The 144,179-nt window shown below is 36.9% G+C and overlaps 1 protein-coding gene and 1 pseudogene across 1 annotated transcript; one reads left to right on the top strand and one right to left on the bottom strand.

Annotated features, from left to right (window-relative positions):
- The first annotated feature begins 33,191 nt into the window (after positions 1-33,191).
- Sdhaf3 (succinate dehydrogenase complex assembly factor 3) lies at positions 33,192-135,870 on the top strand. The gene is made up of 2 exons (XM_004862724.3): positions 33,192-33,418; positions 135,641-135,870. Exons 1-2 carry the CDS (start codon positions 33,245-33,247, stop codon positions 135,842-135,844), a joined length of 378 nt encoding a protein of 125 aa, XP_004862781.2. The 5' UTR covers positions 33,192-33,244; the 3' UTR covers positions 135,845-135,870.
- LOC106010887 (biorientation of chromosomes in cell division protein 1 pseudogene) lies at positions 58,790-59,964 on the bottom strand (annotated as a pseudogene).
- Positions 135,871-144,179: the final 8,309 nt, after the last annotated feature.

Genomic DNA, 144,179 nt, shown 5'->3' with positions numbered 1-144,179 from the left:
GTCTCTCTTAATCAGTGTTGGTTTGAAATCTACTTGATCTGCAAAGAGAATAGCTACTCCTGCTTTTTTTTGGGTTCCTGTCTTATGGAGTATTGTTTTCCACCCTTTAACTTTCAATCTATGAGTCTCTTTTTGAATTAAGTGTGTTTCTTGTATGCAGCATATTGTTGGATTTTGCTTCTTGACCCATTCTGCCAGTCTATTTCTTTTGATTGGTGAATTGAGACCATTAATAGTGATGTTTATAACTGATACATATTGACTTATCTTTGTCATGACTTTTTCTTTCTGTTGGATTCTCCCCACTTACATTTAATTTCTTGTTGCACCTGATGGGTTCATTCTGCTGTGCTTCCTGGGGTTGTGATTCTCATTGTCTGATCCTAAGTTATTGTCTAAAATTTTTTGGAGTGCTAGTTTGGTATTCGTGAAGTTCCTAAATTTCTCTTTGTAATGAAAGTATCTTATTTCTCCATCAATTTTGAAAGATAGTTTTGCAGGGTACATCAATCTGGGTTGGAGGCTGTTTATCTTTAGGGCTTGGAGTACATCACTCCAAGATCTTCTTGCTTTAAGGGTTTGTGTTGAGAAGTCTGCTGTGATTCTGATGGGCTTTCCCTTGTATGTGATTGGTTTCTTCTTTTCTCTAACTGCTTGTAGAACTTTGTTCTTCTGTTGAGTTTCTGGAATCTTAACAATTACATGTCTATGTGTAGATTATGTTTTGATCAAGGCTATTTGGAGTCCTATATGCCTCACTTATCTGTAAGTCAAGTTCTTTTCCCCTGCTTGGGAAGTTTTCTACCATTACGTCTGTGAACAGGTATTTTTTTTTGCCTGCACTCTCTCCTGTTTCTTCTTTGACTCCATTCAGTCTTATGTTATTTTTCTTTGCATTGTCTAGCAGCTGCTGGATTGATTTCTCATGGTCCCTTACAATTTTGAAGCAACTTTTCTTTTCCTGGTCACTAATTGCAATTTTATCTTCTACATCTGAAATTCTGTCCTCACATTGGCTCATTCTGCTGTGTAGACTTTCAGTGGAGTTTTTGATCTCCTGGAAATCTGTTTGTGTCTGTTTTATGGATTCCATTTGTTTCATATGTTGGAATTCCATTATGTTCCTCAGCTCCTCTCTAGATTTATTAATCATGTCTTGTACTATGAGCACAATCTCTGTTGTTATCTGAAAAATTATTTCTGATTTCATTTTTTCCAGATCCTCTTTTGTTGCCAGTTCAGGGAGTCCAAGTGATTGAGTATCAGAGTGTTCCATCTCATTTCCCTTTGGGGTTGCTGCAGGTGATCTGGAAGTCTGGTTTTGAGACTTGTTTATGTGTCTTCTCATTTCAAACTGGGGTAGGGGTGCTGTTGGTGTCCATGTGGCTCACCTCCTCTGAGCTGCAAATGGTAGGACAGTGGTTCTGAAGCCCCTTCCTCTGGGCCAGGAGTTGTGGGATGGATGGTGGGCCAGAAGCCCCTTCCTCTAAGCTGTGAGTGGTGGGACAGCAGCTCAGAAGCCCCTACCTCTGTGCTGGGAGTGGTGGGACAGATGGCAGACAGGAAGCCCCTTCCTCTAGGAATTTTAATGTATTTAAAACAAGTACATAAGAGGGAGAACAGAATACAAATGAAATAATGTTAAATAGATTACTGTATTTTCTTCCTTGCTGTAGTCTTCAAACAAAAGGGTGAGATGCAAATATATCTTATGTAAGTCATTATTAGCTTAATTTTATCTATCAGGATCTGATTGTATCAATACATATACTTCCTGTTATTATATCCTATTTTTGCTCTCAATTTCTCAGCATACAATGAAGACCTAAATTATATTAAACAAAACAACACAAAATGTAAAAAGGAGATAAAAACTTGCAAAGTTTTGAAATCATTCAGCTGTTTGATTTGCACAGTCATTTAGTAGTCCATGGCAATTTTAACCTGAACTTTCTTTTCTGAGGCTTTAATAAAAGAAAGATAAGCAGAAACTTGTGGTGTCTGCCTGTAATACTATCACTCTGGAAGGCTGAGGCAAGAGGATTGCAAATTCCAGCATAGCCTGGAGAGTTTAGTGAGACCCTGAGTAAAATAAAATGGGTGGGGCCTGGGGACATAGTTCAGAGTGAGAGCCCCATTTTCAATGCCCAGTACCACAAAAAACAAACAAAAAACCCCATAGAAGCCTATATACTGCCTCTTGTTTACTTTGCTAACACGTTATTGCAGCCACTGAAATTGGCTTCTACAAGAGGCTGCATTCCAGAGATCTATGGTGAAGATAACAGTTAGAGCAGAAAAATATTTTAATACATAGGCACTGTACAGTTGAGCACTCTCTGTTTTCCAAAAGCCTTGGAAGTCCATCCACAAACTTAGAGAAATTGTTTTGAATACCCCTCTCCTCTCCAATATTCTAGGTAAAATAATGGGCTTTCCATGAGCATGGGATCAGGGGATTTATATCAGGAGTATCTATTGCACAGTTGGGATATTTTCCCCTTCTATTTATTCTACTTTCCCTATCTAGCCTCACGGGAGGTCAAGTTGGGAGGAAAGAGGGAGACTGTTATGTGTGCTCTCAACTCTTCATCACAAATCCAGCTGCCAAAGCTACAGCAGCCACACAGAGAGCTAAGGAAACTTTAAAAACTTAATTAAGGGGAAAAAGGAAACAAAATAATACTATAGTGGATTTACTTACTGCTGTAGCCTGCCAGGAAAACCACAGAGTCTGCAATTATATGTTTCTTATATAAGACATATCTAATTAAAACAGGAGCCAGGACAATAAGCTTTTTTCTAAATTCATTTAAATACACATTTATGCTGTGTTTAAATTCCTTATGAGGTAATGTAATGAAGATCCAAAAGCATAAAAGCAATTTGATTAGGCAACTGTGGATTTTGTGAATACTTTTAGCCTTAAGCACTTAAGATTCAATAGCTTTTCCAAAGTCCCTTCAAAGCTATCTCCTTTGGTTAGAAAAGCTCCCAAACCTGAGGCCAAGGCTTCCACAGCTGGACAGTGAGCACCTTTGTAGTGTCCTTTCTTTCCTGCCTTAGCACTTTAATTCAAAGAATATTCTAGGATGTTTTTGTTCTTCTCTTTAATATTTTTAGATTGCACTTTGATTTTGAGAAATTTTAGTTTTTACAAATCATGTAAAATACCCAAATAATATATATCTGAATAAGAAGAGGGTTAAGTTAGAATAAGTAAAACATCACTCCCTGTTAGCTCATGTTAGTGGTTATGTTTTTGGACTCTGTTTCTAAAGATTTAGTTGTTATAAATTGTGATGCTAAAAATATGGATATATATTCATAACTGTAAATGATGTCTTTAGCTGTTTGGGGAAGATACCTACAAGAGGAATAGCTGGGTTGAATAGAATTTCTAGTTTTAGGTTTTTTGGGGGTTTTTGGTACCAGGGATCGAACTCGGATCCTTCCGCTTGCGAGGCAGGTGGTGGAACCACTGAGCTAAATCCCCGGCCTTCTAATTTTAGTTTTTTGAGGAATTTCCATACTGATTTTCATAGTGGTTGTACTAGTTTACATTCCCACAAACAATGTAGAAGGGGTCCTTTTCCCCCACAACCTTGCTATCATTCATTATTATTTGATTTCTTGATGACAATCATTTATTCTGCACTCAGGTGGAATCTCGTTGTTTTAATTAGAATTTATCTAATAGCTAGAGATGTTGAAGATTTATTTTATGGCCATTTATACTTCTATATTTATATTTATTTTATGGCCATTTATACTTCTGATAAAGTGTTTATTTATTTTAGTTGTCGATTTTTGATTGGGTCATTTATTTTCTGGGAATCTAAATTTTTTTTGTATATCCTTTTATTGGTACATTTTAGGTGCACAACATAATGACATTCATCATTGGAGATACGCACCTTTACATACTCTCTTGGTTCTTATTTTTCCCCCTTCCCCTACCCTCCCTTCAACCCCTCCATCCCTCCCTATCTTTTAGATCTTCATATAGTGCAGATATTAGACCTCTGTCTCTGGAATAGCTAGCAAAATTTTTTTCTCAACCTGTAGGTGGTCTCTTCACTTTGTTGGTTGTTTCCTTTGCTGTGCAGGACTTTTTAACTTGATATAATTCAAATTTTTGATAGTATTTATTATTTTTTGTGCAATTGTTGTTCTGTTCAGAAAGTCCTTGCCTATACCTATGTCTTCAAGAGTTTTACTTATTTTATTTTCCCACAGATTTTTTCTTTTTAATAACTAGATCTCTCACCCATTTTGATTTAATATTTGTACATAGTGAGAGACTTGGGTCTAGATTCAACCTTCTACATGAGTATAGCCAGTTTCCCCAGCACCATTTGCTAAAGAGGTTATCTTTCCTCCAGTTTTTGATGCCCCTTTCAAAGATCAGATGGCTGAATGTGCCTGGGTTGATTTGGCATTTTCTATTCTGTTCCATTGATATGATGTCTATTTTTGTGCCAGTACTGTGTTGTTATTATTATTGTAGCTTTGTAATAAAACTCAAAATCCAGTCTTGTGATGCCTCCTGCTTTGCTCTTGTTGCCCACTGTTGCTTTTGCTATTCTGGGTCTCTTCTGGTTCCATATGAATTATAAGATTCTTTTTTCTAGCTCTGTGAAGAATATTGTTGGTATTTTGATTGAGATTGCACTACATCTGTAAATCAATTTGGGAAATATGCCCATTTGACAGTACTAATTTTGCCTATGTAGGAACAGAGAATATCTTTCCACTTTCTGATATCCTTTTTTATCTCCTTTTTCAGACTACTGTGGTTTTTAAAAAAAATTTTAGTTCTTTTTCCCAATATTGGGAATCAAACTCAGGACCTTGCACTTGCCAGGCAGGTGCCATGCCACTAAGCTAAATCCCTAACCCCTCAGAGTACTATAGTTTTTGTTGTAGAGGCCTTCTTTGGATAGGTTAATTCTTAGGTATTTAGTTTTTCTTGACTCTATTGTGAAAGGTATTGTTTCCTTAATTTTTTTGTCAGTGAGTTTATTATAGGCATACAAGATATTGATTTTTTTCTGTGTTGACTTTGTATCTTGCTATGCTACTGAATTTGGTTATTAATTCTAGGAGTCTTTTGGTGGAATTATTTGGATATTCTATGTAATGGAATTGTAATGTAAATAATGATAATTTGACCTCTTCCTTTCCTATACATATCCCTTTTATTTCTTTCTCTTGTCTAGCTGCTCTGGTTAGTGTTTCAACAGCTATACTGAATAGTAGTGGTGATCATGGACATCATTGTTTAGTTCTTAATTTTAGATGGAAAACTTTCAGCTTCTCCCCCCATTTAATATGATGTTGGCCATTGGTTTGTCACAAATGGCTTTTACTGGATTAAGACAAGGTCCTTCTATACCTATTTTCTTCAGGCCTTTTATCGTGAACAGATGTTGGGTTTTTTCAAAGGCTTATTCTGTCTCTATTAAGATGACAATATAATTTTTATATTTGCTTCTGTTTATGTGATGTATTAATTTATTGATTGTGTACGTTGAACTATACTTGTATCCCAGGGATAAGGCCTACTTTGTCATGATGTATGATCTTTTTGATATTTTGTTGCATTTTGTTTGCCAGTATCTTGGTGAGGATTTTTGTATCTATGTGCACTAAATAAATTGGCCTGTAGTTTTCTTTTTCAATTGCCTCCTCATTTGGTTTTGGAATCAAGGTCATGGTAGCTTCTAGGGAAGACCTTGGAGGCACTCCCTCCATTTCATTTTCATTAATGAGTTTGAGGAGTACTGGCATTAGATCTTCCCTGAGGTCCTTACTGAACTCAGCAGTGATTTCATCAGGCCCTGGCCTTTTCTAAGTTGATAGGTTTTTAAAAATGACTGCCTCAATTTCATTGCCTGTCATTTGATTATTCAGGGTTTTTACATCTTCTTGGTTTAAATTTGGTAATTCATATCTGGAATCTGGGAACCTCTGTTTTTTTTTTTTTTAATTCTCCAATTTATTGGTGAATAGGTTTGTAAAGTAGTTGCTCACAGTCTTCTGGATTTCAGCAGTGTCTGTCGTGATTTCACCTTTTTCTTTTCTAATTGCATTGATACAGATCTTTTTATTCCTTCTTTCATAATATTGGCTAAGGGTTTAGCTATTTTGTTTATTCTTTAGAAGAACCAGCTCTTTAATTCATTGATTCTTTGTATACTTTTGTGTCTTAATTTCATTTGTTTTTGTTCTGATCTTTATTATTTCCTTCCTTGTTTTAGCTTTGGATGATAACTTTTTCTGGGGCATTGAGGTGCATCATTAAGTTACTCATATGGACTTAATCTGTTATTTTGTAATGTGGGCAGGTACAGCAATAAACTTCCCTCTTGTGACTGCCTTCATTGTCATTTGATTCATTTTATTCAATTTCCTTGATTTATTCTGTCCCACTAACTTTTCAGTAGTATATTATTTAACCTCCAAGTGTCTTCAAAATTACTTTTTAAATTTTTTATTATTTTTTATTTTTGGTACTAAGGATCGAACTCAGAACCTTGAGCTTGCAAGGCAGGAGTCATACCACTGAGCTAAATCCCCAGCCCTAAATTTCTTTTTTTATGTTAATTTTATCAGTACATATTTGCACTATATAATTATTACATTCATCATGGAGAGCTGATACATGTAATAATATACCTTAATTCCTTTTGTCAACCTCTGATCTTCTCCTTTTTATACCCTCCTTCTAGCTTTTGTTCTCCTTCCCTATTGCAAAAGATTTATACCTTCTGTATACATGGATATATTTATATCCATGTTTCCTGTTATTCTTTATTTTGTTCTTTATTTATATTGGAGTTTCTCTTATAAAAGAAATCATGTGATATTTCAGCTTGTATGTCTGATTTATTTTACTTAACATTATGGTCTCAAGCTCCTTCCATTTTTCTAAAAATGACTCGTTTATCTTTCTTTATAGCAGAATAGTAGTCCTTTGTGTATAAATACCACCTTTTTCTTATCCATCTTTCCTTGTCCATCTGTTGATGGACATACAGGCCATGTCCAAGATTTAGCTATTATGAGTTTCACCCCTATACACATGAGTATGCATGTATCACTGCAATATGTTATCTTTAGCTCTTTTGGGGAGATACTTAGGAGTGAATAGCTGTGTTGAATGATATCCTAGTTTTTATTTTTTCAATAATCTTCATACTGACATCCAGTTAGATTGTACTAATCCATATTTCCACCAGCAATGTAGAAGGATTCCTTTTGCCCCAGTGCTTTGATCATTGATTTTTTTGCATTATTTTTTTAGTCTCCATTTCATTAATTCAGCTCTGATCTTTATAATTTCCTTTCTGGGATGCTAAGGATTTGGATTGTTCTTTTTCTAGGACCTTGAGGTACATTATTAAGATATTTATTTGGAACCATTCTGTTTTTCTCATGTGTGCAATTCACAGCTATAAACTTTCCTCTTAGGACTGTTTTCATCACGTCATGGGTTCTGATATGTTGTACTGGCATTTTCATTTGATTAGAGGAACTGTCTAATTTTTTCTTTGTTTTCTTCTATTGCCCATTGGTTATTCAAGAGATTAGTTAATCTCCATTTTTTTGCATAATTTCTGTGGTTTCACTTGTCATTGATTTCTAGTTTCATTGTACTATGATCTTTTAATATGCACTGGATAACTTTAATTCTTTTGCATTTACTGAAGCATGCTTTATGGGCAAGTATGCAGTATGTTTTGGAAAAAGTTCCATGTGCTGATGAGAAGAATGGATATTTTTTTGTGTTCAGTGGAACATTCTGTAGATATCTATTAAAGTCCATTTGTTTGAAGGTTTGATTCAACTCCAAAATTTCTTTGTTGATTTTTTTGTCTAGATAATGTATTTGTGGAGTATTGTGGTTCCCAGATATGACTGTGTTTAATTTTATCTGATCTTTTATGTCCAGTATTGTTTATTTTATGAAGTTGGGCATGCCCATGTTCAGCGCATATATATTTATAATTGTTATCTCTTCATGTAGAATTGTTCCCTTAACTAATATGTATGACTTCTTTGCCTCTCCTGATCAGTTTTTGTCTTGAAGTCCACTTTGTCTGAAAATAGGGTAGCTACTCTTGTGTATATTGGAGTTTCTATTGCATGAAATATTGCTTTTTATTCTTTTATTTTTAGTCTACAACTTTCTTTTTGGATTAAATGGTTTTTTTGATATAGCATACCATTAAGTTTTTTGTTTGTTTGTTTGTTTGGGGGGTTTTTTTTGGAGGGGTACTGGGGATCGAACTCAGGACCCTGCTTGCAAGGCAGGCCCCGGTGCCACTGAGCTAAATCTCTGGCCCAGGCTTGGGTTCTTGATCAAGTCTGAAATCTGTGTCTTTTGATTAGGGAATTAACAGTATTCAAATTGAGAGAATTATTACTGAAAGATATTGGTTTATTTCTGTCATTGCATTATTTTCCTGTTGTGGATCTTTCTTTTCCTTCTTAACTGCTCATTCTAGTTATTGTATTCATTCCTCTAGACTTTTTGCATTGTTGGCTTCATTTTCTCTTTCTAGTATATCTTTGAGAATATTATGGAGTGCTGGTTTGGGGGTCATGAATTTCTAAGATAATGTGTTGTGGATATCATTTGTGTGTTATTTCTTATCAATTTTGAGAGATAGTTTTCCAGAATGTATCAGTCTAGATTGGAAATTCTTTTCTTAGGGCTTGAAATACTTCACTCCAAGGTCTCTTGGGCTTTAAAGTTTTAAAGAAATCTACTGTAATTCTATTGAGTTTTAAAAGTGATTTGTTGCTTTTTTTCTAATAGCTTTTAAGATTCTCTCATTGTGTTGGACTTCTGGGATTTTGATTGTGATGTATTGTGGAGAAGTTCTTTTCTTTTTGCTTTTTTTTTTTTTTTTTGAGGCAGGGTTACACTGTGTAGTTCAGTCTGGCCTTGAACTCACTATGTAGCCAAGGTTAGCCTCGAACTCACATGATCCTCTTGCCTCAGCCTCCTGAGTGCTGGGATTACAGACATGCACCCCTCCCCCCAGGCTGTGAAGTTCTTTTCAGATATGGCTATTTGGAGTTCTATATGCATCACTTATCTGTATGTTAAATTCTTTCTCCATATACTTTACAGTTTTCTGCTATTGTTTCTGTGAACAGATTTTTTTATATAATTTGTTTTGTCTTCTCATTTTTCATTATTTCTCATTAATCTTATATTAGTCATCTTTGCATCATCCAGCAGCTGTGGAATCCACTTTCCATCAGATTTGTTTATTTTTAACATAATTATCTTCTTATTCTTACAGTCTCTTCTTACATTGGTCATTTCTGTTGACATTTCCTTCAGTAGAATTTTTTATCTCCTGGATTTCTGTTTGGTACCATTTCATGGAACATAATTCTTTGCTAAATTGGTCATTCATGTTTTGTATTATTTTATTTAGTTTAGGTAGCTTTTTATTAGTGTCTTCCTTAAGCTTACTAATCATCTTGATTATTAAGTCCATTATCTATTTATATTATCTTTAATCTTGCTGAGCACCTTATTGATATGATTTTTATTTTCTCTTTATCACTTTGATTAATTCAATTTTTTGGCTATCGATGTCCTCCTCATGAATGCTGCAGAGATCAGCTTTGAGGGAATTGAGAGCTTTTGAGGCATTTTTTAATCTTATTTTCTCATGTTTCTTTCATGTAGAGGGTTGAGAGTTGATTAAAGTGGAAAAACATTTTTTTGCAGTATGGATGTCTCCTTAGTTGGTATCTGATTTCTAGTGATACACACTGGGAGTACTGTAGAGGACTGTAATATTGATTATGCCCAAGTCAGGGTGTAAAGAATTAACCCCGCAATTGGCTTGTTTTGAGAAGTGAGTCTGGCTGAAGCCTACATGCCGAGGTCAGAGTAACTCATACCCAAATTCTGTTCCCACAACTAAACTTTCAGACTAGAAGGACAATGTTCTAATTACAATCATATATTTTGTCTATTCTGTTCCTAATTTGAGAATGCTTTGTCTTGGCCTTTATGAGCCTTGTTTACATTAATTTCTATAGATACCACACATCACCTTTACCTCAACTGATTGCCAATAAAAGTTAGTGCCTGGGACTGTCCAGTGCCTTTGTCGGTTGCATCAGCATTGGTCATCCTGGCATCCCACTCTGTCTCTCTTTGTTCTGACCCTTAGTGTATTCTTTTTCTTCAACCTTGTGTCACACACTGGGCAGGTGGGTACTGGAACATAACTACAGGAGTCTTTATCAGTGTACCAACTATAAGCCTTTACTTCAGTATCATATATGATGGCCTCCATTAATTTGGTGAGAGGAAAGTACAGTTTAATTGGCCTCTCATTCAATTCCCTAAAACAAGCCACATTAATGTTGATGACACAAAGACACACCCATATTTCATACATTAATAGTCAATTAATAGCAATGATTATGCCACTACTGACAATAACAAATAAATAAATAATAATAATAGAGTGCAAGACAAACTACATATTGATATACTGTAAGTACCAATAAAAGCTACCACTGTATGAGTCTTAACAATTGAAAAGAAATCTGCAGTATAGACACAAAGAGAAAACAAATATTGACATACAGAAATTAACTACTACATGCAACAAGTATATCACCATTAGCAATAATACCACAGTCATCTAAATAATCAAAAATTAATAGTGCTTAATATAGTAGTAAAAACAAAGGGCTGGGGCCGGGGATTTAGCTCAGTGGTGCCACCTCCTGCCTCACAAGCACAAGGTCCTGAGTTCAATCCCTGGTACAAAAAAAAATACACACACACACACACACACACACACACATATACTCACACATATATATATAGTAGTAAAATTGGAGTAATGGGGGAAGGGGAAAGAAGTAAAATTTAAAAAAATAAAGAAATGGAGGATGAGCAGAAGAGAAAAGCTAGATAAAGAATCAATTAAATAATAAAATTAGATAAAAGTAACATGAAAAAGCAAATGAGAAAAAGGAGGAAAAAAAACAAAGAGCAAAAGAAAGGGAAAAAAGACAACCCCCCCCAACCCCCCCCAACCAACAACAACAGAAAAGAGAAATGAGTTCATAAAATTCCTCTGTATTTGAATGAGTGGTTTATTTCTAGGGCCTGAAATACTAGAATCCATTAGATATGGGGGTGGGATAGTGAGTCAATACTAAGTCCTATTTTTTTTCCACGCTAACATTTTGTGTGTGTGAATGTGGAGTCCTGCTTGCCTATCCTGTTGAGAGTGTTGGGTCAGTGGTGTCACTCCAGTTACTACAGGTTTCCTTCTTCTCTGTGTACTCAAGTGACTGTTTTCTCCACCTAGCTTTATGGTTTATAAGATGAGCCCCTTGCTCCAAAGGACTCTCTGTACATACACCATAGCTGTGGCAACTGTCCAAGCTGAGTTGTACCCCTGATCATGTTGGCAGATGGGGAAAACAAACAGTCCACTGGATTCTGTGTTGACTGTAGGCAGCAGGGCATGGTGGGTGTGAGTGTATCAAGTAGTCCACTGGATTTAATGCCAGCACTTTCAGACTCAAACCTCCTCTGAAAACCTCATGTGACCAGCCTTGCTTCTCACCACAGTTGGTGAGACTTCTGTGTCCTTCTTGGCCTGAGTTTAAATTTGCCAGGTGGTCTATGTTTAGTGCATGCCATTTTCATGACTGTGTTGTCATTTCCCACCCAGGCACTGTGGTAGGGTGACCACAGAAACCCTAAAGTGTAATTTTTCTGTGATTTCTTATTCTTGGAATAGCTCAGACTTGAACAATTAATACCTACCCTGGATTAATGCCTCTAAAGTATTATTCATTCTGAAATATAGCAGACATTACATTGTATTTCTTCTCCAAATCTGTCCTACATTGTAGAAGGAATTACCTTCAAATAAAACCCTATGCTTTGTTTTTGCAGTTTACAATAATTGTGGGCTTTTCTTGAGGCTGGTACTGCTGGATGTGTCCATTATTTTTCCCAGGGATGTCAACTTTTTCTGGGATAATTTGGTATTTGCAGAGGTTACCAAGCCAGTGTTAGCCTTCCAGACTTACATTCTTTTTGCTGTGTCATCTTCAGTTTCTCCGTAGTTTTGAGTTTACCTGTCAGCTTTTTCTTAATTCTTGGAGATTTTTTTTCTTTTTGGTACAAGGGATCGAACTCAGGACCTTGCACTTGCAAGGCTGGTGTGGCACCACTGAGCTAAATCCCAGGCCCCAAGATTTTCTTAATTTTTCCCTTTGCTAAGTTGTTGTTTTCCAGGTATTGTGAATGCAGGTCCAGAAGAGAATGATATCCAGCTATCTTCCCTTCCTCCAACATCCTTACATTTTAAAATAATCTCATCGATGAAGAACATTATTATACTACTAAAAAGGCCATTTTGAATCCAATTATATATAATAACCAGAATAAATAAAATAATTTTCTGATTAGCTCTAAAATTCTAAGCCTATACTAAGACCATTGGGACACGTGCTAATATGTTAGTAAAGAAACACTGTAACTACTCATTGCTCAAAACTCATTTATAAAGAAAGAACAAATGTTTGTTTAAACACAGTGAAACCTTGAAAATAATTTTTAAGAAGATACTGCCTCAAAATAGCGTGGTTTTTAGGATGACTTATGCATTGCTCTTTATCCCATAAATAAGTAATCTTCCTTACCAGCATGCCCAACAGAATGGTACAGAGAATAAATACTATTTTTTTACTTAATTCATCAGTCATATTTTTTGTCAGCTGATAATACTAATTCAAATATTTTCACAAAAAAAGTTGTAGGTCAAGAAGAAGTTCTGTTTCTGTTATGGATACTGACAGTCTATTGGATACTCCAGGATTAATCTTGAATCTGTAAGCCCATCTTAGGTTTATAAATGATTACCATTTCAAGAGTAATTCTTCTTGTTAACTCAGAGGAAAACAGCCACTCTTTTATATAGTAGGGAGCTTGGATATAATCTTTAAGAATATAGGCAGTTAATTGTCATCAGCAAGAAAGCATAATAAAAGCTTCCCACTGTCATGTCTCTGGAGAAGCATAGACAAATGATAACTACTGAAAAATTAAAGTACATTTATAGTAGTCTAGGAGTCTAGCAGATTAGTTCCAGCACATCATTGATACCATTGTTATATTTTCAGTAAAAATACAAGAATGTACATAAGGAAGGAGTAAGAAGAACAGTTTCAATTTACTCATGTCACTATGTCAACAAAATGTCACAGCTCAGTGGTCTTTGGCCCATGATTGTACTCAGAAGAAAGGCAGAGTACAGTTACTGAGCACCAAATTACACCAGCCACATGAAATTCTTCTCAAAAACCGACTTCTTTCTCACACTCTCCAGAAAACTGAAGTGGTAGACTCTACTGAGTGGATAACTAGGCTGGAATCAGGAAAGAAAGACTGGATTCTTCTAACCACTCTGTGGCTTCCATTGAGGAGACTGTTAATGAGCCACTTGGCATGCTTTTCTTGTAGAAACTCCCCCCTCAATAGCTTATGGGTACCTCACATGTTCTATGCGTTACTTCTCTCTCACAGTCCGTGAACATACTGTCACAGATACTGAATGCAAGAATAATGTCTAGATAGCTGGCATAACTCTGTAGGTTCATGAAGCTTAGTGCATTGCCCTAAGGAAAACAAACAGGAGAGTCTCAGCACCTAGACCTGCTTTATAAATTAGGAAAAGTTATACAACCTTAAGAATTTCCCTCAGGAGGTCCACAAGAGGTCGATGCTGCCTACAAGAGCTTTATTTATACATTTAGACTGAAAAGTGAAGAAATGGCAAAAAAAAATAGTCTGTGCTAACAGAAATCAAAAGATAGTCTATATTAACAGAAACCAAAAACAGGAAAAAAAGAAAGATAAAATAAACTTTAAGTCAAATACTATTTAAAAAGTCAAAACAGGTTATTATATAATTATGGAACTGTTAATTAATTCAGAGGATGTAATAATTATAAATATATATGTATCCAACATCGGAGAATCTAAAGATATAAAGCAAATATTAACTGAAAAAAATAGAATAATATTAGTGTTTCAATATCATACTTTCAAGAATTAGTAGATGATTGTGACAGAAAATCAATAAGGAAACATTGGGCTTGGACAACACTGTAGACAAAATGAACCTAACAAACAACAGGATATTCTATTCAGTAGCAGTAGAATATATATTCTTCTGAAGCAACATGGGAAATTGTCCAAGAAAGATCATATATTAGGCCACAAAACAAATCTTAAGAGGAATGCAGTCAACCAGGCTTGATGGTGTTACTATGCCTATAATCCCAGCATTCTGGAGGCTAAAGCAAGATAGCAATAAGTTCAAGCATGTCTTGGGCAACTCAGTAACTTAGTGAGATTGTGTCTTAAAATAAAAATTTTTTAAAAAGGTCTGGGGATATAGTTCAATGTGGAGGCCCTGGACTGAATTCCCAGTAACACACACACACACACACACACACACACACACACACATACACACACGCACACACGCACAAATTTTTATGAAACTGGAAATCAGTAACAGGAAGAAAATTGGAATAATCATAAATATGTGGAAGTTTAAAAGCACACTTCTGAATAAGCAATGGATAAAAAAATTTAAAGTGAAATTTAAAAAATCTTTCGATAAATGAAAATGAAAATACAACATATCAAAACTTATGTAATGCAGCAAAAGCATTTCCAAGAGGAAAGTTTACAGTAATAAATGATTACATAAAAAGATCTCAAATAAACAAACTAATGTTATCTTCCAGTAAAGTAGGAAAAAAAAGAAAATGAATCCAAATTTATTAGAAGTGAACTAGGAGATTTAGGCAGTGGTAGGATGGCTGGAAGGCAGGATGTAACCTGTCAATCATGAAGATCCAGACTGGAGGCTGGGAAGAGGATGTAATTATGAAACCTGATCTGGAAGGATGTAACCTATAAATTACAGCCAGGAGGTATGGGCAGAATAGCTTCTGACAGATCATATCTGTGAGGATGTAAAATGATGGTGGCCATTGACTTTGCCACCATTGTAGCCTTGCTATCCTGTTGTCCTTCTATTTCTGCTGTGATCTGTCCTGCTTATAGGGTGTATCTCTTCTTGCTGTTTTATTTTCTTCACTCTTTTCTTTTCTTCTGTTATCTTCTTTATTTTCCCTTTTCTTCCTTTACTTTAAATAAAAATTGTGTTTAACTGTTCACTGGTTGTCCCGGCCAATTTTGGGGGCAGGACAGAAAGAGCTTGGAATTTTTGGACACCATGCTGTCTGGCAGCTTAAAGGGGAAATAATAAAGATCAGGGAAAAATAAAGAGAATAGAAAAATAATAGGAAAGATAAAATTGAAAGTTATCTCATTTTTCTTTTATCTGTTTTTTTTCAAGGTTGGCAATCAAACCCAAGGCTAGACAAGTGCTCTTCCACTAATCTACACCTCCAGTTCTGAAATTGTTTTTATAAAGATAAAATTGACAGATATTTAGCTAGATAAAGAAGAACAAGAAAAGGAGTTCGAGGAAAAGGAGAAAGGAAACAAATATATAAAATCAAAAATGGAAGAGGAGAGATTACAACTGATGCCACAGAAATATGAAGGACCAGAAATGATTATTGTGAATAGTTATATGACAAGATTGAGTAAACTAGAAGAAATGAACAAATTCCTAGAAACATACAAACTATCAAGAGTGAAACATGAAAAAAAGAGGAAAATCTGAATAGACTAACAATGAACAAGAAGATTACATCAGTAATCAGTTACAAAGAAAAACCAAGGATCTTATGGTTTCACTAGTAAATGCTACCTTTTAATGAAGAAATAACGTAAATCCTTTTGTATTAGTCAGCTTCCCATTGCTGTGACAAAATACCTATGAGAAAAAATTAAAAAAGAAGAAAGATTTACTTTCTTTCACAGCTTCAAAGGTTTCAATCCCTAGTTGGCTGGTTCCATTGCTGTGAGCCTGAGGCAGATATCACGGCAGAAAGATGTAATGGAGCAAAGCTCCTCACCTCATACAAGCCAAGATGCTGAAAGAAAGGAATAAAACCAGAGAGGAAGGGGCTGGAGATCAGATAAACCCTTCAACCTCCATGACCTACTTCCTCCAACTGGAACCCACCTCCAAATACCCCATTCAGCTATTAACTCATAAATAGATAAAAAAACTTATGAAGTTAGTGCCTCAGTATGCAGTAACCTCTCTAGGTCCTACTTCTAAAATGAATCAGGCTTCAGTTTTATTTCTGTATATTCACAATAAACTACCTCAAAAAGAAGTTAAGGAAACAATACCATTTAAAATATCACATTGGGAATTAAAGTTCTCAATACATGAATTGGGAAAACACTTCATATTAAAGTTACAACAATTTCTCAAATTCTTCCACAAATTGAAGACGCAGGAATGTTTCCAAACTGATTTTATGAAGTCAGCATCATCTTGACATCAAACCCAGAGATGCATACTACAGAAAAAGAACACTATAAGCTAACATTTTTGATAATCATACATACAAATATCTTCAAGACAAAATGATAGTAAACACAATTCAGCATTTAATAGTATCATACTCTATGGTCAAGTGAGATTTAGCCCTTCAATGTAGGGATGGTTCAACACAGGAATATCAATACACATGATTAACAATATTAGGAGAATGAAGAATAAAAGTCATATGATTGTCTCAACAGATGTAAAACAAGCATTTGACACAATTCAACATTCCTTCATGAAAAAAATCTCAACAAGTTAGGTGTAGAAGGACTGCACCTCAACACAATAATGGCCATATACATCCACAGTTAATATTAACTCAGGGGTGAAAATGAAAACTTTTTCTCAAAAGATCAGAAACAAGACAAGGATACACACTCCTGCCACTTTCATTCAACATGACATTAGAAGTTCTAGCCAGGGAAAACAGGTAAGAAAAAGAACTAAATGACATCCAGATTTGGAAAGAAGAAATAAAATTGGGTCTGCAGACATGTTCTTATATATAGTAAACTTTAAGGACTAAAAAAAAAATGGTTAAAACAAGAAAAATATTTAAAATGATTCAGGATGAAAGCAATCAGTTTTGTTTCTATATATTCACAACAAACTACCCCAAAAGGAAGTTAAAATAATACCATTTAAAATACCAGAAAAAGAATCAAGAGGAAATAAGCTTTGGAAACACATACATGTGAAGTAGTACATATAAAAACTTAAATGTAAGGTCCAACACTCTACCATTTCTAGAAAGAAACAGAGGAAAAGCTTCATGACATTGGTCTTGTCAATGATTCTCTGGATATGATCTCAAAAGAACAAGCAACAAAAACAAAAATAAACATATAGGATTACACTACAACTGAAAAATTTCCAGTGAGACCCAGTGCTACATGCATGTAATCTCAGTATGTTGGGCAGATGAGGCAACAGGTCGGTAAATTCAAAGCCTTCATGGGCAACTTAGCAAGATCCTGTATCAAAAAAAAATTTAAAAAGCCATGGGGTTAAGTGGTAGAGAATCCTTGGATTTGATTCCCAGTCACACACACACACACTCACACACACGCTTGCGCATGCATATATTCTGCACAGCAAAAGGAACCAACACAATGAGAAAGCAATCTAAAGAATGGAAGGAAATATTTGTAAATCTTGCAACATATAAGGGTTTAATATATCAAAAATACACAAGACAGAGCTGCACAGCTGCAGTCAGATCAAATCAGGGCCCTGCCCCAATGCCAGCTGCTTGGGCACACTGGCCTAAGCCAAAGGCCCATCTGGAAAAGAGCTGCACAGATGCACAATCAACAGCCAAAGGCTCACCCCAAAACCCTCAGTAAACACACTCAGATCCCAGTGAGCAACAGTGTGGACCAGAGAGGTGCACCTTCAGGCAGGTCCAGCCAGGGCACGGCCCTGACCCCTGCCACTTGGGCACACAGACCCAAGCCAAGCCCCACCAGGAAAAGAGGTACACAGATGCACAAGCAACAGCCAGAGGCTTGCCCTGGTACCATCAGTAAGTGTGCAGAGACCCTAGCCAGAAGCCTGCACAGACACCAGAGACTGGGGTGCACAGCACCCAGACAAAGGCCCTCCCAGACAACACCTACATAGAAGGGCAGGCCCCAGCCAGAGGCATGCCTAGATACCATCTCAAGAGTGCACAGGCCACAGTGAAAAGCCAACCCAGACAAGAGGTCAGCTCAGGGATCCAGAAGACAACCACTCTGAACCCAGCAACTAGTGCACTGGTGAGCAGCAGAGAAAAGGCCACTCTGTGGCTTGCTGAGAACTGAAGACCACAGGGTGAGCAAAAAGTTGCCTCAATAAAGGCACACTAGGCTGCATCTGTTGAAATGAGAAGATACACAAACAAGTCTCAAAACCAGACTTCCAGATCACCTAAGGCAACTGCAAAGGGCAATGAGATGAAACAATCTGATATTGAACCACTTGGACTCCCTGAACTGGCAATGAAAGAGGATCTGGAAAAAATGAAATCAGAAATAATTTCTAAGATAACAACAGAGATTGTGCCCATAGTGCAAGACATGATTAATAAATGTAGAGCAGTCACAGATGAAAAACACAGAGGAACTGAGGAACATGATGGAAACCCAACATAGGAAACAAATAGAATCCATAAAACAGATGCAAACAGATTGCCAGGAGATGAAAAATTCCACTGAAAGTTTATGCAGCAGAATGAGCCAATGTGAGGACAGACTTTCAGATATAGAAGACAGGATTGCAATTAGTGACTAGGAAAAGAAAATTTTCTGAAAAATAATAAGGGACCACAAGAAATCAATCCAGCAGCTGCTAGATGATGCAAAGAAGCATAACATAAGACTGATCAGAGTCAATGAAGAAACAGGAGAGACTGCAGATGACATAAAAATACTGTTCACAGAAGTAATGGCAGAAAACTTCCCAAGTAAGGGAACTCGACATACAGATAAGTGAGGCATATAGGACTCTAAATATCTATGATCAAAAAAAATCTACACATAGGCATATAATACTTAAGATTCCAGAAACTCAACAGAAGAACAAAATTCTACAAGAAGTTAGAGAAAAGAAACATACAAAGGAAAGCCTATCATAATCACAGCAGACTTCTCAACACAAACCCTCAAGGCAAGAAGAGTTTGGAAAGCCCTAAAGGAAAACAACCTCTGACCCAGATTGTTGTACTCTGCAAAACTGTGTTTCAAAATTGATGGAGAAATAAGATACTTTCATGACAAAGAGCACCTGAGGAACTTCATGAATACCAAACCAGCACACTGAAAAACTTTAAAAAATATCCTAGGAAAAGACAGTGAGGATCAGGAAGGACAGCAGAATGAATCCATCTGGCACCACAAGAAATTAAACACAAAAGGAGAGAATTCAACAAAAAGAAAGTCATGACAAGGATAAGTCAATACATATCAGTTACAACCATTAATATCAATGGTCTCATTCACCAATCAAAAGAGATAGACTGGTAGAATGGGTCAAGAAGCAAGATCCAACAATATGCTGCACAGAAGAAACACACATAATTTGTAAAGAAACACATAACTGAGTTAAATACTGGAAAACAATACTCCATGGGACAGAAACCTGAAAAAAAACAGGAGTAGCCATCCTCTTTGCAGATCAAGTGGAATTCAAACCAACAGTGATTAAGAGAGACAAAGAAGGACACTACATCCTTATAAAGGGAACAATCCAAGAGGAAGAGATGACAATCATAAATATCTATGGAGCAAACACCAGTGCACTGAACAATATAGAGCAAATACTAATGGACATGAGAAAAATCAAATAAGAACTGATACAATAGTAGTGGGGGACCTCCATATCCCACTGTCACAATAGATCAACTAGACAAAAAATAAACAATGAAATACTGGAGCTCAATCAAACTCTTAAAAAATTAACTTAACCGATGTTTACAGAGTTTTCTACCACACAAAATCAGAAGACACATTCTTTTCAGCTACACATAGGTCGTTCTCCAAAATAGGCCACATATTTGCTCATAGAACATGTTTAAGTAACTGCAAAGGAATTGAAGTTATCTCCTGTGTATTGTAAGACCATAGTGTGATGAAATTGGAGATCAATAGCAAAAGAAACCACAAGAATTTTATAAACACATGGAAATTGAACAACAGACTTCTGAATCACAAATAGGTCACAGAGTAAATTAAAGAAGAAATCAGACAGTTTCTACAATTAAATGACAAAATGTCAATACAACATAGTGAAATCTATGGGACATAATGAAAGGAGTCTTATGAGGGAAATTCATAGCAGTGAATACTCATATTAGGAAAACAGAATGAGCTCAATTAAATAACGTGATGCTGAACCTCAAGCTTCTAGGAAAAGAGGAACAGGACAAACCCAAAGCTCATAGAAAGGAGAAAACTATAAAGATCAGAGGAGAAATCAGTGCAAGGGAGACTAAGAGAACCATACAAAAAATCAATGAAGCAAAGAGATGGTTCTTAAAAAAACAAACATCAAACCCTTAGTCAATCTTATCAAAAAAAGGAAAGCAGAGGCCTAAATCCATGCAATTACGAATGAAAAGGATGAAATTACAATGGACTCAGCAGAAATCCAGAGGATCATCAATACCTAATTCAAGAACCTATACTCCAATAAGATGAAAAACAGAAGAAATGGACAGATTCCTAGATGAATATGAATTACCAAAGTTGAACGAAGATGAACTAAAAATTCTAAACAACCCAATATCAATCAATGAAATTGAAAACATAATTACAAACTTACCAATGAAAAAAAGCCCGGGTCCTGATGGCTTCACTGCCAAATTCTACAAGACATTTAGAGAGGAACTACTGCCACTACTGTTTAAACTCTTCAACGAAATTGAAAGGGAAGCAATAGTCCCAAATTCATTCATGGAAGCAAGCATCACCTTGATCCCAAAACAGACCAACTGAAAAAGAGAACCATAGTCCAATATCACTAATAAACATAGATCAAAAAATCCTTAATAACACACTGGCAAATAGAATGCAGAACATCCTCAAGCAGCTCATACACCCTGCCCAAGTGGAATTCAACCGAATGATGCTGCAATGGTTCAGCACATGCAAATCAATAAATGTAATACACTATATTAACAGAGTCAAGGACAAAAACCGTATGATCATTTCAATAAATGCAGAAAAAGCATTCAACAAAATCCAACACACATTCATGATAAAAACCCTACAGAAAATTGAAATAGTCTCTTTCTCAACCTGATAAAAGCCATCAATGAAAAACCAGCCAATATCATACTAAATGGTCAAAAACTGAAATCCTTCACACTAAAATCAGGAACAAGACAAGGATGTCCACTATCACCACTCTTGTTCAATATAATTTTGGATACATTAGCAACATCAATTAGACAAGAGAAAGCAATAAAAGGAATAAAGATAGGAAACAAAGAAGTCAAATTGTCATTATTTGCAGATGACATGATACTCTATATAGAAGACCCCAAGAATGCCACCAAAAGTCTTCTAGACTTAATAACCAAATTCAGTGGAGTAGCTGGATACAAGGTCAACACACAAAAATCAATAGCTTTTCTCTACACAAAAAAACATACTCACTGAGAGAGAAATGGGGCAAACAATTCCTTTAACAATAGCATTCAAAAAATTGAAATAACTAGGAGTCAACCTAATGAAAGAAATCAAAGACCTCTACTCTGAAAACTGTAGCACTCTGAAAAGAGAGATTGAAGATGATATCAGAAAATGGAAAGATATCCCCTGCTCCAAGGTAGGAAGAATCAACACAGTGAAAATGGCCATACTTCCAAAACTGCTATATAGATTCAATGCAATCTCAATTGAAATCCCAATAGCATACATCACAGACCTGGAAAAAACAATCCAAAAATTCATTTGGAACAATAAGAGACCTAGAATAGCAAAAGCAATACTAAGCAATAAAGATAAGGTAGGAGGTATCACCATCCCCAACTTGAAACTATACTACAAAGCTAGTGTGAAAAAAAAAACCTGCATGGTACTGGCAAAGAAACAGACCTGAGGACCAGTGAACAGATTACAAGATGCTGAAACAACTCCAGACACACTCAGCCACCTCATCTTTGACAATGTAGCCAAACACCCTCCCTGGAGGCCAGATAGCCTCTTTAATAAATGCTGCTGAGAAAACTGGGTTTCAACTTGCCAAAGTTTAAAACTAGACCTATATCTCTCACCATGCACTAAACTAAAATTGAAATGGATTTTATAAACAAAACTTCAGCTGCATGTGAACTAGCACAAATAATCAACAAGTGGTATCTCTTCTTATTAGGAAGCTTCTGTACAGCAAGAGAAACCACCAACAGCGTGAAGAGGCTACCCACAATGTGGGAAAAAATTTCACCTGCTGTTCCTCAGACAAAGGTCTACTATCTAGCATATATAAAGAACTTACGAGAATCAGACCTCAGAAATTTAAAGACCCAATCCAAAAATGAGCATCTGAAATGAACAGACATTTATCAGGCAAAGAGGTAGAAGTAGAAAATAAACGTATGAAAAAATGTTCAACATCACTGGCCATTTGAGAGATGCAAATGAAAACAACACTGAGATTCCACCTCATCTCAGAAAGAATGGCTGCTATCATGAAATCAACCAATACCAAATGCTGGCAGGGCTGTGAGGAAAAAGGAACTCTGCTCCACTGCTGATAGGAGTGTAGACTGTTGTAACCACTGTGGAAATCAGTATGAAGACACCTGAAAGAACTAGAATTGCAAATCGCATTTGACCCAGCTATTCCCCTGCTGGCTATCTTCCCAAAAGAACTGATAGAGTCATACCACAGTGATATATGTGCATCCATGTTCATAGCAGCATGATTTGTAGTAGCTAAAACTTGGAAGCAAGCCAATTGCCCATCAACTGGAGACTGGATAAAGAAGATGTGGATTTTTTAAAAAAATAAAATGGAGTTCTATTCAGTCATAAAGAATGAGAAACTAGAAACATTTATAGCCAAATGGGTGCACACTGAGGGCATACTCTTAAGTAAAATAAATAGGACACACATGTGTAAACACCACATAGTTTCTCTGGTGTGAGAAACTGAAAGTATAAAGAAGGATTAAGAGGAATAATTGATAACGTGAAATAGGAACAAAAGGTCCAAAGTGGTAGCGGAAGTGGGAGTGCTAGGGAAAAGGAAAGAATGGAATGGAATTAACATGAGAAAATGAAAAAATGTAAACAAAGTATTTGTAAATAGGGAGGGTTGGAGGAGTTGAAGGAAGGGCAGGGGAATGGGGAAAAAATATGAACCAAGATAAATTTCATAAAGGTACAAATTTCCAATGATGTATGCCATTATATTGTATACCTAAAAGGTACCAATAAAATTAATTTAAAAAACACAGAAGAAAGCCATATAATTGAATAGGAAAAAGAGAAATCCAAATAAAAGATGGGCAAAGGACCTAAATACACATTTTCCTCCAAAGATATATAGACACAGTTAACCACTTTATGAATAGTTGCTCAATATCTCCTCACATCTGTTAGGATGGCTTTAATTAAATAGACAAAAGATAACAAGTGTTAGCAAAGATGTGGGAATGTAAATTAGTATAGACATTATAGAAAAGCGTATTCAGGCTTCTCAAAAATTTAAAAATAGACTCACCAATTCTATTTATGGGTATATATATCTAAAGGATGGAATGAATGATTTCTCAGAGATGAGACTTAGTTCAATCATGGAGAGAACTAGAGGGCCTACTCAACCAAGAGCACCCAGCATTGGGGAGACTCCCAGGAGGGGGCCTGAAGCTGAGAATTCTCTGGCTTTTATTTCAAATATCAGTGCAAGAGAAAAAAGCAGAAGAAGCAGTGTGGGCAGGAGAAGGTCCCAAGGCTAAGCAGTTTTCTTGGAGAAAGGGGAAGGACAATGGCCAGACGCAACATCCTTCACTAGTCTAAATTTGTTCACCCATTCACTTCTCACAGAGCCTGAGTGCTTTTGCCCTGTAGTTTAACCATTCATTCTTCGGCCAAGTCCCTTATGCTTTAAATATAAACAATTTTTATCTGTCAAATTCACTTCAATAATGCTATAAACAAACCTTACACGTGTAATCCCAGGACTCAAGAGACCGAGGGAAGAGGATCGCAGAGAGTTTGAGGCCAGCCTGGGCTACATAGTGAATTCAAGGCCAACCTAAACTACATAGTGAGACCTTGTGTCAAAAAAAAAAAAAGAAGGTGAAAACCCCTACAAGAATGGATTTAAGCAGTCACAGTCTGATTCTATTACACATTATTTCAGTTAATTTAAATTTATATACCTAATTATAATATTACGTGTTAAAGTTAGAATTGTTTGAAACCCTTATTTCTTAAAAGAGTGGAGTTTACTATTATTTTATATTCTCCTTTTTATAACCATTGTCATTGTCAATCACTAATCATTTCCTATGTGTCAGGCACTAATTAGTGTCAATGCTTTTTATATATTACCATAAATCATTAAATTGCACAAGAGCTTTTGAGGTACATAATATTGTTCACATTGTAAATGGAAGAAACTGAAGTCAAGAGAGGTTAAACAACTAGTCCAAAGTCACCAAGTGAAAAAGGAACTGAACTGGAATATAGTTGAATGATTTAGTCATTTCAAATTCACAAGAATGTAGAATACATTCTGTAAATTTGTTCAGTTTTACAGAGAGGGGAGAGTAGAGGAATAAGTTCCTTTGACTTCCTTTGTCAGAGAACTTTTTCTTTGCATGTTTATATATTAACATTTTCTTCTTGCAGTGTAAAATTATATTGGCCTTAATGAGTTAAAATCTTTGTCTGAATTATTAATTAGATTTTTCCTTTCAATTTAAAAAATGTCATGCACAATACAATGATAGTGGGTTAACAACAGTTCAGCTGCAAATCTTGCCTTTGATTTCAGTGTGATCTTACGTCAAGTTTTACATCCTAGGGGACACAGACTTTATCCTGAGGACAATGGGAAACTTTGAAACAGAGTTTGAACTGGGGAGAAAATCTCAGTGAGGTCATGTGTCAAAAAGATTAACTTGATTTTTATGTTCTGTGAATCAGAGGTAGAAAAACACCAAGGAAAGTAGGTATCATCAGAAGACTGCTGGACTATTTTAAGGGGAGGTATACAGAGTCTAGGTAGATGTGGCAAGGACAAGGAAAATAATGAATGGTTTACAAAGAAATCTTATCTCAACAAAGATTCTTCAATAACAAATACACGAAGAAAAGGAAAGATGTCACAGATGCCACCCAAGTTGTGAGTGAAGGTAAATTGAAGAATGGTGGAGAGAGGAGGGTCTTTGAAGGAAAAGGATGAGTTTAGTTTGAGACAGGGACTCTGAAGGGATGAGAGGATGTCCTATTGGACTAATCCAATGACTAGATAGAGAGGAAGGCTAGAGGTCAGAGGTGTGAGAGAGTTGGACAGGCTTTCCTGGCCGTTTTCCAGGAAAGGGTGCAGGGAGAGAGTTCTGAGTGATTGGAGTGGAGCTGGCCAGGTGGGGGCAGCAGAGCATCAGTGATTGCTAGAGACAGCTGGTCGGGACAAGAGGACGAACAGGCTGTTGATCCTTGGTTGAGCCTTGGATGTTCACATCTGTGAGTTAGAAGAATTACAGGGAGCTAAGAAGACAGAGGCAGTGGGGCCCTGAGGTGAAATCACCTAGTTAGCACAAATCTGTGGGAGTCAAAGACGTGTTTTCAGAGGAGGAAAGGGACCAATACTAGGTTAAAATACTTTAAACGGGGAATGGGTATGGAGATGGAAAAAGTGGGAATATATATTTGCAAGTCTGCCAATGAAAAGAAACAAAGAAATAGGATGGTAGTGTGAGAGAAAGGCATAATAGATGATATTTTTTGAACTTGAAATATTCTCATGAATTTTATGAGCTCATTGGAATAATATCATGCAGAGAATAACTGAAGATGTCAGAGATGGAAAGATGCTGCTAACAAGAGTTATTATATAATCAAGTGTATTTGTGAAAGGTTTTAAGAAATATTTTTTTACTACTGCTTGGAGGTAATTTTTTGCTATTCTAATCAGCTTGTTTTCTTCAGTATTTCAATGACACAAGTTCATTATTGCTTCTCAGATTGTTTTTCACTTTTTTTTTTTTTTGGTACCGGGGATTGAACTCAGACCTTGCGCTTGGAAGGCAGGTGGTGGAACCACTGAGCTAAATCCCCAGCCCTTGTTTTTCACTTTTGAAAATCCCTGAAATCATTTCTTTTTTCAAGTCTCAGCTTAAATTACCTTCATCTATAATGCCTTCCTTGGTGAGTACCTAAATATATTTATCACACAATGAGATAGATCTACATGGTTTTGGGTCATTCGCAGTCCTTCAGTGTCTCTTTTGAATGTGTTCTAAATACTGTTATGCTCCTTTTCTTTGCTCTAACATTTTTGTAGGAGAATGTTTTAAAACTTCTGAATGGTTTTTCTTTGTTTTTTTTGGGGGGGGGACAGGGGATTGAACTCGGGTCCTTGCGCTTGCACAGCAGGCGGCGAAACCACTGAGCTAAATCCTCGGCCCTGGTTTTGCTTTGTAAAATAAACCTTTATTATTATTTCTACTTTTGTGCATGGTAGTCAGAGAATAAGACTTATAAAATATGTACTTTTAAAACTTCACCAAAGCTTTTTTTGGTATGATCTAGAATTTGATCAGTTTTTAATAAAGATTTTTATGCAATGCTGAAAATAATGCAAATTCTTAGTTTTGAACAGCTTTTGAAAGATATCTGGTTATGTATGAAAGAGATGCAATTTAATGTTCAAAATTGGAAAGTACATTCATAATCCTACCAGAAATGACAGTGCTATGAATATTTTAGTGTATTGTTTCTATTTTTTGTACTCACCTTAATGACTAAAATCCACTTAAAATATCGGTATCCTGATATTGATGCCCTTTTTTCGTGAAAATGCTATAATTAACAGTATTTAAAATATATTAAATATTCAATTGTATAGATATATCATAATCTACTTAATTTCCTGGTGTTGGACAGTTAGATTTGCTTCTGTTTTTTACAACTACAAATAATATTTATACTTCAAATATTAAGATAACAGATGGGAGCCACACTATAGATTTCACATTCCTGTTAGTCTTTAGAAATGTGATAAAGATATATTTTTAAAAGCTGTAACTATATTGGAAAGTAACAATTCACAATAGCTCAGAAACTGAGGAGTCCCTGAGAAGTGGAGAGTATATGGGATCTCTTTGAGGAAGAAAATTCAGCACAAAAGATGAGCATAAGAGGAGTTCTAGAAAGAGGTGAGGGTGATAAGAACATTACCATGCCTAGAAGAAGTGCTATGAGTCCAGGGTCCTGGAAGATAACGGGTGATTAGCTGGGCTGCCACAAGTGGCTGCCTCCAGGTGAGGGCAGTGGACCTGAAATCTTGGGGCAAAGAGAAAGGAGAGTACCCTTAGGACAAAGAGAAAGATACAAAACAAAGGATATTTATCCATTTATGATACTCAAATAGGCAGGGTATCTTCATGACAGCACATCCTTTCAGTTTCTGTACTTTTATTAACTAGGTGGGTACGCAATCCTTGGTAGCATGTCTTGTAATTTCCTTGAACAAAGCAAAAAGAATAGACAGATACATTAATTGGATATCTGAAATACAAAAGTAAGTACTGCACCTAGTTATAATTATCTACATTTGAGAAAAACAAGAATCAGGAGAGAAGGCAAAGTAAAAAATCTAAAGAACGTACACTTCAAAAAACCAGTTCACAGAACAAGGGTAAGGAATTTAGGATAAGTATATGAATATCTAAAAACAGAAGAGAGGCTAGTGCATTACTGAGAAACTTTATGGATGGGGTGAATGACAGTACCAACACGTCTGTAAAGTCAAGAAAATCTTCTGGAACAAAGTGCTGAAGATGCACTAATGGAAAATAGAGATGTTAGTCTCTGATTTAAAGTTCCAGCACCCATCCATAAACTGCAGAAGACAGTGAGGATGGGAGAAGGAAGGCAAATGTGAAAAGAGTAGAATGTCCCAGGTTTAATGAAAGTCAGGCACTTTCAGTGTGAAATAGATCAGAATCAAAACAAAACAAACTTCAAAGCACCAAAACCCTATTCTTAGATCCTATAATGAACTCAGGACAAAGGAATTGTGGGTACATTTTAAAAATGCTAGAGAAATGGTTAGAAAAACAGAAATAGAATTTAAAACTTCCCAATTGATAGTTCACTGAAAGGCAATACAATATAAAATCATATGGAAATAGTAATAATTAGAAGACCCAAAATATGACAGCAGAGCTTAATCTAAACAGATCATTAAACACAATAAATATGAGTAGGCTAAACTCACTTATAGAAAGACTGGATAAAATCCAGCAACAGATAGTGCAGAGGAGAGAAACATGAAAAAAAAAAGACATATAGTAGTTGAACATAAAGAAGGTCCTTGAAGCAAATGATAACAAAGCAAAAGCAATTTAAACATATTAACATCAGAAAAAATACAATTGAAGGGTATTGACAGGAGCTAGAAGAATTATTTTATGTGGCTAAAATGTATGAGTATAACAACATAGTTTTAAAACACACAAAAGAAAACCAGAGACAGCCACATGGAGAAACTGAGATCTACAATCACACTGGGTGACACCAATGCTCTATTTTATGAAAGATCAAAGAGGTTAAAAAATATAGAAAATTTGGATAATATAATTAACCTTGATCTAAAACATATTTTGCATGAATAACTTTGTACACATGAAATAGAGACAACATATTTTTTTTACACACAGTTGGAACCTCACAAAAATTGTGTGGCAGGTTTCAAAGACAATCTGAAGAAATTTCTCCTTCTCTACACGTTGATCCAAAGAAAGCACATAGAAGTAGTACTTAGGGTAGGCTTTCAATGTTAATGTTGGCTTTTCATAAATTCAATTTTTTTCAATGTGAGATATTTTCATTCTTCATAAGTCACAAATATATAAAGTATAAATTCAGAAATATCTCATTTTCATTCCTTTCCACCTTGCTCTTGTCCTTACTTCTATTGATAGTTTTTAAAAATCAGAATTTGGCTTATTTTTTCTTTTTTTAACTAAGGCATTGGTAGTGAACCTATGGCAAGTGCATTGTTTTTCTTTTAAGACAAAACATGTTAATGTATGAATTGTTTTTCTAACCTAAAGCTTTAGTATTCAGGTTTAATTTCAGTGTTGGCATTTTGCAATAAGAAGTAGGTTTTAGTTTGCAGTTTGGGCCCTTGTCTCTAAAAGGTTCACCATTACAGAACTAAGTAAATATATGCATTATTTTTACATTTCCTTTTTATGCAGAATCTTGTCTACTTGTCAGATGTTTTCCTATTAAATAAGATGCTGGCTTTTGTATTTTAGAATCCATTGATTTTTATTTTATTATTTTAAAATCAAGAACTTGTCCAATGTTTTTTGGCTTCTCTGGCAGTGATCTTTTTTTTTTCTCCTTAGATTGACTAATATATCATTAAATATAAGATGACATTTTCTTTGGCCTTTTGATTTTCCATCTTCATTCATCAACACATACAAACATTTCAAAACCACACTACAGCTTGATCTTTTTTTTTTTTTTTTTTGGTACTGAGGATCGAATTCTAGTCCTTGCGCTTGCGCAGCAGGCGGCAAAACCACTGAGCTAAATCTCCGGCCCTTGTTTGATCTTTCCCTTCAGATACAAGTGTATCTAGTCCTCTTTCATTTTTTATTTTTGAAAATGTTTCAGAAAACATGAAGTATTCAGGAAAATATTAAATAAAGAATATTATCTAATGGATTTTTGGGGGCTAGACTTCTAGGAATCAATTTGCTTCTCCCATTCCTCTAACTCCATGGTTAAAGCTGAAATCTATCTGCTTCCTTGCCATTGTATTTCAATAATTAAAAATATTCAGCCACCAATTAAAAGTGTCTAAAGAATTCCTTCTTTCTTATATTTGTCTCCTTAATGAAATGATATACCTAATTCTTAAGGTGAGAAATGAGAAAGCAGCATCTTTTCCCAGACTTTTCATTATTCTCTGTGATTTGGAATTTGAAATGTGAAGTCATAAATTCACAACTAAATCACCTAGTAATCAAATCCAATTCTGTGAATGTGTTATTTCTTTAACAACATAAAAAAATCCAAATCTGTCATCACCAGCCTCTCTGTCTCCAATCTCATCTATTACTGTTGTAGAGCAAAATGCTTTAATATTATTGGCAAGTAAGACTTATTTTCCACATTTTAATGTAAAGACTAGGGTATTATAAACACAAAGTAATAATTCAGTATCTTTCATGAATGTGGTCCCTTTCTTCTTCTTCCAATTCATTTTTTTGTGTTCACCTTTTCTTTTTTTTTCTTTTACCTGAAAATTATCTCTCTGCTTGTCAAAAACCCTCTCTGGCTGCCTCTTCCATCTGAGAGGTGGTCCATGCAAGTACCACTTCAAATGGTGTAACTGATGCATTGATTTTCCTTAGGAGTATAGATGTTACTCTGTGTGTCTTGAACAGGTTAGGCAATATTCTGCATACAATTTTGAAGGTGTTTCCTAATTTTTTCTTAAATAGAAGTCTTTCCAAGCAGTTTGAATGAATATGTGTCTTCTTTAACATCATAAATATTTGAAGGAAACTGGGAGGAGTAATGATTATCAATGAACTATGTTGGTGATGGATACTGAGGCTTACCTTATCTGGCTCATTTGACAAATGAGAAAATCCAAGCACACAGTAGTTAAGTGACCCAATTTGTAACGGGGGAAAAGTAACACACAGAGAAAACATGAAACAAAGGCTTGCATGAAATCTGGACTGATGGCCAGGAATTCAACTCAGATCTAGTTTTCAGCTCATGGCTATTTGATCACAAGGAGAAAAGTAAAATGGAAGGTCAGAGAAACAGAATGCTTTTTTCTCAAAATGTATTTCACTGTTCAGTCTATTATAAAAAAATTGTTTTTCTGTCATTATTTTCATTATTATTGCTTCATTCCTCTTCTCAAGGTCTAACCATACCACCATGTCTTGGATTATTTCTGGCCTATTATCTCCAATTCTGAGCATTGATTTCACAGTGCTTTGTGGACCTTTTCTCTTTCCTTTAGGCTGAATTAATTCTTTTATTAATTTTTGGCAGAATGTTTTTTCCACATTTTTATAAGAGCTTCAGCTCTGAACAAAGTATTTATTATATATATACTTTAACCCCAAAGGAAATCAGAAAGAAAAGTAAACTGGAACAAAAAACTAATTTTCAGTTTATAGAGATATTAACAAATGAAGTATGGTTAGAAAAATTTCCTGAAATAAAATAACCACATTGCCCTTCAATTCTTGACATCACTGTGGTTTGTCACAATATCAAATAAAGGGCTGGGGATTTAGCTCAGAGGTTCCCCTGCCTGCCTCACAAGCGCAAAGTCCCAAGTTCGATCCCCGGTACAAACAAAACAAAATAAAACAAAACAACCTCCCCCATATCAAATTAAACTCATTAAGAAAATGTTTTGTAAAAAAAATGTTTCATATTCTTTTAAACATGTATTTTCCTTAAAGTTAGGCAAAAGGAAAAACTATTCAAAGAAATAAATATTGGATTGCTTACTTTTTGTAAGGTAGTGTAGTAGGCTCTGAAAAGTATAATAAAATGAGTAAATCTCTATGGGGTATGTGTCTCTTGAATTTCAAAAGTCTTTGCACCGACAGAAGTCTGGGGTTTGTGAGAGAATTACACAAGTTTTTGTACTTTTGTCTTTTGCCCATCAGCAAGACTGTCAGGCACTTGACACCATTAATGAACTTCAACATTAATTCAACAAACATTTACCATATGGTTATTACGGGTCACTGATAACTTCAGTGGGGAACCTCCATCTCCTATTCTTGTGTCTTTGGAATTTATATTCTAGTAGAGGAGAAACCGAAAATAAGTAATTAAGTAAAATATTGTACATAATTACTATAGAGAAAAAGGCCCTCAGTTGGGAGTGGGACCTTTGCAGAGATGAACTAAGAGCTACAGGTCAGTGTGGGTGGAACTGGTCCAGTACGGAAATAGCAGAGAAAATTTAGAACTTTAAAGGTTAGGAAGATTTTGGCTTTTACTCTGATGTCACTAGAGGATTTTGTTGAGCAGAGGAATAACATGATCTGATTTAGTTTAGGTGGATCATGACCAAAGTCAATCACTTGCAGAAGCAGGAACACAGATATGGGAACTCACTCTATTGATTTTGGTAGAGTATATGACGAAAAATGGTCCATTTCTGCATGTTTTGTGGGTGGAGCCCGAAGAAATGGCTGAAGGACTGAATGTGAGATGAATAAGAGGATAAGGTGGACAGAAGTTACACTTTCAGTGTAACTTTTGCAAAAGGTGGTACTTTCTGAATTTATCAATTCCTCGTTTTTAATCTCTCACTGGTCAGAATCTTTAGGAGGGTGGCCCTGGAACCAGTACATTTACAAGTCGTCCCAATGCTTCCACTGCAACCGTGACCTGGGCTTAGAAAGCCTGCCAGCTCAGGGCTCACTAGCGTTGGTTCCACGGAGAAGCCCACGCTTTCATCGTATAAACTCGCAGCACAGCAAAGGGCGTGGGCTGTTGGTTGAGAGGAATCACACTCTGATAACTCGCACAAGAAGAAAGGAATACTCTTCAGTTTCCTCAACTGAATTGGATTAACCATGTCAGGCTTTTTGGAGGAGTCCGACTTTGACGAATTCTTTCTCAGGTCTTTAGTAGGAAGAAAAGGGACAAAGATGAATGGAAAAAATGAGAGGTAACAAGGGACACACGCCAGACCTGTGGTTCACCACCTCTCCCCACACTACCACAGCCCAAAGAAATCGATGCATGGAACTCGAACAACTTCACGAAGGCCGCGCCTCTAACAGAAAGACCCGCCCATTTTCGATCCGTAACAAAGCTCTGGTTTCCAGAGGGTTATGATTCTAGGGAGGACCAAACCGGATGAAGGTCGCGCGCTTTCCGGTTCTCCCTTGGAGACTTCTCTGAAGGGGTGGAGACGCGTCGAAGCGCAGGCGCAGTTGGCAATCCACGCGCAGCTCAATGCTGGTGAAACATGTTTCGCGTGTCCGGGCTTTGTATAGGCGCATTTTGCAGCTACACCGGCTTCTGCCGGTGCATCTTAAAGCCCTGGGAGACCAGTATGTGAAGGACGAATTTAGGAGACATAAGACTGTTGGTTCTGAGGAGGCCCAGCGTTTCTTGCAGGAATGGGAGGCAAGTGACGCTCCCTTTCTTTCTGCCCTAGACCTTTGAGGTTCTTAGTGTTGTCCCGGTTTGTGTCTTTTAGAGACTGCCTATCCTGCTGGTTCCCACTACCTCCTACAGACTCAAAAAGACCGGCAGTTCCGTTTGATTTAAACATGTAAAGCTGTTTGGAGAATACTTTGCAACGTTACATCCTAAACCACGTCCTCCAGTTTCTTCAGTAGGGGCCTCGCTGGAGCAGATCCCAGTTTCATTAGAGGCGCCAATTTAGTTAAGCTTTGTGAGTTCCTGCAGATGCCAGACGCTGCAGAGGGGAGGGTGACAGAACACGGAGTTGACCAAGTTCACCGTCAAGGGCTCAGAGCTCGCCAGCTTTTCCCCCTTCTATTGCCATTGGACGTAGCAAATGGCTATTAATAGATTAATGGTTCTCTCATAACTTAATTTCTAGACTTTGAGGCCTGTTTCCGTGATTTATTATTGTTGTTTTAATCTCAGGCCCTTGGCCATTTTCTCACTCAACCAGTACAGAAATCAGATAACACAAAAAGGCTGTGTTGGCAGTCACAAACTGAAAGAAAAATTCCTGGTTTGAATTCAGCCAGGTAAAGCTTGGTTTCTTTAGTGTCTCAAGTGACTTGACTGTTATATCACCCAGAACCATTGCGCTGTCTTAAGGAGACACCTGAATTAAAGAGTAGTTCTTTGACTTCTTTTTTTTTGAGTGGAGGATAAAAGCTACTCAGAGTATTTCATGGGCCTGAAGGTCCTGCAGGATTACCTCTTCTAATTTGTATATATAAAGAAATGAATGGAATTTGAAATTAGAGGACGTTTTCAGTATGACTTAAAAGCCTGAAGCTGGTTGGTATGAAAATAGAGGTAAGCAGTTCTTCAGCCTGAAAAATTGCTGGCTGGAAATGACTGAAGTCTGCTTTCAATCATTCAGGTTATGTTAGGGTAAACAGAACGTTTGCATTGAAATCCAGACTTTGTGATTGTAGAGTCATTGAAGTTTTAAAGAGGACATGTAGAACAATGGTGAAATTTAGAACTTTGCTAAAAAAAAAAAATCACAGCATATTACATGTAATTTGTTTGCCCCAACCCAGGGAAGTGTAATCTTTTTAATTGTGGACCACAAAATTGCAGACTTCTCCCTTCCTTCTAACTGAGAATTTGGAACCCAGGGAGCTCTGAGTCATAGCCTCAGCCCTTTTTATTTTGAGACAGGGTCTTGCTAAGGTTTCCAGGCAAGCTTGAAACTTGTAATCCTCCTGCTTCAGCTGCATCAGTAGCTGGGATTACATGGGTATTACCAGGTATCTTGCTTCTAAAAAGTAGCTAGCTATACCTTACTGGATTCAGGGTTGCTCACCTCTCCTTCCAGAGTTGGATTCGAGGTTTTTCTCTTGAACAAAGAGCTGAATGAAATGAGCAAAAAGCAGTGGCAAAGTTTATTTGAGAAAGTAAAAGTGAAGAGTGAGAAAGTAAATGACTCTGCAGACCAAGCTTGGGCCGAGTAAAGAAAAGAAGAGGGCAAGAGCAAAGATAAAGGTACACACTGGATCTAGGAAATAGCATGGGCTATCATGGAAAGGTAGGGCAGCAAAGTCTTCATGGTGTTGATGTGTCCTTTTATGCTATCTAAATCTGGAGGAACCCCACAAAAAACTTTACATATAGGTCCTAAGAGGCAGTGCTGGGATCCTACACCTCAGGCTGATGTCGAGTGTAGGCCATCGTATTGAAAACCTGCTGGAATTCTTTGGGAATTGTTTTGTGCATGTGTCTGGGATCTTGTAGTTATCAGGTCACACCTACTTCCCCAGCCAGCTTTTGCCACACCCTAATTGCCTATCTCATTTCCCCCTGAGAGACACAAAGCCCTATAATTCTTTATGGAGTGCTGAGGGAGTGGAGATCTCTGTCTTCTATACCATCTTCAAGCTGGAAGGGGGTATAGGCTCTACCTATTGGGGATCATATGCTGTCCAACTGTGTTGGGCTGCTGTGGCTCACTGGTGGATTGAAGAAAGGAAAATCTGTCAGGAAACTATGAGAAAAGAGTTAATAATCATTGATCTTTATTATTAGCCCAAATGTGAGGAACACGTCAGATTTTCATGCTTCCTGTAACAGCAACACAAGAGTCTTGCATTTTGAAGAGAAATCTCACGTCTTCCAGAAGCTTACAGGAGTACCTTTTTAGGAATATATGAGCCTTTTCTTTGGAGACTATATCTCTTCTTAGATAGAAAGTTGAGAGTCTACAGTGTTAGATAATTTCTGAGTTGGGCTACAAACCAGAATATCATCTACTTACTGTACAATAATCCTTTCTTTAAGCTTTATGTTCCTTAACTCTTTCTCTAGTTCCCAAGCAAAAAGGTGAAGACTCTGTCTAAACCCTTGTGGGAGAACTAAGTATATTGCTGCTTTTCTCTTGAAATGGGATTTCTCCATTCAAAGGCAAACAAATTTGAAGTCTAGATGTAGGGGGATGGAGAAAAGTAGATCTTTTAAATCTAAGACTGAAAACCAGTTAGTGTTTCCTGAAATTTGGGAGAGAATTGTATGTGGATCTCCCACTAGATGATGGTTTGGAATGATAGCCTTAATAAGGTGAGGGTCTTATACCATCCAATATTCTCCTGAGGGAGTTACATCAGGGAGAATGGGAGTATTACAAGGGGACTGGCAAGGTTTCAGAAGGCTATATTTGAGCAACTTGTTTATGAGAGGCTGGAGGCTTTTTTGTGCTTTTTCCTTGATGGGATACTGCTTCATTCAGGAAACCAGCTGGGGTCTTTTAGTCTTATAACTACTGGTATAGCAGAATTTACCCTACCAGGTATTCCCTTACACCATGCAGCAGGATCCACTTGGCTAATTTGGTCAAGGATACCTGATGTCCCCCAAAATAAAATCTGTTTTGGCTTTAGCTGAAATTTGAGAGTTCCCCCCAATTTAGTTAATCTTTTCTTAGCAAGGGAGGACACTTCGGGACAATTAGAAACTCATGGTTAAACATTTGGCCTTCAAAGTGACATGTCAGAGCAGGAGTAAAGAATCTCTGCCTAGGGGTCACATCAACTCCAGCTATGACTATAGATCTAGAAAAGAGTTTTCCAGAGAAAGAAGTCAAACCAGAATGAGCTGCCCCTGTATCAATAAGCACTTGAAGTGACTCACTTATGATATCTAAGTTTACCAGGGGTTCCTTGGAGGAGAAGGTGATGTCTGTGGACAAAAGCATTGCAAGTTTCCTTGGGCCTCCTCAGTTGTCAGAGCAGGAAATGAAGGTTTTGGCTAGCCTAGCCCCTCTCTGGGAGTGGGGAGAGTCAGACTTCCAGTGCCATGTGTCAGGCTCATTAGCTGCCTCACATGAGGAGCAGGGCCTAGGTAGAGGCTTGGTGCCCTGTGTCCAGTCTTCTTGCACTTGAAACAGGAACTCTTTCCTTGACTATCTCTGGATTTTTCCTTAGATGATCTGGATGGGCTTGGAGCATTACCAGTTGGAACAGCCATAATCCTAGCCTTTCTCTTTTGTCTCTCCTCTGGGTCCTGATGGTTGAATACAGAAAAGGCAGTGTGCAACAGTTGGGCCTTTGGTGTCTGTGGCACCATCTGAAGTTTTTGTAGTATATGTTGAATATCTGGGACTGATTAACAGATGAAATGATATCTCATTAACCCCTCTCCCTACCTGGAAGAAGGATCTATATTAGTATACTTGTGGAAAGCCTCTATTAATTGGTTACAAAACAAAGCTGGATTTTTTCCTGCACCCTGTAAGACTCCACTCACTTTGTCATAATTAACAGACTTTTTAATGTACCTTTTCATCCCCATGGTAAGAGGATGCACCATACTAGACATCATTTCGAGTTCATCCTGAGTATTATAGTCCCAGTTTGGCTCTGTTGAAGGGAGAATAGCCTCTCTAGGGTGGTTTCTTTTTCTTTTTAAGGCATATTGCTCATCTGCATAGTTTTTAGCCTCTTGTAGGTTTCTGTTTTTCATCTGGGTTGTAACAAGTGGCTGAGATGCATTAGACATTTCACCATGGTAAATCAAAACTAAGGGCCAAAATTTGAAACCCATCTGCAAACTTACTAAGATCTTTTGATAGTTGGCCTTGTCAGTCCTTGCACTGTTGGACATGTGCACCTGAAAAGGGGACTTGCACTTAAGTATTCCCTCTCAGCCCTGGGACTTCCCTTAGGGGCAGGATAGGTTGTGAATTATAGTAAGAAGCACCACTTTGGGTTCTACCTGTGAGGCTTAAAATTGTCTAAGAAGCATGATAAGGGGGCCAAGGAACACTGAGTTCTCTTGGAGTACTAGGCCCTAATGGCATTCCTGAGTCACTTAGAGGGGATGGACTTGATTTACTGCCCTGGAGGTTATAAAGAGGAGGTCAAGGAGACCTCTTAGTATCATCAAACAGATCAGAGAGATCTACATCCGCCTGAGAGGCAACTGACAGGGTCATCCAGAGTATCTTTTTCCTTCTCAGGTGTGACACTCTAAACACCATAGTTCCTGAGCATTTGCTTTTATTAAAAGTCACAAAAGCCTGAACATAAGGTATTCTTATTTCACCTTGTATGTTTTAAGTAAAAATGTAACTGGAGAATAGAATTTAAAGTACCATCTCATACCTACCCATCTTGCCACCTCTCAGTTCATACTGGACCCAAACTCTATTGCAATAGTAGATAAGCTGCTCCTGTTTTAATTTGTGAGGATCAAACCTTTCCCACTCATCAAGAATATGTCCTAGTGGTGATGTTGGTGAAATCCACATGGTTGCAAGATCCAGTAGATTTCCCATTTGCTTGTCTTGGAACCTGTAGAAAGAGACAACAAGGCCTGTGCTCCTTAAGAAGGCATCTCATGCATGAGGAGGAGACCCAAAGTCCATAAGGTACCCCTTGTAAGACTTTACAAAACCTAGATAGATGTCGCTATCTGAGAACTTTAGAGGGATGCTGACATTAAGCACAGAAGACCACAGATGAAACCCCCTCTTGGGAGGGGGCTTTTTGTCTCCATATTTGGACCCATTAGCTCATTAGGGAGAAAGGGGCTGGACCTTCAGTTGGCCTTGCCTAGTCCAAACTACTGTAAAAGAAGAGCAAAACTTCCCCAGGCAAAGTTCCCTTAGCCACCTAGTTGAACCCCTTGATAGTTTAACTCACATTTATTCTGAGCTCCTTAATGGCTCAGCTGGTATTTTGAGTCCCTTGATGACTCTACTTAACCGGAATGACTCTACTTAACTAGAAACCATGTGGGAAAACATCTCTTACATTTATTCTGATAGGAAAAGTACTAAGAACTGGGATGGCTGTTTACCTACACTTACAGTTACAGTTAGTTTTCTTTTTTGGGGGGTTACTGGGGATTGAACTCAGGACCTTGTGCTTGTGACGCAGGCAGCGGCACCACTGAGCTAAATCCACAGCCCTACAGTTAGGTTTTTAACTGATAAATGTTGTTCTATTCAGGCATCAAGCAAGGCATATGTCTTTAACTTGTCTGGATTTAAACAGGGAAACACAAGAGGTAGGTAATGATGTCCTTAGGCAGGCTCTTAGACCAGAGAATGCAGTGTTGCCAATGCTTGGTTCTGGCCACAAGTGTTGCGCATTTAAAAATGGACAAGTTTTTCCCTTCCATGCAGGGAAGATCCAGTATGCCAGTTAAAAGAATTCAAAAGGAGGTTCTTCCCTCTTGTTCTTCAAAATCAAAGGCTTAGCTTGTAAGGCCAATTAGAGAAAAAAAAAGATGGAAGTAGTTGACATGAGCCCATGTCTAGCTGCATGATTTTATGCAGGTTGTATAGCCCATTCTGTGTTTACCAGACACAGTGTATAATTTATCTTTGCTTTTGCCCTCTTTTTGTTTACTTGGCCCAAGCTTGCCCTGCAGAGCCAGTTTCCCCCTCACTTTTACTTTCTTGAATAAACTTTGCCACCGCTTTTTACTCGTTTTGTTCAGTTCTTCATGTGAGAGGAGAAGAACTTAGAATCCAACTCCAGAAGAAAGATAAACAGCCTGGTAACGTTTAAATGGCAAGCCACTTTTTAGAAACAAGCTACCTGATAACATGGGTGTATTTTGGTACTGGGCTCAGACTATATTCTTTTATTTTAATTAGTATATGTTTGGGATACATCATAACATTCATTTTGGGGAATTGATACACACACACACACACACACACACACACACACACACACACACACACACATATATATATATATATATATGTATGGTGGAGTAGGGACCAGCAGGGTTTTCCAGGTTCTTATTGTTTTTTTCAATGAATTGGTCCAGACAACTGGTGAATGTGAAAGATTATTGTTTATTTTAGTGCAGAAATAAGAGGAAAGGGAAAAGAAGCACAAAAGACGTGCTTAAAAGGAAAAGCGTGCTTTGAATTGAAAAAGAGAAGCTATGTCCTGCAAGCAGAATGGACCACTGCAAGAATAGGGCAATGGCATTGTCTGCTTCTTGATGGGTCTTTGTTTGGGGTCTAATTTTTTTGTATGCATTGTTTAGATATTCTAGATACTAGTCCTCTATCAGAGGAGTAGCTGGAAAAATTTTTTTCCATCTTGTAGATTGCCTTTTCACTACATTGTTTGTTTCTTTTGCTCTGCAGAAAAGCCTTTTAGTTTGGTAAAATGCTACTTATTGATTCTTGATATTGTTTGTTGTGCAAAAGGGGCTTTGTTCAGGAAGTCCCTGCCTATGCCTATTCCTTCAGGTGTTTTATCTATTTTATCTTCTGTCACATTCAGTGTTTTTGCTTTTATATCTAAGTGTTTGATCCATTTTGATTTGATTGCAGTACAGGATGAGAGGCATGGGCCGGAATTCATTCTTCTTCATGTGGATTGCAGTTTTCCCAGCACCATTTGTTAAAGAGAGTGTCTTTTCTCCAGTGTTTGTTTTTAGTCCTGTGGTGAAAGATCACATAGCTAAAGATGTAAGGGCTATTTCAGTGTCTTCAATTCCTTTGGTCTGCCTATTTTTGTACTGGTACCATGCTGTTTTTATTCATGAAGCTTTGTAGTGTAACTTAAAACCTGGCATTGTAATGCCTCTTGCTTTGCTCTTTTTGCTGAGGATTGTTTTGGCTATTTGGGGTCTTTTATGTTCCATATACATTTTAGGATTTTTTTTCTAGTTCTAGTTCTTTGAAGAATGCGGTTGTTATTTTGATAGGAATTGCATTAAATGTATGTCCTTTTTGGTAGTGTGGCCATTTCAACAATATTGATTCTGCCAGTGCAGAAACAGGAGATGTCTTTTTCCATTTTCTAATGTCTTATTCAATCTCTTTCTTCGGAGAACTATCGTTTTTGTTATAGCGATCTTTCATTTCCTTGAATAAGTGAATTCCTAAGTACTGTATTTAGTTTTCTTCCCTTTCCCCTTCTCTCTCTCTCTCTTCCTCTTCCTTCTTTCCCTCCCTTCCTTCTTTCTCTCTCTTCCTTCCCTCCCTCCCTCCCTCCTTCCTTCCTTCCTTCCTTTCAGATGGTAGCATGAATAGGATTGTTTTCCTTGATTTTGTTCTCCTTAGGTTCAGTATTAGTGTACAGGAATGCTCTTAATTTTGTGTGTTTATTTTGTACATATCTTGCCCCTTTGCTGAATTTGTTTATTAGCTCTAAGAGTCTTCTGGTGGGTTTTTAATTTTTTTTTTGAGTTTTCTCTTTAAAGGATTATAGCATCTACAAATGAAGATAGTTTGATTTTTTTGTTTCCTGTTCATATCCCTTTTATTCATCTTGCCTTATTGCTCTGCTTAAGTTTTGAGTACTATATTGAACAAGAATAGTGAGAGTGGACACCGTCTTTTCCTGATTTTTGAAGGAATGCTTTTCAGTTTTATCCCGTGTAGCATGATGCTGGCTGTGGATTTGTCTTAAGTGACTTTTTATCAGATTGAGATGAGGTCCTTCTATACCTATTTTTGTCAGTGTAGGTTTCATGAATGGATGTTGGATTTTGTCAAACTCATTTTCTGTACCTATTGTGGTCATCATGTGATTTTTATCCTTCTATCTATCTGGTGTATTTCATTCATTGATTTATATATGTTGTGCCATCCTTGCATCCCTGGGAAAAGCTGACTTGATTATGATGTGTGATCCTTTTAATGACTTACTGCATTCTATTTGCAAGTACAGTACCTTGTTGAGAATTTTTGTGTCTGGGTTCATTAAGGATATCAGCCTGTAGTTTTCTTTTTTGTTGAGCTCTTCTCCAATTTTGATATCAGAATAATGCTGGCTTCCAGGAATAAGTTCCCTTTCAATTTTATGGAAGAGTTTCAGAAGTATTGGCATTTTATCTTTTCTGAAGTTCCAGTAATATTCAATGGTGAACCCACTGAATATCTGAGCTTTTCTTAGTTGGTAGAGTTTTTATTACTATTCAGTTCTTTGCCTATTATAGGCCTATTCAGGGTTTTTATATCTTGTTGTTTCATTTTGGTAAGTCATATTTGTCTAGGAATCAATCCATTTCTTCTAGATTTTCCAATTTGTTGGGATGTAAGTTTTTGAAATAATTTCTAATAATCTTGGATTTCAGAGTATCTGTTGTGATTTTGCTTTTGTCATTTCTAATTGCATTGATATGGGTCTTTTCTGTCCCTTTTTTGGGGGTAAATTTGGCTAAGTGCTTATCAGTTGTATTTATTCTTTCAAAGACCCAATTCTTTGCTTCACTGATCCTGTGTATTTTGTTTTTTAGTTTTAATGTCATTGATTTCTTTTCTGATCTTTTAGCTCTGTGCTGGGAAGAAGTAAAACTAGGAGAAGCCCTAAAGTATAAGAACTTGGAATCTTCTTAGGGAAAATGTAGGTAAGAGTAGAAACTTAGTATAAATTGATAATAGGTTAAAAGAGAGAGAAGGTATAAGGAAAAACTGTCAACCTAGGAGGCTTGGTAACAGAAATTTAGTTTTTTTTTTGTTTTAACTCTTTTGAAATAAGTTTAGACTTACAGAAGATTTATGAAGACAGAACAGAGTTCCCATACATCCTATACCTGACTTGCCTGTCTGTTAATATAACCAAGATACTTTTATTAAAACTAAGAAATTAACATTGCTATAATACTATTAACAGCAGGATTTATTCACATTTTTCTATTACTTCCATGAATATTCTTATCCTGTTATAGAATCTAGTCTGAATCCCACATTGCATTTAATTATCTTTTTTCCTTAATCTCTTCTAGTCTGTAACATTTGCTCAGTCTTTTTTACCTTTCATTACTTTTGACACTTTTTCTGAAAAGTTTTAGTCTGGTACATTGTGAAATGTCTCTGAATTTATGTTTGGTGTTTATTTATGATTGAATTGATGTTAGCATTATGGGGAAGAATGCTCTAGGGGTAAAGTTTCCTTAGCACATTATATCAGAGTTGTATGTAATCAATGTGACTTATTAGTGATGATCATTGCGATCACTTGGTTACAGTGATATGTGTCAGGTGTCTTTATTGTTAAGTTAATAACAATAACTGTGGTCTGGAGAAGGTTTGGGTGTGTCCCCCAAAGGTTTGTGTGCTGGAAGCTTGATCCTCAGGGCTTTGAAGAGGTTGTGGAAGCTTTAAGAGGTAGGGCTTAGTGGGAGGTAATTAGCTCATCACCCTTAGGAGAGATTAATGTAGTTCATGTGGAACTTAGCTCAAAAGGTATCACTTAAATACTTAATATCTTTTAGCTTCATTGAATTAACATTGCCATTAACAATACACAAGATTAACTTAGTGATCTGTGAGATCTGTGAGAGTGGGTCATAAAAGTGGTGAGCCTGGCCCCTGAATCTCTCTTGCTTCCTGTCTAGCCATAGGATCTTTTCTTCTGTCATGTACTCCCACTCTGATGCCATCTACCATGTTGTGATGTAGGTAGAAGACACTTACTAGTGCCAAGCCGATGCCAGTGCCATGCTCTTGAACTTCCTAAACTGTGAGCTAAAAACCTCTTTATACATTACTCAGCATTAGATATTTTGTTATAGCAATAGCAAATGGAGTAAGACAGTATTTTTCCTTTGAAAATTAACGCATATGGTGCAGGGACTTTGAGGCCATGCAGATAACCTGTTTTTCCTGAAGCTTTGGCATTCATCAATAGATTTTGCCATGTGTTCCAGGTGATTTCCTAATTCCCTCATTTCTTCTGAATTTATTAAATGGAATGTTTCTGTAGGGAAGAGGTGTTCCATCTTCCCCACTGTTGATCTCTTTTCACCCACTTTTTGGAATAAGAGAATATTCCATGGGGTTGGGACCCTGTAGTTAAAGAATAGGCAGCTGTGGAAAGATAATTTAAACTAGTTGATCGTAGTGTATATCTATATTCATATCTCAGTTTATATCAAGCTACTTGAGAATAACACTGGACTTTTACAAACTTGGCACATATATCTGAATCTTATTAGCTTAATGCTTATGTTTATGTCAAGCTAAATGAGAATAATACTGTTGTGAACTTTTAACTATGCTATGTGGGCTTTGGTCTTGGAGATTCACATACTTTGAAAATTAATTATGAACTTGAATGATTCTGAATTTGTTTTATGTCAATGGGCAAAGTTGAGTATGAGTACTACTTGATGAGAGAAAAGGGGTAGGATTAAGAGTGCTAGAGGCCTAGAATTAAGATTTCTGTAATTCTGTTCATTTGTGATCATAGAAAACAGGCATATGGTAGAGAGAATTCAGCTAGAGAAGTTTCTGTTCATGGACCAATTAGAAGAAAATATTTATTTAACTTTAAGGATAAAACGCATTTACAGAATACATTTTTTGTTATGTAACTTTTAATGTGAAAGCAAGAAAAAAAAAACAAGTTCAGGAAAAGACATTGGGAATCTGTTAGGGAGAGTGGTACGTGTATGTGGTTTATAAAGTGCTCATGATAATCTCACTGTCAAGTCTTTTAGAAGGCAACTATAGGAAAGACAGTTTGGTTGGGTAGATCAGAGTCTCATGACACTTTTAAAATTCTAACTGTGCTTCGTTTTGAAAAGTAGCTGATTTGGGTAATGCATTCATTTTTATTTATTCCATTTACCACTTACATACTTTCTAGAAACTCAAAATAAGTGTTGAAGATTAAGTAGTAAATGGAATTTTTTTTTTTTTTTTTTTTTGGTACTGGGGATCAAACTCAGGTCCGTGCACTTGCTCAGCAGGCGGCGAAACCACTGAGCTAAATCCCCGGCCTAAATGAAATATTTTGGAGAGAATCTGAGGCACAGAGAACAAAAAACAGTATGTACTTAGAAGCTACTGTGAAGATAGCCGTGTATTTGATTTCCTTTTCTTTGCTCCATTTATTTATGTCCTTGACTTCTTGACTGCTTTCTGTTGTTTTCCTAAATATTTTCCTTGCTTTATTGTTATTGTGGGATGTTTATAAATGGAAATTATTTTCTGGAAAAAGGTAAAAAGGGTTAAATATTCTACAAATAGTGTCCATAACTTACTATTCTTAGGCAATGTGGTAGGCATTGAAGGACACAAAAATGAGTGGTAAATACATTTTGCTTTCACAGTGTTCAAAGTTTAGTGGAGTAGAATACACAGTTATACTATTAATTATACAGCCTGTGCTGTGAGAGCAAGGAGGAATGGAGAAGGTGAAGATCAAATACAATGATTGAGCTGAGTCCTGAGCAAGTCAAACTTAGCATGTCAAGAAAAGGAATGTCCAGAAAGAGGAATAGTAGGCAGACACATTGAGATAAGAAACAGGATGACTTTTTACAGGAATTGCATTGATGTAATTGTAATTTAGTAGCATATATGGAAGATGAGGAAGTGATAAAGAGGTGGCAAGATATTCTGCTAAAGATTTTAGTTTTCTTTTTTTTTAGTTCTTTTATTGGTACATTTTAGGTATACAATTCATTTACATTTATCATAGGGTGTTTGTACCTGTACATGATATATCTTGGCTCTTATTTTTTTTCCCCATTACCTGTGCACCCTTCACCCCCTCTGCCCTTCTCTATTTACATAGATTTCATTTCCATTTTTTTTCTTTTCTCATAGTTTTTCCTTTCCCTCTTTTCCTTTCCCCTTCCCCTCCCTTCACTCCTTCGTCTTTGGACCTTTTTTCCTATTTCAAATTATCAATTATTCATTTTAATCATTTTAACCCTTGTTTATACTATCAGTTTCTCATACTTGTGAAACTATTTGGTATTTACACACATGTGTCCTATTTATTTCACTTAAGAGTATGGCCTCGATATACATATATATGACTCTAGTTTTTCGTTCTTTATGGCTAAGTAGTACTGCATTTTATAAAAAAAACCCCACATTTTCTTTATCCAATTTCCAGTTGATGAGCACTTGGGCTGCTTCCAAGCTTTAGCTATTACAAACTGTGCCACTATGAACATGGGTGCACATATATCACGGTGGTATGATTCTTTTAATTCTTTTGAGAAGATACCGAGCAGGGGAATAGCTGGGTCAAATGGAACCTCTAGTCCTAGTTCTTTGAGGTATCTCCATACTGACTTCCACAGTGGTTGCACCAGTCTGCACTCCCACCAGCAATGGAGAAGGGTTGCTTTCTCCCCACACCCCCGCCAGCATTTGTTATTTATTGATTTCTTGATAGCAGCCATTCTTTCTGGGATGAGGTGGAATCTCAGTGTTGTTTTCATCTGCATCTCTCGAATGACCAGTGATGTTGAACATTTTTTCATATATTTGTTTGCTGCTTTTACTTCCTTATCTGAGAAATGTCTGTTCATTTCAGATGCCCATTTTTGAATTGGGTTTTTGAATTTGGGGGGGGGTCTGATTTTTTTCAATTCTTTATATATTCTAATAGTAGTCTTTTATCTGAGGTACAGCTGCTAAAAATTTTTTTCCCATATTGTAGGTTGTCTGTTAGCTCTGTTGGTGGTTTCTTTTGCAGTGCAGAAGCTTTTTAATAAGATGAGATCCCAGTTGTTGATTCTTTCTGCTAGTTCCCGTGCTGCTGAGGTTTTGTTCATGAAGTCTTTTCCTATGCTAATGTCTTCAAGAGTTCTACCTAACTTATCTTCCAGCAAGTTTAGTTTTTCTGTCTTAATATTTAGATATTTAATTCACTTTGATCTTAGTTTAGTGCATGGTGATAGGTATGGGTCTAGTTTCAATATTTGGCAGGTTGAAATCCAGTTTTTCCATCACCATTTGTTAAATAGGATATCTTTCCTCCAATGATGGTGGTTGGCTCCTTTGTCAAAGATGAGGTGGCTGAGTATGTCTGGAGTTGTTTCTGCATCTTCTAATCTATTCCACTGAGCCTCAGGTCTGTTCCTTTGCCAGTACCATGCTGATTTTTATCACAGTAGCTATGTAGTATAGTTTCAAGTTGGGGATTGTGATCCCCCAGCCATGTCTCTGTTGCTTAGAATTGCTTTAGCTATTCTAGGTCTCTTATGGTTCCAAATGAAATTTTGGATTGTTTTCTCTAGTTCTGTGAAGTATATTGTTGGAATTTCAATTGGCATTGCATTGGATCTATATAGTAGTTTTGGAAGTATGGCCATTTTCACTATATTGGTTCTTCCTACCCAGGAGCAAGGGATGTCTTTCCATTTTCTTGTATCATGTTTGATCTCTTTTTTCATAGTGCTGTAGTTTTCAGTGTAGAGGTCTTTTGCTTCCTTTGTTAGATTGATTCCTAGATATTTAATTTTTTTGGATGCTATTGTAAAAGGAATTGTTTCCCTAATTTCTCTCTCAGTGAGTCTGTTATTTGTGTACAAGAAGGGTATTGTATTTTGAGTGTTGACCTTGTATCCAGCTACTCTACTGAATCTGTTAATTAAGTCTAGAAGTCTTTTGGCGGAGTTTTTTTTGGCTTCTATGTAAAGTATGATGTCGTCAACAAATAATGACAGTTTAACTTCTTCTTTTCCTATCTTTATTACTTTTATTTCTTTCTCTTTTCTAATTGCTGTAGCTAATCTTTCCAGAGCTATATTGAACAGGAGTGGTGATAGTGGGCATTCTAATCTTGTTCCTGATTTTAGTGTGAAAGTTTTCAGTTTTTGACCATTTAATATGATGTTGGCTGTTGGTTTTTCATAGATAGCCTTAATCAGGTTAAGATAAAGACCTTCTATTCCAGTTTTCTGTAGAGTTTTTATCATGAATGGGTGCTGGATTTTGTTGAATGCTTTTTCTGCATCTATTGAGATGATCATATGGTTTTTGTCCTTGACTCTGTTAATATGATGTATTACATTTATTGATTTATGAATGTTGAACCATCCTTGCATCCCTGGGATAAATCCAACTTGGTCAGGGTGTATGATTTTCTTGATGACCCTCTGTATTCTGTTTTCCAGTATCTTGTTGAGGATTTTTGCATCTATGTTCATCAGGGAGATTGGCCTGTAGTTCTCTTTTTGGGTTGGGTCTTTCCCTGGTTTTGGAATCAAAGTAACACTTGCTTCCTGGAATGAATTTGGAAGTATTGCTGCCCTTTCAATTTCCTTGATGAATTTAAAGAGTAATGGTGTTAGTTCTTCTTTAAATGTCTTGTAAAATTCAGCAGTGAATCCATCTGGACCTGGGCTTTTCTTTGTTGGTAAATATTTTATTACGTTTACAATTTCACTCATTGTAATTGGGGTGTTTAGAATTTCTATATCTTCTTCATTTAACTTTGGCAATTCGTATGTATCTAGGAATCTGCCCATTTCTTCTGTGTTTTCCATTTTATTCGAGTAGAGGTTCTTGAAGTAGGTATTGATGGTCCTGTGGATTTCTGTTGGATCTGTTGTGACTTCACCTTTTTCATTCTTAATTGCATGTATTTGTGCCTTTTCTTTCCTTTTTTTTGATAAGGTTGGCTAAAGGTTTATTGATTTTATTTATTCTTTCAAAAAACCAACTCTTTGATTCATTGATTTTTTTGTATTGTTCTCTTAGTCTCCATTGCATTGATTTCTGCCATAATCTTTATAATTAAGATTTTAGATTTTATTTTGGATCATTGGAAGATACTAAGCAGCCATAGAAATGACTGAAGTTATATTCTAGAAATATTCTGGCTATATTATTTAGCAGTAATATAGAGGAATGGTTAAAAAAGAAGCTATATTAACGCTTCTTCTTTTGGGAGAACTGTTAGGAGATTGATATAGTAATCTAAAAATGTACATGCCTAAAATAAGACAGAGACAATGAGAGTGGAGAATATAGATTTATGAACTATCCTTTTTAGGATAAAATTTACTTGGTGAATGACATGAGATTAGCGAGTGGGGAGGAAATACAATGGATATCTTTCAGATTTTAGAATTTAATATCAATAAGCAGAATAGGTACATAAGAGAAAGTGGAAGAATAAGTTCAGTTTGGTAGGGTTTGTGCTAAAAATGTCATTGGGATACCTAAGTAGGGATGTTCTAAGGTATCTATTGGTCCGACACTCAGAAGACAGATTACAGTTGGAGACAGAGATTCAGAATTGTCTGTAGTTGATGGTCCAAAGGCATGGATGAAAGTGCCCAGGTTGCGTGGTCAAAGAACACTAACATTTAGAGGAGGGTAGGCACAGATAGACCACTAGCGTTTAGGAGTTAAGAGAATGAAGGTAGTAATATAGTGCTGGAACTGCTGTTTTTAAAAATTGTGTTTAGTTGTTCCTAGCCACTTTTGCAAAGAAACATACTTTAATCCTTCTGAGTAGGTTTAATTCTTTATATTTGTGTGATTGTCTAGATATTATAATATGACATTTGGTTTTTGTTTTGCTGTATTTGTTTTAGGGACTAGAAAATGTCTCAGAGTTCATGTAGCCATTCATTTGTAACTCACATGGGATATCTTTTACTTTATGACTTTGACATGGATTATCAGATAAAAATATGTGATTAAGTTTCATGTGACATATATTTGAACTTCCTGATTTGTAGTTTGTATTTTAGCTTGTGAAAGAGGAGGAATGCTTTACCTCTTTCTTTAGTAAACCTGTATGTGTGGGGGATACATTTACCAAGTATGAGTGGGTTACTAGAGTACATCTCAGTTGTATTGCTTATTCTGCACGTTACTCATTGTAGAATTTTTGTGGTGTGTTATCAAATGATGATATGTAGCACATTTATGATTTCTACATTAGGCTTTATCTTTAAAAAAGTTTAGGCATATTGTGATCCTTAAAAGTCTCAAATAGGATAAGGAATAAGATATGAAACATTGACTCCTTACAACATAACGTGTATTTATTTTTTGTTATTATAATGAGGATAGGTAACTGTAACTGTATAAAGAAAAGAGGTTTATTTAGCTCACAGTTCTGGAGGGTCAAGGGCTTGGTGCTTGGCTCTAGTGAGGGCTTCATGGTGCATGAAATCACAATGATGGGGATGTATTTGGGAGGGAAAGATTACATCCCAAGACAGAAAGCCAGAGTTCAGGAGTCAGGCTCACTCTTGTATAAAATCTACCTTGAACAAGCACCAGCTCATTGTCCCACAGAACTACCTTAATTCTTCCCGAGGGAAGTGTCTCAGTGACATAAGGACATTCCACTAAGTCTGATCTCTTAAAGGGCTTCCCACCTCTCACATTACTGTGCAGGGGCCAAAACCTCCAAAATGTGAACCGTTGGGGGGCAAATCACATACACGTACATATGGACAAATCATAACAGGGTATTTCCTTTTTTTCTACCTGAAGCATCTGAATTCTTAGTGAATCTTTTAAGATACTATATTATTAGTTAGAAATATTTAGCTTTTGTTGATGTCATGAGATGTATCATAACAATTCTTACAAAGTGAAGGTGATTTAAAAGGTCATAATTTGAACAATAGTGCATATATTACTGATTTTATAGTAGTTACTGGAACGTAGAGGTATGCTCCTGTTAAGTGATTTAAAATGTATTTGTATTTACATATCTCATACAAAATAATGGTAATAGCTTGATAAGATTAATATGCTAGTGGTCATAGTTCTGAAATACATCTTTGTATATATACAGTATTCTTAAAAATGTGAAGTTACACAAAATTTAAGAAAAAGGATTATATATGCAATAATAATTTTACTTGTTTTATCTATTTTATGAAGAAAATGCTTATGGTTGTTTAGTATGAACAATAGATATATCTGAAGTTTTATAACAAGAATAATGTATTAGAAGTGACTGAAACGGTGCTTTGTTCTTCTCTGTTAAACTTTCTTTTTCCCACTTAATATACTTCAGCTTTTTAAAAATCAGAATAATGTGTGCATATAGTTATAAAGTTAATTAATTTGGGAGGGCTTATAATAAAAAGCAATATATATTCTTGTTAATTTATCTTTTCTTCTATGGATATTGTTTTATTTTGGTCAGACCTGTCTATATTAATGAATAAAGCAGTAACAAACTGACCGATAACTGTATATGGTTAGGCTTGGTTGATGGGAAATACTTTTAGGATGGCAGCATTTCATTTAACCTCATTTCTATTTGTTTCCCACTCCTGATTCTCTTACCTCTCTTGTGTTTGAGTTCAGTTGATTCTAGTGGTTTGACTTTCTCTTCAGCTACATGTTTCCTATTTGTGTCATTGAGCTTTGACTTCCTCTCCCTGCTTTATTACCTGTACTCCCCCACCTGCTTTCTATCTTCAGAAGTTGTACTGTCTTGGCTGTTCATAGCTCTGTGTATGTTCTCTTATTAATCACCATGGATTATTACTTTTAAAAATTCCTTTCCTTCCAGTTTAGTGGGGTTTTAGAGGAGAGAGGAGCTAAGAAATAGGATGCTGTGAGTTCTCCACTCAGATATCTTTATGTGGGAACTCTCAGTTCTTTTACTTTAAAGATGAAGGAACTAAGGCGTATTAAGAAAAATAAAAGGTAACTGTGGCCTACAGAAGAAGTACAATGACTTGTTTGCTGTCACACAGGTAGATAGGACAAAACCTTTGTGTTTTTTACCACATGAAGGTCTACTTAAGATTTGGGAAATTAATATTTCTAAAAGGCTGTAAAACCTTTGCAGTATAAGATGATTATAGATTATTTTCTTTGAATTTTGTTTTCAAGCTACAATTTTTCTATTTGATCCTTCAATTTTTATGTTTTTTCCTGAGGGAAAGGAAAGCTTTCAATTACCTTTTAAATTTTCTGTATCTCTAGCATAATTGTCATAAACAATTATGTTTATGTTTATTAGCTGGAGGTGCTACTTACCTTGCTTTCCATTGCAAAGATTTTGTTTGTTTGTGGTACTGAGTGTTGAACCTAGTGCTTTGCCCAGTCTGTCCTAGGCAAGTGCTCCACCACTGAGCTACATTCTAGCCCTTTGTAAAATTTTTATTTTGAGACAAGTTCTTACTAAGTTGTCCAGCCTGGCTTCGTACTTGTAATCCCCCTGTTTCAGACTCGTGAGTAGCTGGGACTATAGGTGTATACCACTGTGTCCAGCTTTTTCTTTCTTTCTTTTTTTTTTTTTACAATAATGAACAATTCCTCTTTAAAAATATATTTAGGGACTAACAAACAATAAAGTCAGTATGTCTAAAGATGACCCAAGCAAACCAAAGAGCAAAGAGCTACTTTGCCTTCTTTGCAAAAGGAAGGAAAAGTACAGAAAAGAGAGAAATCCAAGCAGAAATCTGTATTTATTGTAGTTCCCTAAGAAAACCTTTGAGAGACAGACCCTATTTTTTTCTTTCTTTATTAAATTCTTTTATTGGTACATTGTAAGTATACAACATAATTACATTTCTCATTGGGAACTGTACCGTCACATAATGCATCTTGGTTCTTATTATTTCCCCATTTCTAGCCCTCCCTTCACCCCCTCCACCCTTCCCTATTTACAAAGACTTTATTTCCATTTTTTCCATTTCTCATCATTTTTCCTTTCCCTTCTTTCCTTTCAGCTGCCCCTCCCACTACCCCTACCCCTTTGGACCTTTTCTTCCTATTTTGCATTATCAATTATTCATTCTAATCATTGGTACACTGTAGGTATACAATACAATGACATTCATCATTGGAAATTTGCACCTTTACATAATCTCTCTTGGTTCTTATTTTTCACCCTTGCCCAGCCCTCCCTTCAACCCCTCCATTCTTCCCTATTTACAAAGATTTTGTACCTATTTTTCCATTTTCTCATATTAATCCCATTCCCTTCTATCCTTTCCCCTAGCCCTCCCACTTCCTTCCCCTTTGCTGCTTTTCTACCTATTTCACATTGTGTGTTACACATTTAGTCCTTATTTACACTTTCCGTTTCTCACACCAGAGAGACTATTCAGTATTTATACATGTGTGTCCTATTTATTTCACTTAAGAGTATCACCTCAATGTGCATTCACTTAGCTGTAAATGTCTCAAATTTCTCATTTTTTATGGCTGAGTAGTACTCCATTTTATAAAAAAACCACATTTTCTTTATCCAGTCTCCAGTTGATGGGCATTTGGGCTGTTTCCAAGCTTTAGCTATCACAAACTGTGCTGCTATGAACATGGGCACACATATATCACTGTGGTATGATTCTTTAAATTCTTTGGGGAAGATCCCCAGCAGTGGAATAGCTGGGTCAAATGGGACTTCCAGTCCTAGTTCTTTGAGGTATCTCCATACTGATTTCCACAGTGCTTGCACCAGTCTACACTCCCATCAGCAGTGGAGCAGGGTTGCTCTTTCCCCACAGCCCCGCCAGCATTTGTTATTGGTTGATTTCATGATAACAGCCATTCTATCTGGAGTGAAGTGGAATCTCAGCATTGTTTTCATTGGCATCTCTCGAATGACCAGTGATGTTGAACATTTTTTCATGTATTTATTTGCTATTTCTACTTCTTTGTGTGAGAAATGTCTGTTCATTTTAGATGCCCATTTTTGGGTTGGGTCTTTAAATTTGGGAGGTCTGATCTTGTTAAGTTCTTTATAGATTCGAGATAGTAGACCTTTGTCTGAGGAAGAGCAGGTGAAGATTTTTTCCCACATTGTGGGTTGTCTCTTCACACTGCTGATGGTTTCTCTTGCTGTGCAGAAGACTTTTAATAAGAAGAGATCCCACTTGTTGATTTTTTGTGCTAGTTCACGGGCAACTGAGGTTTTGTTCATAAAATCTTTTCTTACACCGATGTCTTCAAGGGTTCTACCTAACCTCTGTTCCAACTGGTTCAGAGTTTCTATTTTAATATTTAGATCTTTCATCCATTTTGATTTTAGTTTAGTGCATGGTGAGAGATATAGGTCTAGTTTTAATCTTTGGCAAGTTGAAGCCCAATTTTTCCAGCACCATTTATTGAAGAGGCTATCTTTCCTCCAGTGAGGGTGTTTGGCTCTTTTATCAAAGATGAGATGGCTGAGTGTGTCTGGTGTTGTTTCTCATCTTCTAATCTGTTCCACTGATCCTCAGGTCTGTTTCTTTGCCAGTATCATGCTGTTTTATCACAGAAACTTTGTAGTAGAGTTGCAAGTTGGGGATTGTGATACCCCCTGCCATGTCTCTGTTACCTAGCATTGCTTTTGCTATCCTGGGTCTCTTCTTGTTCCAAATGAATTTTTGGATTGTTTTCTCAAGTTCCATGAGGTATGCTTCTGGGATCTCAATTGGAATTGCATTAAATCTATATAGCAGTTTTGGAAGTATGGCCATTTTCACTATATTAATCCTTCCTACCGAGGAGCAGGGGATGTCTGTCCATTTTCTGATATCATCTTCAATCTCTCTTTTTAGAGTGCCATAGTTTTCAGAGAAGAGGTCTTTGATTTATGTTGTTAGGTTGATTCCTAGGTATTTCAGTTTTTTGTATGCTATTGTGAAAGGAATTATTTGTCCTATTTCTGTCTCAGTGAGTCTGTCATTTGTGTAGAGGAAAGCTATTGATTTTTGTGTGTTGACCTTGTAACCAGCTACTTTACTGAATTTGGTTATTAAGTCTTGAAGACTTTTGGTGGAGTTCTTGGGGTCTTCTATATACAGTATCATGTCATCTGCAAAGAATGACAATTTGAGTTCTTCATTTCCTATCTTTATTCCTTTTATTTCTTTCTCTTCTCTAATTGACTTGGCTAATGTTTCCAAAACTATATTGAACAAGAGTGGTGATAGTGGACATCCTTGTCTTGTTCCTGATTTTAGTGTTAAGGCTTTCAGTTTTTGACCACTTAGTATGATATTGGCTGTTGGTTTTTCATAGATGGCTTCTATCAGTTTGAGGTAGAGACCATCTATTCCAATTTTTTGTAGGGTTTTTATCATAAATGCATGTTGGATTTTGTCAAATGCTTTTTCTGTGTCTATGGAGATAATCCTATGGTTTTTGTCCTTGGCTCTATTGATATAGTGTATTACATTGATTGATTTGTGTACATTGAACCATTCCTGCATCCCTGGGATGAATCCCACTTGATCAGGGTGTATGATCTTCTTGATGATCTTCTGCATTCTGTTTGCCAATATCTTAGTAAGGATTTTTGCATCTGTGTTCATTAGTGAGATTGGCCTATAGTTCTCCTTTTCGGTTGGGTCTTTCTCTGCTTTGGGGATCAAGGTGATGCTTGCTTCCAGGAATGAATTTGGGAGTATTGCTTCCCTTTCAATTTCATTGAAGAGTTTCAACAGTAGTGGCAGCAGTTCCTCTCTAAATGTCTTGTAGAATTCAACAGTGAAGCCATCAGGGCCTGGGATTTTCTTAGTTGATAAGTTTTTAATTCCATTTTCAATTTCATTGGTTGATATTGGGTTGTTCAGAATTTTTAGGTCTTCTTCATTCAACTTTGGTAATTCATATATATCTAGGAATCTGTCCATTTCTTCTGTGTTGTCCATCTTATTGTCGTATAGGTTCTGGAAGTAGGTATTGATGATCCTCTGGATTTCTGCTGGGTCTGTTGTAATTTCACCCTTTTCATTTCTAATTGCATGGATTTGGGCCTTTTCTTTCCTTTTTCTGACAAGGTTGGCTAAGGGTTTGTCAATTTTGTTGATTCTTTCGAAGAACCAACTCTTGGCTTCATTGATTTTTTATATCGTTCTCTTAGTCTCCATTGCATTGATTTCTCCTCTAATCTTTATAATTTCCTCCCTTGTATGAGCTCTGCGGTTGTTCTGTTCTTTTTCTAGAAGCTTGAGGTGCAGCATCATGTTGTTTAATTGGGCTCATTCTGTTTTCCTAATATGCGTATTCACTGCTATGAATTTCCCTTGTAAGACTACTTTCATTGTGTCCCATAATTTCCGATATGTTGTACTGTCATTTTCATTTAATTGAAGGAACTGTCTGAATTTTTCTTTAATTTCCTCTGTGACCCATTGGTCATTCAGAAGTGTGTTGTTCAATTTCCACGTGTTTATGAAATTTTTTGAGTTTCTTTTGCTATGGGTCTCCAATTTCATCGCACTATGGTCTGATAATATACAGGGGATAACTTCAATTCCTTTGCACTTACTTAAACATGTTCTATGTGTGAGTATGTGGTCTGTTTTTGAGAATGACCCATGTGCAGCTGAGAAGAATGTGTATTCTGATTTTGTGGGGTGGAAGACTCTGTAACCATCTGTTAAGTTCATTTGTTCAAGAGTTCGATTGAGTTCTAGTATTTCATTACTTATTTTTAGTCTAGTTGATCTATCTATTTGTGATAGTGGGGTGTTGAGGTCCCCCACTACAATTGTATTAGTGCATATATGACTTTTCATGTCTGTTAGTATTTATTTTATATAGTTGGGTGCACTAGTGTTTGGTGCATAGATATTCATGATTGTCATCTCTTCCTCTTGGATTTTTCCCTTTACAAGGATGTAGTGTCCTTCTTCTTCTCTCTTAATCAGTGTTGGTTTGCAATCTACTTGATCTGCAAAAAGGATAGCTACTCCTGCTTTTTTTCGGGTTCCCATTGCATGGAGTATTGTTTTCCACCCTTTAACTTTCAGTCTATGAGTTTCCTTTTGAATTAAGTGTTTTTCTTGTATGCAGCATATTGTTGGATTTTGCTTCTTGACCCATTCTGCCAGTCTGTTTCTTTTGATTGGTAAATTGAGACCATTAACATTGATGGTTATAACTGAAACATATTGACTTGTCATTGCCATGACTTTTTCTTTTGTTGAGTTCTCCCCCTTTACATTTAATTTCTTGTCATGCCAGATGGGTTCCTTCTGCTTTGCTTCCTGGGGTTGTGATCCTCAATGTCTGTTCCTAGGATATGGTGTAAAATTCTTTGGAGTGCTGGTTTGGTATTCACGAAGTTCCTAAGGTGCTCTTTGTCATGAAAGTATCTTATTTCTCCATCACTTTTGAAAGATAGTTTTGCAGGGTACATCAATCTGGGTTGGAGGCTGTTTTCTTTTAGGGCTTGGAACGTGTGACTCCAAGCTCTTCTTGCCTTGATGTTTTCTGTTGAGAAGTTTGCTGTGATTCTGATGGGCTTTCCTTTGTATGTGATTTGTTTCTTTTCTCTAACTGCTTGTAGAACTTTGTTCTTCTGTTGAGTTTCTGGAATCTTAACAATTATATGCCTATGTGTAGATTTTTTTTGATCAAGGCTCTTTGGAGTCCTATATGCCTCACTTATCTGTATGTCAAGCTCTTTTCTCCTGCTTGGGAAGTTTTCTGCCATTATTTCTGTGAAGAGATTTTTTATGTCATCTGCACTCTCTCCTGTTTCTTCATTGACTCCAGTCAGTGTTATATTATTCTTGTTTGCATTGTCTAGCAGTTGCTGGATTGATTTCTCGTGTTCCCTTATAATTTTGAAGCAATTTTTCTTTTCCTGGTCATTAATTGCAATCTTATCTTCTATATCTGAAATTCTGTCCTCACATTGGCTCATTCTGCTGTGTAGACTTTCAATGGTGTTTTTCATGTCCTGGAAATCTATTTGCATGTTTTATGGATTCCATTTGTTTCCTATGTTGGGATTCCAACATGTTTCTGAGCTCCTCTCTAGATTTATTAATCATGTCTTGCACTAGGGGCACAATTTCTCCTGTTAGCTGAGAAATTATTTCTGATTTCATTTTTTCCAGATCCCCTTTTGTTACCAGTTCAGTGGGTCCAGGTTGTTGAGTATCAGAGTGTTCCATCTCATTTCCCTTTGGGGTTGCTGTAGGTGATCTGGATGTCTGGTTTTGAGACTTATTTATGGGTTTTGTCATTTCAACTGGGGGGAGCACTGTTGGCCCCTGCACAGATTACCTCCTCTGAGCTGGGAGAGGTGGGACAGGGGACGGGAACAGCTCTAGGGATGGTGACCCAAAAGCCCTTTCCTGTGGGCTGGGAGGAGCGGGAGGGATGGTGGCCGGGAAACCCCTTCCTCTGGTCCAGGAGCAGTGGGACAGCGGCTCAGAAGCCCCTACCTCTGGGCCGGGAGTGGTGGGAGGGATGGTGGCCCAGAAGCCCCTTCCTCTGTGCCAGGAACAGTAGGACAGAAGGTGCCCCAAAAGCCCTTTCCTCTGGGCTGGGAGCAGCAGGAGGGATGGTGGCTGGGAAGCCCCTTCCTGTGGACCAGGAGCAGTGGGACAGCGGCTCAGAAGCCCCTACCTCTGGGCCGGGAGCAGCGGGACTCAGTACCGTGGTCTGGTGGTCTGGTGCCCTCTGCGTCTTTGTAGTGTGGAAACAGGTGGCTGTACAGTGGAGTGGGGGGTTGGGTCCAGTGGATTGTTGCCAGGGCGCGAGCGGACTTGGTGCATTCTGTGTGACTCAGGACCTTGGTAAGGTGTGCGCAGACCTGCCTGTCTGCAGTGGGTTGATTCCGAGAGATAGACCCTTTTGCAGGTGTGTCTCAGAATTCAATAGTTTTTTTTTTTTTTTGATTTTCTAAAGGCAACATGAGGTATGTAGTGAATTTCTTTGTAATCAAATACATTTATATATTTGCAGGAAAAAATGACTATTCATATTAAGTGGAGTAAAGAAAACTATGTTCATTCAAGTTAGGCTGTATTGCCAGTAAGTTCTGAAAGAGCTTTTGTTTTGCAGAACTTCTTTGGCTTTAAAACTGTAAATAAGCAATTTTTCTAAGCTTTCTGGGAGACTGAATTGGTGCTTAGAAAGGCTGCCTAGTAAACCTGAAATTAAAATAATGAGAATTGATAGGTATGAGAAATTTTTTGTTAGGCCTCACTATATTTGCAGTAGAAAACATCATTTATTAGGTTCTGCTCTTTTTTTCCTGGACAGTGCTGCATATGTATTAGTAACTTTTCTCTCAATCCTTTATTATTATTTTTTATTTATTTTTTTATTATAAAACACTTTATTGATCATTCACTTTTCTAAAAATTCAACTGTGAGAACAGAAAACTTCTAAGATTCACTAGCCCTTGCAGGACAGAAACATGCCTGGTCAAAGAGCCTGAAAGTGTTTTTCTTTATATCTAATGTCTGGCTTCCTCATCACTCCATGGCTGTATGTTTTGTCACCCCTGACAAGGGAAAGGAAACTGGCTAGAAGAGTCATATACAAAAAAGTCATAACAATTTTAAGGCTATCAGTGTTATCAGCTTGTACATTCTAACTTGTACATTTTTAACTCTGAGACACAATATCAAGTAAGCACTGTCAAATACCTACTCCCACCTAAATGTACTATTATTCTTTGAAGTTACCTTTGGGACTGCCTATGTTCTTTCATTATAGTTTCTGTTTATCTGAGAGTGCAAACTCTAAAGCCCATGTGTAGTCTCCATGTTCAAGTATAAAAGTTCATTTCAGGACCACATTAGGTTACTGTAGTGTTTATAATTCTGTAGTGTCTACTGAATGTAACACCATTGGACAGGCTGGTCAGGTGGCAGCACAAGGCAGGGGCACATGAACAACTTTCTCACTGCCAGACTTGATGCCTGTTCAATTTGGACACTGTGCCATGGTCAAAGCAGAGATCTTGAAATCAGTGGTGACCCTGGCCGACTGAAGTGGTACTCTTAAATAATAGGAATCCATTTCTTCACCATTAATTAAACGGAGCTTTCAAAAGGTTTCAGGCCTGTTCTTAGGAGGTATCTTGGGACAGAGCTGGAGGGTCCTGGCTTTTAAGCTCTGGAGGCGGTGCCGGCACAGCTTCTTTTTTCTTGGCTGCCGGGAACTCACGAATTGCTCCTTCTATCTGTGGCCTGAAGATGTGGTTTAGTTTTGGATCCACCACCTGAGATATAATCCTGTCCACTCCTGCTTCCAGCATCCCTGAGTGAACCACACTCTGTCTCAGACCATTTCGCAATTGGTTCTTGTTCATTGTAGGATTCCATTCCTGCTTGTCCAGATGTGTTGACACAAAATTATCCACTTTCTGCCTCAGGTTTTGGCAAGCTGGCTTGGTGTCCACGTCGGCCAGGCAGTCCCGGCGGAAGCTGTCAAACAGGCCCCGGCTCTTGAGCTGCTCCACGATGAGAGCGATGAGCTGGGGGCCGCGGGAGGAAGCGAGGCAGGATTAATAGGGCCGCCGCCCCCGCTAGCCCCAGTCCCGCCTGTCACTGTCCCCGCGGAGGCCTGGCCCGCTCCTCCGCCGCCCACCGCGCCCATTCCCCACTCTGCTACCGCTGTCTGCCATACCTGCGCCCCGGGCCCGCGAGATAAACTCTGTATGGCCTTTTCTCCGAGACTGAGGGCCTAGATTATGCAAAGGAGACAGAGGCCCCCACGGAGGTAGCGATGGGGGTGCCGGTGGGGGCGGCAGCGGAGGAAGCCAAAGCAGTGGTGTCTGCGGAGGCGGCGGGGGCGAGGGTGGTGGCGGCGGCGGAGGTGGTGGTAGAGGAGCTCAATCCTTTATTTTTATGTTATCCCTTCTTTCTGTGGAGACATTATTACTACACTTGTTGATAGAGTAAGCTACCTAATTCAGCATTTGGTCCTGAGGGATTTCAGATTCTTTTTTTTTTCTGTTTTCTTTTTGGTATGGAGGATTGAACTCAGGTCCTTGCACTTGCGCAGCAGGCTGTGAAACCACTGAGCTAAATCCCCGGCCCTCAGATTCTTGTGTGTAAATTTAATTATCTTAATTCCTAAGGGAGGATATTTGCCTTATTTACAAATTTTTCCTTTACTTTTAAATTATTATAACTTAAAGCATTATAAAGTAAAATGCAATTTTTAAAAACAGTTAATTATTGTAAACATACCAAACCAAACCCGAATGTTACACATCATGTTTAAGTATCAAGGTTTCTGGACTTTGATGCAGTGAGTCTTCACTGTGCTGCTGATGAACAGGTCTGTGGTTCAGTAAAAAACTATTCCACTTAAATTCATACTCTTTATGCTTTCATATATGTATTTCATATATATATTATATATGAGCAAGTACACACACACACACAGAAAAAGCAACTACAACAGTCACATGAATGAGATAGACACTTGTCTAGCTTCACAGTGAATACCCTGAACTCTGACAGCTTCCAAAAAGCATGCTGTTCATTGCCTCAGGCTTCGACGCGTGGCCCTCCAGTGTTTGTTACTTATCAATGTTATAAGCTGTAGAATCATATATACAATTGATCTCTCTAGGATTTCTGGCCAATATCCATAGTCAATACCAGTTTAAAAGAAAACTCTGTGAGCATCTTTAAGTGCCTTTGTAAGTCTTTGCTGAGCTTTAGATCTAAAATGACCCCCAAAATTCTCATGTGCCCAGAGGCTGGGATTTTGGAAGGTGATCAGATCATGGGGTGCAGTGCACATCAGTGAATTCATCTACTAATAAGTTCATAGCTGAATGTTCTGTTGGAGGTGGGGCTTGGTCGGCAGAGGTGGGTCCTGGAGGCATGATCTGGAATGGTATAGTTGCCTCCCTGGTTTCTCCCTTCTGCCTCTGCCTCCTGGCTATGATGATGTGAACAGCTTTCCTCCACTGAACTCTTCTACTGTGCCATTTCTGCCTTGGAGCTGGCCCATCGTGGAATATCAGCTGTGAGCCAAAATAAACTCTTCTCTTTTAAGTTATGTGTTTTGGGTATTTTGTCTCAATGACAAGAAAGTGATGTCAGGGTAATGGAAAGGCACGTAAAATGAGAAGGACTTCTTTGGAAAAATACACAAGTTTTAAACAGTGCTCATAATTCCCCAGGATGCTTCATGGAAATGCCTGAAATTTCTAGACCACATTTAGAAACTGCAATATGATCATATTCTAGCTTTGTAATTAAACCTAATACACTATCTCAAAGAGGTATATTTAGTATTTAGTCTGTAGAATTTACATGGAATCAGATATTGAGTTCGATTTCTTCAACATATCTGTTCCTCAAACCCGTCATTCTCCTGTCATTTTTTATCTTCTTGATTTTTTGATGGCAACGTGAGTTATCCCTTTTACACTATTAAGTTTTCCTCAGTGGCTATATTCTTGTCATATTTCTCTTTCATTGTCACCTTGTCATTATGAGGCTGCTTTTGGCTGTCACTCATTACTCCACATCTTACCTGTCTTCCTGGTCTTCAGTGAAGATGCCAGGGTTTGTAGATTTGTTCTACAGATAGAACTCTGAACAGAACAGGAAGAACTCAGCTACTAGTGGCAGTACAGGGGCATTACATTAGGATCCTTCTTCCTGCCTCCTTTGGTTGGTCCAAACTAATTCACTTCTGGATCAATTGTGGATTTCCTTTTCCCAAGCATTGTCTTCTGTCATAGTTTTTCTTAGAAAACTACAGCAAATGGGGATCTCCAGATTTCCCTTTTTTTCTTGTATTTCTCTTTCATTTTAACAAGAAAGGCAAAGTAGCTCTGTGTCTTTTATTTTCTTTCCTGGGGGAGGTTCACCTTTAACCATATTGACTTTATTGTTAGCTCTTGAATTTATTTTTAAAGAAAAAATTTTGTAGGTTGATGATTTTTAAGATAGTTGTAAAAATATTATCATAAACTATCTTAGTTACATATTCATTTTTGCACATTTTTTTGGTATTTAAGCCATTCATTTCACCTGGTATATGAGTCAAGATATTGGGACAAAAATTGTAAAAGTAGGAGTTTTTAAAGCTTGGTATTCTTGTAACTAATTTTATACTTGAGTGTGTTTCTGAAAAATTGTTTACAAATGTATTTTTTTAAAAAATGTACCTGTTTTAAATATCCTGGCAAATTTACTATTTAAAAGTGTGAGTTCTTTTGTAAGATGAATAATCAGCCCATAATTTATTTCTTTGTGTAAAATCACATGTGCATATATCAGATTTGTCTTAAATAAATGTCTAGAAATATTGCTGCATGTGTCTAAACAGAAGAAAATTTAATTTGTTTGATGTGAAGAGTAAATTTAGATTTGTCACTTTGATAAGTGAAATATAATAGATTATTTTAACTTCATTCTTTTCAACAAAATACTTTTAAAATGTGCTCAGTGTCCTCAACTTTAATTTTTCTAGATATAGTACAATTTTTTAACCATGGGATTTAACTTTTAGTTCATTTAATTTTTTATTAGTACATGTTTGCAGTACCTAATGATTATATTCATCACTGGGAGTAGATACATGTACATTACACATTGTAATTTCTTTTATTGCTCTTCCACTTACCTTTCTCCCCATTCCCTCCATTTTATCCTTTTCAAAAGATCTGCTTCCTGTTGTCTTTTATTTTGCTCTTTACTTATACTTTGGATTTCTCATATAAGGGAAACCGTGTGATATTTAAGCTCCTGTGTCTGATTTATTTCACTTAACATTATGGTCTCAAGGTGCATCCATTTTCCCACAACTAACTCTAATTTATCCTTTTTATAGCAGAGTAATACTCTATTGTCTATAAATAACACATGGAAATATAGGCCAGTTTCAAGATTTGGCTATTATAAGTTTTGTTGTTACAAACATAGCATGCTGCATATATTACTGTGGTATAATATTTTTTACTCCTTTTGCAAAATACCTAAAAGGGAAATAGCTGGGTCAAATGGAATTTCTAATTTGAGCTTTTGAGGAATCTTTGCACTGATTTCCCTAGTGCTTGTACTGGTTTATATTCCCACCAACATGGGAAATATTTTCTCCTGTATCCTCTCCAGCATTTGTTATTGTTTGATTTATTGATGATAACTTTTCTTTCTGAAGATGGAGTCTCAATGTTGCTTTAATTTTCATTTCTGTGGTGGCCAGAGAGGTTCAGCTTGTTTTTTCTGTATTTATTGGCTATTCGTGCTACTCTGGAGAAGTTTGTTTTCATTTCAGTTGCCCATTTTTTGATTGGTTCTTTTACTTTGAGGGGGGTTGATTTTTTTTTTTTTTGAGTTGCTTATATGATATTAGTTCTCTTTCTGAGGAATAGCTGGCTAAATTTTTTTCCCATTCCGTAGGTTGTTCCTTCACTCTTGTTTCCTTTGCAGAATAGAAACTTTTAAATTTAATATAATCCAATTTGTTGATTGTTAGTATTATTTCTTGTGTAATTGGGGTTGTGTTTAGAAAGCCTTTGCCTTTGCCTATGTCTTTATATGTTTTACCTACTTTATCTTCCAGCAGATTGTTGTTTTAATATTGAGGTCTTTCACCCATTTTGATTTCTCTAGTTCTGTGAGAAATACTGTTGGTATTTTGATTGGGATTGAGTTAAATCTGTATAGCAGTATTGGAGGTATGGCTACTTTGACTGTGTTGGTTCTGCGTATCCAGGAACAGGGGATATCTTTCCATTTTCTGATATCCTTGGCTGTAATTTTGTTGTAGAGATCTTTCATTTTCTTGCTTAGATTAATTCCTAAGTAATTTTTCTTAATTTTTTTTTTTTTGCAAATGGTATTGTTTTCCTAATTTCTTTCTTGATGGATTCATTGTTGTTGTACAGGAACACTATTGATTTTTGTGTGTTGCTTTTGTATCCTGCTGCATTGCTGAATTTATTAGTTCTAGTAGTCTTTTCATAGAATTTTTTGGACTTCCTGTGTAAAGAATTGTGTCATCTTTGAATAATGATAATTTGACTTCTTCCTTGCTATGTATGTTTCTCTTTTACTTCTTTTTCTTGCCTGATTGCTCTGGCTAACATTCCCAGTACCATATTGAACAGGAGTGGTGATGTGGACATCCTTGTCTTGTTTCTGATTTTAGAGGGAAAGCTTTTAGCTTTTCTCCATATAATATGATGTTGTTCATTGGTTTGTCATAAATGGCTTTTATCAGATTGAAATAACTTACTTCTATAGCTATTTTCTTTCTTTTTTTTTTGGTACCTGGGATCAAACTCAGAACCTTGTGTTTGCCAGGCAGGCGCAGTGCCACTGAGCTACATCCCCAGCCCTGGCATTTCTTTTTGGTACCTTTTCATGGACTTTTTTTTTGCTAAATTTTTCATTCATGTTTTGAGTAGTTTTGGTTAGTTCTAGTTCTTTTAAAGCTACTCATATTTAAATAGATTGATGAGTTTATTAATCCCATTATCTGATTATATCATCTTTGACCTCACTTAGTTTCTTTGCTTACTCTTTGATCATTTTGTCCATTTGGTGTTTGATTTTCTTTTGTTTTTGGTTTGAATTTGGATTATTCTTGTTATTCTCCTTTGGTGCCTATTGGATCTACTTTGGGGGATTTGGGAGTTTTGGGAGGTATTTTGCTGTCTTGTTTCTTCATGTTTCTGTATATATTTGTTTTGTGTGTGCTGAGGGTTGAGGCCAGAGTGAAATGACTTTGTTCTTGGTGTGAAGATCTCTTTGGTTAGATCCTACTTTATAGTCATATGATTTTGGTTTTGTTAAGTGGTATTGTCTACCACTTCAATCTATTCAGTTTAGTATGCTTGTAACCAGTCACCATGTTGCAAGGAGAGAATTCTTACTATTTGAAACAGCAACAGTAGGTCCAACCGTAATCAGGAATATTAAAACTGGTTTTGACAATTTCATCCTTTTATCAAAGCCCCTTACAGACTATACTATACTGCTGTTAGTGGTTGGTCTTCGATGTGGAGGGAGGGGAGAAGGAAAGAGGAAGGGAATATAGAAGGGACTAGAGAGAAGAGGATGGAATAAGAGAAATTTCAGTAGTGAAAAATAGCCAATTGTTGGACTTTGTTGGATTTATTTTTATAGCTGAAATAGAGATAGTATTGAGGGGGTTTGATAGAATATTTGTGGAGGTGGGAAGAGGGGTGAAGAGGGAAGGAAGTACAATGAGAGATTAAGGGAAGCTGCAAGATTGTTGGAATCTGTTAATACATTTGCAATTAGTTTTGTTTGGATCCTCTAAGCAGTTTTGATAAGGGTTACCTGACATGCCCATGAATAGTATTTAAATTAAAACACTGGTTAACTCTTAACTCTCTTTTTCACTTATGTAGGTGCCTCCTCCTCCTCCTTCTTCTTTTTTTTTTTTTTTTTTGGTGCCGGGGATGAAACTCAGTACCTAGCTCTTGCCAGGCAGGCACTATGCCGCTGAGCTAAATCCCTGGTCCTAGGTGCCTTCTTCTATACATGCCATATGAAAGATGGAGAATAGAGGAAAGGTAAGGAGATAAGGAGGTGAAAAGTAGAAAGAATAGGGAGGAAAGAAAGAACAAAAATAAAATTGAATGTCTGCCATACAGTATCTTTATGATACAAATGAACTTTTTTTAGGAAGAAGTGAAGAATGCAGCATTTGTACAGACATTTTCACTAAAATCTAATAATATTTATTTTAAAATAGCACACAACTGGATTCACATTTTCAGATATTGAAAACTGTTGGGGTGAACTAATATGTTAGCCAGATGCAGTAATTTTTTAATATATGTGTGATTTCAAAAATTTCCACATGATGGCAGAAGATCCTTGTGTCTGGGAAGATTTTAGTGAATGAAACTGAGAAAACTGTATTTCAGTTTTAATCTGAAATATTTGTCTTTTCATATTCCAACTAGTAATTTTCATGTTTGTATTATTTAATATAGATAACATTATTGCCAACTTAAGTATTTTTAAATGTATTCACTGATACTAAAATGAAATATTTTTTTTCTATTTCTTATATACAATGTCAATAAGTTTTTGAAAGTTTCTTAGGTATCCCGTAAATAATATTTACAACAGTTTTTTGGCAAATATTTTTTTTTCTTAGTTTAGGAGAAGTTGAGGGTAGTTATTTACTATTTATAGGTAAGTATATAAAATTATATGAAATTTTATTTGACTTTATTTTAGAAATTAAGAAATTCAGTCAATGTTTATTCTTTTATGTTAACTTGCTTAGACTTTTGAATGGCCATCTCATCGTCTGCTGTTCTGATTCTTTCCTATTATTCTCTATCACTTTCAAGTCTTTCCTTAAATGTTCCTGGCCTTAATTTAAGAAATTGATCCAGTGAATTTTTATTACTTTTCTACTGTCTTAGTCAACTTTCTTGTTGCTGGAACGAAATACCAGACACCCACAACTTAAAGAAGGGGAGATTTATTTTAGCTCAGGGTTCTAGGCCATGTGTGGCAGGCGCCAAGTCAGAAACAGGGTGGCAGAGGAGCATGGCAAAGGAATAGGTGCTCAACCCATGACATCCAGGAAGCAGAGAGAGACGGGAGGAGCCAGGGAAAAGAACATATTCTTCTTGGTCACACCTCCAGTGACCCATCTCCACCTAGATGCCGCCTTGTAACTGCACAGTCAGCTACTGAACTCATCAATGGATGAATCCACTGATGAATATAGAGCCCCCATGATCAAATCACCTTCCACACACATGAGAATTTAGGAGGACATTTTAGATCTAAATCAAAATACCTGTTATGTTTCAGATACCTCTCCAGACAGTGAGGATTCATAGTAGTAAAAAAAAAGTCTTTGTTTTCTGTGTTCTCGGTCTTGAGAGGTGGAGAGGCACCAGATATATGATTGTATTTGAGCTAATGTTTGTAGTTCTTATTAAAGATTATATTTTCATGAAATCTTTATAAACTTTTTGTAAAAAGTTTATAGCTTTTTACGTAAGTATAGTTTAACTGTAAAAGTACACACTTATGAGTTATATGAATGATGACCTAGAAAGTCAAAATAGAGGTTTGAAATTCAATAAAATGTTAAGTAGAGTATTTTTTCTTCTTTTTTCAAATACTAGATTGATGATTTAGTTAACAAAGAGGGAGAGAGAAGGCATTTTTTACTTTTGCTCAGTAACTTTGGCCTTTTTGAATGAGCTGATGTTTTATCCATTGGTAGTTTGATTGTATAACTTGTTGTCAAAATGAATACTGGTGGGAATGAAAGAAATGCTAAAATAAATCATACACATATTTGAAATGTGTATTGACTTATAAATTGAATTTATTATGCTGCTAGAACTATATTTCTTAGTAATAACTTATCATAAATAAGATTTCAAAATATATAAATGTACCTATATGTTAAGACAAAAAACTATTGTAACACTATGATTAATACAAAAAGAAAATAAAAGAATTCTTGGGTCATGTTAATGTACTTTATTTTTAATTGTTTCTGTCTGTAAAGTGTGTTTCTTTTTTCTGCAGTCTGTACATTTTGCAATACAGTTTTATTTTTAAATCTTTTAAAAAATTTCAGTGCTCTTTATGTTATATTTTGTGATTCATACAGGAAATAATCTTTCTGTGGGGGCTGAGGTAGCAGAGAGGCTCAGAACAAATTCTGATCAATGGAAGGTAACTTCAAAATCAATACTTTTTGTTTTTTAAAGTATATGAAGTACTTCAGCCCAAATATTTTAATAGTACTTTTTGTCTTTATATTAGTTTTCTTTGACAAATAATATTGTAAGACAAAATTTATCATATCATTTGTACATATTTGGGATTATTTTGAATGTTTAGCCAAATTCACGTACTCTAAAATCATTTATTTTTTCAACTTTTTCCCATTTTGGTATGTATAGAAAAATATCCAGTTATAAATAGGAGGTCCTTCAAAGTATTGTTCTCAGAAATTGAGATAGATATGCAAAATTAAATCTTGCACATTATTTGTTCTCTCTTAATTTAATGCATTGTTTTTTTCTTGGCAGTAAATTTTATTCTTCCAGTTTATAAGCTTTACCTTAAAAAGAAACACGGCATCTGTTAAAAGCTTTTCTTGTTTGTTTGTCCAGTGCTTTGATTAAAGAATTGCTACTGATTTGAACAAAATGAAATAAAAATTTAAGGTACTAATGTATAGAACAGCTCAGAGTCATTGTAGGATACTTAAGATGATTTACAAACTGGTTTTGGTGAGGATCCGGCATTTCTAAAATCTGTAGCTGATAGTCAGAGAGAAAGCTAATATTGCCATGCTGAAGTGCTTGTGCTCAGTAAGAGTCCTGGTACAAAATTTTATAGATTAAAAACTATAGATTTTTAGTGCCAGGGATTTAGCTCAGTGGTGCCACCACTTGCCTTGCAAGTGCAAGGTCTGGAGTTCAATCCCTGGTACCAAAAAAACTATAGATTTTTAGAAACAGGTCAGTTTGAGAATAGATTGTTTTGGTTATTAGAATATCACAATTTGGGAAAATTATATATATACAATAACTAATCCCATCTCTAGTACTTCTCTGGGTCTCTAAATTGAATGAGAATATTGTTTTTTATTTTTATATTCTGCTTTACCAAATTTATATTTGCATTATCACTGTAAAAACAACTTTATGGTCAGGGCTGAAGTTTTACAAACTAATTTATAGCAGCATTCACAACAGCAGATGTTTTACCTTTGAAAAGGGAGCTGCCAGTAGTTTTACTTTGATTCAATGAATTTGAGAAATCAGGCTGTTACTAGATTTAATTAAGTTTATTTTGTACTTGAAGCATTTGGTATCACTGATAGAAGCTAACTTCACTTTTTACCAGCTGGTCCTTTGAGAGAGCAGTTCATGAAGGTGTGATGATGAAATCAATACATTAATACCCCAGGAGTTTGAAAAAGACAGGAATGTTGATCATCTGAGGAAAGCTGCAAGAAGTGAGAAAAGCTGCCCCAGCCATGAAGGCTACAACCACTGATAGTACTGTAGGAGTAGGGCCACCCAAGCCCTTTGGAGTTCACATCTTGTTACAGATTGTCCCTGGTACTGGACATGGATCTGCGTATGAGGTTTAATGTTTACCCTGCTGGGTTTTGGTCTTACTTTGGTCCCATTGGTTTTTATCCCATTTGTACCTTTTGGAGTGGAAATGTTTATCTTTGCTATTGTATATTGGAATTGTTTAACTTTCTTGGCTGGCAGCTAAGAGTTTGCCTTAAATCTCAGAGGAGAATTGGGAATTGGAATTTTCAGCAATGGTGAAACTGTTAGGACTTTGGCAACTCTTAGAGATGGTCTAAATGCATTTTGTATAAAGGATGTGCATGAGTCTTTTGAAGGTCAGGGGCAGAATGTTATGACTTGTATCTAGATGTCTCCTCCAAAGCCTGATGTGCTCATAGGTGGGGCTTTTGTGAGGTGACTGGATCAGTGGTATGATACTGGATTTGTCCACTGATGGGTTTATAGCTGAGCATGATTTTGGGAAGTGAAGCCTGGTTGGTGGAGGTGGGTTACTGTGGGTGTGGCCTGGAGTATATGTATATTCCTCTTATTCCCTTCATCCCTCTCTACTTTGTGCCTGCCATGTCACGAACTGTGTCTCCTCTGCCATGCCCATCTGCCATGTTGCCCTGCTTTGCAACCAACCAACTATGGACTGAAACTGTTGTGGCAAATCTGGGAGTCGAAATGATCTTACAGAGACCAGGAGAGTTGGGTAAAATAAGAAAGAAGTTTATTGCCAGGCAATGGCCAGTCCCAGGAAATGAAGCCTTATAGACTGACCCTGAGTTCAGATAATTTCTCCTTTATATACCTTTTACAGAGTAAAGAGTTCAAGTAGCAGTCAAAACAGCAAGGGACTTTTTATGGCTTTAAGGTTGGGGGCTTACATAAATAATCTCAAGGCTGTTTTCTTATCTCTGTGGGAACAGGCTATCTCACATGAGGGGAAAGGTCACCCAGTAATTTTAAAACAAGGACAGGTTAACACAGATGGGGTCTTTGCGATAGCCTACACAGAGCACAAAAACAACATATTTTACAGTTCATGGACAGATGTGCAATAACTTGGAATTATTCATTCCAAGTCATGTTTGGTAGATCCTTCCACTTCAAAACCTCTACAAACTATGAGCCAAAATAAACTTCACCTCTTTAATATTTGACTCTTAGGTATTTTGTCCCAGTAACAAGAAAATAACAGGCAGGGTTCTTCCATGGCATTGTACATTCTGTTGGAGAAAAGTATATTGACATGATGGGGCTGGGGATTTAGCTCAGTGGTGCCACACCTACCTGGCAAGTGCAAGGTCCAGAGTTCGATCCCCAGTACCAAAAAAAAAAAAAAGTATTGTGATTAGTGTCATAGAGTATTTTAACTGCCTTTAAAAAAAAACAACCTGCATTCTGCCTAGTCTCATTGTCCTCGCAGATACACGGATCTTTTTATTGTCTCAATAGTTTTTCCTTTTCAAACATATAATACAGTTGGAATTATAACAGAAATGTGGCCTTTTCAGGTTGGTTTCTTGGCTTCCTCTACTTGGTGGTACGCATTTAACCACCTATCAGTCCAATTACTTAAAAATAAGATGACTGAAAATTGCATATTTTTTGTTAATTTTTGTATAATATAACAGGCAATGTAAAAATGATGATTTTATCAAATTTACTCAATACAAGAATTGACTGATTGAAATCATGCCTGCCCAAGTGACGCTCGGGGTAGTCAGTACTTAAATGGGCTGCATGAGTGAAACGTGAGGTAAACTATTAAGTGATTAAGCTTCTTTTTTTATGGCTTGATAGCTCTCTTTTAAAATTTTGTGACCCTGGGGATCAAGCCCAGGCCTTTTGCATGCTAAATGATCTTTTATTAATTATTTTATTTTATTTTTTAAATTAAGTTTATTGGTACATTTTAGGTATACAGTATATTTACATTCATCATTGCAATCTTGTACCTTTACATGATATATCTTGGTTCTTATTTTTCCCCCATTCCTCTGCCCTCCTTTCAACCCCTCCCCCCTTCCCTAGTTACAAAGACTTTGTTTCCCTTCTCATTTTTTTCTTTTCCCTTCTTTCCTTTCCCCTACCCCTCCCACATCCCCTACTCCTTTAGACCTTTTCTTCCTATTTCACATTATCAATTATACATTTGGATCCTTATTTACACTTTTAGTATTTCACACCAGAGAAACTATTCAGTATTTACATGTGTGTACTATTTTTTCACTTAAGAATATCACCTCAATGTGCATCCATTTAGCTATAAATGTCTCTAATTTCTCATTTTTTATGGCTGAGTAGTACTCCATTTTATTAAAAAAATCACATATTCTTTATCCAGTCTCCAGTTGGTGGGCAGTTGGGCTGTTTCAAGGTTTAGCTATTACAAACTGTGCTGCTATAAACATGGATGTGTATATATCACTGTGGTATGATTCTTTTGGGAAGATACCCAGCAGGGGAATAGCTGGGTCAAATAAGATCTCTAATCCTAGTTGTTTGAGGTATCTCCACATTGATTTCCACAGTGGTTGCACCAGTCTACATTCCCACCAACAATGAAGAAGGGTTCCTTTCTCCCCACCACCCCACCAACATTTGTTATTGGTTGATTTCATGATAACAGCTATTCTTTATGGGGTTAGGTGGAATCTCAGCATTGTTTTCATCTGTATCTCTTGAATGATCAGTGATGTTGAACATTTTTTCATATGTTTATTTGCTACTTTCACTTCTTTGAGAAATGTCTGTTCATTTCAGAGCCCAGTTTTGAATTGGGTCTTTAAACTTCAGGGGTCTGATTTTTTTTGAGTTCTTTATGTATTCTAGATAGTAGACCTTTGACTGAGGAACAGCTGGTAAAAATTTTTTCCCACATTGTAGGTTGTCTCAGCTCTTTTGGTGGTTTCTCTTATAGCACAGAAGCTTTTTAATAAGACGAGATCCCAGCTGTTGATTCTTTGTGCTATTGAGGATTTGTTCATAAAGTCTTTTCCTATTACAGTGTCTTCAAGAGTTCTACCTAACTTCTCTTCCAGCAAATTTAGTGTTTCTTTTTTAATATTTAGATCTTTAATCCACTTCAGTTTTTGTTTAGTGCATGGTAAAAGATAGGGGTCTAGTTTTAATCTTCGGCAAGTTGAAATCCAGTTTTTCCAACACCATTTATTAAAGAAGCTATTTTTCCTCTAGCGAGGATGGTTGGCTCCTTTGTTAAAGATGAGTTATATCGACACATGGAACCAGACTCAGGAAAGGTGAAATGTCTTTCTCACTCACATGGCTAAAGGCAGAGCAGCAAGAGGAATCCAGGTCTTTTCTTACCCAGGTCCTCAAAAGTGTGTTCATTATTAGGATAACTTGAGGAGCTCTATGTAACAGCTAATGTTAATGGACTCTCTTGGAATAAATGTCTATGTCTTGGCATAACAAGCATTAGCTTTGTTACAGAAAGAGGCAGACATTGAATTGATATATTTTTCTTTCTAGCTCTTGATTCTAAACCACTTGAATATTTCTAAAGATTCTATAAAATAGGAAATTGCAACTTATTTTTCATATTTTGTGCAGGATATGTGTGGTGCTGAGATATTTATTTGAGCAAGTTGGGAATTGTGATGGAACCTAAGTAGGACAATGAAAAGAGGACGCCATTTAATTTTCTTAGGTTAACTTAGATATAATATTGAAAACATTAGTGTATACATTTTAAGGGACAGCTAGGATTCAGGGATTCTGGCATTCAGCAATGTTCTTTTTTTCCCTGGATTGGCAAACACACAGTCTCTGCATTTGACATTGTTGTTACTGTTTAGAGCCTAGCACAGTCCTCTGCTGGGAAACAGTCATAAGGCACTTGTTAGTTGATTCGCTGACTAGTTCTTCACAGCACAGAACTGGCCAGCTGTGAGGAGTGGCTGAAATCTTTATTCTACAGTTGAGCAAATAAATAAGTGTGGGAGGGGGTATAGCATTCGACTAACCAATTGCATCGAATATCTCAGATACTTTCTACGGTTCTAATATTGATCTAAGACATGTTCTTAAAACATTACTATGGCAACAAACCCTATTCACTGGGGGATGCAATGCATTATCTATGCAAAGAAAGAAGTGGGAAAACAGTATTTTAGATGATACTTTTCCACACCCTGCGGATAGATGTGTTCTGACCTTTCAACATTATTTTTGCAGAGGGCAGGGTCTGTTAGTCTGATGAAACTGGATAGATGAATGGTCCAGATTTTATATGTCAAATTTACCTTGTAGTATGTGACTCTTCATCCAAGTTGGATATTTTGGATAGCAAATTCTGAAATCAAGTCACACGAGTAGCGTTTGAGGGTCTAGGAAGTCTAATTTGCAAAGAGAGAAAAGTAGAAAGCACGAAAAAGGAATGCCATAAGGTTAACCCCTGGCAAAACCTAGCAGCCATGCCTGAGAGGAGAGCAACTGCAATGCACGCAGCTGCCTCACCCAAGGGAGGGAGCTCGCAGTCGGCCGGGAAAGGGTGCCCCAGTTATTTTATTTTTGATTAACTTGTGTAAAGGTTAAGCTTACTTTGTCAACTTGATTGACTTGGGAGCCACCAAGATTAGGAAAGCACACTTTTGGGGACATCTGCGTGGGTTGTGGAGGAGTGATCTTGTAGTCTATGGGTGGTCCCTAGACCTGTCCTCTGCTGTTGTTCCCCTACACCTGTCATGAACTCAGCAGCTTTGTTACACTACACTCTTCTGCCATGATGTTCCTGCATTGGAACCAGCTGTACACAGACTGAATCCTCTGAAAACTGTGAACCAAGATTAACCTTTCTTCCTTTAGGTTATAGATGTTAGGTAATTTGTCCCAGAACTGGAAACTGTCTAATACACTTTGTATTAATTCTACAGAGTAATGGAGTTCAGTGTTCTATATGCCCACATGCATATTGTGTGTACCTACCAATCCAACCTCCCATTTTCCATCCCTACCCCCAATACCCTTCCCAACCTATATTAATCAGTATTCTGTGTTCAGGTCCTATCCCCACATAAGATAGAACATGCAGCATATGTCTTTTTTGTATCTCACTTATTTTATTTAATCTCATTTAGTTCCTTCCACTTTGTTGCAGATAACAGATTTTATAATTTTTATGGCTGAAATTATATATATATATATTTTTTTCTTTTCTTTTCAGTACTACTTATCTGTTTATGGACATCTAGGGTGATCACAAATCTTAGCTATTATGAATAGTGCCAGATTAAATATGGGTGTACAGGTACCTCGTTTGTATGCTGACTTTTTTTTCCTTTGGATATATTCTCAAATGAGATTGATAGATCATATGGTAGAACTGTTTTTAGTCTTTTGAGAAACTACTAGCTAATGGCTTTACTAATTTACACTCCTACCAGTGTATTCCAATATATAAGTACAGTGGTACCTTGGTTCCTGAACGCTTTTGTTTGCAAAGAATTTGGTTTGTAAATGAAAGCACTTGGCAAAATTTTATTTTTGTTTGCAAACTCTATATTGGGTGACACACATGACCGCGGCCATCTTTCCCACACAAACACAAATGTGGCCATCTCTTCCATAATTGTGGAATAAGATAAGTTCATGAACCAAAATACCACTGTATTCCTTTCTCTCCAGATTCTCATGAGCATTTGTTACTTTTTGATGATATCCCTCCTAACTGGGGTGAGATGATATCTTATTGAAGTTTTGATTTGCATTTCCATGATGGCTAAGGATAGTGAATATTTTTTCACATACACATATTCTTTGTTTAATGACTGAGTTCTATTCCTGTGACTAGGTTGTTAAATGAATTGGTTGCTAAATGACATATTGTATATACATACATTACAATATTCAGAACAAAAAATGGTCAAAGGAAACTCCAACTTGATGACTCTGCTTTTATTTGCATAACTCTTACATGCAGTACTATAATGTATAACAACATAAAACTACATTACTGTACAATACAATCAGCAAAAATTATAATGCTGTTTAAACAAGGTGTATTGTACAAGAAAAAGACACTCAGGCTCTATAAACAAGATGTACAGAACTGTACAAGAGAAAGACAAGTGATAAGTTTGAACAGTCATTAAACAAGTAGGTCATTAAATGAAGAATATTTATTTAAGAACTGTCTATTCAGATCAAATGCCTTAAATTGAACCACTTGCTTTTTGTTGTTTGTGAGTTCTTTATACATTCTGAGTATTAACTGTCAGGTAAGTAGCTTGCAAATGTTTTTTCCCATTCTTTAGTTTTTCCCTTTACTCTTGGCTGTGTTTGATGTAAACCCATTTGTCAGTTTTTGCTTTTGTTTCTTGTGCTTTTGGAGTTGTTATGGCTTGTATCTAGATGTTCTACCAAAGCCTCATGTGCTAATAGGTAGAGCTTTTCAGAGGTGGTGAAATCTGGGGTGTATGGATGTGGATTTAAGAGTATGTGAATATGGATTAAGGGTGTACTAACTAGTCCACTGAATGGTTTAGCACAGTTCTGGTGTGGATAATGGGAAGGCCCGCTCTGGGTATGGGTGGCACCACCCAAAAGGCTGTTGCCTGGATATGATAAAAAAGAAGAGGAGGCTTTACTGCTTGCTGCCTTCTGCCTGCTCTGCCATGGACTGTTTCTTCTCTGCGCTCCCCTTCTGCCTTGCCACCCTGACTTGGAGCCAGCTGACTATGAACTGAAACCTGTATAAACTGTGAGCTGAAATAAAGCTTTTCATTTAACTTGTGGATGTTGGATATTTTGTCTCAGTAATGAGAAAAGTAAAACAGAAGTCTTACACAAAAAAGTTATTACTTATATGATATGTTTCAGTGTTTCCCTGTTTTCCTCTGGTAATTTCATAGTTGTAGGTCTTCGACTTAGGTCTTTGTTCCAGTTTGTGTTGATTTTTGTACAGGATAAAAGATAAGGATCAAATATTAGCCTTATGGATGTGGAAGTCGGCTTATACGTGCATAAACAGTATTGTTTATTGAAAAAACTCTCTGTTCTCCGACATGTGTCTTTGGTTCTTTTTGTTGAGAGTGAGTGACTGTAGTAGCATGGGTTTATTTCTGGTATTCCTATTTTGTTCCATTGGTTGGTATGTCTGCATTTAGGCCAATACTATGTTATTCTGATTGCTATGATTATGTAGTGTGTTTTGAAATCAACTATTGTGATGCCTCCAGACTTAATCTTTCTGCTCAAGATTATTTGGCTATTCGGGGTCTTTTATGATTTGCTGTGATTTTTTCTTTTTCTTTTTGAAACAGTATCTCAATATATACATAGTTCAGGCTGGCTTTGAACTCACTTTATAGCCCATGCTGATAGTTGTGTACCACCATACCTACTTCATATAAATTGTTGAACTTCTTCTAGTTCTGTAAAGATTATCATTGTTATTTTGATGGGTTTTGCATTTTATCTATAAATTGGTTTGTGTAGTATGGACATTTTACTGCTATTAATTTTTCTAGTTCACCAACATGGGAAGTCTTTCCTATTTTTTTGTGTGTTACCTTCAAAATTTTTCATCAGTGGTTCATAAATTTTATGGTAGGGCTCTTTTACTCCCTCAGTAAAATTTATTCCTAGGCAGGCTGGCTGACTGGCTATCTATTTATTTATTCATTTTCTTTTTCTTTTTGCAGTGTCAGGAATTGACCCAGGATCTCACACTTGCTGCACCCTAACCTAGCCCTACTGCTGAGCTACACCCTCAGTTAATTATTTTATTTCATTTTCTATAGCTATTGTGAATGGAATTTTTTTATGTTTTATATTTTAACAAGTTCATCATTGGTGTATAAAAGTATTACCTTTTTTTTTTTTTTCTGGTACTGGGGATTGAACTCAGGACCTTGTGCTTATGAGGCAGGCATGGTGCCACTGAGCTAAATCCCTGGCCCTAAAAGTATTACTTTTTATGTATGTTGATTTTATATTCTGCAACTTCATTAAATTCATTCATCAGCTCTAGTAATCCTGTGAAAGAGTTTCGGTGTTTTGTATATAGAATCATGTCTTTTCAAATAGGAAATTTAACTTCTTTCTTTTCTTATTTATTTGTTATGATTTAGATTTAGTAGAATGCCCCCTAAAACCCTCATGCAACTCAGAGATTGGGCTTTTGGAAAGTGATTGGATCATGGAGGTGCTATATTATCAGTAGATTTATCCACAAATGAATTTATTAGCTGAGTGTGCTTTTAGGAGGTGGTGCCTGGTTAGAGGTGGGTCCCTGAAGGCGTGACCTCCCCAGTACCTCCCTTCTCTCTTTGCTTCCTGGCTGTCATGATGTTAGCAGTTTTCCTCTGCCACATCTTTCTACCATGCCCTTCCTGTCTTGGATCCAGCCAGCTATGCACTAAGTCGTCTAAAAACTGTGAGCCAAAATAAATTTTCCTTCTTCAAGTTGTGGGTGTCAGGTATTTTGTCCTTGTACCAAGAAAGTATGTCAGATGGTTAGTGAATTCATTTATCAATTTTAATCTTTTAGTAGACTCTTTAGGTTTTCTGTGTATAGAACTGCATCATTTACAAACAGGATGGTTTGACTTATTCCCTTTCTGTTTATTTATTTATTTATATTTATTTATTTTTTTGGTACTGGGGATTGAACTTGGGACCTTGTGCTTTTGAGGCAGGTGGCGAACTACTGAGCTAAATCCCCCTTTTTTTAGTTTGTTTACTTGCTGTGGCTTCTAGTCTTATAAGTATGGTGAGAGTAGGTACTTGTCTTCTTCCTGATCTTAGAGGAAATGCATTTAGCTTTTCCTTGTTTATTATGATGTTGGCTTTGGGTTTGCCACATGTAGTGTTTATTATGTAGAGGCATCATCCTCCCATGCCTAATTTATTCAGGGTTTCTCTCATGAAGGGGTGGTGAATTTTACCAAAACCTTTTTTTCCATCTATTGAGATAATCATATGATTTATATTCTTCTTTTATTTGTATAATTATATAACATGTACTACATTTGTATTACATTTATATTACATACGTTGAACCCCAACACTAAAGATGATTGACTTTTTTTTTTTTTACCATTTGTATATTTCTTTGGTAAAATTGCAGTTTGTTTTTTCTCCCCTGTTCTATGTGGATTTCTTCTTTTCTATTGAGAATTTTTTTTATATTCTAAGTACTAGACCTTTGTCAGATATGTGGTGTGAAAATATTTACTCCTAGTCTAGTGGTGGTAAACTCAGGGCACACGTGCCGCAGCAGGCTGTTTGTATCATTGAAAGCCCTAAAAGGTTCACCATCACTGTCCTAGTCTGTAGTTTACTTTTTCATTCTCTTTTCATTTACTTTTTCATTCTCTTTTTTTTTTCCTTTCTTTGGTTTTTTAAAGTTATTATTGTTTATTTATTTATTCATTTATTTTTGGTACTGGGGATCGAACTCAGGACCTTGCGCTTGCAAGGCAGGCAATGGAACCACTGTGCTAAATCCCCGGCCCCTCTTTTTTTTTTTTTTTTTCTATCTCTTTGTAATGGTTTATATCTAGAAGAGATGTAGAAGGTGATTGGATTATGAGGATTTATAGCTAACTTTGTATTAGGAAGTGGAGTCTGGCTGGAAGAGGCATGGCCTAGAAGGGTTTATCTGCCACCCAAGCTTCTCCCTATACTCTTTCTGGTTCGTCTCTGCCAGTCTGCCATGCTGTGCACAAAATTCCTCTGCCATGGCCCTCTGCCAAGCCATTCTGCCTTGCAGCTAACTCTGTGGACTGAAACATGAGCCCAAATAAACCTCTCCTCCTTTAAGTTACATGTGTAAAGTAAAGTATCGCAGTAATGAGAAGGTGTGTAAGATTTTGGTGCCAGAGAAGTCAGTTTGTTGCTGTGATGCTGCCTGACCATGTAGCCTTTGAAACTGGCTCACAGGAGGAGTTTGAAAAGGTTTGGAGATGTTGGCTGGTTAAGCAGCCGTAGAATGCCGTGAGCTGAGTTTGATGGGAGATTCTGGTCGTAGCTCAGAAAACCAGTATGCTCATAGGAATGCAGATGGTAAAAACCAAGCCAGGAGGTTTCAGTTGGGAAGAACAACTGCAGTGACAGCTAGACTTTAGATTGTGTATATTATGCTTCTGCTGAAAATTTGCCTACATTTTCCTCATGTTTTAAGACATTATGTGAGACTAAGATTGAAGGTTAATGTAGTGGAGGAAATTGCAAGATAGCCCAACATTTAGGCTGTGGATGGATATTGCTGGGGGCTTTTAACCACTTTTTTACTGAAAATGAAGAGCAAGTGGCATAGCTGCATTACAAAGTTTTGAGTTTGGCCAGAAAGGAAACTCCAATATATTTGGTGCTGCAAAGCTGAAGCAGAGGAAATCTTGGTTGCTAAATTAGTAAAATGAAACCAAGTACTTTACAACCTGACAGTAAGAAAAATGGCTGCAGGTCAGAATTGCAAAAGTGAAAGACTTAGCTTTGAGAGAGCTCCAGCTCACTGTGCTCAAGAAGGGCCATCTAGGGAATTTATTCCCCAGGATTGAATTTATAGTGCTCAGCTCTGCAGCCATCATGTAAAAGGGCCTGGCTACTGCTTGAGCTGGCAACAGACCTTAGTGTCATCCTCGTGGTGCTGGTTTGACAAGCATGCAGAATGCAAGAGCCGTGGGGTCAGAAAGTCTTCCATGTAGATTTCAGAAGAAGGCCTGGTAGGCCAGGCAATGTGCCCCCAAGAGGGTAGTATGTGAAGCTGAGAATGTAGCCAAGAGTGCCTTGGAGACCTCAGGAAGTTGAAGAAGCTAGAATTGTGGAAGGTCTGAGGAAAGCCACAAAGGGGTGAGCAAAGCCAGCCCCAAAGGGAAGACATGAGGTTTATAACCACCAGCAATCCCATAGGAATGGGACCAGCCAACCTCTCACCAGATTTTGTCCTGGGTGCCAGACACAGAACTATGGGATCTGATGTTTTCCCTGCTTGGTCGTGCTTTGGTCCCATTAGTTTCTACTCCTCCCTTTTGTAGTGGGGATGTTTACTGTGATATTGTATGTTGGCAATGTTTAACTTTTTTTTACCTTATAAGAGGCTCACAGCTAAGAGTTTGCTTTAAGTCTTAAAGGGGACTTTAGTGTTGGACTTTTCAGTAATGCTTTCTAGCAACTCCTAGAGATGGACTAAATGCATTTTGCATAGAGATGTGCATGAGTCTTTTGGGGCCAGAGCAGAATGTTATGGTTTTATCTAGATGTCCCCTCTAAGCCTCATGTGCTCAGAGTTAGGGCTTTTGGAAATTGATTGGATTATGGGGCCTTATACCTGACTTGCTGTTAGGAGGTGGGATCTAGCCCAAGGAAGTGGGTAGTGGAGGCATGACCTGGAAGAATATATCTCTCTCCACTACTGCTCCCCCCTTCGTGTCCACTCCTTCCTGGCTGTCATCCATGACATGAGCAGTTTTTTCCCTGCCATGCTCCTCTGCCAAGCTGTCCTCCCTTGGAGCCAGCTGACCATGAAACTTCTACATATTGAGCCAAAACAAACCTATTCTCCTTTAAGTTGTAGGGTATTTTGTCCCAGTGATGAGGAAAGTGACTAAGGCACTCTTAAAGTTTTTTCAGAAAAAGTGTTTACTATGATAAAGCCTGATTTATTGTGCTTTTCTTTTATGGGTCATACTTTTGATGGCAGCTCTCTTTCTTTTTTCCCCCAGTACCAGGGATCGAATTCAGGACCTTGTACTTGTGAGGCAAGTGTGGCTCCGCTGAGCTAAATCCCCAGCCCCCTGATGGCAAGTCTTAAGAACACTTCTCCCACTCTTTGGTCTGAAAGATTTATTCCCCCTTTTTGTTTTCCTGATAGTTTTATGGTTTTATATTTTACATGATCCATTTTGAATTAACATTTGCATACAGTGCAAGGATTAGGTCAGGATTTTTTTTTCATATGGATATCCAGTTGCTTCACCATCATTTGTTTAAAAGGCTGTTTCACTTGCACTGAATTGCTTTTTCACCTTAGCTAAAAATTAATCATATTTGTGTGAGTCTGCTTCTGGGGTCTCTGTTCTATTCCATTGATCCATGTATATATTGTTCCACCGGCTTCACACTGTCTTGATTACTGTAGCTAAACACTAAGCTCGAATGTTAGAGTGATTACTATCATTGTAGTCTTCTTTTTCAAAATTGTTTGGACCGTACTGTGGCCTTTTAGAAATACTTATTTTAAAATAAATCTGTGTCTATAAAAATGACTGGGATTTTGGGGCTGGGGAGTTAGCTCAGTGGTAGAACACTTGTCTGGCAAGTGTGAGGCCCTGGGTTCAGTCCTCAGCACCAAAAAAAAAAAAAAAAATGACTGGGATTTTGATAGGAATTGTTTGGAGATCAACTTTGGGAGAATTGATGTTCTTTACTATGCTAAAGTGCTTCAGTTTTAAAATCAAAATTAGAATTTAGATAAAATAAGATTAAGAGTTCAGTAATCTTGTTTATGTGCTCACTAGTCATATTGACTTGTGACCACTCTATTGGACAGCTCTGAATACCTGTACATGCTATTTTCCTAATTCATCTTATTTAGCTTTACTAAATCTTTATCCCTTTAAACTCAGATTAGATGACACCTTGCCTCATTTTTTAGCCCAGTTTCTCCCATTGAATTCTATATTCATTTCTATTTATGGTAGTGATCATCTTATTTCTCTTCATTATTTTCCTTTTTCGTCGACTGCTTTACCACTAAATTAAAAACTGCTTAAATTAGAAATTGAGATCATCTTTGTATCCCAACAGCTGACATTTAATGTATATATAATTAATAATTGGTGATGTATGAATGGTATTGTTACATGTATTTATTTGTATAGTTACTACTTAACATTTTCTGTAATTATTATCTCTGAATTTTTGAAGCATGTATCATCATGTATGTATTTGTTACTTTATAAATTCTGAAATGCCCACTAATTAGCTTCAAGAGTTCTACCTAACTTCTCTTCCAGCAAGTTTATTTTTTCTGTTTTAATATTTAGATCTTTAATCCATTTTGATTTTACTTTAGTGCATGGTGATAGATATGGATCCAGTTTTAATCTTTGGCAAGTTGAAATCCCGTTTTTCCATCACCATTTATTAAATAAGCTATCTTTCCTCCAGTGAGGCTGGTTGGCTCCTTCGTCAAATATGAGGTACCTGAATATACCTGGAGTTGTTTCTGCATCTTCTAATCTATTCCACTGATCTGCAGGTCTGTTTCTTTGTCAGTACCATGCTGTTTTTATCACTGTAGCTTTGTAATATAGTTTCAAGTTGGGGATTGTGATACCCCTGCCTTGTCTCTGTTGCCTAGAATTGCTTTTGCTATTCTAGGTCTCTCTGGTTCCAAATGAATTTTTGGATTGTTTTCCCTAGCTCTGTGAAATATATTTTTGGTATTTCAGTTGGCATTGCATTAAATCTATACAGCAGTTTTGGAAGTATGGCCATTTTGACTATATTGGTTCTTCCTACCCAGGAACAAGGGATTTCTTTCCTTTTTCTTATATCCTCTTCTATCTCTTTTTTCAAAGTGCTGCACTTTTCAGTGTAGAGGTCTTTTGCTTCCTTTGTTAGATTGATTCCTAGATATTTAATTTTTTTGGATGCTATTGTAAAAGGAATTGTTTCCCTAATTTCTCTCTCAGTGAGTCTGTTATTTGTGTACAGGAAGGCTATTGTGTTTTGAGTGTTGACCTTGTATCCAGCTTCTCTATGGAATCTGTCAATTAAGTCTAGAGGTCTTTTGGTGGAGTTTTTTGGGTCTTCTATTAAAGTATCATATCATCAGCAAATAATGACAGTTTAACTTCTTCTTTTCCTATCATTATTGCTTTTGTTTCCTTCTTTTTTCTAATTGCTATGGTTAATGTTTCCACAAGTATATTGAACAGGAGTGGTGATAGTGGGCATCCTTGTCTTGTTCCTGATTTTAGCATGAAATTTTTCAGTTTTTGATCATTTAGTATGATGTTGGTTTTTCATAGATAGCCCTAATCAGGTTTCGATAAAGACCTTCTATTCCATTTTTCTGAAGGTTTTTTTTTTTTCATGAATGGGTGTTGGATTTTGCTGAATGCTTTTTCTGCATTTATTGAGATGATCATATGGTTTTTGTCCTTGGCTCTGTTAATATAGTGTATTACATTTATTGATTTACATATGTTGAACCATCCTTACATTTCTGGGATAAATCCAACTTCATCAGGGTGTATGATTTTCTTCATTACCCTCTATGTTCTGTTTTCCAGTATCTTGTTGAGGATTTTTGCATCTATGTTCATTAATGAGATTGGCCTGTAGCTCTCTCTTTGGGTTGGGTCTTTCCCTGGTTTTGGAATCAAAGTAACACTTGCTTCCAGGAATGAATTTGGAAGCATTGCTTCCCTTTCAATTACATTGATGAGTTTAAAGAATAATGGCGATAATTCTTTAAATATCTTGTAGAATTCAGCAGTGACGCTATCAGGACCACCCATGTCATTTCTTAAAAAAAAAAAATTAATATATTCTCTGAGACTCTACTTCACAGTTAAATGCTGATTTCCTGGTTTTAGAGAAAGGAATAATTAAAACAATGATTTTCTGTTTAGATTTTTTAAAAATCAGATAATAACTAATCAATGTTAAAGGAAATGAGAAAAACTTTTTGGTCAACAAAGGACCCTTTAGGGTATGACATGTAGACATGTAGCCCTCTTAGTCTGTGTGGGTTTTCACATGATGATGAAATCACTTAATGACACACTTCTGTACTGAGTTCCACTAAGTGATGTATGTGTATACTCAATTTTGCCTCTATTTTGTTACTTTTTTCTTTTGCTTTCCTAAATCCTGCCTCTCCTAAACTAATGTAGCTTATTTTCTGGTCACTATAAATCAGAGCTTTTTAGCTTCTACTGAATCAACTTGCACAACCAACTCAAAACTTTAAATCTAACCTCTCCTTTAAATAATCACAGTAATCTTACCCTTTTTTTCTTATTCTCCTTTTTCTTTCAGCCTTTACTTCTCTTATATTTAGCACTGTGTGTACAAGCCTGAAGACATTCTAAAAACAAGGAATGAGATGGAACTTATCAAAAATTTCAGTATAACTTGTTAGTTTCCAGAGTAGAATATTAGGGTTTAATTCATTTGTAACTACCAAAGAAAACCTCACAAAATTTCAAAACTGTATTTTAAAATATAGACCAAATCATTATCTCTTGAGAATTTCAAAGTAATTTCTCTCTAGTGATCTGTAAGTTATCCTTCTTTTAAAAATCAATCCATAATTAGACTGTCAAAGGAAAGATATGATCATAGAAGTTTTAATTGCTCCCTGAGTGTATTTTACCAAACTAATAACATTTTTTAATTGGAAAAAGAAGATAGTATATTACAAACAATATTATTGAAAGTAGACACCAAAAGCATTTCTTCCAGCATGTTGATTCAGATAATGTTGACAATTTGCATGTGTACTATAAAGCAAATATTTTAAGGAAATTCTATTTAGAGTTGAATGTTCAGGCTTTTAAAAATGTACTTAAAAAGTATAAAAACTTTTGTTGTCTGTATGCACTATGTATTATACATATCCCTTGGAAACCAAAATCAAACTCAGTGAGATGGAAAAACTTGTTAAGGGAAGTAGGACCACGAACCTTATGGAATATAGTAATTCCACTTGTCTGTATTTTCTTGTCTTTTCTGTTGTCTTAATGTGACTTTACAAAATTAGGAAATGAGATAAGTGAGAATTACAGAATCCTGTTAGGATTCCCCTTTACTTACCATGTAGTATAGAAAACATATGCAGCCCACTCAGTCATTATCTTATTCTGCTTGCAATCTGTGTGACTAAGATTTTTAGTATATGCAGTGGTTCTAACTTTAACTTGTTTAAAACTTTGTCTGCCTCAACAAAATAAGGCCATGTATGAAAAACCAGAGATAACAATATGCCTAATGGTGAAAAGCTGAGTATTTTCTCTAAGATCAGGATATCCACTCTACCCACCTCTTTGGTTTGTTTTGGTACTGGGATTGAACTTGGGACTGAGGCAGGTGGCAGAACCACTGAGCTAAATCCCCAGCCTGCTACCCACCTCTTTCAACATACTGTATAGTGAAAGTGCTAGACAGCAGTTAGGCAAGAAATAAAATGCATGCAAATTAGAATAGAAGAAGTAAATTTCTGTTTGCTGATAACATAATCTTTATGTAGAAAATCTTAACATTTCGGCAAAAATCTGTTAGAACTAATGCATTCAGGAAAATTGTAACATACAAAATCGACATGCAAAATCAATTGTTTTTGTACTCTGTATACTAGTAACAAACTCCTGTACCTGAAAAGGAAGTTACAACAATTCCAGATAAAGCACACCAGGAAGACTACTGTGGTGTGACTATCAAGATCATGATCCCAAAAGAATAAAATACCTTTCTTAACCAAGGACTCCAAGAATGAAACAAAATCAAGCAAATCAAAGAATGAGTGTTATAGTTCATAATTAGATGTTCCGCCAAATCCTCTTGTTCTCACAGTGGGGCTTAGGTTGTGAAGTAATGACATTTCAAATAGAAGGAATATAGGTCTTCTGAGTGGAATATTTGGGAACTACTGAAAGTTTATAATAAGGCTGGTGAAATAAAGCCAGTAATGAAGAACCTTGTAGAACACTAGAAATAATCATCACCATTTTCGCAATTTGAAGAATCACCTGCATATCTGAATGTTATTTATTTATTTATTTTTTAATTAAATTCTTTTATTGGTACATTGTAGGTATACAACACAATTACATTTCTCATTGGGAATTGTACCTTTACATAATGCATCTTGGTTCCTATTGTTTCCCCATTCCTAGCCCTCCCTTCACCCCCTCCACCCTTCCCTATTTACAAAGACTTTATTTCTATTTTTTCCATTTCTCATCATTTTTACTTTCCTTTCTTTCCTTTCCCCTGCCCCTCCCACTACCCCTACCCCTTTGGACCTTTTCTTCCTATTTTGCATTATCGATTATTCATTCTAATCATTGGTACATTTTAGGTATACAGTATAATGACATTCATCATTGGAAATTTGCACCTTAACATAGTCTCTCTTGGTTCTTATTTTTCACCCTTGCCCAACCCTCCCTTCAACCCCTCCATTCCTCCCTATTTACAAAGATTTTGTTCCTATTTTTCCCTTTTCTCATATTAATCCCATTCCCTTCTATCCTTTCCCCTAGCCCTCCCACTTCCTTTCCCTTTGCCCCTTTTCTTCCTATTTCACATTACCTATTATACATTTAGTCCTTATTTACACTTTCAGTTTCTCACACCAGAGAGACTATTTGGTATTTATACATGTGTGTCCTATTTATTTCACTTAAGAGTATCACCTCAATGTGCATCCATTTAGCTATAAATGTCTCAATTTTCTCATTTTTTATGGCTGAGTAGTACTCCATTTTATAAAAAAACCACATTTTCTTTATCCAGTCTCCAGTTGATGGGCATTTGGGCTGTTTCCAAGCTTTAGCTATCACAAACTGTGCTGCTATGAACATGGGCACACATATATCACTGTGGTATGATTCTTTAAATTCTTTGGGGAAGATCCCCAGCAGTGGAATAGCTGGGTCAAATGGGACTTCCAGTCCTAGTTCTTTGCGGTATCTCCATACTGATTTCCACAGTGCTTGCACCAGTGTACACTCCCACCAGCAGTGGAGCAGGATTGCTCTTTCCCCACAGCCCCGCCAGCATTTGTTATTGGTTGATTTCATGATAACAGCCATTCTTTCTGGAGTGAAGTGGAATCTCAGCGTTGTTTTCATTGGCATCTCTCGAATGACCAGTGATGTTGAACATTTTTTCATGTATTTATTTGCTATTTCTACTTCTTTGTGTGAGAAATGTCTGTTCATGTCAGATGCCCATTTTCGGATTGGGTCTTTAAATTTGGGAGGTCTGATCTTGTTAAGTTCTTTATAGATTCGAGATAGTAGACCTTTGTCTGAGGAAGAGCAGGTGAAGATTTTTTCCCACATTGTGGGTTGTCTCTTCACACTGCTGATGGTTTCTCTTGCTGTGCAGAAGCCTTTTAATAAGAAGAGATCCCACTTGTTGATTGTTTGTGCTAGTTCACGGGCAACTGAGGTTTTGTTCATAAAATCTTTTCTTACACCGATGTCTTCAAGGGTTCTACCTAACCTCTGTTCCAACTGGTTCAGAGTTTCTATTTTAATATTTAGATCTTTCATCCATTTTGATTTTAGTTTAGTGCATGGTGAGAGATATAGGTCTAGTTTTAATCTTTGGCAAGTTGAAGCCCAATTTTTCCAGCACCATTTATTGAAGAGGCTATCTTTCCTCCAGTGAGGGTGTTTGGCTCTTTTATCAAAGATGAGATGGCTGAGTGTGTCTGGTGTTGTTTCTCATCTTCTAATCTGTTCCACTGATCCTCAGGTCTGTTTCTTTGCCAGTATCATGCTGTTTTATCACAGTAGCTTTGTAGTAGAGTTGCAAGTTGGGGATTGTGATACCCCCTGCCATGTCTCTGTTACCTAGCATTGCTTTTGCTATTCTGGGTCTCTTCTTGTTCCAAATGAATTTTTGGATTGTTTTCTCAAGTTCCATGAAGTATGCTGCTGGGATCTCAATTGGAATTGCATTAAATCTATCTAGCAGTTTTGAAAGTATGGCCATTTTCACTATATTAATCCTTCCTACCCAGGAGCAGGGGATGTCTGTCCATTTTCTGATATCATCTTCAATCTCTCTTTTTAGAGTGCCATAGTTTTCAGAGAAGAGGTCTTTGATTTATGTTGTTAGGTTGATTCCTAGTATTTCAGTTTTTTGGGTGCTATTGTGAAAGGAATTGTTTGCCCTATTTCTGTCTCAGTGAGTCTGTCATTTGTGTAGAGGAAAGCTATTGATTTTTGTGTGTTGACCTTGTAACCAGCTACTTGGCTGAATTTGGTTATTAAGTCTTGAAGACTTTTGGTGGAGTTCTTGGGGTCTTCTATATAGAGTATCATGTCATCTGCAAAGAATGACAATTTGAGTTCTTCATTTCCTATCTTTATTCCTTTTATTTCTTTCTCTTCTCTAATTGACTTGGCTAATGTTTCCAGAACTATATTGAACAGCAGTGGTGATAGTGGACAACCTTTCCTGTTCCTGATTTTAGTGTGAAGGATTTCAGTTTGTGACCATTTAGTATGATATTGGCTGTCAGTTTTTCATAGATGGCTTCTATCAGTTTGAGGTAGATACCATCTATTCCAATTTTTTGTAGGGTTTTTATCATAAATGCATGTTGAATTTTGTCAAGTTGCTTTTTCTGCGTCTATGGACATAATCATATGGTTTTTGTCCTCAGCTCTATTGACATAGTGTATTACATTGATTGATTTGCGTATACTGAACCATCCCTGCATCCCTGGGATGAATCCCACTTGATCAGGGTGTATGATCTTCTTGTTGATCTTCTTCATTCTGTTAGCCATTATCTTATTAAGGATTTTTGCATCTATGTTCATTAGTGAGATTGGCCTATAGTTCTCCTTTTCGGTTGGGTCTTTCTCTGCTTTGGGGATCAAGGTGATGCTTTCTTCCAGGAATGAATTTGGGAGTATTGCTTCCCTTTCAGTTTCATTGAAGAGTTTCAACAGTAGTGGCAGCAGTTCCTCTCTAAATGTCTTGTAGAATTTAGCAGTGAAGCCATCAGGGCCTGGGATTTTCTTAGTTGATAAGTTTTTAATTCCATTTTCAATTTCATTGGTTGATATTGGGTTGTTCAGAATTTTTAGGTCTTCTTCGTTCAGCTTTGATAATTCATATGTGTCTGGGAATCTGTCCTTTTCTTCTGTGTTGTCCATCTTATTGGCATATAGGTTCTGGAAGTAGGTATTGATGATCCCCTGGATTTCTGCTGGGTCTGTTGTAATTTCACCCTTTTCATTCCTAATTGCATGGATTTGGGCCTTTTCTTTCCTTTTTCTGATAAGGTTGGCTAAAGCTTTGTCAATTTTGTTGATTCTTTTGAAGAACCAACTCTTGGCTTCATTGATTTTTTGTATCGTTCTCTTAGTCTCCATTGCATTGATTTCTCTTCTGATCTTTATAATTTCCTCCCTTGTATGAGTTTTGGGGTTGTCCTGCTCTTCTTTTTCTAGAAGCTTGAGGTTCAGTATCAGGTTGTTTAATTGGGCTCGTTCTGTTTTCCTAATATGCATATTCAGTGCTATGAATTTCCCTTGTAAGACTACTTTCATTGTGTCCCATAGATTCTGGTATGTTGTATTGTCATTGTCATTTAATTGAAGGAACTGTCTGATTTCTTCTTTAATTTCCTCTATGACCCATTGGTCATTCAGAAGTGTGTTGTTCAATTTCCATGTGTTTATGAAATTTTTGCAATTTCTTTTGCTATGGATCTCCAATTTCATCACACCATGGTCTGATAATATACAGGGGATAACTTCACTTCCTTTGCAGTTACTTAAACATGTTCTATGTGTGAGTATGTGATCTATTTTGGAGAATGACCCATGTGCAGCTGAGAAGAATGTGTATTCTGATTTTGTGGGGTGGAAGACTCTGTAAACATCTGTTAAATTCATTTGTTCAAGAGTTCAATTGAGTTCTAGTATTTCATTACTTATTTTTTGTCTAGTTGATCTATCTATTTGTGACAGTGGGGTGTTGAGGTCCCCCACTACAATTGTGTTAGTGCATATATGACTTTTCATATCCATTAGTATTTGTTTTATATAGTTGGACACACTAGTGTTTGGTGCATAGATACTTATGATTGTCATCTCTTCCTCTTGGATTGTTCCCTTTACAAGGATGTAGTGTCCTTCTTTGTCTCTCTTAATCAGTGTTGGTTTGAAATCTACTTGATCTGCCAAGAAGATAGCTACTCCTGCTTTTTTTCAGGTTCCTGTCACATGGAGTATTCTTTCCCACCCTTTAACTTTCAGTCTATGAGTTTTCTTTTGAATTAAGTGTGTTTCTTGTATGCAGCATATTGTTGAATTTTGCTTCTTGACCCATTCTGCCAGTCTATTTCTTTTGATTGGTGAATTGAGACCATTAATGTTGATAGTTATAACTGAAACGTATTGACTTATCATTGCCATGATTTTTTCTTTTTGTTGGGTTCTCCCCCTTTACATTTAATTTCTTGTCATGCCAGATGGGTTCATTCTGCTTTGCTTCCTGGGGTTGTGATCTTCAATGTCTGTTCCTAGGATATTGTGTAAAATTCTTTGGAGTATTGGTTTGGTATTCATGAAGTTCCTAAGGTGCTCTTTTTCATGAAAGTATCTTATTTCTCCATCAATTTTGAAAGATAGTTTTTCAGGGTACATCAATCTGGGTTGGAGGCTGTTTTCTTTTAGGGCTTGGAATATGTCACTCCAAGCTCTGCTTGCCTTTATGGTTTGTGTTGAGAAGTCTGTTGTGATTCTGATGGACTTTCCTTTGTATGTGATTTGTTTCTTTTCGCTGACTGCTTGTAGAACTTTGTTCTTCTGTTGTGTTTCTGCAATCTTAACAATTATATGCCTATGTGTAAATTCTTTATGATCAATGCTATTTGGAGTCCTATATGCCTCACTTATCTGTATGCCAAGCTCTTTTCCCCTGCTTGGGAAGTTTTCTGCCATTATTTCTATGAAGAGATTTTTTATGTCATCCTCACTGTCTCCTGTTTCTTCATTGAGCCCAATCAGTCTTATGTTATTCTTCGTTGCATCATCTAGCAGCTTCTTTGTTGATTTCTCATGTTCCCTTATAATTTTGAAGCAATTTTTCTTTTCTTGGTCACTAATTGCAATCTTCTTTATCTGAAATTCTGTCCTCACATTGGCTCATTCTGCTGTGTAGAGTTTCAGTGGAATTTTTCATGTCCTGGAAATCTATTTGCATCTGTTTTATGGATTCCATTTGTTCCTTAAGTTTGGGATTCCATCATGTTCCTGAGCTCCTCTCTAGATTTATTAATTATGTCTTGCACTAGGGTCACAATTTCTCTTGTTATCTGAGAAATTATTTCTGATTTCATTTTTTCCAGATCCCCTTTTGTTGCCAGTTCAGTGGGTCCAGGTGGTTGAGTATCAGATTGTTCCATCTCATTTCCCTTTGGGGTTGCTGTAGGTGATCTGGAAGTCTGGTTTTGAGACTTATTTACATGTTTTCTCATTTTGACTGGGACGGGGGGCTGTTAGCACCTGCATGTATTACTTCCTCTGAGCTGGGAGAGGTGGGACAGGGGCTGGGAGCAGCATGAGGGATGCTGACCCAAAAGCCCTTTCCTGTGGGCTGGGAGCAGCAGGAGGGATGGTGGCCAGGAAGCCCCTTCCTCTGATCCAGGACTAGTGGGATGATGCCTCAGAAGCCCCTACCTCTGGGGTGGGAGCGGTGGAAGGGATGGTGGCCCAGAAGCCCCCTCCTCTAGGCCTGGAGCAGCGGGACAGAAGGTGGCCCAAAAGCCCTTTCATCTGGGCTGGGAGCAGCAGGAGGGATGGTGACCGGGAAGCCCCTTCCTCTCGACTAGTAGCAGTGGGACAGAGGCTCAGAAGCCCCTACCTCTGGGCCGGGAGCAGCAGGACTCAGTACTTTGGTCTGGTGGTCTGGTGTCCTCTACATCTATGTAGTGTGGAACCAGGTGGCTGCCTGTCTGCAGCGGGGTGATTCGGCATCTTCTGCATGACTTGGGACCTCGGTAGGGTGTGCACAGACCTGCCTGTCTGCAGCGGGCTGATTCAGCGTGTTCCATGCCACTCGGGACCTTGGTAGTGCACAGGCAGACCTGCCTGTCTGCAGCGGGGTGATTCGGTGTCTTCTGTCTGACTCGGGATCCCGGTAGGGTGTGCTGAATGTTATTTATTAAGCATAGCTGGTGATGTATATAGGGGGTTTGTGACTAAGCTCTTTATAATGATGTACCTTTGCTACTGTAGTGTCTTTTAAAAATTTAAAAATTTTTTATTTGTACATGTTTGCAATACATAATGATTACATTCATCATGGGGAGTTGGTACATGTTTATAAAACATCTTTAATTCTCTTTTTATCCCATCTTTCTCCCTTCCCTTTCTCCTCCATTTCTTGGTCCCCTTCCCTTTGTCAAAGATCTGTCCCCTTGTTTTTTATCATCTATTCTTATTTTGCTCTTTAATGTATTTATATTTTTGATTTCTCATATAAAAGAAACCATGTGATATTTAAGTTGTGTGTCAAATTTATTTCACCTAACATTGTGATCTCAAGTTGCATCCATTTTCCAACAGATGACTAACCTTTATCCCTCTGTATGGCAGAGTAGTACTTCATCATATGTACATACTTCATTTTCTTTATCCATTCATCTGCTGATGGATAGATGGTCTGTTTCCAACATTTAGCTGTTATGAACCATGCATAGTACAAACGTGGGCATGCATGTATCATTGTACTATGTTGTGTTTAACTCTTTCCAGAAGATACTACCTAAAAGGAGAATAGCTGGGTAAAAAGGAATTTCCATTTCTCTTTTTTTGAGAAATATCCATACTGCTTTCCACACTGGTTACTCTGCAACCTCACCAGCATTTGTTACAATTTGATTTCTTGATGAAAGCTATTTCTTCTGGAGTGAAATGGACTCTCAGTATCATTTTAATTTGCTTTTTTTGAGAAATATCCATACTGCTTTCCACACTGGTTACTCTGCAACCTCACCAGCATTTGTTACAATTTGATTTCTTGATGAAAGCTATTTCTTCTGGAGTGAAATGGACTCTCAGTATCATTTTAATTTGCATTTTTCTAAGAGTCATATATGTTGACAAACATTTCTTTTTTCATGTAATTACTGGCCATTAGTATTTCTTCTACTGAGAGGTATTTATTCATTTCAGTTGCTCATTTTTTGATTGGACCTTTTATTTAGAAGGTCTTGATTTTTTTGAGTTTCTTATATATTCTAGATATTAGTCCTCTGCCTGAGGACTAGTTGGAAAAAATTTTTTCCTATTCTGTAGGTTGTCTCTTTACTCTGTTGGCTGGTTCCTTTGCTGTGTTGAAGCTTTTTAATTTGATGTGATTTCACTTGTTGATCCTTAATATTATTTCATTTGCATTTGGGGTTCTGGTCAGAAAGTCCTTGCCTATGCCTTCCAGCAGATTGTTGCTCTTTTAACATTTAGATGTTTGACCCACTTTGATGTTACTTTAGTACCTAATGAGAGATATAACTGTAGTATCTTAAGGGGATCAAATATCATTTGCCTGGCCACTTTACATGGACATGCTAGATAACATTTTATAGCATGTAGTGTTTTTTTTTCCTTGCTAAGGGTTCAAAAGAGGTATGTTCAGCAGAATTTTACGCCTTTGCTTGATGCTTTCCATGTTCTTTTTACCTTTTTTATGCTGTTCTATAAGCTATTTTATGTCCCCTCTTCTTCCTGTTGTTTTTTTAAATTTATAGATAAATATCCAAAGTTCATACACTTAAAATGTTTTGCACACAATCATAATGTCTTCTTTAGATAGTGAGTTTTTTTGTTTTTTAGCTTGAATTATATGTGGTTTCTGGGTAATTCAAAACATTGTGATAATGCTACACTGTCTCATTTGATTCATTAGCATATTTAATTGTAGAGAATAACTATTAATACATAGTATATTTTTGTCTTTCAGAAACAAAATATTCTTACAGTCTAATAGCATGTGACCCTTTGAATTGAAATATACCATTATGTCAATTTCATATGTGATTTTAAAAGATATTTGATGCGATATCTCACTTGATCTTTTAAAAGATTGCTCTAGAGAATGTCAGAATTATGTAAGCTGTTTTGGATTTTTTTTTTGACTGGCAGAATATAAATTAGTAATTTGTTAGAAAACATTGCTTATTTTCTTGATAACTGAAAATTTTCTAAACAGATTGCCACATAAAGGTATAATTTGAATGCATCATTTTTTGTTGATGCATATAATCTATTTTTTTTTAAATTTGGAATTATCCTGCATTATATATGAGCAGATTCTTCTGCTCATTTATCTGTTATTTTAGCCTTTTAATTTTTGAGATGTTTGGAATATTTACTTTTTGCCATTTATAGCAGTCAGTTCCTCAGTACTGCTGTGTTTCTTTCCTTTTCCTAAGTTGACAGTTTTTTTCCCCTTGCTTCTAAATATCTGTGTGTAGAGAATCTATATATACTTTTTTTGAAAAAGTCTACTTTCACTACTCCTGGTCAATGATAAGTAGGCTCATTATTTTCTCCATGATCAAAGATAATTAGCTAAGTGCTAGAGACCTAGCATAGGCTCCAACAATATTCTATTCTGTAGGAATTTGGAACTGGGAATAGGGACCCTGGGTTATATGCTCTGGCTCCTTGATTTGTTAGATATTATGAATATAAGGGTAGAAGTTAATGCTTTGGAGTATTTTGGAAGCATGTAAGCACATGAGGAAATAAAGAGAACAACTTTAAAGTCAAGCACAATAATGGACCTTCATAATTGTTTCAGCTCCTTTACTGGTTTATTAGTTGTAATACTTCATTATTTTATAGACTTTATGGTAGTGTCAGAGTATGCTTTCTCTTATATGCAGAGATAATCTTTACCCCCAATTTAATGTCCTATTCAATTATCATTGAGTTAAAACCCTTATTAATTATGAATTAAACATCTCTATATACTTGATGTTTCCATCCAGGAACATATATGTCCTCATCTTTTTTCTAACTCTTCTTTGATATTATTAGATTCTAAAATTTGTCAGGATTTCCAAATACCAGATAGTTTAACTGTTTTTTATAAGCATGCTGGTACTAATTTTTTTGAGCTCCCCTTATTCTAACATTTTTAGTGAATTATTTTAGATTTTCATGATTAATTTCATGCAAATATCATTCATTTTGCCTCTAATAGTGTGATCTCATTTGTTTCATGTCTTACTAAGTTGGCATACATCTGTTTTCACATTTTGATGTTTTTTTCCTCCCAAAAAGAAATCATACAAATATGTTATTCATTTTGCTTGTGTAAATTTTATTTTTTGTTAAATCCCTATAATTGGCAAGAAGACCAAGCCTTTAATGGGGGGAAAATGCAAAGTCAGAGAGAAGATTTTTGTGAGGCAAGTTGGAATCTTCCATCTAAAGATGAATTGTTCTAGTGAAAGTTAGTATTTCCTCATGTATCCTTTAAAAAATCTCTTCATTAAAACATCTTTAGACCTGTTTTTGGAACTATTTGTTATAGAGTTTTATAGTTTTCTCTTTTTCTTTTGGTACTTTTGAAACCTTCATTATATTAATGAAAAGAGTTAATCTCTAGAATAGAATATAGTATGCAGAGTTTTCCAGATGCACCTAGGCAGAGGTTATCATTTTTCTAAGGAAGAGAATTTAGTGAGTTCAGAGGTCCCTGAAAGAAACTTTGGGAAGGAATATATTCTACAGCTACAGTTGATGGTATGAAACCAGGGCTGAGGGAAGCTTCTGATACCTGAGCTAGATTGAGGCTTTGGAACAAGCAGTTATTGTACTCATCACTGCCTCATATTTGTAGTTTTTAAAAATGCACCCTTAATGAAACAGGAAACATTAATTTTATTAAATGTTGACCTTTGAGTACACGTCTTTAAAAAATTCTATGAGAAGCACTCATAAGGCATTTCTGCTTCATACCAAAATATGATTGTCTTGAGTAAAAGCCACATTCAAGTATTTGAGTTACAAGGTAAATGAGTCACTTTTTAAATTTTACAACATTTTTACCTAAAAATAATTGTTATTCAGACTTGAATATTTACAGACATTTTCTCTAGAATTAATGGAATGAATATGTCAGTTCAACTAAAATAACTATTTATTGCCAAATGTAAGATTTTCATTTATAAGCTCAAATTAGAATTTTGGAAAGTTTGTATACACTACTGTAAGCTTTACAAATATAATGTAATCTTAAATTGTAAATCTTTATAAAAATCTAAAACTTAGACATTTGATGTACTTTGGGTTGAATATTAGCCATCTGACGTTCTGCCTCTATTTTAGGATTGGTTTCTGGCAGATGTTCAGACAATATTCATTTATTCATCAATGTGGTAATTAGCACTGTCTTTGTTCCAGCTGCTGTGCTAGATGAAGGGGTGTCAGTAGTGGAAAAGATAAATGAATCCCTATTTTTTGTGAGTGGAGGAAACAAAATAATGTCAGATTAGGATTAAGTACAGAGCGGGAAATATAGGGCACTGAGAGAGTAACAGGGCTAAATAAGCGAGTTAGGAAAGCCTCTCCAGAAAAGAGACATTTAAGCTGAGACCTGAGGGATGAGAAGGTAGCCCTGAGAAGACCATTCCAGGCAAGGGAAGAGTGCTCATAAAGACATAGATCAAGAGATGCAAAATTCGACCGTATTTTACACTCTGAATACTTAACTTAAGTACATTGTTATTATTATGTTTCTCAGAACTTTGGAGTGTATTTTATAAAAAATAATGTCTTTATTTGCACTGATTTCTCATTTCTGACATTATAGCATATTTGATTTCTGTATGTCTAATGTCAAGAACATGCAGAATTCATAGCAAACAAGTGTAAAGAATATTTGTAAGCTAGATCTTTCCTAATAGTACTTCTTTAAGTCAAGAACTTTTCATGTCTTTACATTTATTCTGGGTCTTTTTGTTTGTTTTATTTTGTTTTTTGTTTTTGTTTGGTAGCTGTGCTGTAAGTAGCAATTAAAACCTTTTTTTTTTTTTTTTTTTTTTTTTTTTTTTGGTTAACTCTGAATCCTGCATTTGATTTACTACATTGGGCAGAAGAACCTGGGGAACCTGATTCCAGAGAGACCCAATCCATGGCCATCTGAGAAATACCCTTACTGGTGACATTAGAGTTACTATTTACCCTTGTTTGCATTCTGTGAATCAGTATGACTTAAGTGTTAAGAAGTAGCATAAGTTATCATTTGATGATATCTTGTAGTAATAAAAATGTATAATTACTAGTGACATGAAAATCATATAACCTGATATAAAGAACCAAGAAATCAAACTTGTTATCATTACCAAAGTAGATTATTTTTTTCTGTAAAATGGAATATTCTGTATTAATGACTTGGGCAAATATACTTCAAATCTCCAAGGTGTCTTTGAAGTTAGTTGTAATTCGGGTAACTTTCAGGTTCTTGTGGAGAGGGTATTTTTGCTCCTTAGAGAGGCCTGGCATTTTTAATCAGTTCTCTAGGGGAAAGCTTGACTAAATTCTGCAAACTTACATTTGTTGGTTCATTGTTGTTGAATAGGACCTTATAATAATTGGGTAAATTTTGGGAGAAAGATTTCTTCACTTATAGATTTAATAGTTATCCTTTTCTTGAGGATTTTACACTGAAGGAGTACAAATAATTTGTCAAAACTATCAAAAATTTTTTTGGCATTTAAGCTTTCCAGAAAATTATGAGAATGACATCTCTGTCTGTATATATGTATATTATATATATGTATCTTTAATTTTTTCTTTAAGAACATAAGTAATGTGATTATGTAATTCAAAAGAAAATGGGTACTAACAGCAACTTAATATTACAGTAGCCAGTGGTAAAGTTTTGACTTGGGAGGCACATAAGAGAAGAAAGTATCCAAATATATCACAAAGAATTGGATATAGTTTTGATTGATATCCAGAAGCTTCTAAAAGACTAAATGAATTAAAAAAATCTCTCTAAAAGACTTTTTACAGTAGACAAATGAGAAATTTTAAGTCTTTTTGCAAATATTAATTTTAAAAACCACAGGCATCTGGGCAAGTCATCTTGTTTCACCCAGCAGAAAAAAAAATCGGATCCAAATACTATATACTTTAATAAACTAGTAAGCTTTGTATCCCTCTATCTAGCAATTAGTTAAAATTATAATATGTATGCTACACTGAAGGTATTACAATAATACCTAATATCAAAATATACTGTACTACAAAGCAATAGTAATAAATATAGCAGACCCACAGACCAACGGAAATAGAAAGATAGGCTTCTTCAGACTAATTCTGCTGTGGAATGCAGTAGCATTTTTATGACTTAATCTGAAATCTTGTATTCTATCAAGAACACTATTTGTAAAATATGAAACAAAGTAGTATCAGGTTTTTAATAGGACGGCTATACATACATTTTCTCAAATCATATTCTGCACAGTTGATGAGAATTTTAAAAATGTTATGTTCATAAAATGTTTTCAACTATTTTGTTTCATTACTAATGTAGGCCTATGACAAATGCTTTTCTGGATGTGAATATTCTTTTTTTGAAGTAAGAAATTTTCCTTTTATTAACACAGTATGACAATTTGGATTTTCATATACATATATAGTGGGATTTTTTTTTTGCAATTTAAATGTTTCTAAATGTACTTTTGGCATATTGGAATTTTGTTTTAAAAATAAAAATACATAGTACATTTGAAAATTATGAGAACTTGAGTTGTGACTATTTATTAGTTACAATAGGCAAATTGATTTGGTCCATGCTAATAAGACAGATTTCCAAAGCACCAGAGCTTTAGCCAAGAGAAGTTTCTGTTATAGCATGTTTCATCCTTGCTTTCTTTCTCTACCATTTAATTACTTAAATATTATTTTAGTAGTTATTTATTTTTAAAAATCAGCATAGCATAGAGGTGAAGTGTTCAGAACAAAATATAAAAAGACTAATCTCCAAAATTTCTACCCTCTATTTCATAGTTTTGTCCATATTTTAAAAATAAAAATAGCTTTGTATTTATATAATATTCTGCAAGTTGATTTTCAGATTTTTCTTAGGGAACTTTAATTTTTTAAATTTTTTTGGTACCAGGGATCAAACTCAGGACCTTGCACTTGTGAGGCAGGTGTGGCACCACTGAGCCAAATCCCTGGCCCTTGGGGAATTTTTAAATTGTCAGTACATTCTTGACATTATTCTTTTAACTTTTTAGTTCTTTTTACTATTCAATAGTATAAATATACCATAGTTAATTTGACCAATTAATATGCCTCTTTCTATATACAAGTGAGTTCTTCTTTAAGATATAAATGAGTCTACAGAATAGGAAAAGTAATTCTGGGCAGTAAGAGCAAAACAGGAGGCATAGCAATACCTGACTTCAAGCTATACTGCAAAGCAGTAGTGATAAAAATGGTATGATACTGAAACAAAATAGACATATAGATCAATGGAACAGAAATTGTTGTCGTCCGCAAGCCTGCTCACAGACCTAGGTTTGGGAGCCTGGACTGGGAGGGTAAGGCGCAGAGTCACCAGCCGACTCTGGGGAGGTTTCTGGAACACTTCTGGTTTATTAAGGAACTACACAAGCTTATATAGTGAAATAAAAGGGCAGTTACATAGGTGGGGTTATAACAGTTTTAGCCTTGGCATAATTTAATTGAATGGAAAGGAATATAATTATACACAATGGAAAACATATGACATCCTCTTATTAGTTAAATTTATTTAAAACCATATGGGGTGATCGTCTGGGCGAGGCGAAGGAGTCACGACCCAAAGGGTGAGGAGGTATGGTCGACTTGATCTAGTTTCTACGCACTGGAGTGAGCTTGCTCAACTCTGTTTTTTGTCTCTGAGCATGCTCAAGAGACTGGAGTGCAGCGTACTTGACCCAGCCAGACCTGAACTTCTCCTCCTTTTCCCCCTTTTGTCTTTGACTCCAGAGCCTCGGCCAGAAGGACCACATTTTAATGGTTTTGTATATATCTACATCTGGCCCATTTACCCATTTTAACAACACCAAAGACTATTATGAATCCAAACAGAAATAAAAAATATGGCAAAGTAAGAATGAGCCCCCTCATCCAGGCCCCCATTTTTGCCCATCCAGCACTTATGCCATTCCAGATATCGTCCCTTACATTATTGAAGGTTATTATGTCTATGGCCTGGGTATCATTAATTTGGATAATTGTATGGGTCAATTTTGACAAATGTTGTTGAAATGAAGGGTCTCGAGTTTTCCATATATATTGTGACAAATTTTTATATTGATCATAATTTTTGCAAAAATAGGGGGTTACACAGATATTGGTGAAATTTTCATGACATCTATCCAATACTTTAGTTTCTAGTAATTTAACTTCTTCCCAAACTAGGTCTATTTGAGTTTGTAAATTCAGTACTGCAGCTTGAATATCTTGGAAGAGGATAGTGGTCTCACTGAAGGGTTGAGATGTATTATGGGCCAATTGATTCATGACTGCTGCATTCATAATCTGGTTTTGGAGGGTCATGGCGGCAGTTGCCGCAGCAGAGACAGTGGTGACCACTGAGACTATGATAGTGACAACAGCAGAAATGCCCAAATCTCGTTTTCTTCAAGGGTGTAGCATCAGGTTGAATAAGGGGCCTGAATCTTGCCAGTCTTTGGTGAGATTAATGGGGATCCAGATCGCTGGGGGATTCCTGCCAATACCATGTAGAATTGGGGACATAGGAAGGGTTTAGGCAAGGGGTAACCATTACCTCAGCCTGGACCTATAGGGTAGAATTGGTTATGATGAAGAAGAATGGGGAAGGGAGGCATGTTGAAGGCTGAAACGAAACATCAGCAGTTGTATTTATAGGTCCTTAAGGCCCCCATCCTATGGCTTGACTTTGTGAAGGAAAAAGTGAGACAGGTATTAGTGATTGACACCTTTGGAAGGGGAGATAAAAGGCAGGGGGATTGGCCCCAGGTTGATCAACTCCCATGCACAGGGGAACCGGAGGGGGAGCATGAATCCCTGTTGTATGGCGCTTAGCACTGTTAGTTGGTGGCTTAGTACTGAAAGCATTGAAGGCAGTTAAGAGAACACCCCAGCCTATAAGGTTTTGTCATAGATAAACACAAGGGTTGGGATTAGATAGGTTTGAGGCATCATTAGTGAAACACACAGAACCCGAAGAAATGGAGGTATTCCACTTTGTCCTTTGAAAGGGTACTGAGAAGTTTCCATCTATGGAAGAAGGATGTCATTGAGAATCATTGCCAAAAGTCTGGGGTAAGGTAGAATTCCAGTCAACCATGACAAGGACAGAGGGGTTTGGTACAAGGGCCCATACTTGTGTGACCGTAGATGGGTCGGCTTGTTCAGTATTGGCAGTAAGCATGGCACACAGGAGAACTACCATCATAGGCCCAGGAATGGGTTTAGGGGTCCCAGGTGGGGCCACCTTTTGTGCGTGTGCACAAGGAGCCTTAATAGCACCCCAGGTAACTGGGGGAGAATCATTGGGTCTTGGGAGTCTTCTGTGCTTGTGGTGAGGGCCTTTTTCTAGGTGAAGACCTTTCATTTTGTTGTCCAACGGTGTAGGGCTTGACATTCCAGGGTGGAATCCATGTAGGTTGTTCTGCTTCCTGTAGGAAAACACAAGCATATCCTCTCCCCACTGTGAGGAGGGGGTCTGGCCCTTTCCATATATCTGATAGGGGATCCTTCCAAATTACAAGAGGAGTGGAGCCTGTTCCTTGTAAAGGTTGCCAATGTTTAATAGCAGGACTCTGTTGATTATTATAAAAAGTTAGGAAATTGAGTGAACAGGGCCATATGTACCCTATCTTGAGGGGAAACAAATATACTTGCCTATTGTTTAGCAAGCATGTGTTTAAAGGATTTATGAAATCTTTCAATGATTCCTTGGCCTTGGGGATTATAAGGAATTCTAGTTACATGAATAATATTATAGGACTGTGTGAAATCTTGAAAGGCCTTTAATGTGTAAGCTGGCCCATTATCTGTTTTTAATTTATGTGGTATGCCCATTGTACAAAAGCATCTCAGAAGATGACTGATAACATTTTTAGCCTTTTCTCCTGGAGCAGCAGTGGCACAGGCAAATCCAGAATGAGTGTCAATTGAAATATGGACATATCTGAGCCTTCCAAATGAGGCGACATGCATAACGTCCATTTGCCATAAAGCATTAGCCTTTAGGCCTCTGGGGTTAACCCCTGGGAGTTGTAATGGGCCTATAGGTAATAGAGGACCACAAGTTGCACATGTGCATATAATCTGTTTACTTTGTTCTTTAGTAAGTGAAGGGAACATATGTGTTAAACTGTGTGCTGATTGGTGGAATATTTTATGACTATTGATAGCACACTGAATGACAGAAGAAGGAAGGGGTGATACTGCTTCATTTATCATCTTGTTCCCTAAAGCTAATGGGCCGGGCAGATCTGAATGTGACCAAATATGTTGTATGTAGAGAGGGTGTGAATGTTTCTCCAAAAACTGTTGTGTCTTTATTATAAGAGCATCTAATGGGACCTCCGGGAGAACCTTGAGGAGGGCATGAGGCAGCGCAGGAAGCAATGTTGCACAATAAGCACTAACTGTGAACAAATTAAAGGGTTTATTCGCAAAATATTCTAGAGCTAAAATAATAGCTGTGAGCTCCTTAACCTGGGGGGAGCCAAATGGGGTTTCATGGATCTTATAAAGGGGCTCATTTTTGTTGAGGGAGTCAAAAGCCATGAAGCCATATTTATTTGGGCTCCCATCCATAAATACCAAGGGGGCTTCCGGTATAGCTTGTTGAGTTATTGGATTAAACATTTGAAGAGAAAGCTTAAGTAGGCCTTGGAGAATTTTGTGTTTAGGATAATGATTATCTATTTGTCCTGTAAAACCTGCCATTGCTATAGCAAACATCCCTTTGGACTCAAGAAGATGAGGAATAATTTCTAATTCTAAAGGTAATATCAGCACCTCAGGTTCTCTTTCCAGCACCTGTAAGGTCCTCTTTCTCAGTTTGATTATCATCTTACTAAGTATTTCAATAAAATTTGTTATCCTTTTTGTGATAATGAGGAAGACCAGTGAATCCATTCAATAGGTCCATGACTCTGCCATAAACATGCCATAGGTGATCTTGGTTTATGGCATAAGACTAATCCTGTTATAGCCTGAGTGGGATCCAGTCGAGCAAGAACCACACCATGGAGCTGTTTATTAATCAAGTCTAACACCTGCTTGGTGGGCAAATTTAAACATCTTTTTGAAGTTGGGGAGTGATTTCCCTTGAGTAATTGGAAGAGAGGCTCAAATAAACTGGTGGGGATTTTAAGCCATGGGTGGATCCAATTCATTTGTCCTAAGATTTGCTGTAGCTCAGCAAGGGAAAGACAGTCAGTTATAGTTATCTGTGGAGTTTTAGGGAAGGTTTGGGTCAAATCAATGATGACACCCAGGAAGGACATTGGACACCTCCTTTGGATCTTATCAGGCTGTATATTAAACTCAGCCTGTTTAAGGGCCAACATCACTCGACCCAGTAGGCCTCTAAATCTGATGAAACCATACTGGCAATAAGGATGTCATCTATGTAACTATACAACTGGGAGGATCCATCTTCTTGAATCCGGGCCAGTGTCTGAGCGACTGTAAGCTGGCAGATGGCTGGACTGTTTTTCATCCCTTGTGGTAAAACGCACCATTGATATCACTGCACAGGCCTACAGTTATTGACCATTGGGGAAAGTGAAAGCAAAACTCTTGCGATCTGCGGGTTGAAGAGGAATTGAAAAGAAACAGTCTTTAATGTCAATAGAGCATAAGTACATATCAACAGGAATCACTGAAAGAAGAGGGAGCCCTGCTTGAGGGGCACCCATGTCAGCCATGGTGGCATTTATGGCTCTCAGATCGTGTAGTAGGCGATATTGGCCTGGGGTCTTTTTTGGAATTACAAATATAGGAGTATTCCACAGGCTAGTGGACAGTTCACTGTGTCCAAGTTGTAGCTGTTGTATGAGGTCCTGTAGCGCTGTTAATTTATGTTGGGGTATTGGCCACTGCTCTACGCATACTGGTTCCTCATTATGCCACTGTAAGGGTACAGATAGTTGGAACGACAGAGCAGTGGCCTCTAGGGTTGGGGGGAACAGCACTCATCTAACAATTCATCATAAAAGGCTTTATCATCTGTGGTAATTACAGCATCCATAGCCTCAAGGAGGTCTCTGCCCAACATTATTAGACAGATCAGACAATATGACAGGGCAGAATTTGCCTTTATGTCCATCAGGGAGTGACCATGGAATAGGCTGTGCCCTGATGAGTGAGGGTTGAGTGCCTCCTACCCCTATTATAGGGGGCCCTGGCACTAAGTCTCAATCTGGAGGGATTTCCTCTCAATGCAAGATCGTTTGATCTGCACTGGTATCAATAAGCATGCGGAACCTTTTCCCGGGGCAGGACAGGGTCAATCGAGGCTTGAACATATCAATGGGGGTGCTCCACATGATTTTACAGGGTGAGCTTGAGTCAGCCAATTGATTGGAAATGGGAACTGGGGATCTCCCTTTTAGTGGGGCTGGGAGTTGCTCCCTTTGAAGTTTAAAGGCTGGGTGAGGTCAGCAGGCCCTTCCATAGGAGGAAGAGGTGTTCCATCTCTATGGTATTTACAATGGCAATCTTTTTTCCAATGATAACCCTTTTGACATCTTGGACAAGGCGTCGCTGGGTGCACTTGGCCTCCTGTGGGTTCTCTAGCAGTTAGGGAGCACTGTCTTTTTATGTGGTCCAGTTGATTACAGCCCCAGCAGTTTGGGCCACTGTTTTGTTTAGATTGTTGAAAGGGAGCGGCTGCCGCAAAGGTGCTAGTAATGGCAGCCGCTAGCGTCCGATTGGTATGGTCTGGGGTTCCTATGTCTTTAGTTTGTAAAATCCAATCATCTAATGTTTTGACCTTTATTGGAGTTATGAGAGTTTTTATAGCATTATGGCAGCCTTCATATATTAATTCACGAACTAAGGCCCTCTGGGCATCAGGATGAGTGACCTTAGGTTGGACCGCCTGAATAACTCTCTGACAGAAGTCAGGGAATGTCTCATTGGGCTTTTGTATGAGCCTTCAAATAGTGGTGGTCTCCTGAGTCACTGGCATATGCCTCCATGCGGTCAGTGCACAATTACACACTTGATCATAATATATCCCTGTTTGATGGGCCTGTTATAACACATCAGAAAACCTGCCCGTTCCCCGCAACATGGCGGAAGAGATAGGCAACCCAGCTACATTGTTGTGCCAGTCCTGTTGGTCACATTGTTCCTTATACATAGCCTTAAACATCAAAAAATGCCAGGGGGGCAAGCAGGCACATGCCATATTGTACCAATCTTTGGGGCAGTTGATATTATAAGCAAAATTATCTAGGAGCTGTAATGCATACGGACTCTGTGGACCATGTTCTTGTACAGCTTGTCTGAATTCCTTCCACACCTTTGGTGAATGGGGCACCCAAGGAGGGGCATTTGGTCTTCCCCTCGTTATTACCGGGTAAGCCTTCAGCGAAGGTTGGTGAAGTTTGTTTCTCTGGAGAGTTTTCTTAAAGAATGATTTATTGTTAGGAAACTCTTCCTCGCCCTATTCCTCCTCACCGGAGGAGGAATCAGAGGTATCTACATTTGATCGATAAGATGGTGGTGTGCATACTGGAGGGCACCATGTTAGACAGGAAGTTCTGCCCTCCTTTGTTAACCTCGCATCACATCCTGCTGACAGGGAGATGTAGGGAGAGATGTGTCAACAAGGGGAAGTTCCACCTTAACAGGAGGGGCAGAAGCCTCGAGGGAAGAAGAAGGCAGAAGTGGAGATTTACATTAGCCATGTGTATCCAGAGGCAACTCGCCAACATCCTGAGAACAACAAAAGGGTCCCTTTATCTGTTTGGCTTGAGCAGTAAATGCCTCTGATGCCTTGGTGGCATGTGGATCCAAGCACTGAACAATTGCTGATGCCATCGGAAAAAAGTCTAACAGGAGGGATACTTCTCCTCGTCTCTCTATGCACTGGGAGTTATGAATAGCGTGCTCCCAGATGTTAGGATCCACTACATCAGCACCCTCCATCCCTGGGGATGATTTAAGAACAGTCTCCCAGAAGACCAGAAGGCGTTCTTTGGAGACCTTCATTCCCCTAGTCTTTAACAGAGCCTTCACAAGTGCAGCCTGAACCAGCTTGTCCTGACTTAAGAGATTACTCATGATAGGCATTCTTACCCGGACTTCAATATTTACCTGGTATGTGCGAGCCCCACATTGGGGTGCCAGCTGTTGTTGTCTACAAGCCCACTCACAGACCTAGGTTCCGGAGCCCAGACCGGGAGGGTAAGGCACAGAGTTACCAGCCAACTCTGGGGAGGTTTCTGGAATGCTTCCGCTTTATTGAGGAACTACACAAGGTTATATAGCAAAAGGGCAATTACATAGGTGGGGTTATAACAGCTTTAGCCTTGGCATAATTTAATTGGATGGAAAGGGATATAATTATACACAATAGAAAACATATAACATTCTCTTATTAGTTAAATTTATTTTAAACCATATGGGGTGATTGAGTGAGGCGAAGGAGTCACGACCCAAAGAGTGAGGAGGTATAGTCTACTTGATCTAGTTTCTACGCACTGGAGTGAGCTTGCTCAACTCTGTTTTCTGTCTCTGAGCATGATCAAGAGACTGGAGTGTGGTGTACTTGACCCAGGCAGACCTGAACTCCTTCAAGAAATGAGGATACAGAAACTTCACCAGATATATTCAAGTATCTGATTTTTGGCAAAGGAGCCAAAAGTATGTGTTGAAAGAAAGAGACTATTCAAGAAGTGGTGTTAAGAAAACTTATTTGTAGAAGAATGAAACTGGCTCTTATCTCACACCATATACTAAGTTAAAATCAAAATAGGTCAAAGATGTAAACATTGAAACAAACTTTAAACCTTCTGGAAGGTAAAATAGGTAAAACACTTAAAAATATAGATGTAGGAAAAGATTTTTTAAACAGAACCTCAGTCGCACAAAAAATAGCAAGAATCAACAAATGGGAATATATCAGACTAAAAAGCTTGTATATAGTGAAAGAATCATTCAGTAGAATGAACAGACAACCTATAGATTGGGGAAAAAAATTTGCCAGCTACTCCTCAGACAGAGGAATAATTTCTAGAATATACAAAGAACTGAAAAAAATTAAAACATCCTAAAGTGAAAGACCCAGTTCAAGAAATGGGCAAATGAAATGAACAGACATTTCACAGAAGAAGAAATACAAATGTTCAACAGATATTTGAAAAAATGGGTGGACCAGAGTGGCACAGTTATAGGCAGATCCAGCCAGGGCCCTGCCCTGAACCTAGTAGCTTGGGCATACAGACCCAAGCAAAAGGGCCACCCAGAAGAGAGCTGCACAGGTGCACAAGCAACAGCCAGAGGCCCGCTCTGATACCATTTTTAAGGGTGCGCAGATCCCAGCAAGCAGTGGTGTGGACCAGAGTGGCATGGCTGCAGGCAGATCAAGCTAGGGCCCTGCACTGATGCAGCAGTTTGGGAACACAGGCCCAAGCCAAGGGCCTGACTGGAAAAAAGCTGCATAAGTGCACAAGTAACAGCCATAGGCTCACCCTGATACCATCAGTGTGCAGAGACCCTAGCCAGAAGCCCACACAGACACCAGGGACTGGGTGCACAGCCCCCAGTCAAAGGCCCTCCCAGCCAACAGGACATAGAGGGGCAGGCCCTGCCAGAGGCATGCCTAGGTACCATCCCAAGTGTACACAGCCAGAAGCCTGTCCAGACAACAGGTCAGCTCAGGGATCCAAAAGATAACCATTGTGAACCCAGCAATTGGTACACTGGTGAGCAGGAGAGAAAAAGCCACTCTATGGCTCACTGAGAAATGAAGACCACTGCATGAGCAAAAAGTTGCCTTAACAAAGGCACAGCAGGTTGCATCTGTTGAAATGAGAAAATACACGAAGAAGTCTCAAAACCGGACTTCCAGATCATGTAAGGCAACACCAAAGGGCAAGGAGATGGAACAATCTGATATTCAACCACCTGTACTCCCTCAACTGGCAACAAAAGAGGATCTGGAGAAAAAGAAATCAGAAATAGTTTGTAAGATAACAACAGAGATTGTGCCCGTAGTGCAAGACATGATTAATACATCTAGAGTAGACACAGATAAAAAAAATAGAGGAGCTGAGGAACATAATGGAATCCCAACATAGGAAACAAATGGAATCCATAAAACAGATGCAAACAGGTTTCCAGGAGATTAAAAACTCCATTGAAAATTTACTCAGCAGAATGAGCAAATGTGAGGATAGAATTTCAGATATAGAAGATAGACTTGCAATTAGTGACCATAGAAAAGAAAAATTTCTTAAAAATAGTAAGGGACCATGAGAAATGAATCTGGCAACTGTGAGATGATGCAAAGAAGAAGAATATAAGACTGATCAAAGTCAATGAAGAAACAGGAGAGACTGCAGACTACATAAACTGTTAGAGGTAATGGCATAAAACTTCCCAAGTAGGGGAAAAGGACTTGACATACCAGATAAATGAGGCATATAGGACTCCAACTGGCTGTGATTAAAAAAATCTACACATAGGCACATAAAAAGTTAAGATTCCAGAAACTCAACAGAAGAATAAAATTCTACAAGGAGTTAGAGAAAAGAAACAAATCACATACAAAGGAAAGCCCATCAGAATCACAGCAGACTTCTCAACATAAACTCACAAGGCAAGAAGAGCATGGAGTGACATGTATCATGCCCTAAAGGAAAACAACCTGCAACCCAGGTTGATGTACCTTGCAAAATTGTCTTTCAGAATTGATGGAGAAATAAGATACTTTCATGGCGAAGTCCACCTGAGGAATTTCATGAATACTAAATCATCACTCCAAAACATTATAAACAATGTCCTAGGAAAAGACAATGGGGATCACAACCTGAGGAAGCCCAGCAGAATGAATCCATCAAGTATGCCAAATTAAACACAAAGGGGGAGAATCCAACAAAAAGAAAAAGTCATGACAAGGATAAGTCAGTACATATCAGTTATAACCATCAATGTTAATGGTCTCAATTCACCAATCAAAAAAATTAGACTGGCAGAATGAGGCAAGAAGCAAAATCTAACAATATGCTGCATACAAGAAACACACTTAATTCAAAAAGAAACTCCTAGACTGAAATTGAAAAGGTGGAAAACAATACTCCATGCGACAGGAACTCGAGAACAAGCCGGAGTAGCTATTCTATTGGCAGATCAAATGTATTTCAAACCAACACTGATTAAGAGAGACAAAGAAGGACACTACATCCTTGTAAAGGGAACAATACAAGAGGAAGAGATGACAATCATAAATATATATGCGTGAAACACTACTGTGCCCAACTATATAAAACAAATACTAACAGACATGAAAAATCAAATAAGCGCTAAGACATTAGTAGTTGGGGACCTCAATACCCCACTGTCACAAATACATCAACTACACAAGAAATAAACAACTAAATACTAGAACTCAAACTCTCGAACAAATGATCTTAACAATGTTTACAGAGTGTTCCACTCCCAAAATTAGAATACACATTCTTTTCAGCTGCTCATGGACCAAAATGGACCACAAACTCACTCATGGACCATTTTTAAGTGCAAAGGAATTGAAATTGTCTACTGTATTTTGTCAGACCATAGTGTGATGAAACTGGAGATTAATAGCAAAAGAAACCCCAAGAATTTCATAAACACATGGAAATTGAACATTGCACTTCTGAATAACTAATAATTAGTGTCACAGATAAATTTAAAGAAATCAGACAATTTTTACAATTAAACCACAATGTCAGTACAACATATCAAAATGTATGGGACACAATGAAAGCAGTATTATGAGAGAAATTCATAGCAGTGAATACTCATATTAGGAAAACAGAGTGAGCTCAAATAAACAACTTCATGCTTTACCTCAAGCTTCTAAAAAAAGAGGAGCAGGACCAACCCAAAGCTCCAATAAGGGAGGAAATTACAAAGATCAGAGCAGAAATCAGTGCAACGAAGACTAAGAAAACAATACACAAAATCAGTGAAGACAAGAGTTGGTTCTTCAAGAGAATAAACAAACGTGAGAAATCCTTAGCCAACCTTATCAAAAAAGGAGAGAAAAGGCCCAAATCCATGCAATGAAATGAAAAGGGTGAAATTACAGCAATCCCAGCAGAAATCCAGAGGATCATCAGTATCTACTTTGAGAACCTATATGCCAAAGAAGTGGAAAACACAGAAGAAATGGACAAATTTCTAGATATTTGTGTATTACCAAAGTTGAGCAAGGAAGACCTAAAAAGTCCAAACAACCCAATATCAATCAATGAAATTAAAAATGTAATTAAAAACTTACCATCTAAGGAAAGCTCAGGTCCTTATGGCTTCACTGTTGAATTCTACAAGACATTTAGAGAGGAACTACTGCCACTACTGTTTAAACTCTTCAGTGAAATTGAAAGGGAAGCAATACTCCCGAATTCATTCCTGGAAGCAAGTGTCAACTTGATCCTCAAAGCAAAGAAAGACCCAACCGAAAAAGAGAACTATAGGCCAATCTCACTAATGAACATCCTCATTAAGATACTGACAAATAGAATGCAGAAGATCATCAAGAAGATCATACACCCTGACCAAGTGGGATTCATACCAGGGATGGAGGGAAGTTTCAACATACGAAAACCAATCAATGTCATACACTATATCAATAGAGTCAAGGACAAAAACCATATGATCATCTTAATAGATGCAGAAAAAGCATTTGACAAAATCCAACATGCATTTATGATAAAAACCCTACAAAAACTTGGAATAGATGGACTCTACCTCAATCTGATAAAAGCCATCTATGAAAAACCAACAGCCCGTACCATACTAAATGGTCAAAAACTGAAATCCTCACTAAAATCAGGAACAAGACAAGGATGTCCACTATCACCACTGCTGATCAATATAGTTTCAGATACATTAGCCTCAGCAATTAGACAAGAGAAAGAAATAAAGATAGGAAATGAAGAAGTCAAATTGTCATTATTTGCAGATAACATGATACTGTATATAGAAGACTCCAAGAACTCCACCAAAAGTCTTCTAGACTTAATAACCAAATTCAGTAAATTAGGTGAATAGAAGGTCAGCACACATAAATCAATAGCTTTCCTGTAAATGAACAACAGATTCACTGAGAGAGAAATGGGGCAATTAATTCATTTCACAATAGCATCAAAAAAATGGAAATACCTAGGAATCAACCTAATGAAAGAAGTCAGAGACCTCTACTCTGAAAACTATAGCACTCTGAAGAAAGAGATTGAAGAGGATATCAGAAAATAGAAAGACATCCCTTGCTTGTGGGTAGGAAGAACCAACATAGTGAAGATGGCATACTTCTAAAACTGCTATATAGATTCAATGAAATTCCATCTGAAATTCCAGCAGCATACTTCACAGACCTTGAGAAATCAAACTAAAAATTCATTTGGAACAAGAAGAGACCTAGAATAGCAAAAGAAATTCTAGGCAATAAAGTCAAGTTAGGGGGTATAACAACTCCCAACTTGAAACTATACTGCAAAGCTACTGTGATAAAAACAGCATGGTACTGGCAAAGAAACAGACCTGAGGACCAGTGGAACTGATTAGAAGATGCAGAAACAACTCCGGACATACTCAGCCACCTCATCTTGGACAAAGTAGCCAAACACCCTCCCTGGAGGCAATATAGCCTCTTTAATAAATTATGCTGGAAAAATTGGGTTTCAACTTGCCAAAGATTAAAACTAGACCTATTTCTCTAACCATACACTAAACTAAAATCGAAATATAATAAAGATCTAAATATTAAAATGGAAACACTAAAGCAACTGGAAGTGAGGTTAGGTAAAACTCTTGACGACATTGGTGTATGAAAAGATTTTATAAACAAAACCTCAGTTGCATGTGAACTAGCACAATCAACAAGTGGGATGTGTTCCTGTTAAAAAAGCTTCTGCATAGCAAGAAAAACCATCAACAGTGTGAAAAGACAACCCACAATGTGGGGAAAAATTTTCCCCAGCTGTTCTCAGACAGGTCTACTATCTAGAATATATAAAGAACTTAAAAAAATCAGACCTCCAAAATTTAAAGACCCTGTCCAAAAGTGAGCATTTGAAGTGAACAGACATTGCTTAGACAAAGAAGTATATAAAGCAAATAAACATATGAAAAACTGTTAACGGGATCACTGGTCGTTCAAGAGATGCAAATGAAAAATAAAAAGCTGACATTCTACAACGCCCCAGAAAGAATGGCTGCTGTCATGAAATCAACCAATAACATGCTGGCAGGGCTGTGGGGAAAAAGGAACCCTTCTCCACTGCTGGTGTTAGTATAGACTGATGCAACCACAGTGGAAATCTGTATGGAGATATCTTAAACAACTAATATTGGAAGTCCCATTTGACCCAGCTATTCCCCTGATGTGTATCTTCCCCAAAGAATTAAAGGAATCATGCCACAGGAGTATATGTGTGCCAGTGTTTAATAGCAGCACAGTTTGTAATAGCTAAAACTTGGAAACAGCCCTTCCCATCAACTGGAGACTTGGACAAAGAAGATGTGGTTTCTTTTTAAAATGGTGTACTACTCAGCCATAAAGAATGAGAAACTAGAGACATTTATATACAAATGAATGCACATTGAGGTCATACTCTTAAGTGAAATAAATAGAACACACATGTATAAATACAGAATAGTTTCTCTGGTGTGAGAACCTGAAATTGTAAATAAGGATTAAAATGTGTAATTGATAATGTGAAATAGGAAGAAAAGGTCCAAAGGGTTAGGGGAATTGGGACTGGTAGGTGAAAGGAAATAAGGAAAAGGAAAAAAATATTAGAAAAATTTAAAATGAAAACAAAATCTTTGTAAATAGGGAGGAATGGAAGGGTTGAAGGAAGGGCAGGGGAATGGGGAAAAAAATAAGAACCAAGATACATCTTGTAAAGGTACAAGTTCCCAATGATGAATGTAAATGTATTGTATACTTAAAATGTACCAATAAAATAATTGAAGAATAAAAATGTTCAACATATCTGGTCATTAATGCAAATTAAAACAAACCTAAGGTTCCATCTTACTCCAGAAAGAACAGTCATCATTAGAAAATCAAACAATAATAATAAGTGCTGGTGTGGCTGTCTTGAAAAAGGAACCCTTCTTCTTTGTTGATGGAAATGTAAACTACTGTAGATATTACAGAATTCAGTAACATAATACATTTCAATTTCATTCCCCCCTTCCACTCCCTTTTTATTTTTCCAGCATCATTTATTTGTTTACTTTTTAAGTCCTTATAAAGTTAGTCATATATACAGATTGAAAACCAGAGTGATAAGCCAAAGAATGTATACAACATATAAGACAATTGTACTAAGTCAAGGTAACCTTTTAGATCCATTGTCTGCACTGGATTACAATACTGTTATTTTTTCTTTCTCTTTTTTCTGTTATCTGTCTTGTATTTCATATTTTATATATATTTTTTCATATAAGAGAAACCATGTGATCTAACTTTGTGTGTCTGTTACTTCATTTAATATTATAGTGTCAAGGTGCATCCATTTTCCTACAGATGACCCAAGTTTATTCTTTTTTTATGGAAGAGTAGTACTGTATTGTATATAAATACAACAATTTAATCTATTCATCTGTTGATGGACAGTCTGTTTCCAAGATTTAGCTATTTTGCTCCATGCTGTTATAAACATGGGCATGCATACATTATGTGGTATGATGATATGTTTACCTCTTTGGGAAGAAACTTAGGAAAATAGGTGGGTCAAATGGAATTTCTACTTTTAGATTTTGAGGAATCTCCATACTGATTTCCATAGGTTACAATGCCACCAACAAGAGAAATGTTCCTTTCTCCCATAGTCTTGCCAGCATTTGTTATTGGTTGATTTTTTGATGATACCATTCCTTCTGGATTGACAGAGTTTCTTTTCTTTCTTCCCCCCCGCCCCCATACCAGAGATCTAACTCAGAACCTTGCGCTTTCGAGGCAGGTGTCACTGAGCCAAATCCCTGGCATGGATTGATAGATTTTTCTATGACTTACTTGCTTTCTGTATCTCTGTCACCATCCTATGTTCAAATTCTACTCTCTTGCTAAATCTGTTCCTTATTGGCATCTTAAAAATGATGGCCCAGATTAATTCTTAGGAACATTTGAGTCTCAATTTTTTATTACTGGTTGTATAAGGAATTTGATGCCACTTTAATTTAATTCTATCCTGTGGGGAAAATAGCACCAACCTCGCAATTCACATTATGAATACAAGTGCTAATTTAATTATATAAAAATGAATTAAATCAGTTCCCTAGCTATATAATAAAGTGACTATTCTGAAATCTTGTTCTTTTGCTGAGGAGATTCCTATAAAATCTATTTAAGAATGGTGCTAGTGTGTCCTGTTTAGATTTTTAAAAATTATATGGTAAGAAATTAAAGCATTAAAATGTGACACGTACCAATTCTGCATGATGTATATATTCATTATGTATCATAGATATATCCTAATAAGTTTTTTTAAAAGAAAAGAAAAACTGCTGGTAAACATAAGCTTTCTTCATTAAAGAACTTTGGGGTGCTCTGTAATGAACACTTATGAGAGAGATAGGAGAAACAATGAAATAGTTAATTGGTAACAGAGAATGAAGATCAAACAAGATCAACAGCAAAGTTAGCTGGGAAGGGACAAAGCTATGAGCTATAAGAGACAGTTTTGTTATCCAAGTCATCATTAAGACCTCATCAGAATATAAAGATCTTTGGATTGAGAAGACAACTTCAAAGCTAACCAGTTTTATTCTTTGGACCCTGATAAATCTTTAAGGAAACAATGCATGTATTTTAGAAGTTGAGATTACAAAAATCAGACAATATTTCAATCTGGGTAAATTTTTATTTTGCTGATTCATAAATATTAGTTTATCTTTCAAGATATTTTGTGTTTTGGTTTGGGTCTAGATGTCCCCCCAAAGCCTCATGTGGTCATAGGTGGCTTTTTCAGAGGTGGCTGGATCTAGAGTGTATGAGGCTGGGATTAAGGGTGTTTGATTACTAAATCAGTACACTAATTGGCTTGGCACCACCCTAAACCTGGTAGTCTGGATAAGATAAAAAGGGGCAGAAAGAGGCTAAGTTCCTGTGTTACTTTTGCTACCTTGTGGGCACCATGAGCTGTTTCTCCTCCGAGACACCCCTCTGCCAATGTGCCACTCTGCCTTGGACCTAGCCAATTATGGATGGAAACCTTTACAAACTGTAAGCTAAATAAACCTTTCCATTTTTAACTTTGAGTGTTGGGTATTTTGTCATAGCAAGAAGAGAAAAGTAACTAAGACATTTATAACCCTCATTCACTGAAAGAAAATGATTGAAAGCTGTGATCTTCATTTTGGTAAAGCAATACAGGATTCTTTCTGAAGAGTTACAGTCCTATGATTAAACTAGGCCAATGTTAGCTTTTTGGTACTTAGAAGGCTCAGTAGATAAATTTCAAACCCATAGTTTAGAAGTTATTGAAATAGTTTTAGGTGATGGTATTCACATATAGAAATTCTATTGATTTAAATTTATTTCTGATTTATTTTATATATCCATATATAAATATATGCATATACTTTTTAAAAATTGAGAAAATTTTCAATGATACAGATGATCAGAGAACATCAGATAATACCATATACCCCACTTGGCTAGAGCATATATTAATTCATGGCCAATCTTGTTTTATCTAAATCCCCTTATCTCCTCTTTCCCTCAGTTTAAATTCTGTTTTCCTTCTCCAGTCTACTGTTGATTTATTGAAAATTCCAGAGACAGTGTTTTTTGTTTCTTTCACTTTCTCATTCTTTGGTTCTTTCAGGTTTCTCATATTCTTATTCATTTTAACCATATCTTCCTTTATACACTGAATATATTTGTAATAATTGCTTTGAAATCTTTCTGCTAATTCTATTATCTAAGTTACTTCTCCTCCTTTCTTCATATTTCTAGAAAGTTTGGGATTTTCCCCCTGAACATTGTAAGTGATATGATCTTCTGATGTGTATTGATTGTTTTATTTAACCAAGTGGTTAAATTGGCAAAACTCAGACTACAAACTCTTTTAATAAGAAGCAGCTGAAATGTCTAGTTCTTTTAGCCTTCACTAGCAGCTCAACTATCCTGAGCATGCAAAGACAAGGAATTAGCCCATAATTTTAGCTGTTTATTTGTAGAATTTGGGCCTATCCTTCAGTACCTTTTTCTCCCAGCATCTCCCGTTTTCACTTTCCAGTTGCTGTAGATCTCCCAAACTGTTCTCTCAATCCTCAGTTGATGACATGACAGGCTTATCTAAGTCTCTTTTCCTCACCAAATGGGATCTTCCTTTAGACAAAAACCTGAGAATCTACACTAATACCTTCCACTGGCCTTCAGAGTCAACTCCTTTTCACTTTCTGTCCAACTTTGGTTGCTTTTTAGCACCTTTGGATTGTTTTGTTCTATGCTTTGTCCATAATTTATGTTTTGTTTTGTGCTTTGTCCAGAATTTATTCCCAAAGGGTTGGCCTGTATTTTAATTCCACCATTAATGGAAATGGAACACTTTGCATTATGTCTTTTAAATATAATAAAAAATTTTGATTTTATTTTTCTTTATATTTTGATTGGTACATTTTAGGTATACAACACAATTACATTTCTCATTGGGAATTGTACCTTTACATAATGCATCTTGGTTCTTATTTTTTCCCCATTCCTAGCCCTCCCTTCACCCCCTCCACCCTGCCCTATTTACAAAGACTTTATTTCCATTTTTTCCATTTCTCATCATTTTTCCTTTCCCTTTCCTTTCCCCTGCCCCTCCCACTACCCCTACCCCTTTGGACCTTTTCCTATTTTGCATTATCGATTATTCATTCTAATCATTGGTATATTGTAGGTATACAATATAATGACATTCATCATTGGAAATTTGTAGCTTTACATAATCTCTCTTGGTTCTTATTTTTCACCCTTGCCCAGCCCTCCCTTCAACCCCTCCATTCCTCACTATTTACAAAGATTTTGTTCCTATTTTTCCCTTTTCTCATATTAATCCCATTCCCTTCTATCCTTTCCCCTAGCCCTCCCACTTTCTTCCCCTTTGCCCCTTTTCTTCCTATTTCACATTACCTATTATACATTTTAGTCCTTACTTACACTTTCAGTTTCTCACACCAGAGAAACTATTTGGTATTTATACATGTGTGTCCTATTTATTTCACTTAAGAGTATCACCTCAATGTGCATCCACTTAGCTATAAATGTCTCTAATTTCTCATTTTTTGTGGCTGAGTAGTACTCCATTTTATTGAAAAAACACATTTTCTTTATCCAGTCTCCAGTTGATGGGCATTTGGGCTGTTTCCTAGTTTTAGCTATCACAAACTGTGCTGCTGTGAACATGGGTGTACATATATCCCTGTGGTATGATTCTTTTAATTCTTTGGGGAAGATCCCCAGCAGTGGAATAGCGGGGTCAAATGGGATTTCCAGTCCTAGTTCTTTGAGGTATCTCCATACTGATTTCCACAGTGGTTCCATTAGTCTACACTCCTACCAGCAGTGGAGCAGGGTTGCTCTTTCCCCACAGCCCCACCAGCATTTGTTATTGGTTGATTTCATGATAGCAGCCATTCTTTCTGGAGTGAAGTGGAATCTCAGCATTGTTTTCATCTGCACCTCTCGAATGACCAGTGATGTTGAACATTTTTTCATGTATTTATTTGCTATTTCTACTCCTTTGTCTGAGAAATGTCTGTTCATTGCAGATGCCCATTTTCGGATTGGGTCTTTAAATTTGGGAGGTCTGATCTTTTTAAGTTCTTTATAGATTCGAGATAGTAGACCTTTGTCTGAGAAAGAGCAGGTGAAGATTTTTTCCGACATTGTGGGTTGTCCCTTCACACTGCTGGTGGTTTTTCTTGCTGTGCAGAAGCTTTTTAATAAGAAGAGATCCCACTTGTTGATTGTTTGTGTCAGTTCATGGGCAACTGAGGTTTTGTTCATAAAATCTTTTCCTACACTGATATCTTCAAGGGTTCTACCTAACCTCTGTTCCAACTGGTTGAGTTTCTATTTTAATATTTAGATCTTTAATCCATTTTGATTTTAGTTTAGTGCATGGCGAGAGGTATAGGTCTAGTTTTAATCTTTGGCAAGTTGAAGCCCAATTTTTCCAGCACCATTTATTAAAGAGGCTATCTTTCCTCCAGTGAGGGTGTTTGACTCCTTTATCAAAGATGAGATGGCTGAATGTGTCTGGCATTGTTTCTGCATCTTCTAAAATGTTCCACTGGTCCTCAGGTCTGTTTCTTTGCCAGTACCATGCTGTTTTTATCACAGTAGCTTTGTAGTATAGTTGGAGGTTGAGAATTGTGATACCCCCTGCCATGCCTCTGTTACTCAGAATTGCTTTTGCTATTCTGGGTCTCTTCTTGTTACAAATGAGTTTTTGGATTGTTTTCTCAAGGTCCATGAAGTGTGCTGCTGGGATCTCAATTGGAATTGCATTAAATCTATATAGCAGTTTTGGAAGTATGGCCATTTTCACTATATTAATCCTTCCTACCCAGGAGCAGGGGATGTCTATCCATTTTCTGATATCATCTTCAATCTCTCTTTTCAGAGTGCCATAGTTTTCAGAGACGAGGTCTTTGATTTCTTTCATTAGGTTGATTCCTAGGTATTTCAGTATTTTGGATGCTATTGTGAAAGGAATTATTTGTCCTATTTCTCTCTCAGGGAGTCTGTCATTTGTGTAGAGGAAAGCTATTGATTTTTGTGTGTTGACCTTGTAACCAGCTACTTGACTGAATTTGGTTATTAAGTCTAGAAGACTTTTGGTGGAGTGCTTGGGGTCTTCTATATAGAGTGTCATGTCATCTGCAAAGAATGACAATTTGAGTTCTTCATTTCCTATCTTTATTCCTTTTATTTCTTTCTCTTGTCTAATTGCCGTGGCTAATGTTTCCAGAACTATATTGAACAAGAGTGGTGATAGTGGACATCCTTGTCTTGTTCCTGATTTTAATGTGAAGAATTTCAGTTTTTGACCATTTAGTATGATATTGGCTGTTGGTTTTTCATAGATGGCTTCTATCAGTTTGAGGTAGAGACCATCTATTCCAATTTTTTGTAGAGTTTTTTTAATCATAAATGCATGTTGGGTTTTGTCACATGCTTTTTCTGTATCTATGGAGATAATCATATGGTTTTTTTCCTTGGCTCTATTGATATAGTGTATTACATTGATTGTTTTGCATATATTGAACCATCCCTGCATCCCTGGGATGAATCCCACTTGATCAGGGTGTATGATCTTCTTGATGATCTTCTGCATTCTGTTTGCCATTATCTTATTAAGGATTTTTGCATCTATGTTCATTAGTGAGACTGGCCTATAGTTCTCCTTTTCTGTTGGGTCTTTCTCTGCTTTGGGGATCAAGGTGATGCTTTCTTCCAGGAATGAATTTGGGAGTATTGCTTCCCTTTCAATTTCATTGAAGAATTTAAACAGTAGTGGCAGTAGTTCCTCTCTAAATGTCTTGTAGAATTCAGCAATGAAGCCATCAGGGCCTGGGCTTTTCTTGGTTGATAAGTTTTTAATTACATTTTCAATTTCATTGGTTGTTATTGGGTTGTTCAGAGTTATTAGGTCTTCTTTGTTCAACTTTGGTAATTCATATGTATCTAGGAATCTGTCCATTTATTCTGTGTTGTCCATCTTATTGTCGTATAGGTTCTGGACGTAGGTATTGATGATCCTCTGGATTTCTGCTGGGTCTGTTGTAATTTCACCCTTTTCATTCCTAATTGCATGGATTTGGGCCTTTACTTTCTTTTATTTTTCTGATAAGTTTGGCTAAGGGTTTGTCAATTTTGTTGATTTTTTCGAGGAACCAACTCCTGGCCTCATTGATTTTTTTGTATTGCTCTCTTAGTCTCCATTGCATTGATTTCTCCTCTGATCTTTATAGTTTCCTCCCTTGTATAAGCTCTGGGGTTGTCCTGCTCTTCTTTTTCTAGAAGCTTGAGGTTCACTCATCAGGTCGTTTAATTGGGCTCATTCTGTTTTCCTAATATGTGTATTCACTGCTATGAATTTCCCTCATAAGACTGCTTTCATTGTGTCTCATAAATTCCGATATGTTTTATTGTCATTATCACTTATTTGAAGTGACTGTCTGATTTCTTCTTTAATTTCCTCTGTGACCCACTGGTTATTCTGAAGTGTGTTGTTCAATTTCCATCTGTTTATGAAATTTTTTGAGTTTCTTTTGCTATGGATCTCCAATTTCATCGCACTATGGTCTGATAATATCCAGGGGATAACTTCAATTCCTTTACACTTACTTAAACATGTTCTATGCTTAAGAGAATGACCCATGTGCAGCTGAGAAGAATGTGTATTCTGATTTTGTGGGGTAGAAGACTCTGAAAACATCTGTTAAATTCATTTGTTCAAGAGTTCAATTGAGTTCTAGTATTTCATTACTTATTTTTTGTCTAGTTGATCTATCTATTTGTGACAGTGGGGTGTTGAGGTCCCCCACTACAATTGTGTTAGTGCATATATGACTTTTCATATCCATTAGTATTTGTTTTATATAGTTGGACACACTAGTGTTTGGTGCATAGATACTTATGATTGTCATCTCTTCCTCTTGGATTGTTCCCTTTACAAGGATGTAGTGTCCTTCTTTGTCTCTCTTAATCAGTGTTGGTTTGAAATCTACTTGATCTGCCAAGAAGATAGCTACTCCTGCTTTTTTTCAGGTTCCTGTCACATGGAGTATTGTTTTCTACCCTTTAACTTTCAGTCTATGAGTTTCCTTTTGAATTAAGTATGTTTCTTGTAAGCACCATATTGTTGTATTTTGCTTCTTGACCCATTCTGCCAGTCTGTTTCTTTGATTGGTGAATTGAGACCATTAACGCTAATGGTTGTAACTGAAACATATTGACTTGTCATTGGCAAGACGTTTTCTTTTGTTGGGTTCTCCCCCTTTACATTTAATTTCTTGTCATGTCAGATGGGTTCATTCTTCTTTGCTTCCTGGGGTTGTGATCATCAATGTCTGTTCCTAGGATATTGTGTAAAATTCTTTGGAGTGCTGGTTTGGTATTCATGAAGTTCCTAAGGTGCTCTTTGTCATGAAAGTATGTTATTTCTCCATCCATTTTGAAAGCTAATTTTGCAGGGTACATCAGTCTGGGTTGGAGGGTGTTTTCTTGTAGGGCTTGGAATGTGTGACTCCAAGCTCTTCTTGCCTTGATGTTTTCTGTTGAGAAGTCTGCTGTGATTCTGATGGGCTTTCCTTTGTATGTGATTTGTTTCTTTTCTTTGACTGCTTGTAAAACTTTGTTCTTCTGTTGAGTTTCTGGAATCTTAACATTTATATGCCTAAGTGTAGATTTTTCTTTTTAATCTTACCTAATTTCAGTCCTATATGCCTCACTTATCTGTATGTCCAGCTCTTTTCTCCTGCTTGGAAGTTTTCTGCCATTATTTCTGTGAAGATTTTTTTTTTTAATGTCATCTGCACTCTCTCCTGTTTCTTCACTGACTCCAGTCAGTCTTATGTTATTCTTCTTTGCATCATCTACCAGCTGCTGGATTGACTTCTCATGTTGTCTTATAGTTTTGAAGCAATTTTTCTTTTCCTGTTCACTAATTGCCATCTTATCTTCTATATCTGAAATTCTGTCCTCACATTGTCTCATTCTGTGGTGTAGACTTTCTGTGGAGTTTTTCATGTCCTGGAAATCTATTTGCATCTGGTTTTTTTATTCCATTTGTTTCCTATTTTGGGATTCCACCATGTTTCTCAGCTCCTCTCTAGGTTTATTAATCATGTCTTGCACTAGGGGCACAATTTTTCCTGTTATCTGAGAAATTATTTCTGAATTCATTTTTTCCAGATCCTCTTTTGTTGCCAGTTCAGTGGGTCCAGGTGGTTGAGTATCAGAGTGTCCCATTACATTTCCCTTTGGGGTTGCTGTAGATGATCTGGAAGTCTGGTTTTGAGACTTTTTTACGTGTTTTCTCATTTTGACCGTGGGAGGGGTGCTATTGGTGTGGGCATGGATTACCTCCTCTGAGCCTGGAGAGGTGGGACAGGGGCCAGGAGCAGCAGTAGGGATTGTGGCCCAAAAGCCCTTTCCTCTGGGCTGGGAGCAGTGTGAGGGTTGGTGGCCAGGAAGGCCCTTCCTCTGGACCAGGAGCAGTGGGTCGCAGCTCAGAAGCCCCTACCTCTGGGCCAGGAGTGGTGGGAGGGATGGTGGCCCAGAAGCCCCTTTCTCTGTGCCATGTGCGGCAGGACAGAGGGTGCCCCCAAATCCCTTTCCTCTGGGCTGGGAGCAGTGGGAGGGATGGTGGTTGGGAAGCCCCTTCCTCTGGACCTGTAGCAGTGGGACGGCGGCTCAAAAGCCCCTACCTCTGGGCCAGGAGTGGTGGTACTCAGTACCGTGGTCTGGTGGTCTGGTGTCCTCTGCATCTTTGTAGTGTGGAACCAGGTGGCCGTATAGACGAGCGGGGAGGGGGGTGGTGTCCAGTGGATTGTTGCTGGGCCTTGGGCTGATTCGGCATGTTCCGGGCAACTTTTGACCTCAGTAGGGCGTGCACAGACGTGACTGTCTGCAGCAGGCTGATTAGGCATTGAAAATTTGCCTTTTTAGTCATTTTATGATGTTTTACATCCATCAGTGCTGTACCCAGTGTTTTGCTCATCTAGAGGAAATTAAATGTTCCGTTAAGCAGTAACACCTCATTTCACCTCCTAACCCTGATAGTTTCTGTTCTGCTTTTGGTTCTATGAATTTACCTGTTCTAAATATTTCATATATATTATATGTCCTTTTATATGACTTGTTTCATTTAGCATATCTTCAAAGTTCATCCGTATTATAGCATGTATTAGCATTTCATTCTTTTTTAAAGGTTAAGAATATTACATTGTATGTTTGTCCAGGTTTTATCTTTTGAGGAACACTTGAGTTTGTTGCTATATATTGTGAATAATGCTGCCAAGAACATGGTTGTATAAGCGTCTCAATTCCTAGTGATTTTGGCCATATATCTACAATTTCTGTTTTACCTTTTGAAGAAGTGTCAAACTTTTCTACAGTGCCTATCTCATTTTTATATTTTTACCATCAGTGAATGGGGGTTCAGTTTCTTCATATCCTTGCTCTCTCTTGTTATTTTCTGGTATTTTAGTAGCCATTCTAGTGAGTGTAAACTGGTATCTCATAGTTTTAATGTGTATTTCCCTAATGATGTTAAATATTTATGTTCTTTGAAGAAATATCTGCTGTAGTTCTTTCCCCATTTTTAATTGAATTATTTTTTTGTTGGAGAGTTGTAGTTATTCATGTATTCTGGATACAAAACTCACTCAGTGTGTGATTTGCAAATATTTTTCATTCTGTATGTCTTTTCACTTTATTGGTATCTTTGATGTACAAGAGTTTTTAATTTTGATGAGGTAGATTTTCTTCTTTTGTTGTTCAAGATTTTGGTGTCAGCTCTGAGAATCCATTGCTAAATCAAAAATCATACTTACCCATATTTCTTTTTCTAATAATTTTACAATTTTACCTCTTTACCTTTAGATCTTTGATCCATTTTGAGTTTTTATATGCAGCAGGAAGTGAGAATCCAAAGTCACTTTTTCTTTTGTTGAACAATAATACAAATAACACTAAATATTTATTAAAAACATACTAAGTGCCAGGAAAATTTATAAGTACTTTGTGTGTATTAACATATTTAGTCATCACAGCAACACTTTAAAATAGGGGTTCTTATTATTCTCAATTTGTAGGTGAGGAAAGTGAGGCATAGAGAAAAGGAACTTGTCCTGAGACCAACAGTTGGCAAGAGGTAGAATCAAGATTCAAACTCAGGTTGTTTAATGGTAAGCCCTTTTAACTCCTCTGCTCTGCAGAGAGCCCAGTGTGAAATGATACACTGCCACACAGCCATAAAAGCAAGAGCCTCAAGATCTGGTTGGACCTATATATGCAAACTGGAAGATAGTGTTGCTTTGTACATGTTAATTATACAGAACAATGGGTCTCATTTTGACATCTTCATACATTCATATAATGTACTTTGATCACCCCCCTCATTTCATTTCTCTCCCCCTTCCTCTTCTCTGATAGTCTCCGTTTTACTTTTTTGTCTTCTTTTAAAATAGTTTTCTTCTAGGTTCTTCATGAGAAAACATTTGGCTGAGTATGACTTATTTCATTTAACATGATAATCTCTTCTATCAATTTTACTGCAAATGACATAATTTTGTTCATTATGGTTGAATAATACTCAGTTTTCTATATGGACCACATTTTATTTATCTGTCACTGGGCATGTAGGCTATTTCTATAGCTATTTCTATTGTCAGTTCCACTACAGTAAACATGGGTATACAGGTATCTATATAGTATACTAGACATTCTTTCAAGGATATACTGAGGAGTAGTATAGATGGATGAAATGGAGCTCTAGTTTTAGTTTTGGGAGGATCTTCCTTACTGATTTCCATAGTGGCACTATTTATATTCCTACCAACAGTGTAGAAGGCCTACCCACTGACCCATAGCTGAGCCCCTTCACCAGCGTTTGTTGGTTTTTATATTTCTAATACTAATCACTCTGGATAAAATAGAATTTCAGTATAGTCTTCCTTTGCATTTCCCTGATGGCCAAAGTTGTTGAACATTTTTTTCTTATACTTATTGGCCATGTGAGAAATGTCTGTTCAATTTATTTGCCCATTTTTTCATTGAGTTATTTTTGTTATATGTGTTTTTTTACTTCTTTATATATTCTGGATATTAATTCTTTGTTAGAGGCAGAGCTAGCAAAGATTTTCTCCCATTCTCTGGGCTGTCTCTTCACTTTGTTAATTATTTCCTTTGTTATGTAGAAGCTTTTTAATTTGATGTAATTGTATTTGTTGATTCTTGATATTATTTCCCTTACTCTTGGGAGTTCTATTCAGGAAGTCTGCTTGACTTTGAAAGACTTCTGTTTTTTTCCCTATATGTTTCTTCTAACAGTTTCAAAGATTCAGTTCTTACACCTAGGTTTTTGATACATTTTGAATAGACATTTGTACAGCATGAAAGATAGGGATTTAGTTCCAGTCTTTTACATATGGATATATACTTTAACCAACATCATTTGCTAAAGACACATCATTTTTTGGTCCCTCTGTCAAGAATCAGATGGCTGTAGTTGTGAGGGTTTGTTTCTTTGTTCTCTGTTTTATTCCATTGGTCCACATGTTTATTTTTTAGTACCATGCTGTTTTTTATCACTGTACCTTTGTAGTATATTTGGAAATTGGATATTTTGGTGTTTCCAGCAGAGCTACTCAGGATTGCTTTGGCTCCTGTGGGTCTTCTGTGCTTTAGGATTATTTTTTCAAGTTCTGTAAAGAAGGTCATTGATATTTGATGAGGATTGCATTGAATCTGTAGATTGCTTTTGGTACTATGGCCATTTAAACAGTATTCTGCCAGTCCATGGACAAAGAAGATCTTTTCATCTTCTAGTGTCGTCTTACCTTTCTTCTGTTTTCTGTAATTTTCATTACAGAGATCTTTCACATCTTTGGTTATCACCCTCTCTGTTTTGAATGTGGAAGTCCAGTTTTCCAGCACTATTTGTTGAAGAACTTATTCTTTCTCTCAGTGAATGAATTTGACACCCCTGTTGGAAACCAGTGAGCTATGTCTTTTGAACGTTTATTTCTGAACTCTCAATTCCTTTAATGTTATATGTCTATCCCAATGCCAGAGCTACACTTTTTTGATTACTGCAGTTTTGCAGTAAGTTTTGAAATTTGGAAGTTTTAGCTCTCCAATTTTGTTCTTATTCCAGAAGGCTATTTAGGGTCCCTTTACATTTATATTAATTTTAGAACAAGCTTTCTGTTTCTCTAAATGAATAACTTTCTTTAAGCCTGCTCTTCAGATATGTATTTTAGGTTCAGCCATGCTGTTACATAGCCATTTTGCTCATTTGCTGTTACTTTTTAAAATTAATTTTATTTATGCTGTTACTTCTTCATAATTTATTCTTTGGATAAACTTCAGGATTAATTTGGTCTTTCTCCTCTTGAAGTACAGTTAGATAGTTTCCAGTGTTTTGTTTTAATAAGCAATGCCCTAATAAACATTCTTGTGAATGCTTATTGTTCACATGTTTGAAAGCTTTTATAGGATAGTTTTTAATCAAGGGTGATTTTGCTTGCTAAGCAATACTGGCAATGTTTGGAGGAATTTTAAATTATCAAGATAAGGGGAGGAGGGTAGTGAGACTACCATCTAGTGGTTACAGACAGGAGATCCTTTGAAACATCCTACAGTGCAAGAAAACTCTGACCCACCACAGAACAAAGAATTACCCAAATTATCCAAAATTCTCAGTATGCTAAATTTGAGAAACCCTGCTCTGAAATATAAACTTAGAAGTGGAATTTATAAAGCTTATGGTATGGGCAATGTTTTATTGGGTTTTTTTTACAATGAATTTCTGTAAAATATAAGGAAAATACTTTTGTTACAAGTAGAAGTTTGGAATTAAAATTGAAGCTGCTTTGGTGGTGCTGGTAATGTAGTGGTCATAATTCAGATGCCCCAGACCAGGTTGAGCAGCAGCATTATTCAGTATTAACCAGTTGCTTTCTTACTGAGTATATGGATATCATCCATCTTTAGGAACTGAAATACACTGTAATTTTTTCTTGGTTAAAAGATTAATTTTAGATTGAGAGTCTTGTTTCAGGAAAGTGACCCTGCAGCAAATGATAATTTGATTATTACACTAAATAAGCTGACTGAATAACAGCAGAATTGAACATGAAAAATATAGACGTTTTTCCTGGCAAATATGTCTGTTAAACATTAAGACTTAAAAAGTTTCCTTCTCTCTGGTATGTGTTTTAAATTTTAATTGAAGATAGGAGAATAGACTTAATGAATTTTGAGACCCATGGTCCTCTTTAAATATCTGATGAAAACTATGGCCCCAGACCTATGTACATACTTTTGCATGTGATTTTTGCCTGGAACATGCATGTTCCTAATGTCTATCTATGTGTACTCCCACCACTGATTTGCAGATTAAGAGCTTTGTTAAGGTGTATTAAAACTCTTAAAGTGCTAAAAACAAGATATATTTAAACATTACTAAATAGTAAATACATGACTATTGTTTTTATCTTTTTTATTAGTAGATTTTAGGTTTACAATATGATGACATTCATCATTGGAAATGTGTACCTTTACATGATATATCTTGGTTCTTATTCTTTCCCCCATTCTCCTGCCCTCCCTTCAACTCCTCCACCCCTCCCTATTTACAAAGATTTTGTTTCTTGCTTTTCCTTTTCACATATTTATTCCTTTTTCTTCTTTCCTTTCCTCTACGCCTCCCAATTCCCCTTCCCCTTTGTCCCTTTTCCTCCTATTTCACATTATCTATTATACCTTTTATTCCTTATTTGCACTTTCAGTTTCTCACATCAGAGAAACTATTTGGCATTTGATGTGTCCTATTTATTTCACTTAAGAGTATGGACTCAATGTGCATCCATTTAGCTATAAATGCCTTTAGTTTCTCATTCTTTATGGCTAAGTAGTGCTCCACTTTATGAAAAAAACACATCCTTATCCATTCTCCAGTTGATGGGTAACTGGGCTGTTTCTAGGTTTTAGCTATTATAAACTGTGCTGCTATGAACATAGGTGCACAAATATCACTGTGGTATGAGTCTTTTAATTCTTTTGGGAAGATACCCAGTAGGGTAATATTTGGGTCAAATAGGACCTGCCATCCTAGTTTTTTGAGGTATCTTCATATTGATTTCAGCAGTAGTTGCACAAATCTACACTCCCACCAGCAATGGAGAAGGGTTCCATTTTTGCCACAGCCCTGCCAACATTTGTTATTGGTTGATATCATGATTGTAGCCATTCTTTCTGTGGTGAGGTGGAATCTGCGTTGTTTTCATTTGTATCTCTTGAATGACCAGTGATGTTGAACATTTTTTCATGTATTTATTTGCTGTTTCTAATTCTTTGAGAAATGTCTCTTCATTTCAGATGCTTATTTTTAGATTGGGCCCTTAAATTTTGGAGGTCTGATTTTTTAAAGTTCTTTATAGATTCTAGATAGTAGACCTTTGTCTGAATAACAACTGGCAAAAATTTCTTCCCAGATTATGGGTTGTCTTTTCACTCTGTTGCTGGTTTCTCTTGTTGTGCAGAAGCTTTTTAGTAAGACAAGATCCTGGTTATTGATTCTTTGTGCTAGTTCACCTGTGGCTGAGGTTTTGTTCATAAAATCTTTTCCAACTCCAATGTCCTCAGTGGTTCTACCTAACCTCTCCTCCAGCCAGTTTAGTGTTTGGGTTTTAATATTTTGATCTTTGATCCATTTTGATTTTCGTTTGGTACATAGTAAGAGGAATAGGTCTAGTTTTAAGCTTTGACAAGTAGAAACTCAATTTTTCCAGCACCATTTATTTTATTTTATTTTATTTTGCTTAAATTCTTTTACTGGTACATTTTAGGTATACAATACATTTAAATTTATCATTGGGTGCTTGTACCTGTACATGATGTATCTTGGTTCTTAGTTTTTCCCTATTCCCTGTCCTCACTTCACCCCCTCTACCCTTCCCTATTTACAAACACTTTACTTCCATTTTTTCCTTTTCTCATAATTTTTCCTTTCCCTTCTTTCCTTTCCCCTTCCCCTCCAACTTCCCCTACCCCTTTGGACCTTTTCTTCCTATTTCAAATTATCAATTATTCATTTCAATAATTTTAATCCTTATTTACACTTTCAGTTTCTCACATCAGAGAAACTATTCAGTATTTACACCTGTGTCCTATTTATTTCACTTAAGAGTACAGCCTCAATATGCCTGCACTTAGCTATAAATGTCTTTAGTTTGTCATTCGTTATGGCTGAGTAGTACCCCATTTTATGAAAAAAACCACATCTTCTTTCTCCAGTTTCCAGTTGATGGGCATTTGGGCTGTTTCCAAGCTTTAGCTATGACACACTGTGCTGCTGTAAAACATAGGTGGACATACATTGCTGTGGTATGATTCTTTTAATTCTTTGGGGAAGATACCCAGTAGGGGAATAGCTGAGTCAAATGGGACCTGTAGTCCTAGTTTTTTGAGATATCTCCATACTGATTTCCACAGTGGTTGCACCAGTCTACACTCCTACCAGCAGTGGAGCAGGGTTCCTCTTTCCCCACAGCCCTGCCAGCATTTGTTACTGGTTGATTTCTTGATAGCAGACGTTCTTTCTGGGATGAGGTGGAATCTCAGTGTTGTTTTCATCTGCATCTCTCGAATGACCAGTGATGCTGAACATTTTTTCATGTTAATTTGCTGCTTTTACTTCCTTGTCTGAGAAATGTCTGTTCATTTCAGATGCCCACTTTTGAATTAGGTCTTTGAATTTTGGGGGGTCTGATTTTTTTCAGTTCTTTATATATTCTAGAGAAGTAGTCCTTTGTCTGAGGTACACCAACTAAAAATTTTTTCCCACATTGTAGGTTGTCTCTTAGCTCTGTTGGTGGTTTCTCTGGCAGTGCAGAAGCTTTTTAATAAGATGAGATCCCACTTGTTGATTCTTTGTGCTAGTTCCCATGCTGCTGAGGTTTTGTTCATAAAGTCTTTTCCTATGCCAATGTCTTCAAGAGTTCTACCTAACTTGTCTTCCAGCAAGTTTAGTGTTTCTGTTTTAATATTTAGATCTTTAATCCACTTTGATCTTAGTTTAGTGCATGGTGATAGATATGGGTCTAGTTTAATCTTTGGCAGGTTGAAATCCTTAGTTTTTCCAACACCATTTATTAAATAGGTTATCTTTCCTCCAATAAGGTTGGTTGGCTCCTTTGTCAAAGATGAGGTGGCTGAGTATGTCTGGAGTTGTTTCTGCGTCTTCTAATCTATTCCAGTGATCCTCAGGCCTGTTTCTTTGCCAGTACCTTGCTGTTTTTATCACAGTAGCTTTGTAGTATAGTTTCAAGTTGGGGATTTTCATACCCCCTGCCCTGTCTCTGTTGCCTAAAGTTCCTTTTGCTATTCTGGGTCTCTTCTGGTTCCAATGAGGTTTTGGATTGTTGTCTCTAGTTCTGTGAAACATATTTTAGGAATTTCCATTGGCATTGTATTAAATCTATATAGCAGTTTTGGAAGCATGGCCATTTTCACTATATTGCTTCTTCCTACCCAGGAAACAAGGGATGTCTTTCCATTTTCTTATATCCTCTTCGATCTCTTTTTTCAGAGTTGGTTGGGGTTTTTTTATTGTTTTGGTACTGGGGATCCAACTTGGGACTTTGTGCTTGCAAGGCAGGCAGCATAACCACTGAGCTAAATCCCCAGCCCTCCAGCACCATTTATTAAAGAGGCTTTCTTGCCTCCAGTGAGGGTATTTGGGTTTTTTATCAAAGATGAGGTAGCTGAGTATGTCTGGAGTTGTTTCTGCATCTTCTAATCTCTTCCACTGATCCTCAGGTCTGTTTCTTTGCTAGTACCATGCTGGTTTTTATCACAGTGGCTTTGTAGTATAGTTTCACAGTGGGGATTGTGATACCCCCATCATGTTTTTCTTGTCTAGAAGTGCTTTTGCTATTCTAGGTGTCTTCTTGTTCCAAATGAATTTTTATATTGTTTTCTCAAGTTCTGTGAAATATGCTGGTGGAATTTCAATTGGAATTGCATTGAATGTATATCTCAATTTTTGAAGTATGGTGATTTTCACTATGTTGGTTCTTCCTACACAGGAGCAAGAGATGTCTTTCTATTTTTTTATTATCTTCCTTGATCTCTTTCTTCAGAATGCTATTGTTTTAGAGAATAGGTCTTTTATTTCTTTCGTTAAATGGATTTGTAAGTTTTTTTTTTTTTTTTTTGGATGCTACTGTGAAAGGAGTTGTTTCTGTAGTTCCTCTCAGTGGTTTGTTTTTCTTGTACAGGAAGGATATTGATTTTTCTGTGTTGATCTTGTATCCAGCTAGTGTACTGAATTTGGTTAATAAGTCTAGAAGATTTTTGGTGAAGTTCTCGGGATCTTCTATATAGAGTATCATGTCATCTGCAAATAATGACAATTTAACTTCTTCATTTCCCATCCTTATTCTTTTTATTTCTTTCTCTTGTCTAATTGCTGTGGCTGATATTTCCAAAACTATATTGAACAGGAGTGGTGATAGTGGGTATCCTTGTCTTGTTCATTATTTTAGCATGAAGGATTTCAATTTTTGACCATTTAGGATAATATTGGCTGTTGGTTTTTCATAGATGGCTTTTATCAGATTGAGGTAGAGACCATCCATTTCAATTTTCTGCAATATTTTTATCGTGAATGTGCATTTCATTTTGTCAGTCACTTTTTCTGCATCTATTGAGATGATCATATGATTTTTGTCCTTGGCTCTATTAATGTAGTATATTACATTTATCAATTTGTGTATGTTGAACCATCCCTGCATCCCTGGGATGACTCCCACTTGGTCAGCATTTATGATTTTCTTGGTGATCTTCTGCATTCTGTTGGCCAGTCCTGTTGAGGATTTTTGCATCTATGTTCATTAGTGAGATTGGCCTATAGTTCTCTTTTTCGGCTGGGTCTTTCTCTGCTTTGGGGTCAAGGTGATGCTTACTCCCAGGAAAGAATTTGGAAGTATTGCTTCCTTTTCAATTTCATTGAAGAGTTGAAACAGTAGTAGCAGTAGTTCCTCTCTAAATGTCTTATATCAGCAGTGAACCCATCAGGACCTGGAATTTTCTTAGTTGGGAAGTTTTTTATTACATTTTTAATTTCATTGATTGATGTTGGGTTGTTTTGAATGTTTAGGTCATCTTTGTTCAACTTTGGTAATTCATATGTATCTAGGAATCTGTCCATTTCTTCTGTGTTTTCCATCTTATTGGCGTATAGGTTCTGGAAGTAGGTATTGATCCTCTGGATTTCTGCTGGGTCTGTTGTAATTTCACCCTTTTCCTTCCTAATTGCATGGATTTGGGCCTTTTCTTTCCTTTTTCTGATAAGGTTGGCTAAGGATTTGTCAATTTTGTTGATTCTTTCTAAGAACCAACTCTTGGCTTCTTTGATTTTTTTTGTATCATTCTCTTAGCCTCCATTGCATTGATTTCTGCTCTGATCTTTATAATTTCATTCCTTGTAAGACCTTTGTGTTTCTCTTGATCCTTTTCTAGAAGGTTGAGGTTCAGCATCAGGTTGTTTAATTGGGCTCACTCTGTTTTCCTAATATGGGTATTCACTGCTATGAATTTCCCTTGTAAGACTGCTTTCATTGTGTCCCATAGATTCTGATGTGTTGTATTGCCATTGTCATTCAATTGTAGAAACTCTGATTCCTTCGGTAATTTCCTCTGTGACCCATTGATTATTCAGAAGTGTGTTTTTTAATTTTCATGTGTTTATGAAATTTTTGTGGTTTCTGTTGCTATTGATCTCCAGTTTCACTGCACTGTGGTCTGATAATGTACAGGGAATAACTTCAATTTAGTTGCATTTGGTTAAACTTGTTCTATGAGTAACTATGTGGTATATTTTGGAGAACAATCCATGTGCAGCTGAAAATAATGTTTATTCTGATTTTGTGGTGTGGAACACTCTGTAAACATCTGTCAAATTCATTTGTTCACGTGTTTGAGATTAATTATTTTATTGTTTATTTTCTGTCTGGTGGATCTTTCTGTTTGTGACAGTGGGGTATTATGTTCCCCTCTTCTGTTGTATTAGTGCTCATTTGATTTTTCATGTCTATTAATATTTTTATATAGTTGGATGCACTATCATTTGGTGCATGTATGTTTATGATTGTGATCTCTTCATCTTGGATTGTTCCCTTCACAAGGATGTAGTTTTCTTCTTTGTCTCTCTTAATTATTGTTGGTTTGAAATCCATTTTATCTGCAAATAGGATAGCTACTCTTGCTTTTTTTTTTTGTCTTCCTATCACAATGAGTATTGTTTTCCACCCTTTAACTTTCAGTCCATGAGTTGCTTTTTGAATTAAGTGTTTCTTGCATGCAGCTTATTGTTGGATCTTGGCTCTTGACCCATTCTGCCAGTTATTTTTTTCTTGATTGGTGAATTGAGACCATTGACATTGATGGTTATAATTTATATGTATTGATGTATCCTTGTCATGACTTTGTCCTGTTGTTGGGTTCTCTGGCTTTGCATTTAATTTCTCATCTTGCCTGTTGGATTCATTTTATAGGGCTTCATGGGGTTGTAATCCTCACTGTCTTTTCCTAAGATTGTTTAAAATTTTTTGGAGTGCTGGTTTGGTATTCATGAAGTTCCTCAGTTGTTGTTTATCACGAAAGTGTCTTATTTCTCCATTGATTTTGAAAGATAGTTTTTCAGGATACTTCAGTCTGGGTTGGAGGTTGTTTTCTTTTAGGGCTTTAAATACTTAACTCCAAGGTCTTCTTGACTTGAGAGTTTGTGTTGAAAAGTCTGCTGTGATTCTGATGGGCTTTTCCTTTGTATGTGATTTGTTTCTTTTCTCTAACTGCTTGTAGTATTTTATTCTTCTGTTGGATTTTTGGAATGTTGACTATTATATGCCTAAGTGTAGATTTTTTTTTAATCTTACCTAATTGGAGTCCCATATGCCTCACTTATCTGTATGTCAAATTCCTTTCCCTTGCTTGGGAAGTTTTCTGACATTTCTTTTGTGAACAATTTTTTTGTGTCATTTGCACTATCTCCTATTTCTTCATTGACTTCTATTAGTCTTATGTTATTCTTTTTTTCATCATTGAGCAGCGACTGGATTGCTTTCTTATGGTCTCTTAGTATTTTAAAGAAATATTTCTTTTTCTGGTCACTAATTGCCATCCTGTCTTCTCTATCTGATATTCTTTCCTCACATTGGCTTCTTCTGGGTTAGAGATTTAGCTCAGTGGTGCTGCTGCCTGCCTCATAAGCACAAGGTCCCAAATTCGATCTCTGATACCAAAAAGAAAAGAAAAAGTGTAGAATACTGGCTTCTTTTGATGTGTAAACTTTCAGTGGAGTTTTTAATCTCCTGGATTTCTGTTTGCATCTGTTTTATGGATTCCATTTGTTTGCTATGCTGGGATTCCATCATGATCCTCTACTCCTTTTTTTTTTGTCCCAGGGATTGAACTCAGGACTTTGCACTTGTGAGGCAGGCGGTGGCACCACTGATTTAAACCTCTGGCCCTGCTCGTCTTTTTTCATCGGTGTCTGCTCTAGAGTTACTAATCATGTCATTCAGTCTGGACACAATCTCCATTGTTATCTGAAAAATTATTTCTGATTGTATTTTTTACAGATCCTCTTTCTTTGCCAGTTCAGGGAGTCCAGGTGGCTGAGTTTCAGATTGTTCCATCTTGTTTCCCTTGGCATTGCCTTTGTTAATCTAGAAGTCTGATTTTGAGTCTTGTTTGTGCATCTTCTCATTTCAACAAATGCTACCTGCTGAGCTTTTGTTGAGGTGACTGCTCACCCAGTAGGTCAATTCTCAGCAAGTGTCAGAGGGCCTTCTCTCTATTGCTTACCACTGCCCTAATTCCTGGGTTCAGAATAATGGCTTTCTGGATCCCTGCACTACCCTGTTGTCAGGGTGGGGTCTGGCTTGGGCCTGCATACACTTAGCTATGGTATTTGGGCACACTTCTGGCTGGGTCATGGCTGCCTGCATAGCTGTTGTTTGGATGATCCTCTGACCAGGGCCTACATACCTGTACCACTGTTGTCCACCCAGGATTGTGGCTGGGGCCTGCAAGCCATTACTGCTGGTGTCTGGGTTTGGCCCTGGCTGGACTTGTGCACTGCCACCACTGTTGTCCAGGTGGGCTTCTGGATGGGGTCTGAGTACACTTATGGATGGTATCTGGGCAGGTCTCTGGCTGGGACTTGAGTGCCTGTGCAACTGTTTTCCAGGTAGGCCTTTGGCTGGAGCCTGTGCACCCAAGCTGCTGGTGTCTGGGCAGGGTCTTTGCTGGTGCCTGCCCTTCCATGCTGCTCTTGTCCAGGCAGGGTTATGGCTGGGGCCTGCTCACCTGCATAGATGTTTTCCCTTGTCTTCTTAAGCAAATGGAGAAAATTTAGTGATGTCAAAAAATAGGTGACTCAGAGTTAGAATTGATGTCCCTCTTAAGTAAGTAAGTAATTAACACAGATCTAAATTTTATGTCTGTAACCTTCATTTTTCTTTGTCTTTTTTCTAGGTTTATGCAGCAGTATTAAGGCAACAAGCTAATGAAAATAGACAAAATTCAACTGAAAAAGCATGTTTTGGCGCCTCCCTCTCAAAAGAAAAACTTAATGACTTTCGTGATGAACAAATTGGACAGTTACAGGAGCTGATGCAAGAAGCTACTAAACCCAGCAAGCAATTTAGTATTACTGAATCTACAAAACCAAAATTTTAGTAAATAAAATAAAGTTTAGCAAAGCATGTAAGTTTCATGTAAAATTTACAACTTTTAGGTGATCTGGAAGTCTGGTTTTGAGACTTATTTACGTGTTTTCTCATTTCAACTCGGGGGGTGGGTGTGCTGTTTGTGCCTGCACGGATTACCTCCCCTGAGCTGGGAGAGTTGGGAAAGGGGCCAGGAGCAGCGGTAGGGATGGTGGCCCAAAAGCCCTTTCCTCTGGGCTGGGAGCAGCGGGAGGGATGGTGGTCAGGAAGCCCCTTCCTCTGGTCCAGAAGCAGTGGGATGGTGGCTCAGAAGCCCCTACCTCTGGGCCAGGAGAAGTGAGAGGGATGGTGGCCCAGAAGCCCCTACCTCTGGGTCAGGAGTGGCGGGACAGAAGGTGGCCCAAAAGCCCTTTCCTCTGGGCTGGGAGCAGCAAAAGGGATCTACAACTTTTAATTTTAAGTATCATTGACTTTTAAAATGTTTTTATTTCAGCTTTGAGAATGCCTGAATTTTATTATTTCATCATTAATAAAATATTATTTTATTTTTGACTGGTAAGAATGCAATATGTGGCTCAAACAGACAGTTGGGAAACTTAATGATATTTTTGGAATAATAGTATTTGCTGAATGGAATTTAATTTTTGGATTAAATGAGAAAGGCTGTAGAGTACAGATACTTGGAAATTTTCCTGAGAATGATTTTATATATAAATTTATTTTAAATGCTATTCTTACTCTAGCATTAGCTTCATGGCTAATTAGTTAAATTTATCATGGTAACAATAGATGTGGATCCCGACAAGTTTATTAAATATGTTGTCATTCTGAAAGTTTCATCATTTTACTCTTATTATATGTGATTATTATTTTGAATGTTTCCTTCTCTCTGAATCATTGTTGAGTCATGATGAAAGAATTAAGAGAAGATTTAAGATTCAATGTTACACTATCATAGTATTAGATTATACAAAGTGACCCAACACTTAACAGAGTTTTTAAGACATACTTACTGATTGGATTGTTTAATAAATCAAGTCTTTGCTGTTTTGTCTAGGTGTACTATAAAAATACTGAGACACTAAAAATATGTAAACAGACAGGTCAGGAACTGCTGACTTGGGGTCAACTTGAAGTCGTCTTTAGCAGCCTTGGACACTCACTATGTTCAGTGTCCCTCCATTGCTACCATCATTTTCATCCCCATCTTCCCTAGTTTCTGTTATCATTCACTTCAGCCATCCACTCTACAGCATCTCCTCCTTTTCTTTTTCCCTTTTCTGTTGCTTCTGCCAAGATAAGCATTCACTTGCCAAAATCAATAGGATATCAATCAGTGTAAGAGTGTTATGTTACCTTGTGATGTTTGGGCATAGCATTACCTCTGCTTCTTGATAGTCTCTGGGGTTTCATCCTCAGGATTTTCACCTGTATACATTGTTTCAAATATTAGTTGTCTTCTTAAATCTCTAACACTAACCAGAAGCTTATTTCTGAATTTCACATATGTGTTTGAAAAAATTTTTCTTCCCTTCTCAGTGAATGAACAGTATCAACATCTATTCTAGTTAACCAGCTCCTGGTTAACCAGAATTCTGTAGTTCACTTTTGATTTTTCTATTTCTTTGAGGCCTCCTTATTATTAGCAACACTATGTAATGGATGGCAAAATGGCCTCAGTTCTCCACTGTTCTCTTTGCAAGGTGACTTGACAGTTTCTCTTGTAATTCTTTTTTAAGTTTTTCAAATTTGGGCTGGCCTTGTGAGTTGATTTGCTCAAAAGAATGGTGTAGTGGCATTGTGCAGAGTTAGGGTCTAGGCCTCAGAGCCTGGCACAGTGTCACTGGTATTGTTGGAAACCTGCTCAGCTGCTGTGTGAACAAGTCTGTGCTGGCCCAGCAGAGGAGCAGGCCATGTGAAGCAGTGGACCACTCAATTGAAGGGGCTCTGTACCAGCCAGCTGTCACCCAATGGCAGACACATTAGTGAGCTTATTTAAATTTAAATTTACAAAGAATTTTTAATGACATAGGAAATTTTCTGACATTGATAGAAAAAGATACTGTGTAATATATAGAGTTTTCACAAAATGTTAGATTTCCTTTTAAGTCATGCCTGAGTGTTCATCTGAGCAGTTTGCCTACTAAAAAGTGAAACTTAAGTAGAATTTTTAAAAAAGCATTTTTACTTGCATCTAGGACCTGGAAATATCCTAAGAGATTAAGTAATTACAAGGATAATGTTATTAAACTGAAATTGCTACAGACTCTTCTTCTTGAGGGTGAATTTCAGATTTGATTTTGATTGTCCTTAGAAACAATAAAGACAGAATACAAAGCTTTTCTGGATGTCAGAACCCTAAGGAATGTATATACCCTTGGGGTAAGAGTGAGCAAAAAGCCTGCTATAGTACTTGTGCAGAATTTCAGATCATTCCAAATTCAAGTCATCTGTGTGCTACAACAAAAGTTGAGACTTTACCTAACATGGCCTCAAATAAGTGCCTGGCAGATGTAAAATATTTGGAAGATGCTAGGGTCATAATTTTCTTAGGGAAATGGATGCCTTACATTGAAATAAACTCCACAAGGAAAGCTAGCACCACAAGGCAGCAAAGGCAGACCACCAGAAAGCTCAGATATTGAAATTAGCACATGTATAATACAAAGCCCGTGCGTTAAAAGAGTTGCTTCTAATGTCTACATGAATAAAGCATTATAAAAACTGACTAGCATAGTTGAAAAAGAATGAAATTGAACTTTAGAAATGAAGAACAATAAATAAAACAAAACAACAAAAAACAAACCTCAATGGACAGATTTAACAAAAGGTAAGATAGACCTGAAGTAAGAGAGACTGGAGTATAGCATAGAAGAAATCCAGAATGTTGCATAGAAAATTAGCTTGAAAACATGAGAGTTCAAGAAAGGGCAAGATGGTTCTATGTCTATCTCATAATTTCAAATGGGTTGTGGGATAGAAACAATGTTTGAAGATATAACAGCTGAGAATTTTTTAATTAAAAAAAACTATGAGAGGGCTGGGGATTTAGCTCAGTGGTTCCACCACCTGCTGCGCAAGCACAAGGACCCGAGTTCAATCCCTGGTACCAAAAAAAACCCCAAAACACTATGAGATAGATATGAAGTCCTCACTTTGACATACCATAATCAAAGTAGAACACCAAAGACAAAAAACTTTTTAAATTAACCAAAAGTCCCAGATAACCTTGCAACGGACATAGGTAGAGCAAGATAGTTCTTGAATGTAATTGGCAAGTCAGCTGCTTCCCCTGTTCTCCACTATAGTTCTTAGAAAAATATGCTGGGAATGTGCTGGTAATGCAAAATTCTGAGATAAGGAGAGACTGTTCAGAACAGCCTGGGTTCTATTACTGTCTCTCCTAGAACAGGATATCCTTTGTGACAGTTAAACTGGATTATCAACTTGATTTGCTTTAGAGCCACCCAGGGGAATTAGTAAAACATACATATGGGTGTGTCTGGGTGAGTCATCAAGGCATGACCTTGGGTACCATATTTAATCTTTGGTCCTTTACTCTGTTGCCCTTCCAGTCCTCTGAATTTCTGGCTACAATTGGCATTTACTTGGTAGTAAATGATTAAGAAGCCTCATTTTTTGAAATGTAAATGAAACTAGACAGTGGTGAAAATGCTTAATAAAATAGGATTAAAATTAAAGCAGCATTTATAGTAAATTGATTAATGTGTCTAGTAGAAACAAAAAAAGGCTAAATATTACAGGAGAAACATCTAAAGCTAGAAAAGACAAAATTATCTCAAAATATATTAGCTTAAAGAAGATTAAGAAATCAAAAGTTTTTGTTCAAAAAAGATTCATAAGAATGAAAGATACTGAGCCAGTCCCAGTGCCTGGTAGGAGGCTCTCCCGCCACCATTCCACGCTCCTAGGGCAGAGAAGGTGAGCCAGTCCCAGTGCTCAGGAGGAGGCTTCCCTGCTGCCATTCCACACTCCTAGGGCAGAGAAGGTGCCAGAAGCACACCCCCCCCCCCGTGGAAATGAGAAGACACATAAACAAGCCTCAAAAACAGACTTCCAGATCACCTACAGCAACCTCAAAGGGAAATGAGATGGAACAATCATACTCAACCACCTGGACTCCCTGAACTGGCAACAAAAGAGGATCTGGGAAAAATGAAATCAGAAATAATTTCTCAGATAACAGCAAAGATTGTGCTCATAGTGCAAGACATGATTAATCTAGAGAGGATACAGATAAAAAAATAGAGGATCTGAGGAACATGATGGAATCCCAGCATAGGACACAAATGGAATCCATAAAACAGATGCAAACAGATTTCCAGGAGACTAAAAACTCCATCAAAAGTCTATGCAGCAGAATGAACCAATGTGAGGACAGAATTTCAGATATAGAAGATAAGATTGCAATTAGTGACCAGGAAAAGAAAAATTGCTTTAGAATTGTAAGGGAACATGAGAAATCAATCTAGCAGCTGCTAGATGATGCAAAGAAGAGTAACATAAGATTGATTGGAGTCAATGAAGAAAGAGGAGAGAGTGCAGATGACATAAAAAACTGTTCACAGAAGTGATGGCAGAAAACTTCCCAAGCAGGGAAAGAACTTGACATACAGATAAGTGAGGCATATAGGACTCCAAATAGCCTTGATCAAAAATATCTACACATAGGCATTTAATAGTTAGGATTGCAGAAACCCAACAGAAGAACAAAATTCTACAAGCAGTGAGAGAAAAGAAACAAATCACATACAAAGGAAAGCCCATCAGAATCACAGCAGACTTCTCAATGCAAACCCTCAAGGCAAGAATAGCTTGGAGTGATGTATTTCAAGCCCTCAAGGAAAACAGCCTCCAATCCAGATTGATATACCCTGCAAAACTACCTTTCAAAATTGATGGAGAAATAGGATACTTTCATGATAAAGAGCACCTTAGGAACTTCATGAATACCAAACCAGCACTCCAAAAAATTTTAGACAATATCCTAGGAAAAGACAATGAGGATCACAACCCCAGGAAACCCAGCAGAATGAATCCATTGTGTGTGTGACAAATTTAATGCAAAGGGGGAGAATCCAACAAAAAGAAAAAATCATGACAAGGCTTTTAAAACTTTTAACTTCATCTCCCTAATGAGTGTAATTCAATCTTGTTATTGTACTGATTAGTATTTTTCTGATTCTAGAGTTGCACACCTTTCCTTGTGCTATACTGGCTATCTATCATCTTGTGTCTACTTTTCAATTGGGTTGTCTGTTAATGAGCTCTAAGAATTCTTTATATATTCTGGTCATAGGTTATATGCATTGTAAATATGGTCTGCTTAAGGACTACTTTTCATTTTAATGATGTCATTTAAAGTTCTAAATTTTGATGGAATCTCATTTGTCAATTTTTTTCTTTTATACATCATGTTTTTTGTATCCTAGGTAGTTCTTGCCTACCCTAAATTCATAAACATTTTCCCTTATAATTTCTTCTTAAAGCTTTATACTTTTAGGCTTTCTTATTTAGGTTCATATATCCTTTCAAGTTATTTTTACATATGGAAATTGTTGAGGTTAATTTTTTTTATACGGATACCAGGTGTTCTAGTGCCATTTGCTGAAAACACTATCTCCTCCTTGGCTCTTGAATTGAGTTTATATTCTATAAAATGCTAATGTTAAATAATCTTTCAAAACTCAGTGGACCCTATATGTGTGGTTCTATTTCTAGATTCTCTGTTTTATTCCAATGATCTATATGTCTTTCCTTACACCAACACTGCCTTGATTACTGTAGCTTTAGAAGAAGTCTTATAATTAGGTACTACAAAAAAAACACAAAAACAAAAAAACTAATGGGCCGAGGATTTAGCTCAGTGGTTTTGATGCCTGCTACGCAATCACAAGGACCCAAGTTCGATTCCTGGTACAAAAAAAAAAATTAGGTACTAAACGTCTTTCAACACTGTGTTTTCTTCTTTTTCTTTATACTTTTCTAGGTCCTTTGTACTCCTACATAACTTTTAAAATTCAATATCCAATTCTTCATTTATAGCAAGTATACGTAGACCTGAATTTTTATATATACCTTGTGTTTTCTCATCCTGCTAAATTCAAATACAAGTTCTCGAGGCTCCTAGAGATTTCTTAGCATTTTCTCTGTAGAGGATCATTTTATCTACATATAAAGATTCTGCATCTACCTTGCCAATCCTATCCTAATTGTGTCATTTTATTGCTGGACTGTTTTGGTTTAGGGCTATGTTTCAAAGTTTAATGGACAGATGAAGAGTAGGTTTATCTGCCCTTGTTCCCCACCTTAAGGAGACAGCATTGTATCTTCTCCATTCATATAAGGTGTTCTTGCTGGAAGTATGGATTACATGTCTTTAATCTGTTGAGAAGGTTCTGTTCTACTTCTAGTCTCCTGATAGCTTTTACCATGAACAGCTGTAGAATTTAGTCCAATACTTTTTCTCCAACTAGTGACAGGATCATATGGCTTTTGCCTTTCCTCTGTTAAAATGATGACTTTTGGGGGTGGATCTTCCAATGCTGAACCAACACTGCCATCCCTATAACAAAACCACTTTCTACATCCTGCCAGATCTGACTTCTCATAGTTTGTTTTGTTAAACAAATTTCTATGTTCATACATTTTTCTTCTATTATCTTTATCCAGTTTTAGGATTAGCACAATGTTGATTTCCTAAAATGAGCAGAGAATTGTTCCCTTTTTTTTTCTGCTTTTAATGATATAATTTATCAGTTAAAATGTGTAGGAGCCAGTTGTTGTCATACAGGTAAGTTTTGAAGCTAGGAATATACTTTCTTTAATAGGTGCTATTCAAATTTTATATTTCCTCCAGAGTTAGTTTCATTAATTTGTCTTCCAAGGTACTTCTTAGAAGTTGTCAAATTTTTTTAAAAACAGATTTTTGAAATATGCTTTCTATATCCTTTTAAATTCTGTAAAATCTATGGTAATGTCTCCTAGGCCTTGATACTTTAATTTATAAAATGTATAATTGATATTGTGTAATAGGAAGTAAAGGTCTAAAGGAGCTGGGGAAGTGGGAGGGGTAGGGGAAAGGAAAGAAGGGAAAAGAAAAAATATGAGAAAAAGAAAAAAATGGAAACAAATTCTTTGTAAATAGGGAAGGGTGCAGGGGGTGAAGGGAGGGCAGGGGAAGGGGAAAAGAAATAAGAACCAAGATATTCATGTAATAATAGTACAAGATCCCAATGATGTATGTAAATGTATTTTATACCTAAAATGTACCAATAAACTTAATGAAGGGGAAAAAAAAGAATATAAGATACCTGGCCAAGTTAATCTAGAAAAGCAAGGCAGGCACATATAACCTATATAAGGAAGGAAAAAAGGCATAATTATTTCTCTTGTAATATTAGATATGAAAACATAAGTCTAATAAACTAGTAAGATGCAAACATTGGACATTTTTTTCAAAAATGAAGCTTAACAAAGACAGAATAGTTCTATAGCCATAGAATCAACAATTTAACATTCCCAGAAAGAAAATTCCAAGCTTAACTTATTTGGAGAGTAGTACTGCAAATACTCAAGAAATAATAACAAATTTGAACATGTTTTCTAGAGAATAGAAAAAGAGAGATACTCTTAAATTCATCTTATAAGACCAGAAAATATTTGAGAGCAAATGAAATATGAGAAAGAAAAATTTCTTTCCAATTTAGGAACATATATGCAAAATCCTCAACTAGGTGTTAGCAAGACAAAGCCAGCAAGTGATGATGTGTCCTGATCTATTTGGGTTTATGCCAGGAATCCAAAGTTGTCCTTACATTACAAAATCAATTACTGCCATTCACCATATAATCAATTTAAGGAATATTAAATCATCACAAGGGATGGAGAAAATATGTTTGCTAACATTAAACATCTATTCATGATAAAACCCATTATTAACCTAGGTATAAGGACACTTCAGTCTAATTAGAGGGTTTCTACCAAACATCTGCAGCAAACGTGATGAATCACTGAAAGCTTTCTCTTTTACATTGGAGAAAAGGTAAGGATGTCTGTCATCATTTCTTCTGAAGTCAAAACTCATAGTCTCAGATAATATGATACGGAGAAAATCTGAGTCTACAAATTTGAATAAGAATACATTTACTAGGCCAGGGATTTAGCTCAGTGGTGCTGCCGCCTGCCTTGAAACCGCAAGGGCCCGAGTTGATCCCCATACCAAAAAATAAAAAAGAATACATTTGTTACATGCAAATATTGCTATACAAAAATCAGTTGCATTTTGGTAGAATGGCAACACAGCATGAACATTTTAGAAGTAG

This window comes from Heterocephalus glaber, unplaced genomic scaffold, assembly GCF_053883595.1.
Source record: "Heterocephalus glaber isolate CG9 unplaced genomic scaffold, H.glaber_assembly_v1.0 deba00000546, whole genome shotgun sequence".
NCBI lineage: Eukaryota > Metazoa > Chordata > Mammalia > Rodentia > Bathyergidae > Heterocephalus > Heterocephalus glaber.
This window is presented reverse-complemented; position numbering and strand designations above follow the sequence as displayed.

Coding starts and splice junctions, on each gene's coding strand:
- Sdhaf3 (XM_004862724.3), top strand. CDS start 33,245: ATGCTGGTGAAACATGTTTCGCGTGTCCGGGCTTTGTATAGGCGCATT. Junction 33,419..135,640: donor GTTTCTTGCAGGAATGGGAG/GCAAGTGACGCT, acceptor TCTTTTTTCTAG/GTTTATGCAGCAGTATTAAG.